The sequence below is a fragment of the Dasypus novemcinctus genome, chromosome 17 (genome assembly GCF_030445035.2).
Source record: "Dasypus novemcinctus isolate mDasNov1 chromosome 17, mDasNov1.1.hap2, whole genome shotgun sequence".
NCBI classification, from domain to species: Eukaryota; Metazoa; Chordata; class Mammalia; order Cingulata; family Dasypodidae; genus Dasypus; species Dasypus novemcinctus.
The window spans coordinates 91,309,757-91,453,935 of record NC_080689.1 but is presented as its reverse complement, the minus strand read 5'-3'; the positions used below and the strand labels follow the sequence as shown (position 1 = coordinate 91,453,935).

At 36.9% G+C, this 144,179-nt stretch overlaps 1 gene segment (V, D, J or C); it reads right to left on the bottom strand.

The window, feature by feature from the left end:
* Window positions 1-56,231: 56,231 nt before the first annotated feature.
* LOC101425274 (immunoglobulin kappa variable 3-20-like) lies at window positions 56,232-119,148 on the bottom strand. The segment is given in 2 exon segments: window positions 56,232-56,575; window positions 119,074-119,148. Coding segments are annotated over 2 exon segments (393 nt in total).
* Window positions 119,149-144,179: the final 25,031 nt, after the last annotated feature.

Sequence of the window (144,179 nt, the reverse complement as noted above, 5' to 3'; positions counted from 1 at the left end):
GACATCAACAAAACATTTCAAGCGATACTAGGAAAGAAGAAGAGATGGACCAGACAAAGGAAAAAAACAAATACCCTGAAGAGATACAGAAATTAAGAAAATTTAACAACGATCATCAATCCACTCTCCTAAATTGACTTAAAGAATTGAAAGGAAATATCACTAAAGAGATCAAGGTTATTAAGAAGACATTGGGTGAGCATAGAGAAAAATGTGAAATTCTACAAAGAAAAGTAACAGAACTTATGGGAATGAAAGATATGGATGAAATTAAAAATACTAGAAGGTAGAATTAGTGATTTTTAAGGCAAGACATCTGAACTGGAAAAGAAAGAAGAGGAAGAGGAGAGAATGGAAAAATGGAACAGAGTCTCAGGGAATTGAATGACAGTGTAAAAGAAAAAAACACATGCATTAATGATGTCCCAGGAGGAGTAGAGAATGGAAAGGGGGCATAAAGCATATTTGAGATATAATGACTAAAGTCTTTGCTAACTTTATGAAATGCATAAATCCAAGAGGACAACACACCCCAAATAGGGTAAATGCATATAGACACATACTGGGAGCTGTGACACATACTATTCAGAATGACAAATATCAGAGATAAAGAAAAGATTCTGAAAGCAACAAGAGAAAAGCAAATCAAATTCAAAGGAAACTCAATAAGATTAAGTTCTGACTGCTCATAGGAAACCATGGAGGAGAGAATAAAAGGGATATGATGTGTTTAAGGTAGTAAAGGAGAAAAACTGCCAGCTAATAATTCTGTATCTGGCAAAGCTGTCCTTTAAAAAATAAAGGGAAGTTCAAAGTCTTCACAGAAAAACAAAACCTGATAGAATATGTTACCAAAACACCAGAATTACCAGAGTTCTTGAAGGGAGTACTGAAACCTGAAAGGAAAAACAAGGTCAAGAGACTTAGAGAAGAGTGTGGAAATGAAGATTATTTGAGAGGGTAAATTAATGGGTAAAAAGACAGACAAAAGTGTGATACGATAACAGAAGTCCAGAGGTCAAAAAAGATGAAGTAAGTTATGACTTTACAGTGATAACATTGAATGTTAATAGCTTGAACTAGCAATCAAAGGACATAGATTTCAGAATAGATTAAAAATATACCAGCCATCTATATGTTGTCAAAAAGAGACTCACTTCAGATGTAAGGTCCCAACCAGGTTACAAGTGAAAGGACGGAGAAAGATATTCCATGCAAAATATAACCAAAAGTGAGCTAGATTAGAAATATTAATATCAGACTAAATAGATTTAAATACAAACCTGTTAATAGGGATGAAGGGTGACATTATATATATAAAAAAAGGGGCAATTCATCACGAAGAAATAACTATACTAAATATTTATGCACCTAACGTTGGTGCTCCAAGACACATGAGGCACACACTGGCAAAACTGAAGGGAGAAATAGATATCTCTAAAATAATAGTTGAATTCTATAATAAACCACTCTCAGTATTGTATAGAACATCTGGACAGAGGGTAAATAAATAGAGTTCCAATAATATGATGAGTGAACTAGACCTAACAGACATCTAGAGAGCATTACACCCCAAAACAGCCGGGTGCACATTTATTTCAAGTGTTCATAGAGACTTTTCTAATGTAGACCATATGTTGGGCCACAAGAGAAGTATCAGTAAATTGTAAATGATTGAAATTTTACAAAAACACTTTCTCTCATCATAACAGAATCATAACAGAAATCAATAATGGATAGAAAAATGGAAAAACTATAAATATGTGGAGATTGAAAACAACATATTATTTTAAAAAGTCAGTGCATCAAAAAGAAAATTGGAAGATAATTCAGCTAATATCTTGAGATGATTGAAAATGAAATAACAGCATGTCAACACTTACTGAACATTGCAAAGGCAGTGCCAAGGGGGAATTGTATAGTCCTCAGTGCTTACATTTAAAAATATAAAAGATCTAATTTTGAAGACTTAATTGCACACCTAGAAAAACTAGAAAAAGAATAGCAAACTAATCCCAAACCAAGCAAAACAAAGAAATAGTAAAGATCAGAGCAGAAATAAATGTAAAGGAGAAGACAAAACAGTAGAGGGAATCAACAAAACCAAAAGGTGTTTCTTTGAGAAGATCCACAAAATCAGTAGACCCTTAGCTATAATGACAAAGAAAAAAAGAGAGAAGACATAAATAAATAAAATCAGAAATGAGAAAGGGGACATTAGCACTGATCCCACAGAATTAAGAGAGATCCTAAGAGAATACTATGAACAACTGTATGTCAAAACCTAGACAATGTAGATGAGATGGACAAATTCCTTAAAGGCATGAACCACTTATACAAACCCTAGAAGAAATAGAAGACCTCAATAAACCAAACACAAGTGAAGAGATTGAAATTCATCAAAAATCTCCCTATGATAAAAAGTCAAGGATCAGATAGCTTCAGAAGTGAATTCTATCAGTCATTCAAAGATAACTTAATACCAATCTTGCTCAAACTCTTCCAAAAATCGAAAAGTAAAAACTGCTATCAATCTCGTTCTATGAAATCAACATCACTCAAATTCCAAAACCATATAAAGATACTTTGAAAAAAGAAAATTACAGACAAATATCTCTAATGAATATAGATGTAAAAATCCTCAACAAAATACTTGCAAGCAAGTTGAAAAGCACATTAAAGAATTTTATGCCATGATCAGTTGTGTTTTATCAAAATTATGCAAGAATGGTTCAATACAAGAAAATGAATTAATGTATTAAACCACATTGATAAATTAAGGAAGAAAAATTGTATGATTTTCTCTATTGATGCAGAAAAGGAATTGGACAAAACATTGCACCCTATAATGAAAAAAGTACTCTAAGAGATAGGAATAGAAGTATGCATTTTCAATATGGTAAAAATACATACATGACAAACCTACAGCTAGCACTGTACTCAATGGTGATAGCCTGAAAGCTTTCCCATTGACATTAGGAACAAGAAATGATGCTAACTTTTTAGCTAGAGAAGTTGTAGGTAAAGCAATTGGACTAGACAAAGAAATAAAAGGCATCCAAACAGGAAAAAAAGTAAAGTTTTCATTATTTACCCATGACATTATCCTATACCTAGAAAATGCTGAAAAATCCACAATAAAGATATCAGAGTTAATAGAAGAGTTCAGCAAATTGATAAGATACAAGATTAATACACAAAAAATCAATAACATTCCTATACACTACTGATGTTCAATCTGAGTAGGAAATCAGAAAAAAGATTCCATTTATTCTAGCGACCAAAACAATCAAATATTTGGGAATAAACTTAACTAGATAAATAACAGATATGTATTCAGAAAAATACAAAACATTGCTAAAAGATACTGATAAGACTTAAATAAGTAGAAAGACATCCTGTGTTCATGGAATGGGTGACTCAGTAGTGACACAGTGTCAATTATATCCAAACTGATTTACCAATTCAAGAAATCCCATTAAAAATCTAACGCCCTTGTTTGCAGAAATCAAAAGCCAATAAGCAACTTTGTTTAGAAGAGAAAGGGGTCCAAAATATAAAAACAACAACAACAACAACAACAAAAACACACCCATACAGTGTGGTACTAGCATAAGGACTGAAGATTTGAGCAATGGAACTGGATTCGAAACAATGAAGTTGACCATCACATCTTCAATCAAGTAATTTTCAACAAGGCTGTTAAACCCACTCAACAGAGCCAGAAGAGTCTATTCAACAAATGGTGGTGAGAGAACTGGAAACCCATATCCAAAAGATAGAAAGAATATCCCTACCTTGCACCTTAAAAAATTAACTCAATGGATCAAGCACATATATATACAAGTTACAACCATCAAATTCCTAGAAGAAAATATAGGAAAGTATCAACATCTTGTGGCAGGTGGTAGTTTCTTAAACATGGCACTTGAAGTACAAACAACAAAAGAAAAAATAGATAAATGAGACATTCTCAAAATTAAGCACTTTTGTAAATCAAAGAACTTTGTCAAAAGTGTAAAATGGCAGCCAATTCAATGGGATAAAATACTTGTCAATCATATATCTGATTATGGTTTAACACCGATGATATATAATGAGATCATACAACTCAACAAGGAAAAGATCAGCTATCTGATTTGAAAAATGGCAAAAGACTTAGACATAAGAAGAAATACAAATGGTGAAGAAACATGAAAAAATTCAACATTGTTACCTATTAGAGTAGTGCAATTCAAAACTATAGTGAGTTATCATTTCAAAACTATTAGACTGGTCACTATTAAAAAGTTTGGGAAAGATTGTGAGAATATGGTTCTCATGTAAGGCTAAGTACAGAAAGCTGGGGGGATGTGGAGAATTACTTTTTGGAGTAATGAAATTGTTCTAAAATCTTTGAAATGATGAATGTGCAACATTGTGTTTATAGTGAAAGCCATTGATTATACACTTTAGATAGAATGGCCAGAAACAGTAGCTGTGTCCAGTGTGGGAAGCATGAAGACATTGAGAGGCTGGGAATTTTCTTTTATGTTTGTTTTTAATTTTTACTAATGTTATTGAAATAATGAAAATGTTCTAGTGATTATTGAAGTGATTAATGCACCACTATGTAATTATTGCAAATACCATTGATTGTGCACTTTGAATTTTATGCTTTTTAAATATGTATTAATGAAACTGATTTGTTTGAAAAAAGTTGGAATGCTATAAATTTTGGAGAGCATGTAGAGAGGTAGGAAAGCTTATTCACTGTTGTTGGAAATGTAGAATGGTACAGCCACTGTGAAGGACTGTTAGCTGTTCCTAAAGAATTTGAATATAGACTTGCCATGGGACCTGGCAATACCATTGCTAGGTATAGTCAGACAAACTGAGAGCAGTGACATGAATAGATATTTACATACTGATGTTCATAGCAATTTTATTCACAATAGCCAAAAGTTGGAAACAACCCATATCTGCATCAACTGAAGAATGGATAAACAGATTGTGGTGCATACATGGGATGGAATATTATGCAGCAGTAAGAAGAAATGAAGTCATGAAAAATAAGACAACATGGATGAAACTGGAGGGCATTTTGTTGAGTGAAGCAAGATAGACACAATAGGACAAATACTGCATGAAATAAATACATTATGTGAAATAAAATATATTGTGCAATATATGAATATGGGTAAACTTGCATATATACTACTGTCTTTCTTTGAGGCTGAACAAACGTAGGTTAATATTACCAAATGTTAATATCAGAGTAAAAAAAAAGCATTATGCAAAGTGAAGGAGACCAGAGTGCAACACATAGAATGACACCATTTATATAAAATGTAAATATAAATCAGTTTATAAAGAAGACATGAGATTGGTGATTATGTAGGACTGAGGAAGGAATGCTAAAGGCATGGAGTCTTTCTTATTGGAGTAATGAAATTTTTCTAACATTTTTTTAGATGATGAATGTGCAACACTTTGATTACATTAAAAGCCATTGATTATAAGCTTTGGATAGATCATATGTATGTAAATATATTTGAATATACCTATTTAATAAATAAATCATTGTGCAAAAAAGATAAATATAGCAGGTATACACAGCAGGGTAACATAGAGAGATTCAGAGGTGTGTAATTTTCTTGTTAGTTTTTTGTTTATTATTTTCATAATTATTATTGAAGTAATGAAAATGCTTTAATGATTTAAGTGATTACAATACAACTCTGTGATTATACCAAATATCATTGTACACTATTTATTATGTGTATACTTTGTAAATATGTAAAATAAAGTGATGTTGTTGAAAAAAATGAATGAGCTAAAATCAATGACCTCACATATATGTGGGGCAACTACAATATGAACCACAAAATATACTCAAAGCAAGCAGAAGGAATGAAATAACAAAGATCAGAAGAGAAATGAATGGAATCAAGAAGGAAAAAATGAAGAGACACTTAAGCAAACCAAAAGTTGGTTCTTCAAGAAGATCAACAAAATTGATAAACAGTTTGCTAGACTTACCAAGAAAAAAAGAACATGTAAATAAATAATTTCAGAAATGAAAATGGACATTACTACTAACCCCACAGAAATAAACAAGATCATAAGAGGATACTATGTATAACTCTACACCAAAATACAAAGCAAAGTAGATGCGATGGAAAAATTCCTAGGACTTACACTGATTCAAGAAAAAATAGAAGACCTTAGCAAACCAATCACAAATAAAGAGATTGAAACATTCATTAAACAACTCCCCAAAATGAAAATCCCATGATCAAATGGATTCACAGGTGAATTCTTCCAAAGATTTAATACCAAACTTCTTGAACTCTTCTTAAAAATTGAAGAAGAAGGAATGCTACCAAACTCATTTTATGAAGCAAAAATAACCCTAATTTGAAAGTCAGATAAAGATATTATGAAAAAAGAAAAATGCAATTTTCCAAATGAATGCAGACTCAAAAATCCTATTAAAAAATACTAACAAAATGCAAAAACACATTAAACTAGTAATTATTCATCATGATCAAGTGGTTTTATGCCCAGAATTCAAGGGTGGTTCAACATAGGAAAATCAATCAATATAATACAGGACATTAAATAAATCAATTGATCTTCTCAATTGAGATAAAGAAGGTAGGAATTGAAGAAAACTTTCCCCACATGATAAAGACCATATGTGAAAACCCACAGCTAACATTATAATCAATGTTGAAATACTGAAAATTTCCCTGTTGAGGTAAGGAACAAGACAAGGATGCCCACTGTCTCTACTGTGACTCAATATAGTGCTGAAGGTTCTAGCTTGAGCAATCAGGCAAAAAACAAAAAAAAAAGAAAGAAATGAAATCCATCAAAATTCAAAAAGAAGAAGAAAAACCCTTCTCCTCACATTGATATGATCCTATACCTAAAATTTCCAGAAATATTTCCAGCAAAGCTACCAGAGTGACAAAGCAAATTCAGAAGGGGAGCAGCATATAAGATTAGTACGCAAAAATCAATAGTTTTCAATGGAGTAATGAGCAATCTGTGGAAGAAGTCAAGAAAATATGCCATTTACAATAGCCACAAAAACAATTAAATATTTAGGGAAAACCTTAATCAAGGATGTAAAGCAGAAAATTACAATGCATTATTTAAAAAAATTTTAAAACCTAAAGACACGGAAAAATATTCCATCTTCATGGATGGGAATAATATTTTCATTAAGATGCTCAGTTCTACCAAAATTCATATATAGATTCAATGCAACCCCAATAAAAAATTACAGCCTTTTTTAAATAATGGAAAACATAATTATCAATTTTATTTGGGATGGTATGGGGATCTGAATAGCCAAAAATATCTTCCAAAGGAGGTATGAAATTGGAGAACTCTCACTTCTGAACTTTAAGTAATATTAACTAGCTACTCTTGTAAAACAGCATGGTACTGTCATAAAGGTAGATATATAGACCAATAGAACCACCTGATCATTCAGAAACAAACCTCACATCTATGGTCAAGTGCTTTTGGCAAGGCTCTCAAATCCATCCAACTGTTTCAGAATTGTCTATTCATCAGATACTGCTGGTAAAATTGAATATCCATATACAAAAGAAAGAAAGAGGAACACTATCTAATACCTTATACAAAAAAAAATTACTCAATATGGATCAAAGACCTAAATATAAAAGCAAGAACCATAAAACTCCAGAAAGAATATGTGGGGAAACACCTTCAGGTCGTGGCGGTAGGTTATGGTTTCTTAAACCTTACACCCAAAGCAAAAGCAATGAAAGAAAAAAATGTATAAATGGTACCTCCTCAAACTTAAACAGTTTTATGTTTCAAAGAACTTTGTTAAGATGGTGAAGAGACAACCTATTCAAAGGAGGAAATGTTCAGCAACCTCATATTTGATAAGGGTTTAATATCCATGCTATGTAAAGAGAACATGAACAATAAAAGATCAAGTAATCCACTTTTAAAAATGTGTAAAAGACTTAAATAGACATTTCTCCAAAGAGGAAATAAAAATGGTGAAAAATGCATAAAAAATGTTCAATAAGACAAATACTAATTGTTGTAGATACCGAGAGAGGTTCAATTATTGCCTATGGAAGGCCAGGACTCAGTAATAATTTTGGGAAGGAAAAAAACGAATTTATTTAAGACCAGCCAGGCTCAGGAACTTCTCTGTCCAAAAACCCAAGCCCCAAATAGAATGTGTTCTTTATATACAGAGGATATAAGAGTGGGGAGTCAAACGGTGTTTATATGCAAAACCATTTTAGTTAGTTCCTTAAGTGTTTTTTTATCTGAGCATTAGATGTGTTATTTCCTTCAGGTAACCTTGAATTAACACATATTCCCCACATTCCTGGTAAACTTTTAACATGAACTCCATACATTGCAAGTAAACTTTTAACATGAAACCCACACAATCCAGGTAAGCTTTTAACATGAAGCCCAGAGATTCCATGTAAGCTTTTAATGCATTTGGTTTGCATCCTCCCTGAATATATAAAGTTTATAGAGCCTATATTGCTTAATTGTTTTTCTGGGACTGGAGTGGATGGCATGATTATAAAGGGTAGGGCTGCAGCTTCCACCATCTGATACACACAGCTCAGGTTGTCTGTGAAGAGATGCACAGCTCCAACTCATAGCCTACATCATAATGACTCCTATGATACGAGTTAAGCAAGTTGAGTATTCTCAGAGACATGGAGTCTGCAGCATAGACTTACAGGAAGTAAAAACGTACAGGTTGTGAGCAAATGTCCCATGGGCGAAATCTATGATAAGAAGAAAGTGAGTAGAGCTGCAGTGAAGGGATATGACAGGAGTATAGGGAAACTATTGGTTTGGGTGGTGCAAGCTTGATGGGGACTACTGTGGGAAGGATTGGTCAGATTGTTGGGGTAGGGAGCAGGTGAACACAGGATTGGCAGGTACATGGTTGAAACTATAGTGTTGAGAAATCTCTTTTGACAATATAATAAGGCAGGGTTACTGCTGAACAGTGTTGGGGGGGGCACTCAGCACAGGGTGCACCTGGGCAGGATTTCGGGGTATGTGTGCATGCTCATCTTGTTATAGTTTGTTAAATCAGTGGATGGAAAAACCATCCAATGAGCAGGAAGGTGTTGTATGACCATTCTGGGGAGGTTGGATGTTTGCAAACATAGGGGATGGTGTGCCTTGAGAGCATGAGTGATTGCCAAAAGGGGAGGACAGACTAGTGTGTCAAGCCCTCAACATTGTTGTAAGTATCTGTGAATCTTTTCTTTCAAGAAGAAATGATGTAATTAGAAATAGACATTGAATAACAGGATCAACTCAGACCAAGCAGATTATCTCAGCCTACATGTAATATCAGGTGTCAAAAACTGCTTTATGACTTTAGATAAAAGGGGGAAATGGAAAGGACAAATGAGTTTATATGACTATGAGTCTCCAAAAAAGAGTCAGGAGGTCATCAGAGGGGTAATGCTTATGCATGCCTCAGCAGGGTCCCAGGGACAGCCCAAGTAGATAGAAGCCCAGGTACTGGTTCTCCTGAGGGCTACAAAGACCCACAGGTTCTACGGTCATGGCAGATGACTCTGGATTTCAGTGCCATGCCAGTTCCTTACTTTGGAGTTTGTGTTCTTGAGTGTGGTGGAGTTGGACTCAGATATGACCTTTCTACACATGCCTCTTCTGTTACTTTAACTGCATCTGTGGCTTGTCCTGGGGTTGGTGTATACTCAGAATATCTGAATCTCTGGACTGTCCATGTGACAGCCAGGCACTGAGCCTCAGTGGTCTTGCAACTCCTACTATTTGGTTTACTGGTCTTACCCTGACCAGCTAATAGGGTGGTGAAGAAAGTTAATCACCACAACAGGGAACCAAGAGTGCCTACAAATGCAAGCAGGAGAATTTCATTCATCATCCATGTGTTATCTAAGTCCCCTCTTGATATAGAGGGGGAGTGGACATAAGCACCCCAGGGTCCACAGGCTGGATGAATAGAGTATGTATTAAAGTGGACTTACTGATATTCTACTATGAACTATTATGATTAATAATGGAAGAAATTATAGTATGGATGTGGAGAAAGTGGCCATGGTAGTTGTTGAAGGTAGGGAAAGGGAAGAAGAGATATGATGTGGGGGCATTTTCAGGACTTAGTAGTCCTGGGTGGAACTGCAGTGACAGATGCTGGACATTGTATGTCCTGCCATGGCCCACTGGGTGGATTGGGGGACAGTGTAACCTACAATGTAAACCATTATCTATGTGGTGCAGCAGTGCTCCAAAATGTATTCACCAAATGCAATGAATGTGCCATGGTGATGAAAGAGGTTGTTAATGTGGGAGGAGTATGATGAGGGAGGTGGGGTGCGGCGGCTTGCTCGGTCGGTAGAGGTGGGGTCTGGCTGCGGACGAGGGGTTGGTCCAGCTCTGGACGAGGGGTCGGTCCCGCTTGGGACGAGGGGTCGGTCCCACCTGGGACGAGGGGGTCGGTCTGGCAGCAGACAAGGGATCGGTCTCACAAGGGGTTGCGCGGTTCGGCTGACGGGGTCACCCGGCGAAGCCGGCGACGAAGGGGTCGCCTGGAGAAGCAGGCGACGAACTGGGGACAAGGGAGGCCAGGCCCTTGTCGGGGGCTCTCAGGACTGGAGGGCGCATGGCAGAAGAACTACCGCGGAGACAAGGTAAACACGCAAGTCCACTTTACTGAGGGAGAGGCAACAGTTTTATAGGGGCTGGGGAAGGCTGATTGGTTGAAGCCACACCCTGTTCTGATTGGTTGCTGGCAAAAGGTCAGTGGGCGGTACTGGACGGGGGAGGGGTGGTGGTTAGGGATTGGCTGTCGCTGTTGCTGGGGGAAGGGGCAGGGTTTAGGGATTGGTGGCTGCTGTTGCTGGGGTGGAGGGCAGACTTGAGTTTCCCGCCCACGCCTGGCTGTTGCTGCTGTCGGGGGAGGGGAAAAGGGCAGACGGGAATTTTCGGCCCTGCGCCTGCGCAGGGAGAAAGAAGAAGAAGGGTGCCGCCCTACAGGCATTGTGTGGTGCCATCCGGGAGGAGGGGCGGCCACGGAAGCATGGCTGCCGAGAAGGGGAGACCCGAGGGCACTCTGCGCCCATGCCGAGCTCCCTTCAGGGGTGCCGGTGAGTCCGACTAGCCACCCTATTATGGGGGCAGTGGCTTGGCCTGCCGCGGCTGCTCCCCCGCCAGGCCAGCAAACCACACTTCAGCCCGAGGGGTGACCGCAGTGGGGAGTATATGGGGACCTCCTATTTTTGAATAATATTTTTAAAATGTAAAGAATGAAAAAAAAATGGTGCTTGGTTGTCACTATGGGCCCCAAGAGGAGGGGGAGATAGGAATAGAATAGATCAGAGTGGGTAATTAATGGGCAATGGAAGTATTCTACATATTCATGCAAATGATGGATACAGGCATGCTAAATTTCAAAATTTTATAAAAGTGTGTAGTCTAAAGTGTCAATCATAATGTAAACTACTGACCATAGTTAGTAGCTATGTTTTAATATTTGTACATCCATTGTAACAAATGTAGCATCCAAATGTAAAAAGATAATAGTGAGGGGGGAATGTGAAGAAGATTCCCTATTCTGTATGTGACTATACTGTGACCTAAACATTCTTTGAGGACATAATAAAAAAAGAAAAGTGGTAAGACACTGTGGAAGAAATGGAAGAAATTGCCACTGTACATACAGGACAACACCTATTACAGTCATGAAAGCCAAAACATCAAAAAAATTATATTTCATTTTTAATACCCCAATTTTTTTAACTTTTTTAGTTTTTCTAAATTATTTTGTATTTTATTTCTTATATTTAAAGCTATCATTAATGTCATTTTCTATTAATTGAGTTTGGCAATATATTAGGTTTCCTTTTTTGAAGAAGTTTTATATCACAGAGGGGTTCAACTATGGCTGGGGAGGAAGAATAATGTGGAGTGTCATTCAAGTAGCATGCATCAGAAGGAATTCTCCTGGCCATGTATATCGGGTATACAGAAATGTTCAGATGTTCATAGGTATTGCCACAGTGGGTAGAGATTCACATGATAACTGATGGAGTGCCGGATTCCTATCCTAGAGACCTCAATGGAAAAGAAGCACCCCCCCCCCAAGTATAGGGGCAATGACCAGTGAAGAAGGGTAGTCCAGTGATGGGCTTTAATATTGATGACTATGCTTATGACACTTTTGTGCTTTTAATTTCAACTTGGCCAAGTACTGCAGGGTTCCTAAGAGTTACCTCCTAAGAGCCTCCATGTTGCTCAAATGTGACCACTCTCTAAGCCAAAATCAGTATATAAATGCATTACATTCCCTCCAGCATGGGACATGAATCTCAGGGATGAGCCTACCTAATGATGAAGGATTACTACCAAGCACCAACTGGTGATGCAACTAGAATAAGACCTTGAATAAAATGGGGAAATTGTAAAGACAAATGAGTTTATATGGCTAAAAGACTTCATAATTAGTCAGGAGGACATAAGAGGATCATGTGGATGTACATCTCAGCATGATCCTATAAACCTATTTTCTTCACATCCTCACCATCACTTGTAGTTTCCTGTTAATTTTTCAGATTGTGGCCATTATAAAAGGTGTGACATGAAATCACAGTGAAGCTTTGATTTGCATTTCACTGATAGCTAGTGAGGCTGATCATTTTTTCATGTTTTTCTGCTTTTTATTCCTTTTTTGTAAAAATATCTAATCCAAGTCTTTTGCCCATTTTCAATTGGATCATTTGTCTTTTATTGTTGAGTTGTAGGGCATCTTTACAAATCATGGATATTAAATCCTTATTAGATATTGGACTTCCAAATATTTTCTCCATTTTGTAAGTTGCCTTTTCACCCTCTTGGCAAAGTCCTTGAAATGCAGGTATATTTAGTTTGAAGAAGTCCCATTTTTCTAATTTTTCTTTCATTGATTGGACATTGGGTTTAAGTTTCAAGAGATCTAGACTTGCCACAAGATCTTCAAGCTGTTCCTGACATCATCTTCTAGTAATTTTATAATCCAGGTTTTTATGTTCAGGAGTTTGATTCATTTTGATATGATTCTTTTATAAGGAGTATTTGAGTCTTTTTGCTGTTATTATAAATGGAATTTTCTTCCGATTTCCACCTAGATTTTTCGGTACTATGTACAAAAACATTACTGATTTTTGTATGTTGACATTGCATCCTGCCACTTTGTTAAACTAATTTATTAGTTCCAGTAGTTTTGTCATAGATACATTCAAATTATCTAAATATAGGATCATGGAATCCACAAATAGTGAAAAATTTACTTCCTCTTTTCCTATTTGGATCTCTTTATTTTTTTTCTTGTCCAATTACTCTAGTTAGAAATTGTAGTACAATATCATGACAGTGGGCATCCTTGTTCTATTCCTGAATATTAAAGGGAAAATTTTCAACCATTCCCCATTGAGTATGATGTTGACTGTGGGTTTTTCATATATACCTTTGTCTTATTGAGGAATTTTTCCTATATACCTATCTTTTGAAGAGTTTTTGTAAAAGAAAAGAATGCTGGAATTTGTTTAATTCATTTTTGCACCAATTGAGATAATCATGTGGCTTTTATCCTTCAATTTGTTAAAGTGCGTGACATTTATTGATCTTCTTATGTTGAATCAGCCTTGTATACCAGGAATAAATTCCTAATGGTCATGATACATAAGTATTTTGATATGCTGTTGGGTTCAATTTACAATTTTGTTGAAAATTTCTGCATTTATGTTCATTAGAGATTGGGCTGTTATTTTCTTTTCTTGTCTTATCTTTATCTGGCCTTGATATTAGGGTGATGGTGGATTCATAAAATGTGTTCAGTAATTTTCCCTCCACTTCATTTTATTAGAAGAGTTTGAACAAGATTGGTGTTAATTCTTTTCAGAATGCTTTGAAGAATTCATCTTTGAAGCCTTCTGGTTTAGAGTTTATTCTCAAGGAGGTTGTGATGATGGATTCAATCTCTTTAAAAGTGATTGGTTTAAGTTTATGTATTTCTTTTACCATCAGTGTAGGTTGTGCATTTCTAGGAATCTGTCCATTTCATCTAGGTTTTCTAGGTTGTTGGAATACAGTTCCCCATAATAATCTCATATGACCTTTTTCAATTCTGTGGAATCAGACATAACTTCTGCCCTTTCATTTATGTTTGTATTTATTTGTGTCTCTCTCTTTTTGGCTTTGTTCATCTTTCTAGAGGTTTGTCAATTTTATTGATCTTCTCAAAGATCCAGCTTTTGATTTGTTGATTTTCTGTGTTGTTTTATTTTTAAATTTTTTTCATTCTCATTTGCATTTATTTCTGTTCTAATCATTATCATTTATTTCCTTCTGCTTGCTTTAGGGTTGGTTTGTTGTTCTTTTTCTATTTCCCCTAGTTGTTCAGTTAAATATTTGAGTTTAGTTCTTTTTTCTTTTTTTAATATAGATGATTAGGGCTACAAATTTCCCTCTCAAGACTTCCTTGCCTGTATCCCAGAAGTTTTGATAAGATGTGTCTTGTTTTTATTCATCTCAATATACTTTTTAAATTCACTTGCAATTCTTTCTTTAAACCACTGATTATTTAGGAGTATGTTGTCTAGCCTCCACACATTTGTAAATTCACTTTTTTTCCTGTCTATTATTAATTTCCAGTTGCAAAACATTATGAATTGAAAAAGTCCTTTGTATAATATATATATATATATAGAAAGAGAGAGAGAGAGAGAGAGAGAGAGAGAGAGAGAGAGAGAGAGAGAGAGAGAGAGAGAGAGAGAACTGCATTGTGCCCTAACATGTGGTCTATCTTGAAGAAATGTAAAACCCACTGAATTTAGAAGCAGTGTTCTGTATATGTCTGTTAGGTCTAACTCATTTAGCATATTGCTCAAGTTCTCTGTTTCTTTGTTGATCTTCTATCTACTTTTTTCTTTTATTTTTAAAAAAATTTTAATGTTACATTAAAAATATGAGGTCCCCATATAGTCTCTACCCACTTCACCAAACTCCCTCCACATCAAAAACCTCTTTCATCATCGTGGCACATTCATTGCATGTGTTGAATATATTTTGGAGCACTGCTGTACCACATGAATAGTGGTTTACATTGTAGTTTACACTTTCACCCAGCCCACCAAGTGGGCCTTGGCAGGACATACAATGTCCTGCAACTTTCCCTGCAGTACCACCCAGGACTGCTCCAAGTCTGGAAAATTCTATCTACTTTTTGTAACTAATGATATGAGTTGGGAGTTGTGGTCTCCTAAGGTTACTGCAGAGGTGGCTATTTCTCACTTCATTTTTTTTTTCTTTCTGTTTTTCTCTCCCCAACCCATTCAGTTTTGCCAGAATTTTGCTGCACTAAGGTTATGAGCAAAGATATTTATGATTGTTTAAACTCTCTGGTGGATTTCACTTTTATTAATATATAATGGTCTTCTGTATTTCTTATAATTTTTTTGCATTTAAAGTCTGTTTTGTCTGATATTAATATAGCTATGCTATTTTTTTGTTACTATTTGCGTGCAGTACCTTTTCCAAACTTTTATTTACAACCAATTTCTATTCCTGAGTCTAAGGTGAGTTACTTGTAAGCAGCATATGTACAGCTCATGGTTGTTTTATTTATTTTATTTTTATCCATTTTGTAATTCTGTATCTTTTGATTAGGGAGTTTAATCTATTCACATTCAATGATATTACTGTAAATGTTTCATTTACTTCCACCATTTTATTCTTTGAATTTCATATGTCTTATCATGTTTTTGTCTGTCTTTTTACTCTTTTGGTTTACTTTTCTGCTATTCTTTCTTCTATACTCTCCTCCAGGGCTCTCTCTCCTGTCTTTTTCTTACACAATCTAAAATATCCTTCAGTATTTCCTGCAAGGGTGCACCCTTTTTAAAGAAGTCTCCTAGTTTTTGTTTGTTTGTGAGTGTTTTAGACTCACCCTCAAATTTGAAGGATAATTTTGTTGGATACAGAATTCTTGGCTAGCAGCTTTTCTCTTACATTATCCTAATTGTGTCATAACACACTTTTCACTTCCATAGTTTCTGATGAAAATCTGCACTAAGTCTTACTGGGTGTCTTTAGTATGTGATGGTTTGTTTCTCCCTTGCTGCTCTGAGTATTTTCTCATTATCTCTGACATTTGACATTCTGAGTAGTATGAGTCATGGAGTAGGTCTATTCGAATTTATTCTGATTGGTGTATGCTGTGCTTTTTGGAAATGTTATTTCATTTCTCTCATGAGAGTTGGGAAATGTTCTGCTATTATTTCCTCAAATACTCTTTGTGTCCCTTTTCCCTTCTCTTCTCCTTTGGGAAATCCCATGACACACATATAATTGCATTTCATATTGTCATCCAGGTCTTTGAGCACCTGCTGATTTTTTTTCCATTCTTTTTTCTCTCTGTTCTTTTATTTTTTCAAATTTAGCTGTTCTGTCTATGGTATCAGTTATTCTTTCTTCTGTCATTTCCAGTCTGCTGTTGAATGTTCTATAGGGCTTTGGACATCATCTAATTTTTCTTCATTCCTATTAGCTCTGTTACTTTTCTGTTCAGGATTTCATATTCTTATTTGCTTTCACTTAATATCTTCTTGATGTCACTTATCTCTTTAGCCATATCATCTTTCAACTCATTAATTAGATTTTGGAAATTTGTGTGTCTCTCATGAATCAGTTCTCTCAAATACTATGTCTTCTCAGGGGCATCGATATATTACTTTTCTTGGTCCATATCTTCCATTTTCTTACTATGCCTTATAATTTTTAATGATGTCAAGGCATCTGATTAGGATGAAGTTTACAGATGCTCACTTTCTCTTTTGTAGGGATTTGGCTGCCAGAGGCTGTGTTATCACTGGTCTTGCATTTTTGCCCTGATGGTTGCTCAAAACTGGGCCCTGGACCCAGTAATTGGTTGCAGACCAGATTCAGGGACCTTGGGGAGGAAAGGTATAAAGGCCAGAAAAAAAACTTTCTTATTTTTAATTTTCTCATGAGAAATTCCTTGATCTGCCAGCAGATAGTGGTCTTTGAGCGCCCTCTCATTCAGTGCTTGGTCTGAATGTGTTTGTTACAACACAGACAAGATTAGTGTGATAGAGCTTCCACAACCTAGGTAAGCTTTTAGCATGGACTTTATACATCCTAGATAAGCTTTTAGCACATTTGGTTTGCATTTCCCTTGAGTATTTAAAGTTTATAGAGTTTGCATTGATAAACTGTTTCCTGGGACTCGAGTCATTGCCATGGTTACCAGGGCAGGGCTGCAGCCTCTCACCATTCCACATCCACAATTCAGGACAGACTATTTAGGTTAAGGTTATCTCTGAAGAGACAAAGAGCCTCCCACCCATATAGCCCACATCATTTCTCCCCTTATGCCAAAGTTTAACTTGCTAAGATTTGGCATAATTATTGTTGGAGCTATGAGGTGGATGGCTGTTTGTTGTTTTGATTGATACTTTACTTTTCAATCTATCGTTTAGCATCCAGGACTTTGTTTTTAGAAGTTTAGAAGTTTTCACTCTGAACAGCAGAATCCTGGGGCGGGGGCCTGCAGTCATCCTGGGGCCACCGGCTCTCACATGGATTTTCAGTCAGGCTCCAGATCCATCTATTAATTTTGTTTTACCCTTAAAGGGTTTTCACCTTTAATCTTAAAGGGGTGCTGAAGGGAGATGATCTCTTTTCTGTAACTTCTTCCTGCTGACCATGGGCTGTAGTCATTGCCTAAAAGGTGTAAAACTCTATTTTATTTTAATTGGAGGAAGATGGATCTGGCCTTCTGTATGAAGTTGGTTGAAGTTTTCATATGGTTAATAAGATGTTCATTCTGAAAGAAACAAAGTTAATTAAAAATTTGGAATACCTGTTTTTAAAAGAGGACATTGGATTACAGAGGTAAGCAAGGTTAGAGAGAAATTGCAATAGATACTTAGCTTTCTTTGAAGACACATTTCAAGCTGTTTAATTATTGGCACTCATGTGCTCAGTCTGATGCTTCTGGTGAACTGGCACCCTTTGGGCAATTGGTTTCATTCAGGATTAGTACACCAAGTTGGAAATTTTCTTAGTTTTTCACTGTGGGAGTGATCAGAACTACAGAATAAAGATTTTTTACATTTTGATTTTAATTGTACAATTTCTGGTAATTTTGACTTATTCAATAGGTGACTCATTATTAGCAAGCAAGCCTCATTTTAGCTACTCAGTAGAGTACAGTAGAATAGTAAGTTGACTGAGCCTGGCTGTGATTGCCATTTTATTCTATAGACATGTTTATTAACTGTTTAGAAAATGAATTTACTAGGAATTTAACATGCCTAATATACTTTTGCACTTGCTCCAAAATAGAAAAGATAATGTTATAATTATTAGGCATATATTTAGTACAGGATAAAAGTACAGCACTTAATATTAACTAATGTATTACTGCAAAGGATTCAGAATTGCAATTATTAGTTTTAAGTTTCAGGTTTGTAATACTTTACATGTTATCTCTCCATGGGAGCAGGCCATAATGCCAATTGTGTTTAAGTTTTACTTACAGTATCCTGGTATCATGGCTCCACTTGGCATGTTCTTCACACAGTGAGCAAGTCACAGCATTGTTGATCCTAGAGAGAGTTTCCAGTATTCTACCAGCCTGGTGCATAGTGCTCTCTGGCACTATGGAACTGTGCGAGTCTGGAGGCAATATCCATTGTACACTTGGCTGTACCAAGTCATCATTGGCTGCTGCAGGAGCTTGAAACTGCAACATAGTTTCCATCAACTTCAGGAGCAGAACTAGAGATTGATATAGCAAATATTTCTAATTGAGGGGTCAGTGACCAGCCTAGCCAATAACTCACATGGAGAGGCAACCTGTAATGTATTCAAGGCCTGGTTTGAATACACAAAAGAGTTTGACAATGTTAAACTTTATTCCTTGTTTTTATATATATTTTAAACAATTTAATGCAACACATCATATATAAAATGAATGTTTACTTATACAATTTTACCATGAAGATAATAGTAGGTATTTTACTTTAGTAATAGAGGGAAAAAGTTTTTCATTGTTAAAATGAAAACAGAAGATTCCCAATAGAATCAAGATAACTTTTTATTACAATTTTCTTAAATATGCACTTTACGGTTGCCTTCAGACAGGTTTTATTACCACGAAGTTATTCTTTGCCACCAATACCAAGTTTTTAGTTAACAATGGCTTCTAGAATTACAACTATTTAAACATTTTCAGTTTGGAAGATGTTTTACAAACTCTTTATAATTGACTACAACCACATTGACTAGTTACTTTACATTTAAATAAACTTATTAAATTATAATTACTAACCAAAGAAATTTATTTATTTAAGAGAGCATATCTACAATCTTTCTTCTTTAACTTAATTTCATTAACATGAACTTATAATTTGTATTACTCTAAAGATTTTGTACATATAATGTTAATTTTTAATGGGTATTTTATAAACTAAGGGAGATTATACCCAAGCTAAATAAAATTGAAACCATTATAGTTTATACAAAGATTGTTCTCTTTTTTTTTTACAGGAAGCAAAAACTTCTTTCCTTTGTTTAAGTTATAAAAATGAATAATTTTTAAAAGCATACTGACTACCAGTTTTCAAAACATATTACACAATTACCTAATTTATTTAATCATAATCCAGGAAAGATATCTCCATAGTTTTTATGGACTTTTGTTACTTACTGAAATTTGTTAACAGAGCCACTAATTACCCTTATTTTATAGCTGTCAAAATGTTTAAACTGGGAAATTACAGGGCAAACTGATTCTTAATTCCCCAGCCTAGTAGATAAGTTTAATCTGCCACACCTAGTTCTGCCCTCAAAGCACTTGTAAAGAGGAGGCCCTTTCCCAATAGTTCCTATCATCAGATTTGTATGATTTTTTCATCCTGCTTAGTCTAATTTGGGCTCCAAGAATATTTATTCACATATATAACTGCATATTTAATTTTTAACAATTTGAATATAGCTCTTTTAGGAATTTTCACTTGTTAATTTGACATTATCATCCTGATGTATGAAAACATACACTGAGCAAATAGGCAGACACAAATAGTTAGACAAAGAAGCACAACTCATTGATGTTACTTATAATTTGCATTATTTTATACACTGTTTAGCTTAATTTGTGTTCCAGAAATATTTATTACTTATATAACTGCATATTTAATCTCAACAATTTGAACAAATAGGCAGATATGAATAGTTTTACACAAAAACATAACTTTAGTTACTTAAATTTCCATTTTTTTACAAAATAAGTTTGACTGCAAAACATTTCAAAGACTCTTGAAACTTTTCTTAATTTGCACTATGACTATGCAGTTTTGCACAAGAATTTTGTTTCTTAATTAATGGCTTGTAACCAAATTGTTCTCAATGCTTTAACACCATTTTCTTTTGTTTCAGAACCATATATTTTACTTGAATTTAGCAGAATTTTAATAAGCAACAAGATTAATTCTATGTATGTTTACTGAGGCTATTGGAAGCCTCAGGGAGACAAACTGGTTTCTCTCATGAATTGCCACTCTTAGGAACACTGACAGTTAAGGCAGGAGACTCCCCTCCTCCCCCTTTTCCCCCCCAGTCCTTGGAGATAATAAAACTCCAGTGGTTGTTTAAACCCAAGGGCTAAGAATTCCACCAGGCAGTAATTTAGTTTACACTTGGATTCATGAGAGAAAGCAGGGTTACTAATACCAGTAGGACAGGAGCTGTTATGAAATAACCATAGGCAAAGGCAAGGGGTGAGGCTAGGCTTGAAGTAACCATAAATGAAGGTAAGGTTAGTTTAGAATTTACACTTACAATAATAGTTTCAGGCTAAATTCACCCAGTTATAATTTCAGTTATTATCTTTCCACTGTTTTATAATATAAATGCATGTATAAATGATCTTAACTCAGTTACAGTTTTTATTAATTTTTTTAACCTTAAGGTGAATTGGAAACCTTTATTAATTAAGCTACAAGAATTTTATTAGTAACAATTCTGTGAAGTCCTACCTTTTCTTAGTAATAGACCAAATTCTCATCTGTAAGTTATGCATTTAATTCACCAGCAAGAGAGTATTGGCATTTCAAGATTCATTTTAAACTATGTTTTTATCTTTTTACCATGAATTCTTAGGTGCCAGTAACTGACAAAAGCTAAACATCGATTTCAAAGTGGCATTTAATTTTTCTTTTCTTTTCACTCTACCATCTCACAACCCTGAAGTTCCTAGCCAGACCATTGAAAAGGCTATCAAGTGAATAGAGGTCTATTGTTTCAAGTGATAATCTCCTTTCTTCAGACAACTTTACAGTTCTAAAACATTTCAAAGTATTTCTTCAGTCTTACAGAGAGAGATATTCTGAAAAGTAAAGAACCTGGGCAGAATGCAAATGTATTTCCATCTTTGACACCCTAGGGAGGGCACTTTACTGCATTTATTTTGATTCTGCTTTTCATCCCCTTCACCTGTCCCCTTCCAGGCAGTCGGGTGCACAACAATCAAATAGGGATGCAGCTTATGAATAGAAGGTGTGGACTCACTGGAAAGGGGCAAGCTGCTCCCCCCTTTCCAGCTCTCTGCCAAAATGGGCAGACAGAACCTACTCAAATTTGGCACCCCTCCCGGGGACCCAGCCACCCTAAAAGGGCAGCCCCAACAAGCTCAGGTGTATGGCATGGACACAGATGGCCACTAAGCCCCAGCAAAGGAGTGGACCAGAGACAAGGCAGCAGAGCATGCACAAACATCCAGACTCCACAGTTTTGTCCCATAGTCAATTCACCCACTTGCCAATGGCAAGGGAGGGTTCCAGCTCAACTAAATTCCACCACTTTACATAACCACACAACTCCAACACCAGCATTGAGCTGACACAGACAGAAGCACAAAGATCACTAATCTGAGGCACAAATACTTTATATATATATATATTTTTCAGCATGGCTGCCCCCACAGCCATCACAAACCTTAGAGAGAACACTTAACATTAACATCTGGTATAAAGACAATTCATTCACAATTCAGCACCATAACAAAAGATTCCACCTAGAACTTTTTCACTGTTTAATTTTACACCCTGAACAAGCTTCACTAGAAAAGCCAATCCATTTTCCTGTAACCAAGTTTTTAAAAATCCAGACCAATTTCGAGGATGTTAGGACTTGAACCTATAAACATACCTTCCTATTATAATCAAGCTTCCACTCCTTTGGTGGATATAAGACCAGTACCAGATTCTAATATGCAGTTAGACAAACCCAAAACACCAAGCTTTTTCCCAGTTTTCTCCTTTTTCCAAACCTAGAGAGAATGGCTTCCCCTCAATTTTCTGGGGCTACTAGGATCCTCTCAGGAGGTGATCAGCCTACCTCCCTATCAATTAAAGCTAGGGTTCTCTAGACTGTGCTCACCTGGAGAGTCTTACCTTCTTCCATGTTCAGAATTCTTTTTCTTTCCCAGAATCTTTCTCTTCAGACCGTCCATTGCCCTCAATTTTTGTTGGGAAGATTCTGGTGCAGCCCACATCTTTTCTGGATTAAATATAATCCAGGGGTGCCCAGATTTGGAGTTCACCTGAGTCCTCTCAGCTTCCTTGAGGATTTGGAAGGGGCAGCAAAATGCTACCATCTCTGGCCTTCATTTGCAGTCCTGGGAGAGCCCCCAAAAATGTTGTAGAATTTGAGAGAGGTTCAATTATTTACGTATAGAAAAGCCAGGAATCAGGAGTGATTTTGAGAAGGAAAATTGGTTTATTGATGGCCGGCTGGACTCGGGAGCTTTCTGTTTCAATCCTGAGCCCTGAACGAGATTTTTGAGTCCTTTTTATACAGAGAGGAAAGGCCAAATGGTCCTTTTGTTTCCATTCTCAATAGGCTTGAATTAGCATATATCTTCCACATCCTAGGTAAGCTTTTAGCATGGACTTCATACATTCTAGATAAGCTTTTAGCACATCTGGTTGCATTTTCCCTGAGTATTTAAAGTTTATAGAGTTTGCATTGATAAACTGTTTTCTGGGACTGGAGTTGTTGCCATGGTTACCAAGGGCAGGACTCCAGCCTCTTACTATTCCAGACCCACAAGTCAGCACAGACAGTTTAGGTTAAGGTTATCTCTGAAGAGACAAAGAACCTCCCACCCATAGCCCACATCACTTCCACATCACCTATACCACCCTGAGTAGGGAAAACACAACTGAGTCCAACTCTGTCATGCTGGGAGTATAAACACCAAAGTAGGGCCCATTCTTTGCCCCTCTTTTAGACTTACCAGTTTCACAGAAAAGAAAAGGGAAGTAGAATGCATACATATATGCACACATGCACAAACACACACATGCTGTATAGCAGAATACGTAATACCTTTTGTCACTCCTGAAGTCTCCTGGTTTCCCATGAACTAATGATTTCTTTGACCTTAATTGTTGCCATTATTGTTATTTCTTCTATCTCAAGATAAGAAAATTCAAAAGCAGCATCATAGCAACATACATGTACCTGAACACATGTGTAACCACAGGGCACGTTAGTAATCATAACTGTCAATTTCAGAGACTGAACTCTTGACTTTCACAAAAGATATACTTCATGTGACTCAGAAGCCTGTTTCTGATCACTGAATTTGCTGAAGTTAAAATACAAATAGCTGGAGAAGATTAAGTACTTGGTTTTGTTAACATAGTTATCAATTAAAGTCATAAAATATTTTCCATCATTATACATTCAGGTAACTGAGAAAAAGAGAGTATGGAAATTAACTTTAAAGTTAAAAAGTGTTCCTTCCCTTCCTCCAACTCTCCCATACTCTACAAAATGTTTTCCTTGGGTAGAGGCCTTAAAAAGCCCACTACATATTAGTGTGTCATGCATAATAGTCTTCAATTAAGAAAAACAATAACATTTTGTTGTAGTTGTAATTACATAACAAAAATGTTCCCATGCACCCAGGGTCAGCCTTTGAGGAAGGCTCCATGGTGGGGGCTACTGCTTCAAAAACAGCTTCTCACCTTAGCGGCTTGTCCTAAGGGTGAGATGCTGGATCTGTTGAATGGGGTTCCAAAGGAGGGGAGGGTCCTCGAGTGGCATAGTGACAGACACAGATTCTTGCATGCCCTGCAGCTGCCACGTGAGCACTTCATCCTCATGGGGAGCCCAGAGTGCAGGGGGTGCCAATCTGGGCCTGATGTTGGGACCGCATGATGGACTGCTGGGCTGTGATGTGTCCCAGCCCAATGCTATGGTCAAACTCATGGATGGCCACCACGAAGAGGTGCATCTAGAAAGATACTAAAACTACGATGAAAAATGAAATAAATATTGGGATTATATTGTATTCTCATGGAAGCATCTGAGGTTGTTGATGTAAAATAGTCATCATTGAACTCTTTGCAAAACCATTCTTCATCTAATGGAGACAAAGAAAAAGTCACTTTACATTTCCTGCTTTCACAAAAAAAAAAAAACCATGGGATTAAACATAAGCAAAATTAATTTGAAAGAACTCCCATTTGATCTTAATGAAAGCTCATGTGTCATAGATCTTTAAACCTTCAGCAGATACATGTGGTATATTGGTATTAGGCATAGAACTATAAAAATAAAAGTTTCCCGGAAAAACAGATGTTAGAATTCTGTCACTGGTGTGTGTCTGGATTCAATGTGATCAGCCATCATGTCATACAGTAAATGAGAAAATGTCAATAAAATTTTAGTGCAATTATACATTTGTTATTTTCTACTTAATGTCAAACAGAAATTCAGTAGTCAATTTTCCCTTTACCATTCACTTTTATTTTGTTTTAATGGCTACCCCAAAAGTTGCTTATGAAATAAAACACTGTTGTGAAAGTATAAAATAGTCATGATTTATAGCATATAGTAAATAACAGAACCACTTAAGCAAGAAGAATTTATGGTGTCTTCTATTGCTTCCATGGCATAACTTTTGAATCTCTTTTCCCATAAATATTTTACATTTGATTAACCTATAATTTCCAGTGTTTTCCACTATTCATTCCAAGTTCAAACTTATATCTTTGTGCATCAAGATGGACACAACACAGACTAAGGCTAGTGTACCCAATAGAATGGAAGGACAGATGGATCAAATACTTTACCCATCATCTTCTGGACTAGGTGGAGTTAGCTTTACCAAGAGGAAAAGGAAAAGGGCCAGGAAAGGAAGAATGTTTATTGCAGGTCTCTCTCAGATTTAATCACAAGGTAGAGATAGAGCTCTGTTCTCCACACAGAGATCTCATTAACTAAGTTCATAGCAGGAACTAGATGCAAAAAAGTAAATAAATAAATAAATAAACAAATGCCACCAAAACCACCATGAGTTTTTAAAATTTTAGCTATTAATGACCCTTTTGGATATAATAAAAAATCTGGAACAAATGCTAAACTGGAAAATACACGACAATAATTTATATACAGTCAGACTTTTTCAGATATACTTGAAGAGAGAAAGTTGACAAATACACAAAACAACTCAACCTCTGAAAGTTTACCAAGGTCACATAATCAACTAAGTATCCCAGATAATCTGTGTAACAGAATCATGGGAAAACAGGTTAAAAATATGAGTCTTGAGTCACACTTGGACAAACCAGTCAGAATTCCCAGAATTGGAGTTGGGAATCTGTTCTGAGCAAAGTCACCAGATTTATAGCCTGTGTGTATGAGTCTGGGCATTTAGAAGTGCACACTACATCTCACAAGATGTCCCAATGACATGAAGACAAAAATAAATTGCTTTGAGCATGAATTCAAAAAGATAATATATGAAAATATAACATGATAATTATTATATTTATATTAATAGTAAAAGTAATGAAAACTGGATAAGGATTGAAAATATGACTATGAAATTTTGAAATTACAGATCTATCTCTGAGTTTTTTGTGATCTTGGTAAAAAGCAAGATGGTGCAGAGTATTCAAAAGAAGAGCATGAATAAAATAAGGTACATAAGATACTAAAGCATTCCGAGGTGTGAAGATATATTTTTAATATAATAAAGACTCAGGACATAATAGACTAAGAAGAAACAGTCACTTGTGAAGCTTGGAAATGAAGTTAGTGCCCAAATGTGGTCTAGGTGCCAGGCAATGCTCAAACATTTACGTGTATAGACACACTGAGACTCACAACAATACTACAAAACCCATACAATTATTATATTGCTGTATCACAGAGTGGTAAAGTAGCTTCAATTCCCAGGGCTAGGAAGTATCAGAACTGTAAAAAATAAAAGTCATACTTTAGGTATCAAGATCATGGAGAAATATGAACTCATTTATAGATAGTTATATTTATAGAATTAGAGAATGGTTTTTAGAAGGAGTATGAAAGAGAGGGTTGACTGCCCATCTCTAGTTTATCGCTTTCTTTTTCTAACAACTCAATCTTATGGATACATATCAATAAAGCATAAATCCATCCAAAGTGTACAATCAATGATATTTGATATAAATGACATTTAATCTGAATTTTTGCATATCGATCTTGTATCCTAATACTCAACTGAAATCACTTATTAACTCTAGCAAGGAAGAAATACTCATGGCCATTACAGTCCTCTTTTCTGTAATTGGTCTCATGGTTGAAGTTCATATATATCATTATCTTCTTCCACTACCCATTCCATGTTCTCTTCACCCTCAGTGAGCACCACAGCTGGCAATAGTTCTTTGCCCAATGGGATGACTCAAGCCTACAATCCTGAAGATTCTGGGCCATTGATAGTCCAGGCTGGATTGAGTTGTTACAGCATGGTAATGTTAAGTAATGGCTTAGGTGATCTCCTATATTCCAAGCAAACACTTCCTTACCTCCATTGCAGAGGAGCATTCTTATTTCCTCTTAATAGTAAGGATCAAGCACATCAGCCAGTATAGTAATTCCCTTCTTTCCTCTTTGATTCAGAGATCAAAGTAGGCAGGTGGCAGTCTTAATTTCCAGTACAATTTAATCATTGTGCTTCCTCATGGAAGCACACCTCCTTTTGGTACTAAGACCTGGAGACCAGCCAATCTTAAGATTTCAGTGATAGGAAGCAAAAACTATCCCAGTGGATCACCAGGAGTCATAATGAGTATGAGTGGTGCCACTCCTATTACCACGCTTTGATTCCTGGACCAGTGATCCTTCCTATGGGAACACTAGCACCATACAGTGAATGCTGATTTAAAGCATACAAAAATTCCTGGACAAAATTGCCCCTGCCCTGCCAGGTATTGTCATCTAGTTGACAAAGTAATTGAGTCCTCAAAAGATCATTCTACTGAGGTGGAAGAGCCTTGTATTTTTGTTGGATTTTTCTCACATATTCTTTCATGCAAAATTGAGGTCATACATTAAGAACCATAATTATAACCCCAGTATATGGAAGAGTAACAGGCCTGTAATAGATTGAAACTAGTATTTGTTTAATAATACATAAATGTAAGATAAATAAATAATAGTGTCAATTCTATCATTGAATTACAAGTAAAGAATACTAAGCAATAAACTAATGAATTATTTTGGATTTTTTTTGCAATTTCATAATTTGTCAGAAGTGAAAAAAGGTTAGTATATCCTTAAATGATCTGGGAAAAGAAATTTCGGTGAAAAGAAATCCTGCCAACTCTGACAAATATTTTGGGATATGTGCTCTTGTATGCCACAACAGAAATGAACTGGGTTTAAGCTAAGTGGAAAGTGGAAATGAAAGCACAAAATTAATATCATGTGGCTTACAGATTTGATCAAAGTTGTGGGAGCATAGAACATGGGCTGAAAGTTAGATGGCATAACACAGTCTGGGACATCATAAAAAGAGAAAGATGTGATCCCACTCTGACCATAGATGGATGGTGGACACTCCTGATGGCAACAGCAATGCTGGATGTCAGTCATGAGACACTGGAGGTTGAAGACATCTACTGCTGCCATCATGGGAGAGGATTCAGTCTGATAAATATCAGAAAAATTTCTATATGTATTATTTCTAAATTGTCTGAATGTAGCAACTGTAAAAAGGGTGCTAAAAAGTGATTGTTTCCAACATAGTAATGTTGGAGAATTCAAGACAATAGTTAGCCTCTTCCTGCATGTGAAAAATGTAAGTAGGGAGAGAGTAGCTTACAAGATTTTCAACCCTAACACTGTGCTCTAAAAAATTCACCTTCATCTTCACCAGTTCTTTACAGGAACATCCCTCAGCCAACACTCTGGAGAAGCACTGCTGAGCTTAGCCTCACAAATGGAGCCTTTTGCCTGGGGTTTGTGTCCCAAGAGACATCAATAAATGAGAGGCTAAAAAATATCCAGGCTTTTCTTCTACTCTGTACTTAAGACAGATTTTTTACAAACTTGAAGTTTTGCTAGTACATGATCCTCGTATTCAAGTAGATTCAAAATATTAAATGGGATACAACATAAATGCTACAAGCAACAAAACTCTCTCTACATAATTCAGAGACTGTATTTTTGCTTGATTATTTTTCCTATGCATGAGTTGCACAACATCTCTGGATCAGTCCCCTGTCATTTCCAAACAACATTAAGACTTTGATCAAATCATTCCTTCTCAGTAGAGCCATCCATGACTTTCCATGACCCCAGTTTTTAAATTCCTCCATGTTTCATACTTTTGATCATTTGCTTTTACACCTTTCCCTGCCAAAGGTACAGGTCATTTGCTTTCCTTTTGAATGTGAAATTGTCCCGTGAATTCTGTTAATCAGTATAACTGCAGTCATAGAAAATTGCTTTAATTGGATATTTTCAAGAAACAAAGAAAGGCTGCAACATGAAGACACTATCCCAGAGTCTCAGGTTCCTGCTCTACTGTGTTTCAAGTAAGAGAAGATGTGTAAACTTGAAGATGGTATTTTTCCTATTCAGAAGTAAAATACACCGTTTTAAAATAAGATATGAAAAAATTTTGCAATCATCTGTAAAGGTAATACAAATACTTAAAAAAAGAAAATTTGGATTTTCACCCATGCAAGAAGGTACTTTTCCTCTCCCCCATTCCTTAGATCACTTACTTTAGAAAAATTCTCATTGTAAAGGAATTATCTGTCCATTTAAGAGGTTTGCACATTTTTTAAAAAGATAAATAGATGCTTAACATAAAGAGCTCCTTTCTTTTATTAGACACTACCAACGTACTCAAGAGATTCTTGACAATCTATTTAAGAATGTAGCAGAACTCACCAGAACAGGCGTTTTAAATTTTCTTATTTCTTTTAAGGGTCTCCAACCACTAAGATTACACCCCATGACAAGATGAATACATTCAAGCCCTTAATATTAATGGGAAACTATGAACCTTATTCTTGAGAAAACAAAAATAGTGGCTCCCATAAGTTCCAGGGGAAGGGGGAGAGAAGAATAGGTGGAACACAGGGCATATTTAGATCATTGAATTATTCGGCACTATTTTCAATGATGGATACAGGTCATTACACACTATGTCAAAACCTATAAAATATTGCAGTGCAAAGTTTAAACATAATACAAACCATTGAAAAGGGATAGTAGCAATGTTTCGATATCTGTTCATCAATTGCAACAAAAGGACCGTGTTTATGTAAGATGTCATGACTACGGTAAAATGTGAAAGGACAGGAGTGAGGTATATGAGAATCCCAATATTTTCCATGTGACTTTTATGCAACCTAAACCTTCTTTGAAAATAAAGTAAAAATGAAAAAAAGAAGAAACTGGGAGCACATACACAAGAAACAGTCAATATACATAAAACATCACAGATTATATGGCGATGAAAGACACAATCCAAAACAAAAAAATGGCTTTATTTTAGGGAAGATTTGTATTACATAAAAGTTATACCTATGGCATGGAAGGATCACTGGTAGAGTGTTTCAGTGGTGGTGGGATTTGTGGGAAAGGATGTCCCTGGGGAATGCCTCTATGTAATATGAATATGTTTTTCTTGTCATAGGAGTTATCTCATTGGGTTGAGACCAACACAGTAACTAACAGGTAAATACCCATGCTGTGGTGTCCTGCTACATTTTCTAGTAGAGCAGTAAGAATCTTTAGAGTACATAGGCAGTGCCTGGCAGAAGAGGACAGAACAATATACCAGGCCTTGATATTAATGCTTGTATTTAAAAATCTTAATCTTGTAAAATTTAAAAATAGTCTAATAATATATGTTGCCTAAGAGTTACCTCCTGAAATCCTCCTTGTTACTAAAATGTGGCCTCTTTCTTAGCCCAATTCAGCATAAAAGCTAGCTGCCTTCCAACGGCATGGGACATGACTCTCAGGGATGAGCTTCCCTGATACCAGGGAATTAGAAACAAACTCTTACTAGGGATGAATTTAGAAAAAGACCTTGACTAAAAGAGGGAAATATTAACAGCTCCATCCATCTGCCCATGGGTTCTAAGCCCCTCTCAATAAGAAACAGAGTAGGCATCACCATCCTCAAATCCTCAAGATAGAGGAATGAGCAAATATAAGGGAAGAATTGCAATTATGAATCAAGGTAAAAGTCTTATAATTCCAGTAGTGGAAATACTTTTAACATTAATATAAAGACAGTGATCACAAGAGGTTCTGAGGAGTGGGAATGGGAAAATGGGTGTAAAATGGGGCAATTATAGGACATTGGAATTATTCTGCATGATATTGCAATGATTATACAGCACTTATACATTTTGTCAAAACCTATAAAATTATACATTGCAAAGTGCAACCGTAACGTAAACTCTACACCATTCTTAGTACCAAAGTTTCAATATGTGCTCATCAATTGTAGCAAATGTGCCGCACTAAAGAAAGTTGTGATTAATGGGGAAAAGTAGCAGAGGGGAATAGGGTGACAGTATGTGGGAATTCCCTACATTTTTGATGTAACACTTATGTAATCTGAAGCTCCTTTAAAAATAATGAATTCATAACATTGTAAATATTTACTTACACATGTAATTTAATGTTTCTAACAACTAGTATGAAAGCAGATATGTTATGCCTTAGACACAGTACAAATTAAATAATTATATCTTGAATGAATGGCATTAATTCCTTCCTTTCTATATTGTTTAAAATATTGGCACTGTTAGTGAAAGGAGCTGTTATAGAGGTAAGAGTGCTCAGTGTATTTGGTTCAGAATTTCTGGACCTGCCCTAGATCCAAGTTTCATCAACTTAAATATTACATGATTGTACAAAAATAATACTAGAATGCCTGGGATTTTTTTTTGTTTTTATTGTGAAAATGTGTGTTAATTATCTGTTAATTTAAAGGATTCATCTTCCAATCACAAAATTGGAATTGGGTATATGAAGTCTGAATTTAAAGTGGAAGTTGAAAATAAATGGAAAATTTCCTGGGAAAAGCTGTCACATAAATCTAGAGTGATGTGGCAAAATAATAAGAGAATTGTGAATGAAAGAATGACTATCACTGAAAAACAGAAAGAAAAGAAAAGAACAGTAAAGAAAGAGGTAGGAAGGAAAGCACTCTTAGTGACACCGACACTTCCTTAGGCTTTACAAGAGGGTGTGTGCAAGGAAATAGTGAGTGAGGGAGACCACCTTCCATGCAGGAGGCTTTGCATAGGAAAGGTCCAATTTGGAAGTTCCAGTGATTGAGGGTAAACACAAACAAATGAGGAAAACTGGGAGAATAAAATGAAAATCGAGACTCAAGAAAGGACTGGGAAAAGAGAAACTTCTTCCATCATGTAAAACTCACTGCAGCCTTCCCCACAGGGTAGAGACAGAAGAATAGAAATGTGCAGTTTCCTATTATATAAAAGTCCTGGCCAAGTATATGAGAACTCTACAGCACACTTCTTAAATAAACTCATGCAAAGAGATCCAGACAAAGCCAAGTCCTTAAAGATCCCCTGGGTCTGCAGACCCTCTAAGGAATGAGTCGGGAGACAGGGCATCTTGGGCAGGTAAATGAAGTGTGCACATTCAGAGCTGTGGGGGGTGGAAACAGCTGGTGCAGCAAGAAATCATCTACAGGCAGCGAGGGAAGGGGGTTTATGATGGAGACTGAAGTACTGTGGAAGGAAGGCAGATTTATAATAGATGAACAGTTTAGGAGCCTGTCCTGGTTCCTCCTGGTACCAGCCTACCCTACGGTGAATACTCTGAATTTGCAGCTAATAGCAATGGTGTCTCCTGGAGACACAGACATGGAGGCTGGAGATTGAATCATTACATGTCATCACTGGCCCCAGCTTCAGAATGGACAATGACCACACATTCCTACCACTTTATCATAGACATATTAAATACATCATTTAAAAGGTGCTTTCTAATGGTTCCAAATTAAATAACAGCACATAAATGGTCCATTTTGGAAATACCCATGATGTCTAATACATCTTAAAATTATTTCTCAATATTTCAAAGATATTATTTTGAAGACCTTGCGGCACTTTTAAATTTCTCACCAGAAATTCAGAAGAGCAGGGACATGAAGACCTGAGTCTTCGAGACAGTCTTGCTGCTCTGCCTGCATGATGCTGCTCAGGCCACATTGCAAAGTGCTCATTTATACAATCTGAGCACCTGACCTGGGCCTGGAAGAGCCTATGTAAAGCAATCAGTGAACATGGAGAATATTGTATGGGCGGTGATTTGTGAACTATCCAATGGAAATAAGAGTAAAATATCAGAGAAAATCTAAATTTATGACAGCTCACAGGTTATAATGTGAACTTAGAAACTCTAAAACTACAAACAAGTATCAGATCTAATGAAGAGCTTTTACTATAAGTTAAAACTATATTTAGGCTGGTGGTGTTGCTGACTTGGACCTGGGCCCCCTCTTCACCTCCTCCTGGTCTCTGCCAGCTGCACCTTTGCCATGGACTTGCTTTCAAAGGGACTGCTCTATGGGCCAAGACAGGGCTGGGCCAAGAAGGCTGGCAGCAGGTCAGTGTGATTCCCTCCAGGCCTGCAGTCCCAGAGAACACAGGAAGGAGACCCAAGCCTCTGTTTTCCACCATCTGAAGCTCCTACCTCTACACTGTACATGCAGGGCTTCACCGTCCCAGGCTCCAGATCCTTGGTTTAGCTGGTGCTTTATTTGGGCTATGGCTGGAGCACCTGCTCTTCTATGTGGTGACGTCTGTGGGGGCCACAGGCTGCTATCTGCTCTCCAAGATTTTTTTTTTTTTTTAAAGATTTATTTATTTATTTAATTTCCCCCCTCCCCTGGTTGTCTGTTCTTGGTGTCTATTTGCTGCGTCTTGTTTCTTTGTCCGCTTCTGTTGTCGTCAGCGGCACGGGAAGTGTGGGCGGCGCCATTCCTGGGCAGGCTGCTCTTTCTTTTCACGCTGGGCGGCTTTTCCTCACGGGCGCACTCCTTGCGCGTGGGGCTCTCACGCGGGGGACACCCTTGCGTGGCAGGGCACTCCTTGCGCGCATCAGCACTGCGCATGGCCAGCTCCACACGGGTCAAGGAGGCCCGGGGTTTGAACCGCGGACCTCCCATATGGTAGACGGACGCCCTAACCACTGGGCCAAAGTCCGTTTCCCATCTCTCCAAGATTTTTGACAAACATTTGGTGTTCTCCTGCTTTCCTGGTAAAGTGACCATGCACGACTTTCATTTGTGTACAGACGGGCTCCATCCTATCATCCCTTACCTCTTCGTATGCTCTTTTTTTCTGGAAAATTTTTCTTAAATTGCTTATCATTTCCCTAGTGATTTTAGTTCCTGGAATGATCTTTAAAAAATTTAGCAAGGCACACCTGTAATTTGAATGGAAAAAGTAACTCTATTCATTGAAATGTGGAAAAGAGTATTTCCTCTGCAATTTCTTCCTAATGACCTACTTCTTCAACAATACAAGAGAAGCAAGCTGACGAACTGCATGGGACTTGCGCATGGAGCGGAAATGCACAATGCCTTCTGTGGTTCTTTTGTGTTCAGATGCACTAATGTCACCATGTTTATCAAACCTCCTTCTGATCTCATGTTCTGACAATGAAGTTGGTTGCAAACAGACTAATAAGGATGAATGGAGCAATCACTGTATATTTTGGACAGGTTCTGGAGAAATTCTTATATGTCTGGATGAGTAGTGGTTAGGGTCCCTGATTCACCTGAATTCAATAACCATCATTACATTTTCTAATCTGTCCTTTCTGTATTGGGATCCATTTTACCTCCTCCTGCTCGGAGGAAAGACTCAACCCACCAGGATATCATCAGTCAACATATTCTATGAATGGTCTTCAATTTTTCATTTGACAAGAACTGAAGAATAACTTTATTTTATATTTTAATTAAAGAGAAAAACTTGTTCTCTCATATTATGTTGTATTTTATTAATAATTATCATAAAGTTCCCAATGCTTCCTGAGGATACAGTACTGAATTGGCACAAACCGTGTTTATACTTCCAAGGACAGAAGAACCAGGACAGATAAACTGCCCGACTCTCTGTGATTTTATGGCCTATGAGTGTATTTCACCACTACTTACCAGAATTGTTATCCTTGAGCATCATCTGCTGTATTTTTCTTGCCAAGAGCCTTAAACTAGAACTCTTGCTCTATATCAATGCTTGTGAACACTCACATTCATCAGGAAGAATGAATTCCTACATGTGGTTTGGGCATCAGATAATCCTTTAACATCAAGGACTTCATTTTTAAAATGAGTTTCTTTTAAAGAAGCTTTGGTATCAAAAGTGGAAGTGAAATTGTACTCTGTGTGCTGGAGGAGGTGGGGGTAAGAATAAACAGGGAAGTGTGTGCCCATTGCTTTCAGTAAGACTCTTGAATTTTTCACTATTCCCCTGATTTTGCAACAACGTGATTTATCACTTCTAAATTTACAGGCAATTTCCCAAATAAAGGGTTATAAGTGGCTTCAGTTTCCAGAAATTGTGGGCTAGGTCTCACAAGTCAACAATTCTAGTGAAATAATAGTATATGCTGGAAAACAATGCAAAAAAGAAAGAAAAAAGACTAGATCAGATTAGACAAAAGAAGAGAAAAGAGCAGAGGGGAAGAGAAGAAAATGTGTAATATTGGGCCCAAATTTTATAAAAGTCAGACACCAAATATTTTTTAACTCTAAATTCATTTTTATTCAATAAGTATTGAAGGACAGTATGAGTAGTCAACCTCCAGTTTCAGAGTTCCCGAGGGCTTTAGAGATATCTGGACACTATCGGCAGTGCAGACAACCCCAGCAAATCAGGAACCCATCAATGGGCCTTTCCTTGAAATATATATTAACCTATTTCTCCATGTAACCCACTTAGATTCATTAATAATTTCCTTACACATGGTTCTTGTTCCCCTTTTATTTGAACCTATAATCCATTAAATATCTATCCCAAAGACTTAAATCTTCAGTCTGTTCATTAGCCGGTTGAGCCTGAATCCTAGCAAAGTTGCAGCCAACACCTACTTTCCAGTTTATATGACTTACTCAGAACAACTAACAGAACACTGAAGAAGGACAACGTCCATCCAAAAAAAGGCAGGGAACATCTACGTCTTATGGAAAGACAGTTCCATCCATCTTCCCCAGATCTCAGGTCTCTCTAAACCAGAAGCAGAGTAGGAATCACCATCCCCCAAAGCCTCCAACTGGGGAATGAACAAATGTGAGGGGAATGCACTACCAACCAAAGTAAATTTTTATTCTAGTAAATGAAGGATTTATAATATTAATGTAAAGACAGTGGTCTCCAGAGTTTCTGAGTGGAGGGAGTGGGAAGAATACTGTAATGTGGCATTTTTGGGACAATGGAATTGTTCTGCATAATATTGCAATCACAGATATAGGCCATCATTCAAAATTTTATCAAAACTATAAAATTGTGAGCTGCAAAGTGTAAACAATAATGGACAGTATAGGCCATGGCTAGCAGTAATGCTTCAATATGCACTCATTATTGTAATCTACTACCACACTAATTAAAAATGTTATTAATAAGGCAGAATGTGACAGGGAAAGTGTTGGGGCATATGGGAATCCCCTGTATTTGTTTTTTTTTTTGATTGATTGATTTTTATTTATTTATTTTTAAATATTACATTAAAAAAAACAACAGAGGAATATCTCCTGTATTTTTTATGTAACTTTTTGTAACGTAAAATTTCTTTCAAAATAAATTTAAAAATAATTGGTGAAGTAAAAACTGCCTATACTGTAATAATATTGAATGTTAATTTATTAAACCTCCATATCAAAAGACACAGGTTGGCGGAATGGATAAGAAAACATAAACTATTTCTATTCTGTCTACAAAAGACTCACCTTAGGCCTGAGGATACAAAGACTTTGAAATTGAAAGGCTGGAAGAAGATATTCCATGATGCAGTAATTTAATCAAAATTCAGCTGGCTCATTAGTAGTGTCTAGAAATACTACTGATTTTTGCTTTTTGAACTTGTATCAAGGCACTTTGATGAATTCATTTACTAGCTCTAATAACTTTTTCATAGAAACTTCAGAATTTTCCAAATCTAGGAATTTGTTATATGCACACAGTGAGAGCGTCACTTCCTCATTTCCAATTTGGGTGCCTTTCATTTATTTTTCTTGTCTAAACACTTTAGTGCAATTTTGAATAACAATGAAAAAAATGGGCGTTTTTGACTTGTTTACAATCTTAGAGGGAATGCTTTAAAACTTTTCATTTATTTTCCTATTCTCTTTATTTTTTTGTCTTTTTTTTTAAAGATACATGGATCGCAAAAAATGTTACATTAAAAAATATGAGGGAAGCTGCTGTGGCTCTATCAGTTGAGCTCCAGGCTACCATATGCGAGGCCCTGGGTAGGCGTCCCAGGACCTCCTGGTGAATGCAAGTTGGCCTGCGCCCAGGGAGAGCTGATGGCCTGCATATCCATGGAGAGTTGGCAGCCCGCACCTGCAGAGGGGTGGCACAGCAAAATGGTGCAACAAAGGGAGACAAGCAAACACAGAAGAATGCACAGCAAATTGACACAAAGAGAAGACAGCAAGTAAGCCACAAGGATGGGAGTTAAAGAAATAAAAAATAAAATAAAATAAAAACATAAAAGCAAAGACTTAAATTTAATATATATATATATATGAGGTTCCCATATACCCCACTTCCCCACACTCCTATCACATCAACAAACTCCTCATTGTGGCACGTTCATTGCAATTGGTGAATACATTTTGGAGCACTGCTGTGTTGAGAATGATGTTAGCTGTGGGTTTTCAGTACATGCCCTTTATTATGTTGAGGAAGTTTTCTTCTATTGCTATTTTTCAAAGTAATTTTATCTAGAAAGGATGTCAGATTTTGCCATACATCTTTTCAGCTTCAATAGAGATGATCATGAATTTTTTTTTCCTTTGGTTTGTTAATGTGGTGAGTTATGTTAATTTATTTTCTTGTATTGAACCATCCTTGCACATAAGTAATAAAACCCACTTGTGCATGCTACATAATATTTTTAATATACTGTTGGATTCAATTTGCAAGTATTTTGTTGAGAATTTTTACATCTTTGCTTATAATAGAGATTGGTTTATAATTTTCTTTTTTCAGTGTATCTAATCTGGTTTTGGTATTAAGGCAATGCTTGCTTCATAAAATGAGCTGGGTTATGTTCCATCATCCTCAGTATTTTGGCAGAGTTTAAAGAGGATTGGTCTTCATTTTTCTAGAAATGTTAGATAGAATTTCCTTGGAATGCCATTGGTCCTAGACTTTTCATTGTTGGTAGATTTTTCTTGACTAATTCAATTTCTTTTTTGGGATTTATTTCTTCACCCCTTGTAAAGTCAATGAAGTTGTTTGTGCTTCTTCAGAATTTGTCCATTTCACATGGGTTGTCTAATTTCTTAGCACAAAGTTTTTCATAATATCCTCTTATGATCCATTTAATTTCTTTTGTATCAGTCATAATGTCCCTCCCTTCATTCCTGAATTAATATATTAGCATCTTCTTTCCTTTTTTTTTTTGGTTACTCTCACTAAACGCTTATCACTTTTATGGTGTTTCTCAAAGAACAATGTTTTGGTTTTATTGGTTTTCACTTTAATTTTATTTTAATCTCACCTTCATTTATTCCTGCTCTAATCTTTGTTACTTCTTTCTTTCTGCTTGTTTGGGATTGGGATGCTGTCCTTTTCCTCATCCCTGGAAGTAAATAACATCTTTGATTTTAGCTCTTTTGTACTTTTTAATATAGGAAGGTAGAGCTATAAATTTCACTCCCAAAACTTCCTTCGCTGCATTCTGTAAGTTTTGATAAGCTGTTTACATTTTGCATTTAAATCTAGACATTTACTAATTTCTCTTTCAATTTCTTCTTTGACCAACTCTCTGTTTAAAAATGTATTTTTTAGTTTCTATATGTGCAAATATTCCCATTCTCTGCCTATTATGGATTTCCAGCTTCATTCTATTTATGATGCATAAAAGTGCTTTATATAATTTCTATCATTTTAAAATTTGTTGAGACCTGATTTTGATTCCACATATGGTCTCTCCTGGAGAACAATCCAAGAACACTTTGAAAGAGTGCATACTCTGTTGATATGGGGTACAATTTTCTTTATATATCTGTTAGGTCTAGCTTGTTACCATATTGTTCATATTCTCTGCTTACTTTTTTATCCTCGTCCAATTTGTTCTATCTATTGATTATTGTAAAGACATCTTTTTCCCCTTTCAGAATTGCCAGAGTTTGCCTCATGTATTTTGGGTCTCCCTAGTTAGGCCCATAGATATTTATGCCTGCTACTCCTTTCTCGTGAATTGTCCCTCTTATTAAATATAATGGCCTACAGAATCTCTTTTCATTTAAAATCTATTTTTTTCTGATATTTGTATAGCTTCCCCTGCTCTTTTGTTGGTTACATTTGAAAAAATAACATTTTTCAACCTTTCAGTAACAGCATATTTGCATGTTTTGGTCTAATGTGACTCACATCTAGACAGCATATAGATAGCCAATTTTTAAAAATCCATTCTGTTATCCTATATCTTTTGATGGTTAAGGTTTATCTGGAACATTCAATGTTATTATTATGGCATCATTAATTACTTAAACCATTTTATCCTTTGGCAGCCACAGGTAAATGGATTCAATATTGTCTGCTCTGAGGATGGGGGATTGGATGCCAGCAACTGCAGCTTTATTCATGGATCTTCTGCCCTGAGACTCCCTTTCTTGACCTCTCTGTCTTCTGGGTAATTCACAGCCTTCCTCTGCGGTTCTAAACCCTAGAAGAATATTCTGACAGAGGCTGCCATTCCTGTAGTTATTTTTCTGGGAGAGTAGTGAGTTCTGTGCCTCTCTAATCTTCCATCTTTCTGGAACTTCTCTCATTGAATATTTTCTCAGCACAGCTCCCACTCTTCATGCTCTTGCCCAGGTGAAACCCAACACATCAGGGTCCTGGTGCAGACACACCATTAGAGTGAATGACTGTCAAAGGCTTGATTAACTCTGGCAGCTTTAACATCCCTCACAATCCTCAAACAGTTGTACAAGGTTTGGGATACTTGTTCCTCTGCTCTGCTCTAAACACATGCAATAGAGTGTGAATTACTGTGTTTATTAACAGAAAAATAAGTTCATGTACTTTAGCAGGGGATTCTCAATCTAGGAGCACATATTTTTTTAAACATTGAAATTTTATAAACTAAGGCATAATTTGAGATATAGGTTGAGTTTGTATTGCTCAACTCATATCCATCATTATTTTCCCAATATTATATTTCTAAAGGAGGTAAGATGTTGCATTATAACTTTTGAAAAGAAATCTCAGATGAATATCCTCTTATGAATATTTCAGAAAGCAGGTTTACTTATTCAGTCTTCCCCTTGAAAATGAGATCAATAATTGGTCTTGAATGATCAGATTTGATGACAATCTCATTGAATATTAATATATACAATAAAATATAATTTTTATATAATTGTTGCAAGTTAAACCCATAGCATTAGGAGAAGCCATGTTTTTGTGTAAAGGGCAACCTATTTTCAAGTAACAAAACTCATGGAAAAAAATTACAACATGTTGTCCATGAATGGAACCCAAAGTTGGGAAAGGATGTATGTGGAGAGAGGCTTAAATTCAAATAAAATCTGGGGCTAATTATTTTAGGCGAATTAATGCACCATGGTTACATGAAATTTTAATATTTGGGTATACTAGAGTATGGCAAACAGAAATTCTGTATTACCTCTACAGATTTCTGTAAATCTGAAATAATTAAAAAATAGATTTTATTTTAAAAACAGGCAGATAGATGTATTTGTAAGCTGATTGAACACTGGGTGTGCCAAATTTCTTTGACACCTAATTTTTCTTTGATTATTCCAAACACTCCTCTTTTAATGTAGCCCTCTTCCAACCAGGGGATTTGGAACACTGATGTATTCATAGGTTCTCCCAGAAATTCCTGCACATAAATGACTTAAAGGCAGTTAAATTCTAGATCGCAATATTCAGCTAAAACTATTTACAAAAATTATCTACCTCAGAACAGTCAAGTTATTTTGCTAAGTTCACAATCACCCTTCTTAATAATTTACTAAAGAAAAACTTACCACTCATGTTACCTTGGGCAGTATCAAACAAAGAATTTTTCATATCTCACACCAGGATCAACAATGAAAAAGTAAATGATTTAATCCTAGAAGATGGGAAATAATTCAACTCAGAAACCCAATGGTTTCAAAGTGCTGTTATTCAACAAAATCAAGGGATACTTAATCTAATTGTCGGCCCAAATATTTCAAAATGCTATAGTGCAATTTCAAAACTAAAATATTCCAAAAGCTCTCATTTTTAATCACTTGCCTTGGTTTCAAATTTTAAAAACTTATTTTTCCTATTTGCAATTCCATGAAATATGAAATTCTGTCACTTTTGGCACACCATTGAACAACTGTAGTAAAGAGTTCCCACTGATTTTGAATAAAATTTGCATACAATTTAGAGGACATTCCTACACAAAGTTCATTCTCAATGTTTACTTAGGTTTTGAGAGCCTGAAATTTGATCTAGGCCTAGAGCTGCAAGGTGCCTAAGAATTACATTCTGAGAGTCTCCATTTTGCTCAAACTTGGCCACTCCCTAGGCCAAACTTAGCATATAAATGCACTGTCTTCTCCCAGCATGGGGGATGACTTTTGGGAAAGAGCTTCCCTGGTGCCGAGGGATTATTACCAATCAATAAATGGTGATGAAACTTGAAAATGACCTTGAGTAAAAGGGGAAAATGGCAAAGTCAAATGAGTTTATATGGCTAAGAGTCTTCAAAAAAGAGCTCAGAGGTCATAGAGGGGTTGTGTGTACACACACATCAGCAGGATCCCAGAGACAGCCAAAGAGGATACAACCCCAGGCACTGGTGCTCATGAGGGCTATGAATACAAAGAGATTCTACAGTCATGGCAGTTGGCTCTGGAGTTCAGTGCCTCGTCAGTGGGCTCCACTTTGGAATTTGTGTTCCTGAGTGTGATGGACTTGGCCTCAGATGTGACCTGTCTACCCATGTCTCTTCTGTCACTTTTACTAAAACTATGGTTGGTCCAGGGATTGGTGTGTACCCAAGAGACTTGAATTTCTGGACTGGCCATGTGCCAGCTGGGCCCTGAGCCTCAGCAGATTTGCACTTCCTACTCTCCTGTTCATTGGACTTACCCAGGTCAGCTAACAGGGAGGTGAAGAAGAGCAACCACCACACCGAGGAAATGAGAGTGCCTATGACTCCCAGCAGGAGAATCACATGCATCAGCCATGTGGGAAATAAGTCCCCTCTCGATATAGAGATGGAGTGGACATCAACATCCCAGGGTCCACAGGATGGAGAAATAAAATATATAATAGACTTACTGGTATTCTACTACAGATCTATTGTGACTAGTAATGGCAGAAAATGTAGCATTGATGTAGAGAAAGTAGCCAGATTAGTTGCTGAGGGCAGGGAGAGGGAAGAAGAGATGTGATGTGGGGGCATTTTTGGGACTTGGAGTTGTCCTAAATGATATTGCAGGAACAGATTCTTCACACTATATATCCTGCCATAACCCACCAAATGACTGGGGGAGAGTTTAAACTACAATGTAAACTAAAATCCACGTGGTGCAGCTGTGCTCCAAAATGTATTCACCAAATGCAATGAATGTGCCACAATGATGAAAGAAGTTGTTGATGTGGGAGGAGTGGTTTGTGGTGTGGGGTATATGAGCACCTCTTATATTTTTTAATGTAATATTTTTGTGATCTATGTATCTTTTTCAAAAAAGACAGTTAAATAAAATAAAAAATAAAAGAAACCCTTAAATGGCTAAACGAAAGTTCATAATTGATGCAGCATATAAATGAAGCCTTTAACAGCTACACATGTCCCATTCTCTTAATAAATACTTACACATGAATTGCAAGCTTATGTGTTTAACAGATCTATGTCTCGTTGATTTCATATGGTCAAATCATGGCATAGAGTAATATCTATAAACTTTTCTGCTTATTTCATATTTATTGTTTTCCAATGCTTGAGAAAAAAGTCAATAGATGTTTGTGAAACCTGCGCTTTCACTTTTTATCTCCTTGCTCCCAAAAAGGTTTCTTATGAAACACAAACATCTGTCAACAAAAATCTAAATAAAGTCACATTATTTACACCGTGCTCTCCATGCACTATTTCTTCTCTTGCAGCACTGAGCCTTCTCTTGAGCCTTCATTACCCAGAAATGGTTTATATATAACTAATCTGAAATTACCTACATTTTCTATTACCCCAAATGTTATGAATTTTTTTGTATCCCACAAAATGATATGTTCAATTCCTAACAGCAAGTTCCCTGAATGTGACCATATATGGAAACAGGATTTTTGAAGATTTTGGTTGAGAAGAGTCCAAAAAGACTAAGGTGGGCCCTTATCCAATGTTCCTGCTTATCTTCTAAGAAAAGGAAATTGAAAACAGATGGACAGACAGAGGGGAGACGCAATGTGACAAGTGTGGCAGAGAATGGCATAGAATGTTTGGGAAGCCAAGGCTAGTAGTGAAGATAGAGTCATGGAAAAGATACTTGTCTGCAGGATAAAGAGGAAACAGATTCCAAGCCTTGAAACTATGAGACTATAAATCTGTTGACTTAGGACACTCAGTCTGTGATATTTTGATACAGAATTACAAGTAATTTACGATACCCACTGACTAGCCTCAGTGCAGGTAGAAGGCCAAAACATAGACTGATGCACAGTTGGATGGTAGAACAAGAACTGGTAGAACAGCTGCATGATATGCTTAACCATTCACTACCTGAGACCAGGAAGACTTAGTTGAATAAAGTTTATATGGACAAGGGCCAAGAAAAGTGAGGTACATAATTGCTGGTCAATTGTAAATTTAACTTGTTTAACTTAAAGTTTATTCTCTACCATGTGTCAATCCCTTCTACCATGGCAGAAAATGATAGTTCAATTTAAAATAGAAGGGTCTATGAAATCATCCTGGTTTATTTTAACTCAATTATTAATACTGTTTTATGAGGATATAAAATGTTTTAGGCAAATGCTTAACTTGAAAAGAGAAGTGGTCTCTTATTCATAGTAATCAGGACAGTGTCAGACAAGCCTAATATAACCCTACCAAAGATTGAACTCAATCACAGAAAGGGAATGACATAAGGTCTCATAATCATCAAAGATGGTCACAATTTCACAGATTAGAACATATGAAAATCAGTTACATTTCCATTAAACTGGTTAAAATTCCCAAAGTTTGGGTCTTATGTTCAATCAAGATCCCAAATTTTCTTTTGTAGCCTGTCTTAACAGCCATGGATTTGGAACCAACATGGCATCAAGCAAGCAGCTGTACAGCATTCAGAATGACACTAAAATCTACTGCCCAAGCAGAGGAATACTGGTGTGGGATGTTATTGACAGGGAACACGTGGTTGGCAGGGAGTTCTACAGGGCATATATCCAGGGTACATAAAAATGTTTGGATATTTTCATAGTGGAAACAATTAGAAACAACAACTGAGGGAGTATTGAGTTCCTGGCCAGGGGAACTCTATCACAGTCCCTAAAGGAACAACAACAATCCCCCAAGTGCAACAGCAAAGACCAAAAAAGAATGAAGGTCCAACAATGAGCCCTTGATACTAATGACTATGATTGTGAGCCTGTGCACCTGAGATAAGAACAAGGCCTAGAGCTGCAATGTGCCTAAGAGTTACCTCCTGAGAGCCTCTGTGTTGCTCGAATATGGCCAGTCTCGAAGCCAAACTCAGCATGTAAATGCATTGCATTCCCCCCAGCGTGGGACATGACTCCTGGGGATGAGCCTCCCTGATACTGAGGGATTACTACTAAGTACCAGCTGATGATGTGACTAGAAAAGGACCTTGAATAAAATGTTCAACTCGGACAAGCAGAATATCTCAGTTGACATATAATACCAGGAGTTAAAAATGCTTTTTGACCTGAATCAAGGGGGAAATGGAAAGGACAAATGAGTTTGAGTCTCCAAAAAAGAGCTGGGAGGTTATCAGAGGGGTCGCCCTTATGCACACCTCAGCAGAGTCCCACAGACAGATAAAGTAGATACAACCCCAGGTACTGGTTCTTCTGAGGGCTACAGAAACCCACCTGTTCTATGGTCATGGCAGATGGAGTTCACTGCCATGTCGGTTGGCCCTTCCTTGGAGTTTGTGTTTCTGTGTGATGGAGCTGGACTCAGATGTGATCTTTTTTCACAAGCCTTTCCTGTTAGTTTACCAGAATTGTAGTTGGTGCTGGGGTTTAAGATATACCCAGGGGATCTGAATCTCTGGACTGACCATATGATAGCCAGGCTCTGAGCCTCAACAGACTTCAACTCCTACACTCTGGTTTATTGTACTTATCCCACTCAGCTAATATTGAGTTGGAGAAGGTCAACCACCACAACATGGAGCCTAGAGTGCCTACAACTGAAAGCAGGAGGATTGCATCCAGCATCCATATGGAATCTAAGTCCTCTCTTGCTATAGATGTGGAGTGGACACAACCAATCCAAGGTCCACAGGATGGAGGAATAGAATATGGATTAGAGTGGACTTACTGATATTCTATTCATGAACTATTGTGATTAGTAATCGAAGAAAATGTGGCATTGGTGTGGAGAAAGTGGACATGGTGGCTGCTGGTTGTGGAGAATGGGAGGAAGAGGTGAGATGTGGAGGCATTTTCGGGACTTGGAGCTGTCCTGGGTGGTGCTGCAGGGACAATTACCAGACATTGTATCTCCTCCCTTGGCTCACTGGATGGAACGTGGGAGAGTGTGGGCTATAATGTGGACCATTGACCATGAGGTGCAACGATGCTCAGAGATGTATTCACTAAATGCAACGAATGTCTCATAATGAGGGAGGAGAATGTTGCTATGGGGGCAGGAGTGGGGTGAAGGGGGTGGGGGGGTATATTGGGACCTCATATTTTCTTAATGTAATATTAAAAAAATGAATAAAGACCAAAAAAAATCTACTGCCCATTAAGTATTAATATTTAATGAAATATTTAAAGCATATCACAAATGATAATCATTGTGATCATTGACTATATATTAATGCAATGATATCTGGTGAAGAAATGTAAAATGTAAATTTGATTTAGTATAAGAATCATGTTGTCCCTTACTGAGAAGATGTGAAAAAGGAAGATGTGGTAGAGTATAAAAGAAAATGTAAGAAATGGAGTAAAAAAATATACATTGGATTAATAGCTAGAGGACTCATGAGGTCTGAAGATACATTTTGTGTGTTTGTAGTATTCTGAAGGAGACCCTATAAAACAATCCTAATCCTGGGAGCCTGTGTGAATTACCTCATATGTAAAATCTTTGCAGATTTGATTAAGTTCAAACTTCAGATGGGGGAATTTTCCAGATCATAAACCTAGACCCCAAATGCCATCACATATAGGGACATTTGACCACAAATAGAAAATAAAATGTTACTAAGACAGTAAAGACAGGAAATATTAGTCTTGAAAACTGAAGCAAGTCAGCCACAACAATCAAATTATTCATTGCAATAAGTGTCTTAATACAGGTCTTAAATTCTATTTCTGTGGTAGAATCCTGACTGATTTTAGTACCAAGCATGGTGTGGTGCTATAACAAATATCAAATATGTGGAAGTGACTTTGGAAATGGATGATGGGTAAAGACTGGAAGAATTTTGAGACCTCTGATAAAATGCCTAGTTTTCCTCAAGCAGGACATTGATAGAAATATAGACATTTGCTTCTTTTGAGGGCTCAGAGGATATGATGAACTGTTACCTTAAATGGGAAAGAAGGCAATCCTTGTATATACAGGCAGAAAATTCCTGAATTTTCTTTGAGATTTTGTGTGTGTGTGTGAAAAGCAGAACTTGAAATCAATAAACTTGTGCCCTTAGCTTACGAGATTTCCAAGCAAAGTGTTCCTGCCTTGTCCCAGGTTCATCTTGCTATGTATGTAAAGTACAGGAGGAAATGTAAAAATGGTAAAGTTAAAAAAAAACCTGTTAATTAAAAAGGAACTAGGAATTATGATTTGGGAAATACTCCATCTGTATAGATTGCAAAAGATGCTAAAACTAAGATATCAACTATAAAGAAAGAATGAACTGTAGATAAGTTCGAGTGAGATTTGATAACATTTGCAAGTGAAAAGGACATTAGGCATGTGCATAGGGATCACTTCAACCAAGAAGCAGAAATGAGGAAGAGTGAAGGGAATATCCTGGAAAAATGTGTGGAGAGAACCCTCTTGTCTAATGATATGTGTAATGGGCAGAAGACATGTACAAATTTAACACAAATTTGATACTCCTTCCTATCAGGTATTAAATTTTGACTATTTCACTTATTTTTTCTAACATCAACTTAAAGAAGAATAATTTACTCTAGTTACATTATTCAACCTGCCATACATATATCATCCATCAAAGAAATAGTTGCCTAATGAACATTTTTATTGACTTAAAAGAAGAATATCTGTAGCTTCCCAAATAGATTTCAACCCATCTTTTTAATCAAATTTTAAATTGAATTGATCCTAGCTTGTTTTATCTTATAGACTTCCTGGAAGCTTCCATGTACCTATGTCAGGAACACATATATTCCCAATTCTGGATTTTTATACTGCTTTGTAGCAAAGTCTGTCTGATTTAAGCAAAAGGATGCCACTTAAAATTTCCTGTTGAATGAACAGACAACATTAAGGCAACACTTATTTCTGCGTATAAAATTGTTTTGAGTTTATCCACAGTTTTTAAAACTTTATTGAAGCATATCACTGATGCATAAATATACATAAACAACACATGTTTGGTAATGGTTGTGAACTTACAAAGCAAACATATATAACATCAGACAGGACTCTCATACCTCACCTTACCAGCAATAACTTGAATTGTTGTTAAACATTTTTAACTAGTTATTAAAGAGCATTGTCAAAATATTACTACTAACCAAGGTATTTTCCCTCAACCCACACTATTATTATTATGTTTATATCATTTATATATGAACATATATAAACAAAAAGTATATAGTAAAAGTTGCAAACTTACAAAGCAAACATGCATAACATCATACATGGGTGTCATACATCAACCCTCCACCAAAACTTTGCATTGTTGTGAGACCTTTGTTACAAATTAAGAAAAAATAATGTCAAAATCCTACTACTAATTATAGCCCTTATCTTACATTTGGTGTATTTTCCATCAACCTACCCTGTTATTATTTTTTAAATATATTTTTATTACAGAAATTGTAATCTTATTAAACAATCATGCACATATGCAGAATTCCCAAAATACATCCCTCTATCAACACAAAACACTGTGGTGGAATATTTGTTATAGATAAGATAATGGCACCTGATTGTTATCATGTCCATTGTGTACATTTGGCACACATTTTCCATACTGGCCTACTATCAACACAGTACATCTTTAGCATAGATGCAAGGATATTATATTTTATTTTTATGGGTTTTTTTATAAATTTTAAATTAATTTTTAGATATGGTGTGAGATAAGGGTCCTCCTTCCTTTTTTTGGCTATGGATATCCAATAATTTCAGCACCATTTCTTGAATGGAATGTTCTACCCAGATGTGTGGGTTTGATAGGCTAGTCAAAAATCAGTTGACCATATATGTGCAGGTTTGTTTCTGAACCATCAGTTTGATTCCATTAGTCTCTGTGTGTGCCTTCATGCCAGTACCATGCTGTTTTTACCACTATAGCTAGGTAATATGATATAAAGTCCAGAGATGAGAGGTTGCTTTTCCTTTTTAAATGTTTCTTGCTAATCAGGACCCCTTGCTTTCCAAATAAATTTGATAATTTTGTTTTCAATTTAAAAAATGTTGGTGAAGTTTCTATCAGGATTGCACTGAATCTATATATAAATTTGAGTAGAATTGCCATCTTAATGGTATTTAGTCTTCCAATGCGCGAGCTTGGAATGTTCTTCCAGTTATTTGGTCCTTTTTGATTTCTTTCAACATTGACCTGAAATTTTTTGAATACTAATGCTTTACTTTGTTGGTTAACTTTATTCCTGACTATTTGATTGTTATCTGTCATAAATTATTTTCACCACTCTTGGACACTTTGTTACTTTTATTGATATAATTTTCATTTCTAGACTCTCTTATAGGTCTTTCTCTCCTGTGTTTTCTTTTCAGGCTCTAGCACACCCTTTAGTATTTCATGAAGATCCAGGCCCTTCGTTGGAAATTCTCTCAGTTTCTATTTTTCTCTGATACTCTAAACTTTCTCTCATTTTTGAAAGGTATTCTTGCCAAATATAAGATTTCAGCTGGAAGTTTTTCTCTAGTAGTATCTAAAAATATATCTTAACACTGTCTTCTTGCCTCCATGGTTTCTGGTGAGAAATCAGCACTTTATCTTATTGGGTATCCTTATATGTAAGGGATTGCTTTTTTCTTGTTCCAAGAATTCTCTCTTGTCTTTGACATTTGACATTCTGATGAGTGCATGTCTTGAGTTGGTCTATTTTGAGTATATCTGATGGAAGTGCACTGGCATTCCTGGGCATGGATATATATATGTCCCCCAATAGGGTTGGGAAATTTTCTACCATTATGTTTTCAAATATTCCTCCTACCCTTTTCTCTTCTCTTCTCCTTCTGGTACACCCATGACATGAATATTTGCATGTCTTTTGCTGCCATTAGTTCTCAGAATCCTTGTTTAACTACTTCCATTCTTTTCTTCACCTCTTCTTTTTTATGTTCTTTTTCATAGGCCATTTTTTCAAGCTTACCAATGCTTTCTTCTTCCTCCTCAAATTTGCTATTATGTGATTCCAATGTTTTTCAATTTGATTTATTGCACCTTTCATTCCCATAAGATCTGCTATTTTTCTGCCTTAGCTTATAAATTTTTCTTCGGCTTATCCAATGTCTACTTAATATCCTTAATCTCTTTAACCATCTCCCTGAATGTATTAAGGAGATTTGTTTATACATCTATGATGAGTTGTCTCAACTTCTTTATGTCATCTGGATGCTTATCTTGTTCCTTTAACTGGGCCATATCTTCTTGTTTATTGGTGTGCATTATAATTTTTTGTTGGTGTCTTGGCATCTGGCTTACTAGAGTATTTATTCTGGGTGCAGTTTTTCTCTTTAGTTTAGGACTTCCTGTGCTTTCTTCTTTGCTGGTTGTGCAGTGGGAGTAGATGATATAGTTGATGCAATAAGGTGTGGAGGCTCAAGCTCCCCTCAATGTTCCAGGTACCAATGAAGCTTCTCCCAACTTTCTCCTTTGCCAGGGGTAGGGACAAAGTCACAGCTTTGTGGAATTATACAAGTCATGCAGGCCTAGACTGTAGTGGCCCAGAGAGACTGATGAACTTCATGTCCCTTTCTCCTCTGCCTGGAGTGGGGTGTGGTTGCAGGTGTTGGTAGTAATCTATGCAGTGCAGGTCCAAGATGACCTTGGTTGCCCTGGCAGACTTCTGACTATTCAGTCTGTGCCAGCAAAATGTACCTTTGGTTACCTAAATAGTCTCCTGCAAGGCCTGTCAGCATCCTCCCTTCCAGAGGTGAGACTGAAGCCTAGGCTAGGGCTGCAGGGTGATCTTGGTGAAAGCAACCAGTTCCTTCTGTCACTGTGATTTTCGAACAGCAAGGTTTCCCCTCATGCTGGAGACAGAGTCAATATCATGGCGACTGGCCTCTTTCTGACTTTGTCGGTTCAAAATTTACCTGCTCTTAAGGTTATATTCTAGCCAGCTGAGTCTACCAATCAGTAGTTGAAATCAGTGGCCAACTGTCTCTTTCTCCCCTGTTCTTGGGAATGGAGCTGCCAAGTCCAGTCACAGAATAACTCCTGGGGCAGCTAGCACTGCCAAAGTAGGATGATCACAGGCCACTGAGGCTTGGCCAGTAATTTCCCAAAGAGGCTGGCACAGGTCCCCGACATTCCTCCCTGCTAGAGGTGGGGTTGGTGCCTAGGCTAAAACTGCAATCTGGTCTGGATGGAAAGAAACCGGTCCCCACCAGCACTGTGATTTAAAATCCGCCCCACTTCATGCCAGGCACAGAGTTAAGATGGCGGCTCCCGGCCTCTTTCTGACTTGGACAGTTTCAAACCTTAGATGTTCTCAGGATTATACTCTAGTCCACTGAATGTACTCATCACTAGCTGAAGCTGGTGCCCAAATCTCCCTTCCTCACCCATTTTTGGGAAGTGGAGCTTTCAATTCCAGCTGCAGAAGATGCAGCTACCAAGGTGGCTTGTGCCTCCAGTGGAGGATGAGCACCAGCCTCTATGGCATGGAACTCTCTACTTATGAATCTTCTCTGCAGAACGGCAGTCTCCTCCTTCTATTCCTTCAACAATGGTGTAGAATGCTCTTCTGCTCTTCTGGAGTCCCCAAGCAGTTGCTTCAGCTAGCTGCAGATACCTCTGGGTGTTTACTAACAGCCCTGTAGCAGGAGCTGACTCTAGAGGCTCCTTACTCTGCCACCATCTTGCTGGCTGTTCTCTCAGGTTATGGATATTTTTAAAAGAAAATATGTAGAAATGTATTTGAGGATATTGTGAGGAATTGGACATATCCCAAAGTTTCCATTTATTGGATACTAATGCACTTGTTTCTTGTACAGAGCAATGTCCCTCTAACAGAATCCAGCTGTAATCACACTTTTCTAATTTAAATGAAAGGTCTGTTGGAGGTGCTCAGGGTTTATGAAATTTCAGACTCTATATCGATACACCTTTCCCACATTATTGGTTTGTGCCCTAATCTAGAAGATTTTTGAGAATATTATATTATCAAAAACACAGCCAGCTGAGCTGAAAGGGACAATAAGGGGACAAAATTAAAGAAGGCTGTGGGATTATAGAATTTTACATACTGATAAAACTATGAACATTCAAAAAACCTTTGAAGAGAAACACAATATGATACCTTACTTTGCCTAATTGCTATCATAGTTACTATGGGATGGCTTGAACAGTAGGAATTTATGGGATTACCAGTTTGAGTTTAGGAGAAGTCAGCTACTCAGAAAGCAGCAAGGCATTGCTTTCTCCCCAAAGTCTATAACATTCCAGTGTTGACTATCAGAGATCCTTGAGGTTCCTTGGCTACTATCCCTGTCTTCTAGTTATAGCAATGTCCTCTTCTTTCTCTTCTGGTTTCTGTTCACCTCCATCTTCTGGATCCTCCCTGTGCCTTCTATATCTTTGATTGAATTTCTCATGCTTATAATGGACTCCAGTAATCTGGATTAAGGCCCTCTTTCAACCAGGTGGGCCATACATTAACTCAATAACATATTTGGAGTCCTAGCTACAGTGCATCCACACCTACAGGAATACTGACAAGGATTAAGAATACGTATATAATTCAATCTACCACAGATAAGACAGAGACCAGCTCTGCAGGAAGAGATATCACAGATGTAGGCTCAGAGACCAGAGACCAGGGTGCTGTGGCCAAAACCAGAGATCCAGAGGGCAGAGCCATGTGCCCAAGGACAATCCATAGGTTAGAGAGATGACCCCAGGCAATGAACCTAAAAGAACTTCAGGATTTCAAACTTGCTTGGGAGCAGTGCTCCTTTTTCTCCTTTCAACCTCTCCCTCTTGGATTTAGGATGTCTGCAACATTTATACTATGTCTGCCCTACCATGATTTTGGAATAAGGAAAATCTTTTCTAGTTGTTGGTCTACAGAGAGAAATGAATTTACCCCAGATTGAATCCTACTGAGAATGTAATACATACTTAATTTAGATGATTTAGATGGTGACTTGGGACTGTAAAGGAGATATTTAGGTTTGGGAATTGAGTTGAGGCTGTAATTTATTCAGATGTTTGGGCGTGTTGGGATGAGGACAATGAATTTTGCATCTGGGATAAATGGGTAGTATTGAGGTTGAAGGGAACACACTGTACACTGAATACCAGCCTGAAAATACCTGGTACCCAGGCGTGCTACCTCATATGAATCATACATTGTACTGCATTTAATTTGAGATGGAGAGATTATACTAGGTTTTCATTAAGCAAAAATGCAATCACATGTATTCCTATAAAAGAGATGCAGAATAACTTGGCAGACAAACAGAAAAATGCAAGAGAGGAAAGAGCATAGAGTAATTTGAAGATGCTGGACTTGAAAGCTGGAGTATCAAAACAAAAAATACTGGCAGCCTCCATAGGCTGGTAGAGGCATGGAATATATGCTCCTGGAGAGCTTCCAGAAGTGTGGCCTTACGGAATCCTCGATTTCAATTTTATGGCTTCCAAAACGATGAGAGATTTTAATCGTTATTTTGAGTTATCAAGTTTTTTTCTTTAAATTTGTTAAAACTGCCACAGAAAACTAATGTAATCATTAATAATTAATAAATAATTGAGGGATTTTAAAAAGAGATATGAAAAGACTGTCAGTCGTAGGAAAGAAGTATTTTCTATGTATCACTTTTGGCTCATAGCCTGTTATGTGTGTTACTCATTTTGCCTCACAGCATCCCCACAAAACAGTGGCATTTATAATATACACTTTATATCTAAGAATCTTGACACTGGGAGGTTAAGTAATTTACTTGAAGACACATGGGCAGAAAGTGTCAAAGATGTACAAAAAAACACCTAATGCTTCAGGGGCAATCACTGGACATTGTAAATCCTCACAGGGCCCACTGGATGGAATGGGGGAGAGTATGGGCCATGATGTGGACCATTGACCATGAGGTGCAGAGGTGCCCAAAGATGTACTTACCAAATCCAATGGATGTGTCATGATGATGGGAACGAGTGTTGTTGGGGGGGGGGAGAGGTGGGGTGGGGGTGGTGGGGTTGAATGGGACCTCATATATATATATATATATATATATATATATATATATATATATATCTTTAATGTAATATTATTACAAAGTCAATAAAAAAAATAAAACATAAAAAAAAGAAAAAAAAAAAAAAACACCTAAATATATACTTGAGATGAAAAGTTCTGGGGAAATTTGCACATACTTATAAGTAGGATTAGAAAATTGTGGAATAGCCCTAAGTAGGAAAAGTAAGAGATAATATTCAATCTTTAAAAATTTTCTTTTCAAAAGAAAACATCGGAAGCTGAGCAGAAGGACCTGCCTGGAGAGAGTCCAGTAGGTAAGGAGGGAGAGTGACAGACAAGACCTCCAGAGGAGAACTTGAACCTGAGCTGCCAGGATTATACCTTTAAATCATATTTGGAGGACAATAATAGGATCTAGGAAAGGGAAGAAGAATGAGGAGTCAAAATAGGAAAACTTAAATAAAGAAGGCACAGGGATGAGGTAGCTGATCCATCACGGTACAAAACACTTGGAAATGGGCTTTCATTTCATCTTTTGGAGCATGAAAATAGCCATCCAAAGAAGCTAGAATTAGTCTGCCAGTCGTAAAAGACATGTGGTGTAGTCAATCCAAAGTCAGGCTGATGGCCAGTTGAGGAATATGGGAAGGGAATCCAAGGCAACTGAGCTTAGATCAGCCAGACCTCAGCGGACCTGCCAGAAAACTATACACCAAGAGTAGGCCCAGATGAATCAGTCAGACCTCCATATGAGCAGACTGCATGGCTCACCAAAAACTCACCAGCTTAAGCTTTATGATACTAGTTTTGAGCATGATATTTTACATGACAGTAGTTAACTGATGTATTTTCATCTTTTAATTGCTATTCATTCTTAAGCCACAATCTCCTCATCAGACCTGATTTATTTTTTGTCCTATCACTCAGAAATGGCATAGTGTATATTTTTCACATGTGTTTTTTCCTCATCAACTACAATGAAAGGAAGGACCTTTACAACTGCCCGAGGAATCACTTAATAAATATTTCTTCAGTGAATGGATCACAAAGATTCAGTGATTAAAATATCTCTCATTTCTAAGAATTTCTAAGTTATATGTGTCAAGAGAATTTGATGTATTCTCCTCAGGTTTGATGAGACATTTGGTGAAACTAAATTTCATCTTCCAATGTATATATGAAGAAATTTCAGAAATAAAGTAGAATGTATGGGGTATTCACTAGCACATTGGCAATAATGTGTTAACTGTTTATCCAAAATGTTCAGGTTACAGCAGGCTTAAGAACCATGAATTCCTTCAGTGCCAATGGATGGTTAGAGAGAAAATTGACAACGGTGAAAAAGTTCAGGAGGAAAATTGTCACACATTTCTAGATTGATAAAGCTGAAGAATAAGAGAGTTGCCATGAAAGAATGAGAATAGCTGAAAGAGATAGAGAAAAAAAGGGCTTTACAAAAGGAGGCAGACATTCAGTTATTCTATAAATATTTGAATATAGACTGTTCTAGTTTGCCAGGCTCAAATGGGTCAGATTTCGCAAGAGGTATTTACTAACTTAAAAGCTTACAATTTTGAAACTGAGAAACATGTCTAAATCAAAGCATCATCAGGCAATGCTTTCTTTTCAAAGACCAGCTGCCAGGGATCCTAGACCCTGTCACATGGCAAGACACAGGGTGATATTTGCCTATTTCTTCGACATCTTCCAGGATTCATTGCTTCAGATTCTTGCTGCCATGGCTTTCTCCTTCTTGGTCTGTATCTCATTCTGATATAAATGACTCCAGTAAATGGACTGAGACCCACAGTGGGCCAGGCATGGACTGAAGTGACCTACTCACAAGTTTCACCTATAATAGTTTATACCCACAGAATGCATCCACCTTAACATCATACTTTGCTGAAGTGCATACTGCTTCACACCATCAAATATACATATATTCCTTTTTGCATTGTTTTTCCTTTTTACACAGATGGAACATAAAATATTAGGCAAAGTTGTAAAGAATAAAATTGTGTATGTGTTATTTCAAAGGTATGGCAACAAGATGAAGTAAACACAGACCTTGTAACAATATGGAAAACATTTAATTTTTGGTGAGTCTGGTGTTTCATCCATTTGATAAGAGAACTATAGAAATAGGGTGACAATCACTGGAATATGAAGCTCACTGGAAAATTTTATATCCAAACTTAAATCAACATATTTCATTGAGTGAGCATCATCCCTTATAACATAAACATTCTTCAATGCGTATAGTATATTAAGGCATCCACAATTACTGTTTGATGGTAATAGGAAATGAAAATATCTAAATAAAAAAGAAAATGGTAGAGTAGCAAATCAAATCACCTTTTGTGACACTGTTAAGAAAGTCCTGGATGGCAACAGAGTCCAGGGAAGGAAAGAGTAAGGGAGGAAGATGACCTTTCATTGAGTAAGTTTTGAATATAAAGGATCAAGGATTTGATTTTGTGAAGGACAAGATTTGAAGGATGATGGGGAAGAAGGAAGAGGATGGAAGGAATAGGGAAAGACGACGGTAAAATTTTAAACATTAAGGAGGTACAACGAAGAGAGAATCAATCTATCAGGGTGTAAAGTTTACAAGACCCTTGCCTAGAGGGTAAGAGGTAGAAATTTATTCACCTTGTCCTTCGATCTGGCCATATAAAAAAAAAAGATTTCGATGGTACAGTCCCCTAAAGGATGTGGTTTCTCAGACAGATGGAGGACGCAAACAATTTCAAGTCTGAGGAGGAAGCAGCTGGTGCTGCAAGACTCACTGCCCTATAGCCCTGGGGAGGAGGTTTGTGTTCGAGGTTGAAGCACTGTGGGAGGAAAGCTGTTATCGTGCTGACAATAATAATCTCCTAAATCTTCAGGTTGGAATCTGCTGATGGTGAGAGTGAAATCTGTCTCAGACCCACTGCCACTGAATCGATCAGGGACCCCAGATGCCCGGGTGGAAGCACCATAGATGAGCAGTTTAGGAGCCTGTCCGGGTTTCTGCTGGTACCAGGCTAAGTAGCTGCTAACACTCTGACTGGCCTTGCACTTGAGGGTGATGGTCTCTCCTGCAGATGCAGCCACAGAGCCTGGAGACTGGGTCATCACGATGTCCCCACTGGAACCTGCAACCAGAAAAGAACATAGATCAAACATTAAATCACACTTCTATAAAATATGTATCAAAATGTAGGTTCTTATTTATCATATATATTCAGATCTGCTTTAGATGAAATAGTTTGCTCACTCTGCATATTAAAACCATTCCTCAACTTTATCAAGATGATACTCTTCTACACCTCTCACCTGAGGCCCAGAACACCAGGAATAACAGCAGTTGGGAATGTGACATCATCTTGCTCATCTGTCTGATGCACTCAAGTCCCATCTCCAGGGAAACTGCATTAATAGAGCTCTGAGCAGACAACCAAGTCCCCGAGGAGCACATGCAAATCAATAGAGAGTATAAAGTCAAATGTGCCTGTGCAATGAGTTGTAAAAATAAATAATGGAAGGAGATAAAAATACCAGGACCACAGGAAATAAAACCACATGCTTGCAAAAGACAAGAAATAAACTTAACACCACAATTTTCAACAATATTCAGTACAATTGGAAAATGAAATATTTTATCACCAATTCTACTCTTTCAAATCAAATGCACCCAACTTGAAAACAAAAGGATCTTTTAATGGAATACATGCATCTATAAGTGTATATTTTCAGAACTTAATAAAATATTATAAATATGGTGCCAAAACATATGTGGAATATACTCATGTCATTGGATAGGTTAAGATTACTTCACATATTGTATATCTATCTCAGGCTATTCTAAATTTTAAACGTATATTTGAAGCTCCTCTTTGACATCCTAAAGGCCCCTCACTTAATATACCCAAAGCAAGACCTCTGTATTACCCTTAATACAAACACTACTCCCAGAAATGCGTCAACAAATATTTACAAGTCACCCTTAGTAGGGTCCTTTAAGTCGACCACTCTCTAAAATCATTAATGTAGTGATTAGCAGACCTGAAGAGCAACACCTCCCCTTAGTGGTCATAGGTAAAATGGCTTCTATTCCCAAATTCTGATCGTGCAGTTCTTCATTCATTCCTACCCAAAACCAATGACACTTACAGAATTATGCAAATAACAATATCATGAACACTTCTAGGCATAGAAAATTAAATTATGAACAAGTAGAACGATTCATTTTACTGGGAGGGTACACGATAAGCAATTAGCTTTTCTGTAGCCATTACGAACCTGCTTCTTTGAGATTTCCTCCTCTGAGCTAAGCTGTTACTCAGGAAAGGTAGGGCCATGTGAACCTGGTCCATTTCAGGATCAACCCTCTGCACGAACAGTCAGAGGAAAAGAGAAAATTTGGGTCAGTTTAACAATTTCATAGATAAAAAAAATCTTCCACTCTAATGAATTTAATTTTTCCTGCAAAGATTTTTTTCCTAATGTTCCTAAGAGGTTTTCCTTCATGTTGAGTTTCCTAGGGCATGTATTGTTCCACTTCTAATTAATAGTAAGTACATTTTCTGGTAGTTTGTTTCCTTAGGAGCCCATTATCTTAAGAGAAGGTCCCCTCCCTGGATTCTGGAATGGTGCTGCACATGCACATGTCACCAGGAAAGCCATTCCTTCTCATCAACTATCCACCCTGTTCTTGGTGCATCATATATTTGTGTTTAGAAGATGCTAATAATTAATTCAGGTTTGCTCTACACACCCATGTTTTCCCTCCTCTTCCCTGAAGTTGCATTTAATACATATTCTTAAGTTTGCCTATTTTACTTGAATTTCTACTACCTAATTGATAGGTGTCTTGTATCAGTGCAATATAATTTCCTTTCCATTCTTACACATGTTCAAAAATTTAAAGTCATCACGGATGACAGGATGATAAACCAGGATATGTCATTCAGGGTAACTGACCCCGAGGGATCCGCATAAAATGTGGAGTAAGGAAACATTCTCTTTGAGTGGGAGACAGTTGGCCGAATGCATGAATAGAGGGTGGGCTGGCCTTCAGAGCCCAGGGGTTAGCACTTCAGAAAACGAACAGGATTTGGGAAAATATCGTCCTGGATAATTATGAAAAACTAACAAAACAGAGTGTGAAAGCAGACAGGGGCCTGATCCAAGGCGAACATTAAATCTATGAAAGTTTGAGGCTTAGTTTACATACTATGAGAATCCATGGAACAAGATTTAGAATGAATTTTTCATTTTAGCAGATACTTTTGGATCGTTTTACAAGCAATAGCACTCCAAAGATGCAGACACAGTGGAAGCCACTAACATTTCAGTGCAGATGGGAAACTAGCTTTTCTATTATCTCTTCTCCTGAAGTCATATAATGATTTTAAAAAGTGAAATTTTCCAAATGCTCCCCCAATACCAAAGACCCAATTGAGGTCCAATCAATCTTTGGTAAATGTTTAAAAAAAAAAACACGCACATTGTGTTAAGTAAAATTCTGGAAAATTCTGGGGACTTCTGCCCCCTGGTATATACACACCTTCTCTTAGTTGTTGAAACACATTTCAGGTGCTGCTGTGAAGTGATTTTGCATATATCATTAAAGTTGTTAACTTTAAAAAGGGAGGTCTGTTAAATCTTGCTATACTGGTCAGAGACAAAGAGCTCAGAGAGATTCATAAATAAATAGGATTTATAATGGAACAATATATCTGAAGTTGGTTGTGGAGTTCCTAGGGACCATGTGGCAAGGAATGTGGGCAGGATCTAGGAAGAGAGAGCTGACAGCCAGCAAGGATATAGGATCTCAGCACTGCTACCTAAGGAACTGATTCTGCCGACCCTAATGAACTTGGAAGAGAACATTGTGCTCTGTGTAGAAGAAGTTAGTCCTATTTTAACCATGTAGGAAACTGAGAAGAGAATCATTAATACTGGACCCAGAATCCTAATCTATAAAACTGTGATCTCATGAATTGATAATTATTTATGAAATGAAAGAAATCTGATATATATATGTGTGTGTGTATATATATATATACACCTGTATATGTATATGTATTAAAATGAACCACTTGCTAAAAGGGTAGTCATAAATCCAGATTAAAGAATTAGCATCACACTAGCTCATGGTTGAATGACACTGACACCTGTCTCTTTTCATGCAACTTGGTGTGCTTTATGCCCCTTTCACCACAGATGATTTCCTGATATGTTACAACATCCCCAGGCTCAGGGCTGAATAGTGTGCTATGAAAATACAAGAGCAGAACGAGCTTTGAAGATGGTCAGGATCTGTCCCCTCTGTTTCCATGGCCTTTTCTCTGACAAATGAAGAAATTCTAGACAGGGCTGTTGGTAAGAGGGCAGTGACCTGGGGGCATCCCAGGTAAACCTGAACCATGATGCTGTCTTCAAATTTGCTTAAGACCAAGAATGTTTCATATTCCTAAATGTGGATGACTTCTTCCTTCTCCATGGGACCATATGGGAATGTTACATTTGGTCTTGAACTAAGAAATAAACTGTCTTATCCTTCCATTTATTTAGAATTTATAATTCTATGTGTTTTATTTAGTATTGTTTACTCCTGTTGTTAAAATGACCAAAAATATCTTAATTAGTTATACAAAATTCAACTTGGCAATTATGTTTTCTGGGCACAGCTCACACTATCCCATGACCTTACCAAGGGGCAGTCAAGCCAAGTGCTCCTGTTGCAGACATGAAATCAGGCTGAGAGATATAAGAGACCCAATTAACATGCTGCCAAATCTAACATGCTTCAGAGTTCTCAAAAAATTCTACATAATCTATGGAATTCTTGTTCCCCAGTATAGATACAAAGCCGCAATTTTGTGCTCAATTAGTTTAGGCATGAATGGATGAAAATCATGTGTTAACAAATTTTTAATATGAAGGTAAAATTAATCTTTAAACTTGAAATGATGAGATTTGTTGCCAAATGCATAGAATATTGATGGACAGAAGGAAATATGATGCAATCCTTTAAAATGTGAGCATTGCATTAGCAATGAACAAGATATTTTTCAGTAAAGGTCACATTATATTCCTGCAACAGATTCATGGAAACCAAATGCATGTGATATGCTGGAATTGGAATCTGTAAGGTGAACAAGAGAGGAGTAAAAAATCAGTTATGAATGAATGAAGTCCAGATTATAGTTACTAAATTTGTATCACTGTACATCTCTTAGTTGGATATTGTACCATGATTTTGTAAGATGTTAATACAACTCCTGTAACTTATATATGAAGCTAAAATTATTCAAAAATAAAAATTTATTTAACAAAACATGAAGAGAGATATCTCAGTATAGCTGAGTGAACATTGCATTTGACCAAGTGAGTTCTGCCAAAGATGAGGTCATGTAAGACAATCCTACTCTAAAGCCAGACCCCATCTAGAGTGACATTAAATTTCTTTCTCCAGACATTCAGTATCTCACTTTGCAAGTGAGAGGTACGCAAATCGCAAAAGTGATTATCTGACTCCTGATTTTCCTTACCTCATTGGACCCTTTGGTCCAAACAAACCTACTTTAGAGCAAACTCTTCAACCAGGGTATGTGTCCCACTGGGTAGACAAAAAGGTTTTCCCAGGGGTTCATGGCCAAGAATAGGTTTAATGGAATACATTTCTAGATCTATGTATTCTGCTAATATTGTTTCTTAATTTGATCTTTTCAAGAACAGTCAGGTTTTTTGCTGACTCTCCATTCCCACTTCATGTGCACAATCACCGTTAACTGCTTTAATAAGATAAGTGAGCACTCACTCATCTTACCATAGGCGTTTCCATGGGATCCAAAAAATGTGCAGCCAGAAGTGCAGGGATTTTTCAGAGACCCACGTGGGTCAACACACAGAGAGTGAATGACTCTAGAAACTGGCAACTCTCCTGTGGTGCCAAATATTTCACACCCAACAAACTGAAGGAAGATGTATTTGAATTGTCAGACCAAATATTTCTACTTCCAATCAGGGAATTTGAAAATTCATAGCTTGAGTCCACCTTGTTTATTTTTGTCTCTTCCATATTTTAATAACAACCTGACTGAAAACTTTCCATTTACAATTGGAACTAGCTAAACAGTACAAGTTGAAATTTCCCACTTCCTTGAATAAAGATATTAAAGACTAGCAACTACTTTTAAATATAATTAGAGAAAATTATACAAGATTTCTTTATGAAATGTTCATTAACATAGAAGACACCTTGGTTAGTTTAAGAGTTTTGAACAAAGTCTCAAAATTTTTTGAAAAATAACCTACAGTTAGAAAGAGAGAAGGTGTGGAATGGATAATTTCTTTAAAATTCAATATCACCTTGTCTAACTTCCTGTTCAGTTACTCTGTGTGTGGATATGTGTGCACGTGTGTACAGATATGTGTGCTTAAACATATATATTTTAAATCTATATGTATTATAATATTTATGTATATAAATATTTGTGCATTTTGATCACCATAGTTTCTCTTCCAGTGAGTAGAATAACAGTCAAAATATGAACAAGTTTCTACCAAAATAAATTAAAAGAAAATCCCATCATCTTCGCTTTCTTAAATTGAAAGTAAATTATTCTTACCACCACATTTTGCTTTCCGGAAATTTGTCCTTTTATTACCACACCCATCGATCAGTTTTCTTCAATATTGAAGTTTTTATTGAATTTACAATAGTATTAATAATGGGAGACATTGGGCCTCCAGTAGAATGATTTTTTAGAAGTTTATTCTATGCCCCATACCCCCCGAATTGATGCCCACCTAGAACCTCAGAATGCTAAATAGGGTCCCTGCAGATGGAATTAGTTAGATGAAGATGAGGCCGTCCTGGAATAGGGGATTGAATCCAGGGGCTGGTGTTTTTCTAAGGTGGGGACGTGAAGACTCGGAGCCACGGAGGAGGGCGGCGTGAAGACGGGCAGAGAGGCAGGGGCACCACGCCAGGCACCGCCCAGGACTGGGAGCCCCCGGGCGTGGAGGGGCTCTCCTCGCAGCCTCGAATGCGCTGGCCCTTTCGACATCTGGATTTTTTTTTTTTTTTTTTTTTTTTTTTGTCAGTTAAACCTTTATTGGTTATTGAAGATCCGAGGTGTGTCACACCTTAACTGAAGTAGTCTCATAAAATGTCCTACTTACAATGGGCTTAAACGCACATAATGGCTTAAATTTAAGAACATATCTTTCTGGGTTACATATAGTTTTTTTTTTTTTAAATTTTTTTATTTTTTATTGACTTTGTAATAATATTACATTAAAAATATATATGTGAGGTCCCATTCAACCCCACCCCCCACCCCCCCCTCTCCCCCCCCCCCCCCCCCCAACAACACTCGTTCCCATCATCATGACACATCCATTGGATTTGGTAAGTACATCTTTGGGCACCTCTGCACCTCATATACATTGGTTCACATCATGGCCCATACTCTCCTCTATTCCATCATGTAGGCCCTGTGAGGATTTACAATGTCCGGTGATTACCTCTGAAGCACCCTCCAGGGCAGCTCCATGTCCCGAAGACGCCTCCACCTCTCATCTCTTCCTGCCTTTCCCCATACCTTTGAACCCCGGCCTCCAGGACTTTGTAGCAGACGCCCTTGGGGTAGCTGGTGCGCTTGCGCAGGGGTCCCCGCTGTCCAGGTGCGGCCCAGGCCCACCAGAGGCGGTGCACGTGAGCAGCGACCCCAGGCGCCGCCTCGGTCAGTCCCAGAAGTACCTGCCTTTGAAGAAGAATCCCCCGGGTGGGGGACGCTGCGGCAGAGTCGGCGTGACACCCGAGCTCGAGTCCTATGCGCGGGATGCTGGGTCTCTTCTCTGGGGCCCCACAGGAGGGGAGCGTCCTCGGGTGGCGCAGTGGGGGACACGGACTCCCGCACACCCTGCGCACTTCATCCTCCTGGGCAGCCCGCTGGAAGAGAAGGCGCCCCAAGCACCTTGCCCTGGAGCCCGCACGATGGACTGCGGAGCCAGGAAGTGGCTCAGCCCAGTGCCGTGGCCAAACTCGAGGACTGCCCCCACAAGCAGGTCCGTCTAGACAGATACTGCCAAATAATGAAAGCTAAATCAGTATTGGAACTAAACTGTTTTCTAATGGAAGCATCTGAGGTTATTAATGTTAAAGAGACATCAATGAACTGTTTGAGAAACCATTCTTTTTCTAATGGAGAAAAAAGTCACTTCATATTTCATACTCGCACAAAAAATGTGGAATTAAAGATAAGCAAAATTAATTTGGAAGAACCCCCATTTGTTCTAAATGAAATCTCATTTGTCAGAGTTACTTAAATAAATCTTCAGCAGATACATGTGGTAAATTGGTGTTAGGAATAGTGCGATTAAAAAAGAATTTTCCCTGAGATACAGATGCTAGTATTCTGTCATGATGTACGTTCTGGTTTAAATGAGGTTAGCCCTCATATCATACAGTAAATTTCAACAAACCTTTAGTGCAAGTTACACTTTTCCAACCTTCTACTCTTTGTCAAAAGGAAATTATTAAGATGCTCGTTGTGGCTCAAATGCAGCCATTCTCTAAGCCACGCTCAACATACAAATACATTACTACCCCCAACGTGGGACAGGAGTCACAGGGACGAGTCTCCCTGGCACCTCGGGATTACTATGAGCACCAACTAGCAATGCAATGGGAAAAAGACTTCAACAAAAAGGGGGAAAGGCTGAAATGTGTTTATATGGTTAAAAGACTTCAAAGTGAGTTGGGAGGTCATTCCAGAGGTTATGCTTGTACACATTGCCACAGGATCTCATTGACAGCCCAAGTAAATATTGCCTTAAATAGCAGGGCACCTGAGGACCCTGGAGACGTCCAACACCATAAACAGCACAATCAGCTCTGGAGTTTGGTACCTTGCAACTGAGCCCTACTTTAGAATTGATACCCCCTAGTGTGACAGAGATGGACTCAGTCGTGGTTTCCCTATACATGGCTCTTCTACCCCTTCTATTTGAACCAAGAGTCAGTACTAGAGTTAATAGGTGTATGTCCAAGAGACAAATCTTTGGGTCGTCCATGTGCCAATTGTAACTGTTTATCTCAAAGGTTACCAATACCTACTCTCCAATTTATTGGACTCACCAAGGACAACTAACAAGGAGATGATGTTGGACAACGAAATTCTCAAGGAGCAAGGAGGGTCTGCAACTGCAAGCAAGAGAGTCCCATCCATCTGCCCCATGGGATCTAAGCCCACTCTAAACTGGAGGCAGAGTGGGCATCACCATTCAAGCATCCTCAGGCTTTGGGAATGAATGATGGGCTAGAGTAGAATCACTGGTATCCAACCAGACACAATTCTAGCAATGGAAGAAATTTTCTCTTTGAGGTGGAGGCAGTGTACACAGAAGTTTCTGAGAGAAGGGAAAGGGAAAAAACAGGTCTCCTATGTGGGCCTTTTCCGGACATGGGAATCATCCTGAATGACGTTGCAAGGACAGATGCAAGCCATTGTATATGTTGTCATAATTAACAAAATTGTGCAGGAGAGAGTGGAAACTACAATGTAAACTAAAATCCATAACTTGTGGGAGAGTTCCAAAATGTGTTCATCAATGATAACAAATATACTACAAAAATAAAGGATGTTGTTAGTGTGAGAAAATGTAGAATGGTTAGGGAGCAATATTTTTAATGTGATATTTTTGTAATATAAATACTTTAAAAACTTTTTTAAAGTATAAAAAAAGAGGCAGACCCATTTAAAAATGGGAAAATATTTATTAATGTTTGCTTTTTAGCATTCATTTTTTCTTTTTTTATTGCCGCATAAAAAGTTTTTGTGAACAAATGCTGGTAGGAAACAATAAAATAGTCACAATGGACCCCCTACACTAAATGTCAGAGCCACTTTAGCAAGAGGATTTACGTTGCCCTTTATTACTTGCTTGGCAGGACTCCTGATTTCTCTTCTCCAGCAAATATTTTACATTTGCCTAACCCATAATTAACCTGTAATTTCCAATGTTTGCCACTATTTAAATCTAGTCCAAATTGGCAACTTTGTTTATCAGGGTAGATAGCTCAGACCAAGGTAGTATACCCAAGAGAATGGGAGTTTCAGATGCATCAAATATTTCAGCCAGCATCTTCTAAGACTAAATGGAGTCTTTTCCCAAGGTGATAAGGAAAAGGGCCAGGAACACCAGAAGGGTTGACACAGGTCTCTCTCAAATTTAACCACATGGTAGAGAGACAGCTCTATTCTCTATACTGGAATGTCATTATCTAAACCATAGCAGAAGCTAGAAGCAAAAAAAAATAAGAAACAATTACTAAAACCACAATGATTTTTTAAATTGTAGCTATTAATGACACTTTCTAGGTAATAAAAAAATTGGAACAAATGTGAAACTGGAAAGCACGCTACAATAATTTATAAAAAGGTAGACTTTTTTCTGGCATTCTTGAAGAGAGAAGGTTGAGGAATTCACAAAATAACTCAATCCCTCTAAATTCACCAACTACATAATCAACTAGATCCTCTCAGCATCTCAGATTAGCTGAATATCAGAATCAGGTGGCAAAGTGGTTGAAAATATGAATCTTGAGACACATTTGGATGAAATACTCAATTTCCAGAACTGGAGTTTGGGTATCTGTTCTGAACAAAGTCACCGAATTTATACCCTGTCTGCAAAAGTCCATGAATGGGCATTTAGAAACTAAAGCTGCAACATATAGGCTGTCCCAATGACATCAAGGACAAAATTAAATGTTTTTAGTAAGATTTTATGAAGATTGAGATAAGTAGAACATAACATGATAATCATTGTATTTATCTTAATAGTAAATTAAAATTTGGTGAAGAATTGAAAAAAAAGGTATATGTGATTTTGATTTAAAGATCAATCTCTGACTTTATTGTGATCTTGGTAAAAAGGAGGAATGTGCAGTGTATTCAGGAAAACACCAGGCAGAAAAATATGTTATATCAGAAACTAGAGGATTCTGAGGTATGAGGATGTATTTTTATTAGGATAAAGACTCAAGATATAATAGACTGACAAGAAACAGCCACCTATAAAGCCTGAAAATGAAGACAGTGCTCAAATCTGGTCTAGATGCCAGGCACTGCTCAAACATTTTACATATATAGATTTCTTGAGCCTCAAAACTAACCTACAAAACACGAAACAATTTTCATATCCTTGTACCACAGAATGGTAAAGTAACTTCAATTTCCAGGACTAGGAAGTGTCAGAACTATAAAAAGAATATTCCATGCTCACACATGGGAAGACCAAATATCATTAAGACACCAATTCTACTCAAATTGATATACGGATTCAATGCAATCCTGATAAAAAGTCCAACAGAAATTTTAAGTAAATGAAAAACATGATTATCAATTTTATGTGGAAGTGTGAGTCATCCTGAATAGTCAGAAACATTTTAAAAGGAAAAGCAAAGTTGAATAATTCTCATTTCCAGACTTTAAATCATATTCTATCTACCCTTAACATAAATTTTTCAGTTTCCTTATTTTACTCAAATTTCTACTACTTATTTGATAGGTTTCCTGCATCAGTGCAATATAATTTCCTTCCATGCTTATACACATTCAAAAATTTAAAGACATCATAGGTGACAGGATGATAAAACAGAATGTGACATGCAGGGTACCTGGCCCAAGGGGCCACCTAAAATGTGGAGTAAGGAAATGCTGTCTTTGAGTAGGTGACTGTTGGTCTAATGCATGAATTGAGGAGAGGGGTGGTCTTCAAAGCACAGGGAAGAGCACTTCAGAGAATGAAAGTTCATCCTGGATATTTAAGAAATACTAATGAAACAGAGTGTGAAAGCAGAATGGGCCTGATCCGAGGGGAATATTAACTCGATGAAAGTTTGAGGTTTAGGTTAGGTACTATGAGAATCCATGGTACAATAGTTAGAATTAATTTTTCATTTTTAGCAGATACTCCTGCTAATTTACAAGAAATAATATTCCGAAGATTCAGACACAGGGGAAGCCACTAAAATTTCAGTGCAACTGTGAAACTGGCTTTCCTATCATCTCCTTCCCAGAAGTCATATAATGATTTTAAAAAGTAAATTTTCCAAATGCCCCCCCAATGCCAAAGATCCAATTGAGGCCCATTCAATATTTGGTAAATAATTGAAAAAAAAAACAAATTATGTTAAGTAGAATTCTTAAAGAGCCTGGGGACTCCGGCCCCTGGTATATGCACACCTTCTCTCAGTTATTGAAACATTATTCAGGTGCTGCTCTGAAATGATTTTGCATATATCATTAAAGCTGTTGACTTTAAGAAGGGAGGCCCATTAAATCTTATTCTACTGTTCAGAGACAAATAACTCAGAGAGATTCATATATAAGTAGGATTTGAGATGGAAGAATATATCTGAAATTGGTTGTAGAAATCCAGGGGAAGGGCCCATGTGTCAAGGAATGCGGGCAAGCTCTAGCAGAGAGCTGACAGCCCGCAAGGACATGGGATCTCAGCACTACCACTAAGAAACGGCTCCTGCCAAACCCCATGAGCTTGAAAGACAAACTCTGTGCTCTGGACAGAAGGTAGCCCTATTTTAACCATGTAGCAACCTGAGAAGAGAACCATCAATACAGGACCCAGTCTCCTGAACCACAAAAGTCTGACCTACTAAATTGCTAATTAGTGATGAAATGAGAGAATACATACATACATACATATAAATGAACCACATGCTTAAAGGGAAGTCATAAATCCACATAGAAGAATTATCATCCCATTTAGCTCATGGTTGAATGATGCTGACATCTGTATCTTCTCACACAATGTGGTGTACTTTATGCCCCTTTTACCCACAGATGATTTCCTGATGTGATTCCATATCCACAGGGTCAGAGATGAATGCTATGCTATGAAAATAGAAGTAAGAACAGAACTAGCTTTGAAGGTATTCAGGGTCTGTCTCCTCTGATTTCCATGGCCATATTCTCTGACAACCGAATACATTGTTGACAGGGCTGTTGATAAGAGAGGGCAGTGACTTGGGGACATCCCAGGTAGACCAGAACCATGCTGCTGTCTTCACATTTGTTTAAGACCCTGAAAAGTTACAGATTCCTAAATATGGATGACTCCTTCCTTCTACATGGGACAACATATGAGAATGTTGCATATGGTCTTTATCTAAGAAATAAACTGTCTTATTCTTCCATTTCTTTTAGAATTTAAAATTCTACATGTTTATTTACTATTGTATACTTCTGTTGTTCAAATGACCAAAAAAATCTTAATTAATTATACATAAAATCAACTTAGGAAGTATATTTCTGGGCACAGCTCATACTACCCCATGACCTTACCAGGGGGCAGTCAAGTCAAGTGCTCCTGTTGCAGATATAAAATCAGGCTGAGTGATATATGAAACTGGATAGTCACATGGAGCCAGATCAAACATGCCTCAGGGTTCTCAAACAATTCTACATAATCTATGGATTCTTCTTCCCCAGTATAGGTACAGAGGCCCCATGAATGTACTCAATTAATTTTGTCATGAATGGATGAAAGTAATGTGTTAGCAAATTCTTAATATGAAGGCAAAATTAATCTTTAAACTTGAAATGATGAGACTTGTAGCCAAATGCATAGAAATTTGATGTACAGAACAAACAATTTGCTATCCATAAAATGGGAGCAATGCATTAGCAGTGATGAAAATATTTTTCTATAAAGGTCACACAATATTCCTGCAACAGATTGATGGAAAACAAATGCATACGGTGTCCTGGATTGGAATCTGGAAGGGGAACTGGATAGGAGTAAAACATTAGTTACATCTGAACGAAGTCTGGATTATAGTTATTAAACTTGTACCAATGTCAATCTCTTAGTTTGACAAATGTACCATGATTATGTAAGATGCTAACATTAGGGAGAAGTGGGCAAGGGTGTGCAGGAACTCTCTGGACAACTTCTGCAACTTATATATGAAGCTAAAAATTATTCAAAAATAAAAATTTATTTAACAAAACATGAAGAGAGATATCTCAGTACAACTGAGTGAACATTATATTTGACCAAGTGAGTTCTGCCAAAGATGAGCTCATGTAAGATAATACTACTCTAAATCCAGACCCCATCTGGAGTGACATTAAATCTCTTGCTCCAGACATACAATATCTCCTTTTGGAAGGGAGAGCTGCACAACTTGCAAAAGTGATTCTTTGACTCCTGATTTTCCTGACCTCATTGGACCCTTTGGTCCACACAAATCTACCTTAAAGCAAACTCTTCAACATGGAATGTGTACCACTGTGTGGACCAAAAGGATTTCCCAGGGGTTCTTGACCTAGAATAAGTTTAACGGAATACAGTTCTAGATCTATTTATTTTGCTCAGAATCTTTCTTAAATTGGATTTTTTTTTCAAGAACAGTCAATTTGTGCTGCTGTCTCTCCTTTCCCACCTCATGTGCACAATCAACCTTAACTGCTTAAATAAGATAAGTGAACACTCAATAATCTTATCATAGGCATTTCCATGGAATCCGAAAAATATGCAGCGAGAAATGCAGGGATTTTTCAGAGATCCATGTGGGTCAACATACAGAAAGTGAATGACTCTAGAAACTGGCAACTCTTCTGTGGTGCCAAATATTTCACATCTAACAAACTGAAGGAAGTTCTACTTTGTCAGCCCAAATATTCCAGCTATCAATCAGGGAATCTCAAAATTCATAACTTGAGTCCACCTTCTTTATTTTTGTCTCTTCTATATTTTAATAACAACTTGATTGAAAAATTTCCATTTACTAATTGGAAATCGCTAAACAGTACAAGTTGAAATTTTCCACTTCCTTCAATAAAGGGATTAAAGATTAGCAACTAATTTTGAATATAATTAGAGAAAATTTTACAAGATTTCTTTACAAAATATTCATTAATTTAGAGGATACCTTGGTTACTTTAGGCATTTTGGACAAAGGCTCAAAAATGTTTGAAAATTAACCTATAACTAGCAAAGAGAGAAAGTATAAAATGCATTATTTTGTTTTTATTCAATATCAAATTGTCTAAGTCCCTATTCAGTTATTCAGTGTGTTCATGTGTGTACTGATAAATGTGCTTATACATATATTTTAACCATATATGTATTACAATATTTATGTAAATGAATATTTGTAAATTTTGATCACCACAGTTTCTCTTTCAGTGAGTCAAATAACAAAGGTTTCTTGGATCAATGTATGAAGAAGTTTCCACCAAAATCATTTAAAAGAAAATCTCATCATTTGTGCTTTTTTAAATTGGAAAGAAAGCTATTCTCCACACCACATTTTGCTGTGTGGATATTTGTCCTATCATTATCACACACATTGGTCAGTTGTCTTCAATATTGAAGTTTTTACTGAATTTACAATAGTATCAATAATAGGAGACATTGGGCCTCCAACAGAGTGAATTTTCAGAAGCTTTTTCTCTCCCCCTGCCCCCAGAATTGATGCCCATCCAGAACCTCAGAATGCTAAATAGGGTCACTTGCAGATGTAGGTAGTTAAATTGAGAAAAAGCAGTCCTGAAATAGGGAACCAAACCAAGGAGCTGCTGTATTTCTAAAGATGGGAGGTGTGGAAACCCAGAGCCATGAAGGAGGGTGATGTGAAGACTGGCAGAAAAGCACGTGCACCCACTCCAGGCACCACCAAGGCCTGGAGCCCCCCAGCATGGAGGGGCTTTCCTCACAGCCTCCAAAACTTGGAAGAAGACACCCTTGGTGTCACTTTTGTGGTCGTGCAGGCCTCTACATTGTCCAAGTATGGCTCAGGCCACCAGAGAGAGTGCATGAGCACTGACTCCAGGTCCTGGCCCAGGTCAGCCACAGAAGGACCTGCCTTTGAAGAAGGGTCCCACAGTCGGGACTACTGCCATAGGGTCAGCATCACACATGAGCATCCTGAGGGCTGGATGCTGGAAATGTTGTCTGGGGTTCCACGGGAGGGAGGGCTCCTTGGGAGGGGCAGTGGGGGACAAGGGCTCCTGCAACCCTGCAGCTGCCAGGTGTGCACTTCATTCTCCTGGGGAGCCGGGAGAATAGGGGGTGCCCCTGAGCCTGATGGTGTGGATGTGTGATGGGCTGTGGGGCCAGGACATGGCTTAGTCCGAGGCCATGGCCAAACTCGAGGACACCCACCATGAGCAGATCCATCTAGAAAGATTAAAAATAAGATGAAAAATGAAATCAGTATTGGAAGCAAACTATGTCTAATGTAAGCATCTGAGGTTATAGATGAAAAAGAGACATCAAGGAACTGTTTGCAAAACCATTTTTTTTCTAATGGAGAAAAAAAGTCACTGTATTTCATACTTTCACAAAAAAACATGGAATTAAAGATAAGCAAAATTAATTTAGAAGAACCCCCATTTCATCTAAAGGAAATCTCTCCTCGCAGATATACTTATATAAATCTTCAGCAGATACATATAGCAAATTGGTGTTAGGAAAGAAGGGGGGCAAGATGGCATCCAAGGAGGTACACCATCATCATCTCTCTTGCAAGGACTGGCTGTGTGGTGAGGGAATTAAGCAGGAGAGGGCTGTTTCAGGGATCTACCGGGCAAGAGGTGTCTGGACATTGATCTGGAAAGACTGCAGCAGAATTAGTGCTTGATTAAGGTAGAAAAGTGGCTTTCTAACAATGAACTCAGAAGCCATGGGAAGGTAAGTCCCTTCACCCTAGGGCTGAGGGCATAGCACTCCTGGAGAACTGCTGGTACTGTGGCAGCATTCCCAAGCCCTTTGTTCCACAAATGTATGAACCCAAAGCCCGTGTTCCCTGAACCCCTGAAACCCACCTTTCATAGACTTACATACCCCAAGTACACATTCTCTTGGGTTCTGTTTCCTGAGTCCAGCATTCATGGAAATTTGGCATTGCACTATCCTTCTGGTAGCAGACTAACTCCAGGAGTGGGAGAGTTTAGGTGGGAGGTGCAGAGGGGCCCAAGGAGTGCAGGTTCAATCTTCTCATCTCCTCCCCCTTTTATCAAGTTTGGAAGAGCATATCAGTTGACTTGGGGAGAGAATAAGAAAAGAGGAGAGGCAAATCTGCTGAGAGAGCCTGATTTACCTAAACACCCTGGGATAGGAAACTTGGTCTGGGAAAATGTGGAGTCAGAAAATTAACTAGCCCCCCTGTAGCACACACAAGGGAGAGGGACAGTAGGACGTGCTTTGCAGGCATCCAATAGCATGATTAATGTTCCTGGCAAGGGGTGGGTGCTCTCTCTCTCTCTCAAGAAATTATGAGACATTATTTTCTGAGGTGAGTTGGTTCACCAGGGACCCATTTTAACTTTCTACAGGAGCCCTCATGCAACCTTCCTTCTGTGCTGGGAGAGAGGAAATTGAGGAAGGGAGAAAATGGAAGGTCAGACTCCTAAGCAGTTTATTCAATTGCAAAGAGGATGCATTGCCTGAGGCCTTATCTGGTCTTTTTTGTTGATTTGTTTTCTTGTTTTTCTGTCCTCTTTATCTACCCCATGACCTCTTTTTGTCCTTTTTTCCCTTTTGTTCTTTCTGATTTGCTTCACATTTAAATTTTTTGTTTTACTTTTTTCTAATTCTTTTTTCATCTTTTATGCTAGGTGCAGCAGGCAACATTCTTATTTACTGTGCTTCTTCACCCTCTATTTCCTCTTTTTGTGTGTACTGATTTTGGCTACTAATGCTATCCCCTTTCCTTTACACTATTCTATCCTCCATCAGTTATTGTTTCTCTTACATTCCACTTCTCTTTGTTTAGCCCCCCGATATTTCGGACATTTTATCTCCAATACCTCTAATCTGTTTTTTATCTTTTATTCACTCTTTTTATTACTGTCCTTTCTTTTCACTTTCTCTCTCTCCTGACTACACTGGCCTTCTAATTCATACTATATTCCTCCCCAAGTTCAGTTTACTATCTCGTTATAGGTACTCCACTTTTTTACGTTTATAAATATACACTCCTAACATGAGTTCAATATTCATTCTCCTGGAACTCACGTGGTTTTTCTGCTAAAATTCATTATCAATACTATTATTATATTGTATTTTCTTATGCCTTTTGCTTTCTCTGACCCTAATATTTTCCTTCAAGGGAACTTAGCAACAAAAAGGCAATAAAATAAGAATAACAAAGTGACAAAGAGAAGGCTTAACATGCACACAAAAACAACAAAAAATTCAACCTTGAGTCAAAGAACCTAATCAAAAGAATAAAACCAACAAGATAAAATGATGACCAGAAAGCAACAAAAAACTACAGATGATACCAATAATCAGGAAAACATGGCCGAATCCAATGAACATACTAAAAATCAGGAAGAGAAGTGGAACCCCGAACAGAAAATTAGAACTCTCAAAACATGTATCATGGACCAATTCAATGAAGTGAAGGAAAAGATTAAGCATATTAAGAAAACATTTGGAAAGCATACATAAGAAATTGTAATCATGCACAAATAGATAATGGATATGATGGGGATCAATAGAACAATCCAAGAAATCAAAAATACACTCTCAGCAAATAACAGCAGATTTGAAGAGGCGGAGGAAAGAATTAGTTATGTGGAAACAGGACATCTGAAATCAAACATTTAGTAGAATTTATTGATAAAAAGATAGAAAAAATTCAGCAGGGACTTAGGGACCTGAATGACAATACCGATATGCAAACATACATATCATATGAATCCCAGAAGGCTTACAGAGGGAAAAGGGATGGAGGGGTTTTTGGAGGAAATAAAGGCTGAAAACTTCCCAAATCTACTGAGGGAGATGCGTGTACATGTCCAGGAAGCACAACACACCACAAACAGCATAAGTCCCAACAGGCCTACCCCAAGACATATACTTATCAAATTATCCAATATGCCAGACAAAGAGAAAAACCTAAAAGCAGCAAGAGAAATGAGAACCATCACATACAGGGCAGGCTCCATAAGATTAAGTGCTGATTTCTCATTAAACCACAGAGGCAAGAAGGCAGTTGTGTGACATAGTCAAGGTTCTAAAAGAAAAATATTTCCAACCAAGAGTACTCTATCCAACAAAGCTAACATTCAAAAATGATGGAGAGTTCAAAATATTCACAGATAAACCAAAACTAAGAGAGTATGCCAACAATAAACCTACCCTTCAGGAAATAATAAAGGGAGTTCTGCAGGAAGAAAGGAAATAAAAAACAAAACAGGATAGACAGAGATGGAGGAGAGTATAAGACCAATTAAAATGACAAAAAGAGAAAGAAAAACAACATATGACAAACACAAATCCAAAGAAAATATGGCTAATATAAGTAATTCCTTGAAAGTAATAACACTGAAAGTCAATGGATGAAATTTAACCATCAAGAGATGACACAGATTGGAAGATTGGATAAGGAAATATGACCCATCTATATGCTGTCTAAAGAAAGATATCTTAGACTCAGGGATTCCAGGAGATTGAAAGAGAATGGTTGGAAAACAATCTTACAGACAAACAATAACCAAGAAAAAAAAAGACAGATGTACCTATATGAATATTGGACAAAATACAATTTAAATGAAAAACATTGTGAGAGACAAAGATGGACACTACATATTAGTGAAAGGGATAATCTTTCAAGAAGAAAGAACAATCATAAACATTTATGCCCCTTACAAGTGTGCTCCAAATATGTGAGGAAAACACTGGAGAAACTAAGTGAAGGAATGGATGCTTCTACAATTATAGTGGGGGATTTTAACACACCGTTATCACCATTGGAAAGAACATCTCAAAAGAGAATCAATAAAGAAACAAAGACTTTGAGCAATATATTAGAGGTTCTGAACCTAATAGACATATACAGAACATTACACCCAAATACAGAAGGATATACATTTTTCTCAAGGGCACATGGATCATTCTCCAATATAGACCACATGCTAGGCCACAAAAAAAGTCTCAATGAATTCAGAAATATTGAAATCATACAAAATTATTTTCTGACCACAGTGGAATGAAACTTGAAATCTCCAAGGGCCAGAGACCCAGATTTGGCACCAAGATATGGAAGCTAAACAACACACTCTTAGAAACAGTGGGTCAAGGAGGAAATATAAAGAGAAATCGATAAATACCCTAAAAGTAATAAAATGATAACAAAACATATCAAAACTTATGGGATGCACCAAAAGCTGTATTGAGAGGGAAATTCATAGCCATAAATTCATACATCAATAAAGCAGAGAGACCTAAATTGAAGAACTAACAGCACAATTGGAAGAGTTAGTAAAAAAAAAACAAAAAAAAAACAAAAACTAATCCTAAAGAAAAAAGAGAGGAAGAAATAACACAGATCAGAGCAGAACTAAATGAAATAAAAAATAGGAAAGCACCCCAAAAAATAAAACAAAGAGCTAGTTCTTTGTGAAGATCAATAAATTTGACAAACCCTTAGCTAGACTAATAAAGAAAAAAAGAGAGAAGACACAAATACACAAAATAAGAAATGAGAAAGGAGATCTCACCACTGACCCCACAGAAATAAAGACTATCATAAAAGGATACTTTGAAAAACTTTATGTAAACAAGACAGACAATTTAGAGGAAATGGACAAATTCCTAGAAACACATAAGCAGCCCACATTGATGAAAGAAGAAATTGATGACTTCAAGAAACCAATCACAAGTAAAGAGATAGAATCAGTTATTAAAAACCTCCCAACTAAGAAGAACTCTAGTCAGATTCTTCACAGGTGAATTTATTCCAAATATTCCAGAAAGAACTAACACCAATGTTGCTTAAACTCATCCAAAAAATTGAAATATAAGGAATATTGTTTAACCCATTCTATGAAAACCACATTACTCTATTTCCAAAGCCAAACAAAGACATCACAAAACAGGGAAATTACAGACCAATCTCTCTAATGATGCAAAAATCCTCAACAAAATACTTGGTAATCATATTCAACAACACATTAAATGAAATATACACCACGACCAATTGGGCTTCATTCCTGTTATGCAAGGATGGTTCAACATAATAAAATCAATTAATGAAATGAACCACATAAACAAGTTGAAGGAAAAAATCACATGATCATATCTATAGATACAGCAACAGCATTTGAAAAAATACAGCACCCTTTCTTGATAAAAATACTGCAAAACATAGGAATAGAAGGAAACTTTCTGAACATGATAGATACACATTAAAAACACAGAGCTAACATCATTACAAAGCTGAAATCCTAAAATTTCCTTATAAAATCAGGAACAAGACAAGGATTCCCACTGTCACCCCTTCTATTTAACATTGTGTTAGAAGTACTTACTTGAGCACTGAGGTAGGAACCAGATATAAAAGAGACCCAAATAGGAAAGAAAGAAGTTGAAATTCCACTATTTGCAGATTACATGTTTCTGTACATAGAAAACACTGAGAAGTCTACAATAAATCTTCTAGAACTTATAAATGAGCACTGTATTGCCACAGGGTATAAGATCAATGGAAAAAATCAGTAGCATCTCTGTACACTGATTATGAACATTCCAAGGAAGAAATTAAGAAACAAACACCACTTACAATAGTAAGTAAGAAAATTAAATACCTAGGAATAACTTTAACTAAAGATGTAAAAGACTTATACACAGAAACCTACACTACAATGTTCGAGGAAATCAAAGAAGACCTAAATAAATGGAAGAATATTCCCTGTTCATGGATAAGAAGGCTAAATATTATTAAGATATCTATCCTACCAAAACTGAACTGTAGATTCCATGCAGTCCCATTAAAAAGCAACACAGCATTTTTTAATGAACTAGAATACCTAACTATGACATTTATTTGGAAAGGAAAGAGGACCCAAGTAACCAAAGGCATATTGAAAAAGAAAAATGAAATTGGAGGAATCACACTACCTGACTTCAAAACATACTACAGAAGCACAGTAGTGTAAATGGCATGGTATTGGCAAAAGGATAGACACACTGACCAATGGAACTGAATTGAAGGTTCTGATATAGATCCTGACATATACGCTCATCTGATATTTGACAAGGCCACCAAGCCTACTCAAATGGGAAAGAATGACTTCTTCAACAAAAGGGGTCTAGAGAATTGGATATCCATATGCAGAAGAAGGAAAGAATTACCATCTCACACCTTATACGAAATTATCTCAAGATAGATCAAAGACCTAAACATAAGTGCCAAGACCCTAAACATCTTGGAAAACAATGTAGGGAAGCATCTACAGGACCTTGGAATAAGAAATAGCTTCATAAGCTTCACACCCAAGGCACGGGCAGCAAAAGAACAAATAGATAAATGTGACTTCTTCAAAATTAAGGACTTTTGTACCTCAAAGGAGTTTGCCAAGAAAGTGAAAAGAGAGGCTCCCCAACAGGAGAAAATAGTTAGTAACCATATATCTGATAGGAGACTTATATCCTGCATATATAAAGAGCTCCTATATCTCAAAAATAAAAAGACAATCTATGTAAGAAATGGGAAAAAGATTTGAACAGACACTTCTCCAAAGAATGAATACCAATAGCTAAAAAGCAAATGAAAAAAAAAATGCACACAATCAATGACTAATTGGGAAATGCATATCAAAACTACAATGAAATACCATCTTACTCCCATAAGACTGGCAGCTATCGGAAAAAAACAAAAAAACAAAAACAAAAAAAAAAACAGAAGATTACAAGTGCTGGAGAGGATGTGGAGGAATGGGAACATTCATCCACTGCTGATGGGAATGCAGAAGATCCAACCATTCTGGAGGAGAGTCTGGTGGTTTCTCAAAAAGTTAATTATATAATTGCTATAGGACCCAGTAATTCCACTGCTGGGTATATACCCAGAAGAACTGAAAACAAGGACACAAACAGATATATGCACACCAATGTTCATAGCAGCATTATTCACTAGGACCAAAAGTTGGGAACAACCCAAATGTCCATCAGCAGATGAATGGCTAAATAAAATGTGGAATATACATACAATGGGATACTAATCAGCTATAAAAATGTATACTGAACAAGCACATGTGATAACATGGATGAATCTTGAGAACCTTAGGTTGAGTGAAGTAAGCCAGGCATTGAAGGACAAATACTACATGACCTCTCTGATATTAAAAAAACAAATAGAGCTGTCTCAGAGAGCTAAAGACTGCAAGATAAGCTTAAAGGAAATTGGGAGTAAGAGTAAGGTTGCAAGCCGAGACCTACATGGGTGAAGTCTATGATAAGCTGCAGGTAAGTATTTGTACAGGGAAGGGATAAGATCCCATAGTGATACATTTGGGTGGGGCTTCGTGCATTTGAGGAGTCTAGGGTTGGGAGGATGGATCAGAGCTCATGGAATTGGGGGGAGGGCTGTGGGTAACAGTTGAATATGGGAGAATGTCAGGTATATGTTTGAAGTTATAATGTTGAGAAAACTCTTTAGGAAATATAATAAAAATTATGTGTTTAAGGTGCTTAATGAAGGAGTGGTATCTGGTACAGGTGCAAGCTTCTAGGGAGTGTGTTAGTACTCATTTTGATATAGTGTGTTATATCATTGAGTGCAGACCCATACAATGAGTGTAAACGTGTACCCACATCCTGGGGAGACCTGTGTTCCGAAATAGAGAGAATTGTGTCTTTTGAGAGAACTGGTGGCTCCCAATTAGTAAGGGCAGTCTAGTGTATCAATCCCTCAGCATTGTTACAGTATCTGTCAATCTGATCCCTCAAGTAGTGAAGACTGATTGTCATTGTGGGCCCTGAGCAGAGGGGGAGAGAGGTATAGATTAGATGGAAGCAGGGCACATGGGGACAATGGACGTGCTCCACAAGATCATGCAATGATGGATATAAGATATATTAACTTACACCAAAACGTGTATAAAGTCTAGAAGCTAAAATGTAAACCATAATGTAAAACATAAGAAAGTTAAAATTTAGAAAATTTTACAGTCTAAAATACAAACCACAATGTAAACCAAAATGAAACCATGTTTGATAGCTATTTCAAAATCTGTACATCAGCTGCAGCAAATATAACATGAATATGTAAAAAGATCATTGCCGGGGAAAGGGGAAAAGGGTTTGATGTTGGATATATAGTAGTCCCCTATGTTGTGCATGTGAATTACTGTGATCTAAAACTATTTTGAAGACAAAATTAAAAATTAGAAAAAAAGGAAAAAGATGTAGACATTGAGGAAGAAATTAAAGAAAGTGCCTTACCACTGTACTTACTGGGCAACAATATGAATTAGGCCTAGAGTGGCAGGGTGCCTAAGAGTTACCTACTGAAAGCCTCCATGTTGCTCAAATGTGGCCACTCTCTAAGCCAAACTCAGCATGTAAATGCATTACCTTCACCCCAGTGTGGGACATGACTCCTGGGGATGAGCCTCCCTAGCTCTGAATGAATACTTCCAATCACTAACTGGTGGTACAACTAGAAAGAGACCTTGAATATAAGTGTCAACTCATACTAGCAGAATATCTCAACCTACAGGTTGGATCAAGTGTTAAAAATTGCTTTTTGACCTTGAATAAAAGGGGGAAATGGCAAAGACAAATGAGTTTCTATGGCTAAGAGTCTTCCAAAAATAGTAGGGAGGTCATTAGCGGGCTCACCCTTACACACAACTCGGTAGGACAGAGAACCACAGAGAACCAAAGTAGGTACAACCCAAGGTGCTGGTTCTCTTTGAGGCTACAGACATCCATAGGGTATATGGTCATGGCAGATGGATTTGGAGTTCTGTGCCATGTCAGAGGGTCGTACTTTGCCTGCTTTGGAATTTGTGCTCCTGAGTGTGATGGAGATGGACTCAGATGTAACCTTCCTACACATGCCTCTTCTGTCAATTTTACTGAACCTGTGATTGGTGATAGGGATGGTGCATACTCAGGGGACTTGAATATCTGGAATGCCCATGTGCCAGCTGGGACCTGAGCCTCAGCAGAGTTGCAACTCCTACTCTCTCTTTCATTGGACTTTCCCAGGTCAGATAACAGGGAGGTGAATATGGTCAATCACCACACCAGGGAATCAAGAGTGCTAACAACAGCAAGCAGAAGAATTGCATCTATCATCCATGTGGAATCTAAGCCCCCTCTTGATCTAGAGATGAAGTGGACATCACCATCCTAGGATCCACAGAATTGAGGAATAAAATATGGATTAGAGTGGACTTACTGGTATTCTACTATAAAACTATAGTGAGTGGTAATAGAAGAAATTGCAGCATTGAGGTGGAGAAAGTGGCCACAGTTGTTGCTGATGGCAGGGAGAGGGAAGAAGAGATGTGATGTGGGGGCATTTTTGGGAATTTGACTTGTCCTAAATGATATTGCAGGGTCAGATGCTGGACTTTATATATCCTGCCATAACCCACTGAATGTACGGGTGGGGGGGAGGGGAGTGTGAACTACAGGGTAAACTATTATCCATGTGGTGCAGCAGTGCTCCAAAATATGTTCACTGAGTGCAATGAGTGTGTCTCAATGATGGAGGAGTTTGATGGTGTGAAGGGAGTGGGGTGGGGGGATGGGAGGTATATAGCAAACTCATATTTTTAATATAAATTTATGTAATGTATATATCTTTAAAAATACAGTTTACAAAAATGATGGGGTGGAGAGGTGGGGAGTGGGATATATAGGGGCTTCTTATGCTTTTTGTGTTTTTTATGTTTTTTATATTTTTTAATGTAACGTTCTTTGTGATCTATTAACTTTCATTTAAAAAGTGTAAAAGAAATTGGTTTTAGGAATAGTGCTATTAAAATAAAAGTTTCCCTGAGATGTGGATGCTATCATTCTGTCACTGATATATGTTCTGATTTCAATGAGTTTAGTGAACGTCATATAGTAAATTTCAGCAAACCGTTAGTGCAAGTTACACTTTTGTAATCTACTCTTTGTCAGAAGGAAATCCTTGTGATCCTCCTGTGGCTCAAATGTGGCCTCTCTCTAAGCCACATTCAACATATAAATGCATTACCTAACCCCAATGTGGGACACAACTCACAGGGATGATCTTCCCTGGCACCATGGAATTACTAATGAGACCAACTAGCAATGCAACTTGAAAAAGACCTTGACAAAAAGAAGGAAAGACTAAAATGAGTTTATATTGTTAAGAGACTTCAACATGAGTTGGGAAGTCACCCCAGAGTTTATGCTTACACACATTTTAACAGGATCTCATTGACAGTCAAAGTAAATATTCCCTCAAATAGCAGAGCAACTGAGGAACCTGAAGAAATCTGAACACTGTAAGCAGGGCAAACAGCTCAGGAGTTCAGTGCCCTACCATTGAGGCTTACTTTGGAATTTACACTCCCAAGTGTAACAGAGATGGACTCAGTTGTGGTTTCCCTACACATGGCTTATCTTCTATTTGAACTGAGAGTTAGTACTAGAGCTGATAGGTGTATGTCCATGAGACTAATATATGTGCTGTCCATGTACCAGTCGTAACTGTTTATCTCAACAGTTACCAACACTTATTCTCCAGTTCATTGGATTCACACAGGAAAACTAACAAGGAGATGATGATGGACAATGAACATCTCAAGGAAAAAAAGGAGTCTGCAACTGCAAGCAAGATAGTCCCATCCATCTGCCCCATGGGATCAAAGCCCACTCTCAATTGGATGCAGAGAGGGTATCACCATCCAAGAATATTCAGGATTGGGAATGAATGATGGATGAGAGTAGACGTACTGTTATTCCACGATAGACATGATTCTATCAATGGAAGAAATTTCTCTTTGATGTGGAGACAATGGACACAGGAGTTTATGAGAAGAGAGAGAGAAAAAATCAGGTTGCCTATGTGGGCATTTTCAGGACATGGAAATCATTCTGAATGGCATTGCAAACACAGATGTAGGTCATTATATATCTTGTCATAATATCAAAAATTGTGCAGGAGAAAGTGTAATCTACAATGTAAACTAAAATCTATCACTACTGGCAGTGTTCCAAAATGTGTTCAACAATGATAACAAATGTACCACAGAAGTGAAGGATGTTGTTAATGTGGGAAAATGTGGAAGGGCAGGGAGCAATATTTTTTATGTAACATTTATGTAATATAAATATTTCTTAAGTCTTTTTATGCAGGATAAAATAGAGATAGACCCATTTAAAAATGGGAAAATATTCACTAAATTTTGTTTTTTAGCATTCATTTTTCTTTTTTATTGCTGCCTAAAAAGTTTTTGTGACCAAAATGCTGGTAGAAAACAATAAAATAGTCAAAACCGAACCCATACACTAAATGACTGAGCCACTTTAGTAAGAGAATTTCCATTGCCCTATATTACTTCCATGGCAGGACTCTATGTCTCTTCTCCAGAAAATACATTTGCCTAACCTAAAATTTCCTATGTTTGCCACTATTTAAACCTAGTCCAACTTGGCATCTTTGTGCATCAATGTGGACAGCACAGAACAAGGTAGTGTACCCAAGAAAATGGGGGTTTCAGATGTATCAAATATTTCACCCAACATCTTCTGAGCCTGGATGGAGTTAGCTTTCCCACGATGATAAGTAAAAGTGCCAGGAACACAAGAAGGATTGATACAGGACTCTCTCAGATTTAACCACAAGATATAGAGACACCTCTGTTCTCTAAACTGGGAACTCACTAACTACTAACTAAGACTGCAACAGAAGCTAGAAGCAAAACACCAACAAACATTTACTAAAAGCACAATGTATTTTTTTAATTGTAGCTAATAATGACACTTTCTAGGTAATAAAACATATGGAACAAATGTTAAACTTGAAAGTACACTACAACCATTTACATAAAGTCAGATTTTTTCAGGCATTCTTGAAGAGAGAAGGTTGAGGATTTCACAAAAGAACTCAATCCCTGAAAGTTCACCAATTACATAATAAACAAAGATCATCTCGCCATCTCAAATTAGCTAAATATCAAAATCATGTGGCAAAATGGTTGAAAATATAAACCTTGAGCCACATTTGAAAACACTAGTCAGAATTTCCACAATTGGAGTTTGGGAATCTGTTCTCAGCAAAGTCACTGAATTTATAGCACAAGTGCATAAATGGCCATTTAGAAACTAATGCTGCAAAATATAAGCTGCCCCGTTGAACTCAAGGACAAAAAATAAAATGTTTTTGGCAAGATTTTATGAAGATTGAGATAAATAGAGAAATAACATGATAATCACTATACTTATCGTAATAGTAAAAAATGACAACCTGGTTAGGGATTGAAAAAATGTATATGTAATTTTGAAATTAAAGATCAATCTCTGACTTTATAATGATCCTGGCAAAAAGCAGGAATGTATAGAATATTCAAGAGAAGATCAGGCAAACAATAGGTTACATTAGAAACTAGAGGTTTCTAGTATTATGATAAAGAATCAGGATATAATAGACTGAGAAGAAACAGCAACCTCTAGAACCTGAAAATGAAGACAGTGTCCAATATGCCAGGCAAAGCTCAGATATTTTACATGTATAGACTCATAGAGCCTCACAATAATCCTACAAAATATGAAACAATTTTTATATCCTTGTAACACAGAGTAGTGAAGAAGCTTCAATTTCTGGGACTAGAAAGTGTCAGAACTGTAAATATAAACTTCATATTTCAGGGATCAAGGTCACAGATAAATCTATACTCATTTATATATAGGTATATTTACAAAACAGAATGATATTTAAAAGGAGTACGAGAGAAAGATATGAGTGCCCATCTTTTGTGCATTACTTTCTTTTTTATAATAAATCAATTTTATCAATACATATCAATAAATCATGCATCCATCCAAAGTGTACAATCAGAGGTATTTGGTATAAATGATATTTAAACTGATTTTTGCATATTGATCCTGTATCTTTACACTCTACTGAAATCATTTATTGCCTCCTGCTAGGAATAAATATTCCTGAACATTATAGTCCTCATTTCTGTAACTGGTCAAGTGGTCAAAGTACATATTCATCACTACTTTCTTCCACTACACATCCCATGTTTCCTTCATCCTCAGCAAGCAGATAAGATGGCCCAGTTCTTTGCCTAATGGAATGATGCAAACCTTACTGAAGATTCTGGGCCATTCATAGTCCTGCCTGTGTTGACTTGTCGAATTTTCCATTGACTTTAATCTCAGGGCATGGTAATACTAGGACGTGCCCTAGGTCATCTCCTGCATTCAGGCAAACTCTTTCTTACCTCCATTGTGTAGTAGCAGTCCTATTTCCTCTTGATAGTCAGGATCAATTACTCCAGTCAGTACAGTAATTTCCTTCTTTCTCTTTTAATTCAGAGGCTTGAAAAGACCAAAGTGGGCAGGGGGCAGTCTTAACTTCCAGATCTATTGCTTTTGTGTTTCCTGGTGGTAGCACTCCTCCTTTTGGGATTAAGACCTGTAGACCAGCTCACCTTAAGCTTGCAGAGACAAGAAGCAAAAATTTTCCTAGCACATCAATAGGATAATTTTCAGTGGTGCCACCCACATTTCCACCCCTTGATTCCAGAAATGTGTAACTCAGCTATGGGAAAAATAGCACGATAGAATGAATGTTGATTCAGAGCATATGATGCTTCCTGGAAAGCATTGTCCAAGCCCTACAGGTACTGTTACCTAATTAACAAGGTAAGTGAGCCCTCAAAGGACCATTACACAGAGATGGAAGAACCCTATATTCTGTTGGGTTTATCTCTCATTCTCTATCATCCAAAAGACAGGTTGTAAGTTAACATCCATTATTATAACCCTAGTATGCAGAAGACTACCAGGCCTGTAGTAGATTGCAACTAGTATTTGTTAAATATAAGAATAGAAAGATAAATAAATAAAACCATCAATTACATCAACTTTATTTACAAGTAAAACAGAATTCTGATCTATAAACTAATGAGTAATTGAGATTTTTTAAAAATTTCATAAACAGAAATAAAAATAGGTTAGAATAGCCATAAATATTCTGGGGAAAGAAATTTTAATACAGAGTAATGCAACAAAATATGACAAATATTTTGGAAATGAGTGCTCTTGGATGCAAACAAGAAATAGACTGAGTTTAAGCTGAGCAAAAATTAAAAGACAAAGTGAATATCATGTAGTTTACAAATCTGATCTCATTGAGGGAGCACAGAAAATGCACTGGAAATTAAATGGCATAAACTCAGTCTGGGACATCACAGAAAGAGAAAGAAATGTTCCTTCTCCTACCACAGATGGATGGTCGGCACCCCTGATGGCAACATCAGTGCTGGGAGCAAGTCATGAGACATTGGGGGTTGAAGGCATCTACTGATGCCTTCATGGGAGAGGATTCAGTCTGAAATGTTTTACACACAGAGATGCTTATTAAAAAATGTTTACATTTGTTATTTCCAAATTGTCCAAATCTAGCAACTGTAAATAGGGTGCTAAATATAATTACTTTTTTCCAACTTAGTGTTGTTAGAGAATCCATGACAAGAGATGACCTTTATCCACATATTAAATATGGAAATAAGAAGCAATAGAATCAGCAAGATGGTATCAGAGTAAGGAGTTCCTAGAGTCAACTTGTGCTATCAGGCAGTTAGTAATCACGCAACGCGATCTAAAGCACCTGTTTGGTGGCTCTAGGAGACCAGAAGAGCATGCTACAACATGCTTGAAAGATTGGAATGAAGAAGATTGCACATCTGCAGAGAAGATTTGTGAGTAGGTCACTCCACATCCTGGAGGCTGATGCCCATCCTCCAAAGGCTGCACAAGCTACCTCAGGAGCTATGCTGTGGCCAGAATTAGATGCCATTTTAACTCTGCCTCTGACACAAGGGGAAGAAGGGTGAACTGAAAATCACAGTGCTGGTAGGGACTGACTGCTTTCCATCCAGGTCAGATTGTAGGTCTAGCATAATCTATTGCCCCACATCTGGCAGAGAGGTAACTGGGAGGACACATACCAACCTCTCCAGAAAGATACAGCCCACACTGAGGAGGCGGGTGATTATCCTGATTTGGGGGTGCAGGAGGCCTAAGAAGTTATTCTGCAGCTGGATTCTGAAGCTCCATTTCCTAAAAACAGGGTAGGAAGAAACAGATGGCCACCAATTTCAGGTACTGATTAATAAATTCAACTGGCTAAAGTATAACACTAAGAACAGTGGAAGTTGTAACCTGTCCAAGTCAGAAGATTGCCGGTAGCCACCATTTTGACTCTGCACCCAGCAAAAAGGCAAGGGGGCTGACTGAAAATCACCATTATGGAAGGGACAGTTATCTTTCACCCAGATTGGCTGGCAACCCTATCTTTGGCTTCAGGCCCACGTCCAGAAGGAAGGAAACTAGTGGGGCCTGCACAAGCCTCTCCAGGTAAAAGAAGGTACATTCGGCTAGCAGACAGAATAGTAGGAAATCTTTGGGGGCAACTGCAGCATAGATTGAGATTGCTGCTCTCCTGCAGCTCCATCCCCATCCCAGGCAGGGGAGAAAGTTACTTCAAGCTTCATAAGTCTCTCTGAGCAACTATAGGATAGGCTTGCAAAACTCAGATTATTATACATGGCTGTGGCTCTGTCCTGACCCCTGGAAAAAATTAATTTGGAAGAAGTTTCATCAGTCCCTTGGGCAGTGAAGGCAGTTTGAAGCTCCACAGCTTACAGCAACAACTACATACTTGGATCCTACTGCACAACCAGTAAGGGAGAAAATGCAAGATATCCCTAAACTGAAGAGAGAAATGATACCCAGAATAAATACTCTAGTAAGCCAGATGCCAAGACACCAACAAAAAATTACAATCCACCCCAAGAAACACGAATATATCGCCCAGTTAATGGAACAAAATAAGCCTCCAGACAGCGCAAAGGAGTTGAAACAACCAAACACAGATGTTCAAACAAATCTCCTTAACAAATTCAATGAGACAGGTAAAGAGATTATGGATTTTATGAAGATCTTGGATGACTACAAAGAAGAATTTGAAAGCATACATAAAAAATATCAGATCTTATTGTGTAATTAAAGATGCAATACATGAAACTAAAAATACACTGGAGTCATATATTAGCAATTCAGAGGAGGTACAAGAAAGGATTGGTTAGCTTGAAGCAATGGTCTCTTAAAGTGGACAAACAAAAGACCAGAGAGAGAAAAGAATGGAGACAAGTTGAACAGGATCTCAGAGAACTAAATGACAGCTAGAGATGGGCAAAAATATGTGTCAAGGGTGTCCCAGAAGAAGAGAAAGGAAAAGGGACAGAAAGAATATTCAAAGAAATAATGGTAGAAAATTTCCCAACCCTATTGAAGGATATGGATATCCATGTCCAAGAAATACATGTTCCCATCCAAATAAATCCAAATAGACCTACACTGAGGCACATAATAATAAGAATTTCAAATGCCAAAGACAAAGAGAGAATGTTGATTTCAGCAAGAGAAAAGCAATGGGTAACATATACAGGATACCCAATAAGATTGAGTGCCAATTTCTCATCAGAAACTATGGAGGCAGGAACACAGTAGTATGATACATTTAAGATACTGCAAGAGAAGAGGAAAACTTCCTGCCAAGAATCTTATATCTGGCAAGATTTTCTTTAAAAAATGCAGATGAGTTTAGAATATTCACAAATAAACAGAAATTGGGTTGGTAACCAAGAGACTGGGTTTATAGGAAAAATGAAAGTGCGTGCTACAGCTTGAAAACAAAAGACAGGAAAGAGACGCCTGGAAGAGAGACTAGAAATGAAGACTATATCAATAAAAGTAACTGAAAGTGTCAAAAGAATTTTGAAAATGATATGTGACAGATAAAACTCAAATATTCAGGAATAAACTTAACCAATGATATATAGTATTTGTACTTATGAACATAAAACTCATTGTTAAAAGAAATGAAAAATGCCTAAATAATTGGAAAAACATCCCATGTTCACAGATTAGAAGACCAAATATCATTAAGATGTCAATTCTACTCAAATTGATATACAGATTCAATTCAATCCTGATAAAAATTGTCAGCATTTTTTACATGCATGTAAAATAGATTTATCAAAGTTGTGTGGAAGGGTTAGTGGTCCCTCATAGCCAGAAACATCTTAAAAAGGAAAACAAAAGTTGGAGGACTATCACTTTGAGACATTAAATCATATGCCCTAGCTAGAGTAGTAAAACAGCATGGCATTCACATAAAGAGATACATAGACCAAATTGATGGTTCAGAAACAGACACTCACATCTATGGTCAAGTGACTTTTTACCAGCCACTCAAACCTACTCAGCTCTGTCAGAACAGTCCATTCAAAACATGGTGCTGGGAGAGCTGGACATCCATAAGCAAAGGAAGGAAAGAGAACCCCTATATTACACGTTATACTAAAATTAAATGGATCAAAATGAAACAAAAACCTACATTTAAAAGCAAGAACAATAATGCTTCTAAAAGAAAATGTAGAAAAATATCTTCAAGACCTGGTAGTAGGTGGTAGTTTCTTAAAGGAGATAAGAAGACTGAGATTGGCTACTGAAGATTTAACTTTACTGTAGAAGTGTGGAAATGTACAGAATTGATGGTGACACATTTTAGTGAGTAATAGCTGGTTTCTCAATAAGACTGTGGGTGAAAATAGTAGTTTAGGGATGTAAATGCCAACTGAAAGAAATTTGGAGATTAATTAAGAATGAATAGCACAGTAATGTAAAATGAAATATCCACAAGTTTGTTCTGTAGTTTTCTTTTCTGGTGACATCTTTATGTGCTTTTGGTAATAGTGTTATTCTGGCATCATAGAATGAGTCTGGCCATGTTCTCTCCACATTTAATTTTTGTAAGAGTTTAAGCGGGATGGCTGTTAGTTCTTTCTGGAATCCTTAATAGAATTCAACTATGAAGCCATTTGATCCTGAGGTTTTCCTGCTTAGGAAGTATTTAATGACTAATTAAATATTTGTGATTGGTCTGTTGAGTTCATCAATTTCTTCAAATGTCAATGTAGGTCTTGTGTGTTTTTAGAAATGTGTCCATTTCCTCTAAGTTAGGAATTCTATTGGCATACAATTTTTCATGGTATCCTCTTATGATAATCTTTTTTTTAAAGAGATTTATTTATTTATTTAATTCCCCCCTCTTCCCCAGTTGTCTGTTCTCTGTATCTATTTGATGCGTCTTCTTCTTTGTCCGCTTCTGTTGTCGTCAGCAGCATGGGAAGTGTGGGCAGCACCATTCTTGGGCAGGCTGCACTTTCTTTTGTGCTGGGCGGCTCTCCTTACAGGGCACACTCCTTGTGCGTGGGGCTCCCCTACATGGGGGACACCCCGGCATGGCAGGGCACTCTTTGCACGCATCAGCACTGCTCATGGGACAGCTGCACACGGGTCAAGGAGGTCCGGGGTTTGAACCGTGGACCTCCCATGTGGTAGACGGACGCCCTAACCACTGGGCCAAGTCCGTTTCCCATGATAATCTTTATTTCCGTGGGATCAGTGTTGATATCCACTCTCATTTTTTATTCTATTTGTACTTTTTCTCTCTCCTTTCTTTGTTTATCTAGCTAAGTGTTTGTCAAATTTTTTTAAATAAAATACTTCTAAAAATTTTGTTTAATTTTTTAAAATTTATCTCCCCTTTCCCCCAGATGGTTCTCTAGTCTGTCTGCTCATTACTTGCTCACTTTCTCCAGGACACAAGAGGAACTCAACAAAGGACCTTCCACATGAGAAGTGAGTGCCTAATAGCCTGAGCCACATCCACTTCCTATGAGCTGTTGTGTCTGCTTGCTTGTGGTCTGAGTTTGTGGCAGTAGCAGAGTGTAGCTCTCTTGTGGTGGTGTCTAGTTATGTCACAACAACATATAGCTCTGTTGAGATGGTAGGAGGCATCTACTTGTCTTCCTTTACAGAAGGCACTGGGAGCTGGACCTTGGACATCCCATGTGGTAGATGGTGCCCAAGTGGTTGACCTACATCTGCTTCTCAGAATGTGTCAATTTATAAATCTTCTTGAAGAACTAGTGTTTAGGTATTTTTAAAAATTATGTTATTTAGTTCTACTCTAAATTTTATTATTTCCTATTTTCTGTTTGCTTTAGGATTAATTTTTTCTTCTATTTCTAATTCCTCCATTTTTTCATTTAAGTTTGATGTTTGCTCTTTTTTTTAATACAAATTATATGGCTATAAATTTCCTTTTCATCACCACTTTTGCTGCATCCCATGTGTTTTGATATGTTATGTTCTCATTTTCTTTTATTACAAGGTAGTTACTGATTTTGTTAGCCATTTCCTCCTTGACCCACTGAATATTTAAGAATGTGTTATTTAAATTCCATATCTTTGTGTCTATTCTGATTTTCTGCCCCTTATTAATTTCCAGCTTCATTCTGTTGTGGTCAGATAAATTACTTTATAATTTCAGTCTTTCCAAATTTGTTGAATCTTGTTCTGTTACCAAGCATGTGGTCTACCCAGGAGAATGATCCATGTATGCTCAAGAAGAATCTCCACTGGGAATATAATTTATTTTAATACACCAAATTTCTTTGCTCATTCAAAAGAGTCAGATCCTCATCTATTAAAGTTTTGTTATGAGATGTAGAAGTTCAGTCTCATTTTCAGTCTCCACATTTTATTCTAGTACTCTTTCTATGTCCACACCATCTAGTTCTCTTTCTATATCCACACACAGTTACTAACCCTCAGCATCTCTCACCAGTGTTGGATTCAACTTCTAAAGACCTGTTATTTTTTATATTTTTAATTCCTCCCATGAATTACAAATATTCTTTATGTCATGTATCATGGTGAATCATTTTCAAAAATGTTTCCACTTACTTTGCCAAGATCCATAAAAGGAATCATCATTGTCTATGGCAGTTATGGCTTATAAAATGTATCCATGAACTGCAAAATGGATGTTGGGTTATCAGGCATGAAAACTGTATGAATTTCATTATACAACTTGATCAGAGTTCTTGGGTGACCAAGTGCATTGTCAATATACAGTAATATTTTGAAAGGAATCCTTTGTTCTGAGCTGTAGTTCTATACAATGGGCTTAGTTTATTCAGCTTACCATGTTGTAAACTGATGGTTTTTCATTCTGGATTTCTTGTTCAATTTATAGAGGACAGATAGGATTCAACTAAAAATCACTAGCCACATTAGTACCTTACAAGAGAGTCAGCCTGTCCTTTCAGTGAGGACAATAGAGAGAGAAGGAAGGGACACTCAAAAAGAAAGTAATTTTTATTTTTACAATTTCTCTTCCAGTTGTCAAAATCTTATCTACAGGTTTGACAAGAATTTTTCCTCTTTTGTAAAATGATGTACATTACAGAAACCCCAGTAATATATTTGCTTGAGATAAGGCCTAAGATCCCAACAAATACATTAATTTATCCAAATCAAAGGAATCATTGTCAGGCAACATGAATACTGTTTTCTTATAACACTTTCCCAATAAAACAGAGATATAGTACTCCTTTAGGAGAAATACTAGCAGATAAAATTCTGGCTTACAAATTAGCTATTCATATATTGTTTCTCAGGGGATTATAGAGCCATATTTCTCAGATTTTTTCAATAGTGTGTTTTATCTGCTTAGTATTCAAAAAAAAAACTTACTTTATTTAGTAAGTTTCCAGCTAATTTCCCCATGTCATCAGGCTTGGGGAAATATAATTCAAAACAAACCATCTTGATAAGCATGAAACTACACTAAAAAAGGTAGAAAAGAAAGTAAACAGTTGAATTAATCAATTAAAGTAGGAATGTGATGTACATCCAAACAATACTCTAAAATTTGCAAAGACAGAAAAAAATGTCACCTTTTTAAACAACCAGTAGGATAACAACCCATTATATGCATGTTCTCAAGATAAATGGTAACTCATCCTCCAGTAAGAAAACTTGACAACTCCATTCATCGCAAGTATTAATAGTTCATCTGAAACTCATCTGGTAATAGAGTTGAGCCTTTGGCTTATTAAATCATTTTTATCCTTAGAATCATAAAATTCTCATTTTATATGGCACGGGGTAGATTCATAACCTGGAGCATGGTGTCCCTCTCTGTTTTGCTCCTCTTCTCCCCAGAAAATTGGAGAGAATTGCATTATCTTCCAGGTGATTCCTTTTCCAAGTGATGGTTCCCAGATGATTGAGAGAGACATTCTTTGGTTGTAAAGTTGGCAAGAGGACAATTTAGCTTTTTTTTGTTATTTTAAAAGTGGTTTTAGATTTCATAAAGATGCATCAAATACATAGGGAATTCTTATATACATCAACCCTCACATTTTCCCTCATTAACATCATCTTTCATTAGTGTGGTACTTTTGTTACAAATGATGAACAAATATTGAAACATTGTTATTAAACATGGTCTACAGTTTACATTTGGTTCACTTTGTACCACACAATTTGCACCATATAACTATACCAGTGATCCTTCCCTGCCATAATTGTAACTTTTATGTAATCCAAAACCTCCCCAAAAACAAATTCTTTTTTTTTCTTTTTGCATTGTGTCTTTCATCAGCGATATAATGTTATCTTATATATATATATGGACGGTTTCTTCTGTATGTTCCATTGGTATTTTTATTTCCCTTCATTTCATTTCTAAAGAATCACAAGGTTACAGAAAAGTCACATAAAAATATAGTTGATTCCCGAATACCATCCTCATATTTTGCCCTAGTAATAACATCTTCCGTAGGTATGGTCCATTTGTTTCAATTGATGAACAAATATTGAACATTGCTACTCTCCAAGAAAAATGCTCGGCATCATGGTATACATTTTGCACTGCACTTTTTATGGTTTATTTTTATGCATTTATTGAATTTATTATAATAGTGAAAGAATTTATTTTCCTCAAACTATGTAGAGATGCCCAAAGAGTCATATAGCAAATCAAGGTAAGTTATGTCAAAAATAATATAGACAGATGGTGGGGCAAGATGGCATCTGAGTGAGTGCATCTCAGAGTCTCTTCTGCAAAGATGTGGCCGAGAGGGGTTGGAGTCTTGCTGGAGTGGGCTGTTTCAGGGGTTTGTAAGGGAGGAGGTATGGAGATCGATTTGGAGAGACTGTGACAGAAACAGTGCTTGCTAAAGGTTGAATTGCGGGTTACAAGAACAGAGGTCGGAAGCTGTGGGAAGGCAGGACCTGTCCCCCTAGGGCTGGCTGCCGCTGTGTTCCCTGAGAACTGTCTGTTGTATAGTAACATTCCTGTGGCCCTGTGATCCCCAGATACATGGTCCCCAGGTCCATGTCCCCTAAGACCCCATAGCCCTTATTCCATAGACTTACATTCCCTGAAGCTGCAGTGTCCCGGACTTCCGTTCTGTAGTCCAGCTCTACTGGAGGTCTGGGATTGCCCTAACCCTTCAGTTTTGGATTGACTCTGGGAGTGGAAGGGATTTAGTGGGAGGTGCAGCACAGGGATTGGGTGACTGAGGATTCAATTTTCTGATCCCTTTTTTTTTTTCTTTTTCTTTTTTTTTTTTTGCACTTGGAGGAGCAAACCAATGGCTTGGGGAAAGCCTGGGAAGAAAGGAGTGGTGAATCTGCTGAGAAGGCCCAATTTACCAAAATACCCTGGGATAGGAATCCTGGTCTGGGAGAAGGTGGAGTCAGAAAATCTACTAGCCCTCTGGTAGCACACCTGAGGGAGAGGGACTGTAGCAGATGCTTTCCAAGCTTCCAATAGCATACTTGGGGTTCCTGGTGAGGTGTGGGTGCTCTCCCTCTGGAAATTAAGAGCCATTGTTTTCTATGCTGAGCTGGTTCAGCAAGGACCACTTGAATCTCCTACTTGACTTCTCAGGCAGCTTCCTGCTGCCCTGGGAGAGAGGGAAGTGAGGAAGGGAGAAAGGGGGAAAGTCAAATTCCTAAGCATTTTATTTAACTGCAAGGAGGATTCCTTGCTTGAAACTTTGTCTGCTATTTTGTTGGTGTTTTTCCTTCCTCTTTATCCCCCCAAAGCCCTTTATTCTTTCTTTTCTCTTTTTTCTCTCTTTCTTTTTCTTGTGTGCTTCCCTGCTCACTTTTGCCCCTTTTTTCTTTTTCTTTATATTCTTTTTTAAATTTTGTTATATTAAGTTCTGCAGGGAGCATTTCACATTTGCTGTATTTCCTCATCCTCCATTTCCTCTTTTCTTTGTGTATTGCTTTTGGCCACAAACACTATCCCCTTTCAACTACATATTTCTATCCTCCATCATTTATTGTTTCTCTTACATTCCACCTCTCTTTGTTTGCCCCCCTATTTTTCTGACTTTTCATTTCTAATACCTTTGTTCTGTTTTCTCTCATAGATGAACTCTTTATATTAATGTCCTTTCTTTTCTCTTTCCCTCTCTCCTGAACACACTGGCCTTTTAATTCACACTACATTCCCCCCATATTTAGTTGACTGTCTCATTATACCTACTCTACTTTTCCTACTGTTATACCTCAACATAACTTGCATGAGTCTAATATCCATTCTCCTAGATCTCACATGGTTCCTCCTTTAATATTTACTATCAATACTACTATTATTCATGATCTTCCCTTACTCCTTTTTCTTTCTCTGTCCCTAATATTTTCCTTCAAGTGAACTTAGCCAACAACAAGGAAAGAGAATAACAAGAACAAAATGACAAAGAGAAGACATAACACTCCCACAAAAACAAAAACTAACTAAACCCCAAACCAGACAAAGAAGCTAATGAACTGATTAAACCTCTCAAGATGAAATGATGACCAGACAGCAACAAAAAAATACAAACCAAACCAATAAACAGGAAAACATGCCCCAATCCAATGAACAGACTAAAAACCTGGAAGAGGAGAAGAACATCAAACAAGTAATTAAATCTCTCAAACATATATTAGGGAACAATTTGATGAAGGGAAGGAAGAGATTAAGAATATGAAGAAAATACTTGGAGAGAACGCAGAAGAAATTGCAATCATACCCGAAAAGATAACGAATATGATGGTGATGAACAGCAAAATTAAAAAACCAAAATACACCTCAGCAAATAACAGCAGACTCAAAGAGGTAGAGGAAAGATTTAGTCATGTGGAAGACAGTACATCTGCAATCAGATAGTAGAACTGATCGATAAAAAGATTTTTAAAAATGCAGCAGGGACTTAGCAACCTGAATAACAATGCAAAACACACAAACATACACATTATAGGCATCCCAGAAAGAAAAGAGAAGGGGAAGGGGACAGCATGGGTGTTGGAGGAAATAACGGCTGAAAATTTCCAAAGCCTATTGAGGGAGATGGATGTACTCGTCCAAACATTATGAATCCCAACAATTCTACCCCATGACATATGCTTGTCAAATTATCCAATGGTCAAGACAAAGAGAAAATACTAAAAGCAGCAAGAGAAAAGACAGCCATCCCATACAAAGGAGGCTCCATAATATTAAGTGCTGTTTTCTCATCTGAAACCATAGAGACAAGAAGGCAGTGGTATGAAATAGTCAAGGTACTAAAAGAAAAAAAAAATCCAAACAAGAGTACTCTATCCAGCAGTGTTAGCATTCAAAAATGATGGAGAACTCAAAATATTCACAGATAAACAGAAACCAAGAGAGTATGCCAACAAGAATCCTGTTCTTCAAGAAATACTATAGAGAGTTTTGCAGGAAGAAAGAAAAGAAAACAAGAGAGACAGAGTTGAAGGAGAGTGTCCAAGTAACTAAAAAGACAAAAACAGAAAAAAAACCCCACAAATCCAATGAAAATATAGCCAATATAATAATTCCTTGAAAGTAATAACACTGAGTGACTGTGGATTAAAGTAACCTGTCGAGAGATTGAGACTGGAAGATTGGATACAGAAATATGACCCATCTATATGCTGTCTACGAGAAACACATATTAGACCCAGGGATTCAAGGAGGTTGAAAGTGAGTGGCTGGAAAACAATCTTACAAAGAATAGCCAAAATAGGGCAGGAGTAGCTATATTAATATCAGACAAAATAGGCTTTGAATGCAAAATAATTATGAGAGACAGAGATGGAAACTACATTTTAGTGAAAGGTATAATCTTTCAAGAAGAAAGAACAATCATAAACATTTATGCTTCTAACAAGGGTGCCTCCAAATACATGAGGCAAACATGGAAAAACTAAGTGGAGGAAGATACGATTATAATGGGGGACTTTAATACAACACTATCAAATTTGGACAGAACATCACAAAAGAGTTTCAAAAAAGAAACAAAGACTCTGAACAATATGTTAGAGGAGTTAGACCTAATAGACATATACAGAACATTACACCCAAATACAGCAGGATATACATTCTTCTCAAGTGCATATGGATCATTCTCCAGCATAGACAACATGTTAGGCCACAGAAAATTCTCACTGAATTCACAAAGATTGAAATCATACAAAATAATTTCTCTGACCACAATGGAAATCCACAAGGTCCAGGGAACCAGATTTGGCATCAAGATATGGAAGATAAACGACACACTTTTAGCAAATCAGTGGTTCAAATAGGAAATCTCAAAAAAAAAATTTAACGAATACCTTGAAACTAATGAAAATGATAACACATCATATCCAAACTTATGGGATGCAGCAAACACAGTACTGAGATGGAAATTTATAGCCATAAATTCATACATCAAAAAAGAAGAAAGAGACAAAATTGAAGTACTAACTGTACATTTGGAGGTATTTGTAAACAACAACAACAACAACAAACTAAACCCAAAGGAAAAAGAAAGAAAGAAATAACAAAGATCGGAACAGAACTAAATGAAATAGAAAATAAGAAAGCACTTGAAAAATGAACAAAACCAAGAGCTGGTTCTTTGAGAAGATCAATAAAATTGACAAACCCTTAGCTAGACTAACAAAGAAAAAAAAGAGAAAAGATGCAAATACATAAAGTAAGAACTGAGAAAGGAGATCTCACCACTGAACCCACAGAAATAAAGACTATCATAAGAGGATACTTCGAAAAACTATATTCCAACAAGGACAATTTAGAGGAAATGGACAAATTCCTAGGAACACATAAGCAACCTACATTGATGAAAGAAAAAATTGATGATCTCAACAAACCAATCACAAGTAAAGAGAGACAATCAGTCATTAAAAACCTCCCAACTAAGAAGAACCCTGAGCCAGATGGCTTCAGAGGTTAATTCTACCAATTATTCCAGAAAGAACTAACACCAATCTTGCTTAAACTCTTCAAAAAACTTGACAAAGAAGGAAATTGCCTATCTCAGTCTATGATACCTACATTACTCTAGTACCAAAGTAAAACAAAGACACCACAAGAAAAGAAAACTACAGACCAATCTCTCTAATGAACCTAGACATGAAAATATTCCAAAAAAAATTTTGCTAATCATATTCAACAGCACATTAAATGAATTATACACCATGCCCAAGTGGGATTTATTCATCTTATGCAAGGATGGTTCAACATAAGGATATCAATTAATGTAATACATCATATAAAAGGAGTGAAGGGAAAAAAATCCCATGGTCATATTTATAGATTCAGAAAAAAAAACATGTTACAAAATACAGCACCATTTCTTGATAAAAACACTGCAAATGATTGGAATAGAAGGAAACTTTCTGAACACGATAAAGAGTATATATGAAAAACCCACAGCTAACATTATTTACAATGTGAAATCCTAAAATCTTTCCCCCTAAGATCAGAAACAAGACAAGGATGTCCACTATCACCTCTTCTATTTAACATAGTCTTAGAAGTACTTCCTTGTGCACTGAGGCAAGAACCAAACATAAAAGACATCCAAATTGGAAAGGAAGAAGTTAAAATTTCACTATTTGCAAATGATATGATCCTATACATAGAAAAAACTGAGACGTCTACCACAAAGTTTCTAGAACTTATAAATGAGTTCAGTAAAGTCAAAGGTTACAACATCAATGTGCAAAAATCAGTAACATTTCTGTACACCAGTAATGAGCAATCTAAGGAGGCAATAAAGAAACAAATACCATTTACAGTAGTAAATTACTGAGGAATAAATTTAACTAAAGATGTAAAAGACGTATACATGGAAGACTACATAACATTGTTCAAGGAAATAAGAGAAGAACTAAATAAATGGAATAATATTTCCTGTTAATGGATAGGAAGACCTAATATTATTAAGATGTCTATCTTACCAAAACTGATCTACAGATGCAATGCAGTCCCAATAAAAATGAATACAGCATTCTTTAATAAACTAGAGAAACTAAGAAATTTATTTGGAATGGAACAAGGCCCTGAATAGCCACACATATTGAAAAAGAAAAATGTAATTGGAGGAATCACACTACCTGACTTGAAAACATACTAAAAACCTACAGTAGTGAAAACTACATGGTATTGGCATGAGGATAGACACACTGAACACTGGAACCGAATTGAGAGCTCTGATATAGATCCTCATATATACAGCCATATGATATTTGGCAAGGCCACCAAACACTCTCAACTGGGAGAGAATGGACTCTTCAACAAAAAGTGCCTGGAGAACTGGATATCCATATGTAAAAGAATGAAAGAGGATTACCAACTTACACCTTACACAGAAATCAACTCAACATGGATCAAAGAGCTAAATATGGCAAGTGGACTTGGCCCAATGGATAGGGTGTCCACCTACCACATGGGAAGTCCATGGTTCAAACCCCAGGCCTCCTTGACCTGTGTGGAACTGGCCCATATGCAGTGCTGATGCATGCAAGGAGTGCCGTGCCACACAGGGGTGTCCCCCGCATAAGGGAGCCCCACATGCAAGGAGTGCACCCTGTAAGGAGAGCCATAAGGTGAAAGAAAGTGCAGCCTTCCCAAGAATAGTGCCACATACATGGAGAGCTGACACAACAAGATGTCACAACAAAAAAGAAACACAGATTCCTGTGCCACTGACAAGAATAGAAGCAGTCACAGAGGAACACAGCGAATGGACACAGAGAGCAGATGACTGGGGAGGGGGAGAGATACATACATACATACATACATAAATCTTTTTTAAAAAGACCTAAATATAAAAGCCAAGACCATTAAAACTGAAAACAATGAAGGGAAGCATCTGCAGGATCTTGTAATAGGAAACAGCTTCACGAACTTCACACCAAAAGCACATCCAGCAAAAGAACAAATATATAAATGGGACTTTCTCAAAATTAAAGTCTTCTGCACCTCAAAGGTGTTTGTCAAGAAAGTGAAAAGAGAGCCTACACAGTGGGAGAAAATATTTGGTAACCATATATCTGATAAGAGACTTATATCTTGCATATAAAAAGAACTCCTATATCTTGATAAGAAAAAGACAAACAGTCCATTTAAAAAATTGGGAAAATATTTGAACAGACACTCCTCCAAAGAAGATGTACAGATGTCTGAAAAAAAAAAACAAACTCATGAAAAAAAGGTCAAACTCACTAGCTGCAAGTCAAAACTACAATAAGATACCATCTTACTCCCGTACGACTAACAGCTATCAAAAAATCAGAAGACTACAGTGCTAGAAAGTATGTGGAGTAATGGGAACACTCATCCACTGCTGGTGGCAATGCAGAAGGATACAGACATTCTGGATGACAGTTTGGAGGTTTCTCAAAAAACTAGCTAGAGATTTGCCATATGACCCAGTAATTCCACTGCTGGGTATATACTCAGTGAAACTGAAAACAAGGACACAAAGTGATACATGCATACCAATGTTCATAGCATTCACTATTGGCAAAAGTTGGAATCAACCCAAATGCGATCAAGAGATGAATGGATAAATAAAATGTGGTATATGCATACAATGGAATACTACTCAGCTATAAGAACAAATACAGTACAAACACATATGATAACATGGATGAATCTTGAGAACCTTATGTTGAGTGAAGCAAACCAGGCATTGAAGGACAAATTTTACATGACCTCTCTGATATGAAATAAGTAAGCCAAGCTGTCTCAGAGAGCTAGAGACTTGATGATAGACTTAAAGGAAGTTGGAGGATAGAGGAAAGTTGTGAGCTGACACCTGTATGGGTGAAATCTATGGTAAGCAGGAGGTAAGTATTTGTAAAGGGAAGGAATAAAATGGGGGCATAGGGGTACCTTTGTGTGGGGCTTGAGGGGGGCTAGGGATGGAAGTATGCGTCAGATGGTCCAAGAACTTTGGAGGAGGGTGAGGGGAACATGTGAACCTAGGAGATCGTCTGGTATGTGGTTGAAATTATAATGTAGAGAAAACACTTTAGAAAATATAATACGGTAAGTTATCTGTATAAGGTGCTTAAGGGGGGGTATCTGACACAAGGCAAGCTTCCAGGGAGTGTGTGAGTGCTCATTTTGTCATTGTTGGTAATATCATTGGGTGGAGACCTATACAATCAGAGTGAAGGTATACCCACATCGTGGGGAGGACTGATGTTCTCAAACTGTATCTCTTGAGAGATTTGGTGGCTCCCAATGTGTTAGGGCAGTTGTGTATGTCAAGCCCTCAACATTGTTGCAAGTATCTCTGAATATGGTCCTTCAAGTAATGAAGATTGATTGTCACAGTGGGCCCTGAGGGAGGGTGAAAAAGGTATTGAATAGATGGAATCAGTTTAACTGTGGGACAATGGAAGTGTCCAACAATATCATGCAATGATGGATATAGGATATGTTAATTTACACCAAAAATTTTTAAAAATCTACAGACTAAAATGTAAATCATAATGTAAAACATAAGATAACTAAAAATTTATAAAATTGTGTAGCCTAAAATATAAACCATAATGTAAACTCAAATGGAACAATGCTTGACTGCTATTCTTTCAATATCTATACATCAGCCGCAGCAAATATAATATAAACATGTAAAAAGATCACTGTTTGGGAAGGGACAAAGGGTTCAATGTTGGATATGTGGGAGTACCATACATTGTATATGTGAATTACTATGATCTAAAACCTATGTGATGAAAAACTTAATAATTAGGAAAAAAAAAGAAAGAAATGATGGAGACACTGAGGAAAAATGGGAGAAATAGCCTTGCCACTCTACATGCAGGGCAGTGAGAAAGGCAAAATGTCAAAACCAAAGATTTTACAGTTTTTTTCATTTTTTGATACCCCAATTTATTTTTCCTTTATTTCATTTTTCTAAATTAGTAGGTAGTCTATATCTAACCTTTAAACCCATCACTATATTCCATTTTACTATTGATGGAACCTGGCAATATATTAGGCTTCATTTTCAAAGATATATTGGACCACAGAGATTCAACTATGGCAGGGGAGGGACACTGGTGTGGGATGCTATTGATAGGGGGCAAATGGTTGGGAAGGAGTTCTCCAGGGCATGTATACAGGGTACATAGAAGTGTTTGGATATTTTCTTAGTGGATTCAGTTAAAGACACCAACTGAGGGAGTGCTGAGTTCCTAGCCAGGGGAGCTCTATCACATTCCCCAATAGAACAGCAACAATCCCCAAAGTGCAATGACAAAGGCCAATAAAGATGGATAGTCCAACAATGAGCCCTTGATACTGATGGCTACAATTATGAACCCGTGTGTCTGAAATATGAACTAGGTCTAGAGCTGCAGGGCGCCTAAAAGTTACCTCCTGAGAGCCTCCATGTTGCTCAAATGTGGCCACTCTCTAAGCCAAACTCAGCATGTAAATGCATTACCTTCCCCCCAGTGTGGGACATGACTCCCAGGGATGAGCCTCCCTGGTGTCAAGGGGTTACTACCAAGCACCAGTTGATGATGTAACTAGAAAAAGACCTTGAATAAAAGTCTCAACTCACACCAGCAAAATATCTCAGCCTACATGTAATACCAGGTGTTAAAAACTCTGTTTCACTTTTGAGAAAAAGGGGAAATGGAAAGGACAAATGAGTTTATATGGCTATGAGTCTCGAAAAAGAGTCAAGAGGTCATCAGAGGGGTCAACACTTATGCATGCCTCAACAAGGTACCAGAGACAACCAAACTAGATAGAAACCCCAGGTATTGGTATTCCTGAGGGTTACAGAGACCCACAGGTTCTATGGTCATGGCAGATGGCTCTGGAGTTCAGTGTCCTGTCCGTTGACCTTACTTTGGAGTCTCTGTTCCTGGGTATGATGGAGTTGGACTCGGATATGGCCTTTCTACACATTTCTTTCCTGTAACTTTTACCAGACCTTTGGTTGATGTTGTGGTTGATGTGTACTCAGGAGACCTGAATCTCTTAACTGTCCATGTGACAGCCAGGACTCTGGTTTTTTGGACTTATCCTGGCCAGCTGACAGGGAGGTGAAGAAGGTCAAACACCACACCAGGGAGCCAAGAGTGCCTCCATTATCCATGTGGAAAAAAGCCCCCTCTTGATATAGAGGTGGACTGGACATAACCATCCCAGGGTCCATGGAATGAAGTAATAGGGTATTGATTAAGTGGACTTACTGGTGTTCTGTTGTGGAACTATTGTGATTAGTAATGGAAGAAATTGTGTCATTGATGTGGAGAAAGTGGCCATTGTATTTGCAATTATAGGGTGAGGGAAAAAGAGATATGATGTGGGAGCCTTTTCAGGAATTGGAGTTGTTCTGGGTGGCGCTGCAGGGACAGATGCTAGACATTTTGTGTCCTGCCATGGCCCACTGGGTGGACTGGGGGAGAGTGTATACTACAGTGTAGACAACTGTCCATGTGGTGCACCAGTGCTCCAAAATGTATTCATCAGGTGCAGTGAGTGTGGTACAATGATGGAAGAGGTTGTGGATGTGGAAGGAGTGGGGCGAGGGGGATAGGGGGTATTTGGGGACCTCAAATTTTTTGAATACAACATTTAAAAGAAAATAAAGAAGAAAAATAAAATTAAAAATAAATAAATGCAATACATTGTCCTGAATGGGATGTAATAATGGAAGAGAAAAGGTTCGAAGGGATATTATTGGACAGAGGAAAAAAACTGGGTTTTAGACTGTAAGCTTTATATCAATATTAAATTTCTTGAATTTGAAAAAAAATAATATAGACACGTATTTCACACACAAAAAAAAGCATTCCAGCTAAACATGGAACTACATTAAAACATTAAAACTTAGCAAAATTACATATATACATGTATAATGGCCTGTGTCCATCATTGGACAATAATATAGAACAATTCCAATTCTCTAAACTTGCCCTATGTTTGACCTATTCACTCCTCTCTCTCCCCTGGGAAAATTTGGTGCCTACTAAGTTTCAGTTTTTCAAGAAAATGGATTATAGTTTCCCATGAATATTAAGGGTTTCAATGTGTTCTTCTTGTTGTAGGGTGTCATTTATTGGGTAAAGACTCACAAAATAAAAAAGTGAATAATAACTCCCATCCTGGTGAGTCCTGCTACACTCTCAAATGGAGTGTCAAGAATCTCACAAGTACAGAGGTAGTGACTAATAGAAAAAAAACATATCAGTATGTTAAGCACTTATTTATCTTTTTAAAAAATGTATATACCTTTAAAAAGGACAGAGATTCCTTTACATCGTACAATAATTAAAATTCTTCTGAAGTAGGTGATCTAAGGAAAGGGAGGAGAGCAAACCTTCCTACATTTTTATATGAGGGAAAATTAAAGTCTTCTCCTTTTTTTAGATTTGTGTTTACCTTTACAGGTAATTGCAACGTTTATTTCATATCCTCATTTAACATAGTGCCTTTTATGTCTGAATAGGGAGAAAACTTTGGAGAAAAAAATACTATGTCCGAGTTTCCACCTCTTCTCCCATCTGAAACACATTGGAGCAGGGGCATAAGGTTCTGGGATGGTGTGATTGTCTTGCAGCCTTTCTTTGTTTCTTGAAAACCTAGAATCAGAGCATTTCCCTATGGTTGAAACATATAGATAAATGCAAATCACAGGACAAGCTCACATTCAAGAGGAAAACAAATGGCCTGTACCTCTTTACAGGAAAATCTGCAAAAGCACATGATCAATCAAAAGAAAGGAACATGGAGGAATTTAAAAATTGAGGGCATGGAAGATCATGGAAAGTTCTAGTGAAAAGGAATGATTTGATCAAATTCTTCATGCTATGGGGAAGTGACAGGGGACTGATCCAGAAATGTTGTGCAGCTCATGTTTAGGAAAAATAATTAAGCAAAAATGCAGTCTCTAACTGGTTTAGGTAGAGAAACTTGTGTTGCTGGTAAGAGTCATAGCATATCCATTTAATATCTTGGATTTACCTGAAAAGGGGGATCATGTACTAGGAACATTTCAAGTTTGTAAAAATCTGTCATAAGACCAGAGTAGAACAAGAGCCTGTATATTTTTCAGCTTCTCATTAACTGATGTTTCTCTGGCCACAAACCCCAGACAAAAGGGTCCATTTGGGAGTCTCAGATCAACATTGCTGCTATAAAGTGTAGGTTGACTGAGGCAAGTTCCTTCAATGAAGAAATGCAGATGAAGGTGAAAATCTTAAAGCACAGTGTTAGGGTTTAAAACCTTGTAAGCTGGTCTTTCCTTACACATACTAACACACACAAACATATATACCTTTTTAAAAAAATATGCTGCAGTATACCTGTATACATATACATGCATAAACAATAAGTGTATAGTAATAGCTGTAAACTTAGAAAACAAACATAAATAACATCATACAGGGCTCTCATACCTCACTCTACAACCAACACCTTGCATTGTTGTAAAATATTTTTAACTAATGATTCAAAGGATCCTCAAAATATTACTACTAAATGAAGTATATTTCACCAACCCAAGCTACTATTATTTTTTAATCATTTATACATGAACATACAGAAACCATAAGTGTATAGTAAAAGTTGTGAACTTACAAGCAAACATGTGTAAAATTATACAGATGTCCCATACATCAATCCACCACCAATACCTTACATTGTATTGAGACATTCGTTACAAATTATGAAAGAATATTGCCAATATCTTACTAACTGTAGTCCTTATATTACATTTGGCATGTGTTTTCCTCAACCCACTCTATTCCAATTTTAAATCTATTTTTTATGACAGAAATTGTTAACTAAGAAAACAATCATGCACAGATGCAGAATTCCCAAACAACATCCCTCTATAAACACACCACTCTGTGATGGAACATTTGTTATAGATTATGAGATAATATCATCAAATCGTTATCATTTCCATTGCACACATTTGGCTTACTTTTTCCATTATCAACACAGTATATCTTTGGCATAGGTGCATGATTATTGCATTGTTGCTATTAGCCACAGTCCATAGTTTCCTCCAGTTGTATTTTCCACATGTTTCCCCACAGTCCCACCATTCTGAAATATGATGTACACCTGCTCACAAATCGACAAGAAAATATGGGCAAATCATATTTAACAACACATAAAATGCATTATACACCATGACCAAGGGATTTCATCCCTGATATACAACGATGGTTCAACCAAAAAAAATCAATCAATGTAATAAACCATCTTAGCAAACTGAAGGAAAAAAAATCACATGATCACCTCCATTTATGCAAAAAAAAAATTTGACAAAATACAGCATCCATTCTTGATAAATATTCTTGTAAAGATTGGAATAGAAGAAAACTTTCTTAACATGATAAAGTATATATATGAAAAAAAAACAGATAACATCATATTTAATGGAGAAATAATAAGGATTTCCCTCTAAGATCTGGAAAAAGACAAGGATGCCAGCTTTCACTGCTTTTAGTTAACACTGTGTTAGAAACACTTCCTCAAGTAGTTAGGCAAGAAAAAGAAATAAAAGAGATCCAAACTGGAAAGAAAGAAGTAAAAATTTCACTGTTTACAGATGACAAGATCTTATACATAAAAAAAAGCCCCAAAGATCTATGAAAATGCTTTTAAAGGAGATAAATGATTTCAATAAATGGGCAGTATATAGGATCAATATGCAAAACTCAGTAACATTTCTGAACAAATAATTAACTATCTGAGGAGGAAATCAAGAAAATATCCTTTTACAAATAGCAACCAAAATATCAAATATGCAGGAATAAACTTTTGAAAGATATAAAGGACTTGTACACAGAAAAGCTATGCAACATTGTTAAAGGAAATCAGGGAACACTGAAATAAATGGAAGAATATTCTATGTTCATGGGTTGGAAGTATAAACATCACTGAAATGTGTGTTCTACCCAAATTGATTTACAGATTTCACACAAACACAATAAAATTATAACAACTTTTTAAAAACTGAATTAGAAAAGTCAATTCCAAAGGGAATGTATTTGGAAGGGAAAGGGACCCAAAGTAGCCAAAAACATATTGAAAGAAAAAATCAAATTGGAGGAAGCATGCTACAAAGCTACTGCCGTCAAAACCACATAGTGTTGGCATACGTATAGACATACCGAACATTGCAATGAAATTGAGAGCTCTGATACATATACTCACTAACACAGTCAAATAATATTCAACAAGGCCACCAATCCCTCTCAACTGGGACAGAATGGTCTCTTCAAGAAATGGTGTTGTGAGCACTGGATATCCATATCCAAAAGACTGAGAGAGGATCACAAACAAATGCAAAGGACAAATGAGTTTATATGGCTATGAGTCTCCAAAAAGAGCCGGGAGGTTATCAGAGGGGTTGCCCTTATGAACACCTCAGCAGAGTCCCAGAGATAGATAAAGTAGATACAACCCCAGGTATTAGTTCTTCTAAGGGCTACAGAGACCCACAGGTTCTATGGTCATGGCAGATGGAGTTATGCACCATAATCAGTTTGCCCTGCTTTGGAGTTTGTGTTTCTGTGTGATGGAGCTGGACTTAGATATGATATTTGTCCGCAAGTCTCTCCTGTTACTTTTACCAGAACTGTAGTTGGTGCTGGGGTTTAATGTATACCCAGGGGACCTAAATCTCTGGACTGACCACGTGATAGCCAGGCCCTGAGCCTCAACAGACTTGCAACTCCTACACTCTGGTTTATTGGACTTACCTCACTCAGCTAACATGAAGGTGAAGAAGGTCAAACACCACACCAGGGAGCCAAGAGTGCCTACAACTGAAAGCAGGAGAATTGCATCCAGCATCCATGTGGAATCTAAGCCCCCTCTTGAAATAGATGTGGAGTGGACACAACCATTCCAAGGTCCACAGGATGGTGGAATAGAGTATGGATTAGAGTGGACTTACTGATATTCTATTCATGAACTATTGTGATTAGTAATCAAAGAAAATGAGGCATTGGGGTGGAGAAAGTGGCCATGGTGGCTGCTGGGGGTAGGGAGTGGGAGGAAGAGATTTGATGTGGGGGCATTTTCAGGACTTGGAGTTGTCCTGAGTGGTGCTGCAGGGACAATTGCCAGACATTGTATGTCCTCCCATGGCCCACTGGATGGAACGTGGGAGAGTGTGGGCTATGGTGTGGACCACAGGCCATGGGGTACAGCGATGCCCAGAGATGTACTCACCAGATGCAATGGATGTGTCATGATGATGGGGGAGAGTGTTACTGTGGGGGGCGTGGTGGGGTGGGGGCGGTGGGGGTGAATGGGGACCTCATATTTTTTGAATTTTTTAAAAAATGAATTAAAAAGAAAAAAGACTGAAGGAGTTCAGCCATAATCATCAAATAATAGACCCTTGCAATAAAGCTCCTAATATATGTCCTATGCTCTATTTCTTCAGTAGGATCCTCACTGCTTTTAGTACCAAATGTGTGGTGCTACTATAACAAACACCAAAATATGAGCACATGACTTTGGAAATTGATGATGTATACATACTTGAAGAATTTTGAGACATTTGAAAACAGCCTGCATTTCCTTAAGGAGAATATTGATGCAAATACAGACATTGAAGCTGCTTCTGCTGAGGGCCCAGAAGGGAATTAGGGACTGTTACCTTAAATGGGAAGGATGGCAATCCTTATATAGAGAGGCAGAAACTCAGATGAGTTTTGTCCAACAGTCATGGGAAAAGCTGTATTTGTAATCAATAAAATTGTATACTGAGTCTCAGGCCCTGGCTGTCACTTGGACAGTCCAGAGATTCAGGTCTCCTGAGTATACACTGAATGCGGCACCACCCACATGTCCGGTTAACATAACAGAAGAGGCATGTGAGCCTCAGCAGGCTTACCCTGGCCAGCTAAAAGAGAGGTGAAGAATGTCAACCACCACACCAGGGAGCCAAGAGTGCCTATAACTGCAAGCAGAAGAATTGCATCCATCATCCATGTGGAATCTAAGCCCCCTCTTCATATAGAGAGGGAGTGGACATAACCATCCCAGGGTCCACAGGATGGACAAATAGAGTATGGATTAGAGTGAACTTGCTGAAATTCTACTATGGAACTATTGTGATTAGCAATGGAAGAAATTGTAACATTGATGTAGAGAAAGTGGCCACGGTTAACTGCAGAGGTTAGGGAGAGGGAAGAAGAGATATGATGAGGAGACATTTTCAGGATTTGGAGTTTTCCTGGGTGGTACTACAGGTACAGATGCTGGATATTGCATGTCCTGCCCTGGCCCACTGGGTGGACTGGGGCTAGAGTAAGCCACAATGTAAACCACTATCCATAAGGTGCAGCAGTGCTCCAAAATGTATTCACTAAAAGCAATGAATGTGCCACAATGATGAAAGAGGTTGTTGCTCTGGGAAGAATGGGGTGAGGATGGTGGAGGGTATATGGGGAGCTCATTTTTTATGTTTTTAACATTAAAACACTTAAAACATTAAAAAAAGCAAAGAGAGAAAATTAAAAATAAAATAAAATAAAATAAACTTGTGTACTTAGCTGAGTACATTTCCAAGCAAACTGTTGAAGGCATGTCCCAGCTTATGCTCACTAGGTATGTAAATCAAGAAACGTTTGCAAATATGAGGGAAGCAGAAGACAGAGATAGGAATATACAGGAAATATCTGTGGAGGACCTTCTTTTCTAACGATATGAAACCCTGTGACATGCACAGAGGACTGCAGGGTATTTCCCCCAATATCAGATATATTAAATTGTTAATAATATTTCACTGATTTTTTGAAGATTAAATAAAATGTTGCATAACTCACTGTAGTTACAGTACTTAATCTGCCATGCATATGTTGTGCATCATACAAATCATAGGTATTTAATGGACATTTTCATTGACTTTAAAGAAGAATCTCTTTAGCTACCCATATAGATTTCAACCATCTTTTCAATCAAATTTTAGATTTAATTGACCCTAGCTTGTCTTTTCATACAGACATCCCTTAAGCTTCCATGTAGCTCTGTTAGGGACACATATATACCAATTCTAGTTTTTTATAATGCTTTGTAGCAAATTTCTCTGAGACAAGCAGAGAGATGCCTTGTAAAACTTCCCATTGAATGACAACATTAAGTAAACAGTTACTCAGTGTGTGAAATTGTTTTCAGTTTATGCACATTTTTAAGAGAAAATACATAGAAAATATTTGAGGATATTGTGCAGAATTGAAAATATTCCAAAGATTCCACTTATTTTATCAAAATGAGTTTTTTTTTAGAGTACAATATTCCTCAAATAGAAAACATTTTTAACCAAACATTTCAGTGTTAGGTAAAAGTTGTGTTAGAGGTCTCCAGGACTTATGAAATTTCATACTCTTTATCTATACTGTCTCCCCACATTATTGGTTATTTATTGTCTTAAACCACAAGATATTTTAGAATGTTATATTATCAAGAACACTGCCACCTGAACTGAAAATGTTAATAAGAGAGCAAAATTTAAAAAGACTGTTGGAATTCCAAAATTCTACATACTGATGGAACTATGCAGATTCAAACAGGCATTGAAAAAAGAAAGTTCGATGCCTTGGTTTGCCAGACTGCTATGAAATATGTTACAGAAAGGAATGACTTGAACAATGGAAATGTATGGCTTGCAGTTTTGAAGTTAGGAGACTTCCCCTATTGAGATGTCCTGAAGGCATTACTTTCCCCCCATATCTATAACAGGTTAGTGGTGACTACCAGAGGAACTTGAGGCTCCTTGGCTTCTATCTCTGCCTTCCATTCATGCAATGTCCTCTGCTTTCTCCTCTGGGTTCTGTTGACTACCATCTCCTGGCTCCTGCCTCTGCTTCTATCTCTTTAACTGAATTTCTCATGCTTATAACAGAATTCAGTATTATGAATTAAGGCCTTCTTTCATTCAGTTGGGCCACATCTTAACAAAAATATCATATTCAAAAGTTCCTATCTAACATAAGATACCTAATAGGATACCGATAATGATTAAGAATATGTATATGGCAGTGGCCACAGGAGATGCTGAAGACAGGGAAAGGGAAGAGGAGGTGTGATATGGGGGCATGCAGGATTTGGAGTTGTGCTGAATTATATTACAGGACAGATGCAGGACATTATATATCATGCCATAACCCACTGAATGTACTGGGAGAGTGTGCTCCAATGTATTCATTAATTGCAATAAACGTACCGCACTAATGAAAGACATTGTTAATATGTCCAAAGTGAGGGGTGTGTGGAGTGAGGCATATGGGAACCTCTTATATTTTTTAAAGTAACATTTTGTGTGATGAATGTAATTTTTAAAAATAAATTCAAAATATATTTTAAAAAAGAATATGTATATAATTCACTCTACTCCAGATGAAGACTGTGGTCAGCTCCACAGGCAGAGATATCAAAGACATGGACTCAAAGACCAGAGACCTGGGAGCAGAAGCCAGAGCCAGAGGTCCAGAGGGCAGAGCCATGGGCCCAAGGACAGTCCATAGGCCACAGAGATGATCCCAGACAATGAAACCTTACAGAACTTCAGGATTTAAAAGCGCTCGGTGCTCAAGCAAGTACTTCTAAGACAATGTTAAATAGGAGCGGAGATAATGGGCATCCTTGTCTTGTTCCTGAGTTTAGAGGGAAGGATTTCAGAATTTCTCCATTGTAAACAATGTTGGCTGTAGGTTTTTCATATATACTCTTTATCATGTTCAAAGAGTTTCCTTGTATTCCGATCTTTTGGAGTGTTTTTATCAAGAAGGGGTGCTGTATTTTGTCAAATGCTTTTTCTGCATCAATAGATATAATCATGTGATTTTTTCCTTCAATCTGTTTATATGGTGTATTACATTGATTGATTTTCTTATGTTGAACCATCCTTGCATACCTGGAATAAATCCCACTTGGTCGTGGTGTATAATTCGTTTAATGTGTTGTTGAGTATGATTAGCAAGTATTTTGTTAAGTATTTTTGCGTCTAGGTTCATTAGAGAAATTGGTCTGTAATTTTCCTTTCTTGTGGTGTCTTTGTTTGGCTTTGGTACTAGGGTAATGTTGGCATCGTAGAAGGAGTTCGGCAATTTTCCTTCTGTTTCGATTTTTTGGAATAGTTTCAGCAGGATTGGTGTTAGTTCTTTCCGGAATGTTTTGTAGAATTCACCTGTGAAGCCGTTTGGCCCTGGGATCTTCTTAGTTGGGAGGTTTTTAATGACTGATTCTATCTCTTTGCTTGTGATTGGTTTGTTAAGATCATCAATTTCTTCTTTCGTCAATATGGGCTGCTTATGTGTTTCTAGGAATTTGTCCATTTCCTCTAAATTGTCATTTTTGTTGGAATATAGTTTTTCAAAGTATCCTCTTATGATAGTCTTTATTTCTGTGGGGTCAGTGGTGATATCGCCTTTCTCATTTCTTATTTTGTGTATTTGCATCTTCTCTCTTTTTTTCTTTGTTAGTCTCGCTAGAGGTATTACACCAAAAAAATATAGGGGATGACAGACTAATAATGTAAACCATAACGCAGAACATAGGATAACTAAAAAATTTAGAAAACTGTACATCCTAAAGTATGGACCACATTGTAAGCACACATGTCACCTTGTTTGAAAGCTATTGTTTCGGAATCCGTACATCAGTTTCAGGAAATATGATATGAATAAGTTAAAAGATTATCACTGTGGAAGGGAAAAGGTTTTATGGTGGATCTGTGGGAGTACTGTATGTTGTATATATGAATTACTGTGATCTAAGACTCTTGTGAAGAGCTCAATAATTAGAAAAAAAAAGAAAAGAAAAAGATAGGATGTAGAAATTTTTCCAAATCAATATGTACTCTAGATCTTACCTTTAAACTCACCGCTATATTCCATTTTACTAGTAAGGGAAACTGACATTATGTTGAGATTCACTTTACAGGAAGTTTTGGATCACAGAGTGGTTCAACAATGGCGGCAGAGGAATACTGATATGGGATGTTATTGACTGGCTATATGTGGTTGACAGGGAGCTATACAGGGCATATGTCCAGGGTACATGGTAATGTTTAGATATACTCATAGTGGAAACAATTAAAAACAACAGCTGGGGGGGGTACTGGGTTCCTGGCCGGGGGGTCTCTGTCGTGGTCCCTGGGGGAGCAGCGGCAGTCCCCCAGGTGCAACGGTAAGAACCAGGAAGGAATGAGGGCCCAACAGTGGGCTCCTGATACTAATGGCTATGCTTGTGAGCCTATACACCTGCAATAAGAACAAGCCTAGAGTAGCATTGTGCCTGGGAGTTTCCTCCTGACAGCCTTCATGTTACTCAAATGTGGCCACTCTCGATGCCAAACTCAGCATGTAGATGCAGCGCATTCCCTCCAGCGTGGGACATGACACCCGGGGATGAACCTCCCTGGCACCGAGGGATCACTAACACATACCAGCTGAAGATGCAACTAGAAAATGACCTTGAATTAAAGGTTCAATGCGGATCAGCAGAATATCCCTGTCTACATATAATAACATGACTTCAAAATGCTGTTTGACCTAATGTAAGGGGGAAATTGAAAGGAGAAATGAGTTTATATGGCTATGAGTCTCTAAAAAAGAGGCTGGAGGTTGTCAGAAGGAATGCCCTTATGCACAACTGAGCAGAGTCTAAGAGACAGATAAAGTAGATACAACCCCAGGTAATGGTTTTTTTGAGGAATAAAGAGACCCACGGGTTCTATGGTCATGGCAGATGGGGTTCACTGCCATGTCAGATGGCCCTTCTTTGGAGCTGGTGTTTCTGCGTGATGGAACTGGGCTCAGAGGGGATCTCTTTTCACAAGACTTTCATGCTACTTTACTGGAATTGTAGTTGGTGCTGGGTTTTAAGATATATTTAGGGGATTTGAATCTCTGGACTGACAATATGATACCCAGGCCCAGAGCCTCAACAGACTTCAGTTCCTACACTCTGATTTATTGGACTTACCCCACTCAGCTAACATGGAATTGAGGAAGGTCAACCACCACACCATGGAGCCTAGAGTGTCTACAACTGAAAGCAGGAAGAGTGCATCCAGTATCCATGTGGAATCTAAGCCCCCACTTGAAATAGATGTGCAATGGGCACAACCAATCCAATGTCCACAGAGAAAATGTGGCATTGGTGTGGGAAAGGTGGCCATGGTGGCTGCTGGGTGCGGGGAATGGGAGGAAGAGGTGAGATGGGGAGGCGTTTTTGGGACGTGGAGTTGTCCTGGGTGGTGCTTCACGGACAATTACAGGACATTGTAGATCCCCCCAGGGCCCACTGGATGGAACGTGGGAGAGTGTGGGCTATGATGTGGACCATTGACTATGGGGTGCAGTGATGCTCAGAGATGTACTTACCAGGTGCAATGGATGTGTCATGATGATGGGAGAGAGTGTTGCTGTGGGGGGAGTGGGGTGTGGGGGCGGTGGGGTTGACTGGGACCTCATTTGAATGTAATATTTAAAAAAATAAAAAATTAAAAAAAAATAAAAGTGCTCGGGAGCATTGCTTCCTTGTTTCCTTCCATTCTCTCTTTTGGAATTGGAATGTCTAAAACTTTTATACTATTCCTGCCCCACCATGGTAGTTTGGAATCAGAAAAGTTATTTCTCTTCTTATTGGTCCATAGGCAGAAATTAATTTTTCCCCAGAACTGATCCTGCCCAGAATGTCATACATACCAGACGAGTTAGATGATGACTTAAGATTTTGAGCTAAGGATGCATAAATGAGGTTTAGGAATTGAGATGATGCTGTAATTTGTTTAGATGTTTGGGCATGTTGGGATGAAGAGAATTTATTTTGCATGTCAACAACTAAGTTTCCTTGGGGTTGAAGTGTACACACTATAGACTGAATAATATACTGAAAATACCTGGTCTTAAACCCAGGTAAACATGACTGCTGCCTCATATGAGACATAATTGTAGTTCGTTTAATTTAATTCAAAATGCAGAGATTATTCCAGGTTTTAAGTTAGGGGTATAAAAGAAATTTCATGTAATCCTAAAAAAAGGAGACATGATAATTCAACAGACCTATAGGAAATTTCAAAGTGAAGGCAGAGCAAAGAGACATTTGGCGATGCTGGACTTGAAAGCTAGAGTGATGTAGTTTGAAAACAAGTACATCTGGCAGCCACCATGACTGACAGAGGTGAGGAATTTACTCTCCAAGAGACCATCCAGAGGAAGTGTGGTCTCACAGACACCCTGAGTTCAGCCTTGTGATACAATAGCTATCTTCTAGCTTCCAAAACTGAGAGAATTAAATTTTGTTACTGTAAGTCATCATGTTTCTTTTTACTTTCTTAAAGCAGCCTCTGAAAGTGAATTAAATTATTAAAAATTATTAATAATGAGGAATAAAATGCAGTTTAGAAAGACATGAATATACTCTCAATCATAGGAAACAAGTATATTCTATGTATCAAGTTCAGTTAATAGCATTTTATGTGTGTTACTCATTTGGCTTCACAACAACCTCACAAAATATGTACAATTATTATATCTGCTTTATATCTGCAAAATCTTATCCGCTGAGAGAATAAATAATTTAATCGAGGACACAAGAGTAGAAACAATTAGTGGTGTAAATAAATGAACAAATTGAAACCAGAGGAGAAAGAGTCATGGGGAAATTTGTACATATTTAAAATTAGGAATAGAAAAATGAGGAATGTACTTTACTAGGAAAAGAATGAAAATGAGATAATATTCTATCTTATCAAATTTTATTTTCTTATCAAAAGAAACAATAGGAGGGAGCAAATGCATTGTGCTATGCTTATGAAGTATACTCAGGAGACACTTTGTAGAAGGTCCTGCCAGAACCAAAGGCTGAGTACATAAAGAGGGAGAGTAGGAAGTGGACTTGGCTCAGTGCTTAGGGTGTCTGTCTACCACACTGGAGGTCTGCGGTTCAAACCCCAGGCCTCTTTGACCCGAGTGGAGCTGGCCCATGCACAGTGCTGATGCGCACAATGAGCGCCATGGTACACAGGGGTGTCCCCTGCATAGGGGAGGCCCACGTGCAAGGAGTGTGCCCCGTAAGGAGAGCCACCCAGCGCAAAAGAAAGTGCAGCCTGCCCAGAAGTGGCGCCGAACACATGGAGAGCTGACACAACAAGATGACACAACAAAAAGAAAGACAGATTCCCATGCTGCTGACAACAACAGAAGCGGACAAAGAAGACGCAGCAAATAGACACACAGAACAGACAACTGGTGCAGTGGGAAGAAGGGGAGTGAAATAAATAAATAGATCTTTTTTAAAAATTTTTTAAAAAAGAGGGAGAGTGATAGACACTTTCTGTCTATGTAGAACATGTGAAGGTTAGAAAGATATTTTAAACAAAATTTGGAGGAAAATAGCAGGCTCCAGAGGATGGAAAGGAGGATGAGAAGGAGTCAAAATAGGAAAGTTTAAATTAAGAAGGCACAGGGAAGAGGTAGGTGACCCATCAGGGTGTTAAATTCTCTGTTCTGGGCTTTTATTTCCTCTTTTTGAACCTGCACATAACCATCAAAAGAAGATAAAATTAGTCAGCCAGGTGGTAAAAGACATGTTGTCCACTCAACCCAAATCCAGGCTGATGGCCAGCTAACAGACATGAGAAGGAAATTAAGGAACATTGGGTCTAGATCAGCCAGTACTAAGAGGACCTGCCAGATAAATGTAAACTAAGAGTAAGTCCAGGCAAATGAGTCCATCCTGCCCATGTGAACAGACTCCACAATTAACCAAAAAACCCTCAAAAACATAAGGTTTTATGCTATTCAGTTTTGGGCATTATGTATTATTACCTAGAAGTAGTTAATAGATAAATTATCATTATTTAAATTGCTGTCCATTCTTATACCACATTCTTCTCCCCCTGCCTTGATTTATTTTCTATCACTTAAAATTATGTAGTAGATATTTTAATTATACATATGCATGCTTTGTTTCTCTTCAAGTATGATGATAGGAGTGATTTTTGCAACTGACAGTATAACCACTCAATAAAAACTTAATAGCAGAAAATCAGCATTTATGTGTGTAAGAGGGTTTAATGTATTCTGCTCAGACTTGATGAGATATTTCCTGAAAATAAATTTTATTCACCCTGTTCTGAAATCATTTTAGAAATAATATTAGAATGCCTGGAATTCTTCCACTTTTACATTAAATGAATATGTTGATTAATGGTCTTCAAAAGTATTCAGGTTACAGCAGGCTTAGTAACCGTGATTTCTTTCACTGCCTAATGGCTGATTAAAGGGAGAGCTGACACTTAATACTTCTTGAGGGATAGAGTTAAAGAATTAGAACAGTCATTGAAAGTATGAGAATGCCTGAAAGAGATTGAGGGAAGAAAAAGGATAGCAGAAATGGAGTCAGATTTTCACATACACTATGAATATATGAACATATACTGTTCTAGTTTGCTAGGTTAGTGAAATACATATATCCTGAAGTGGATCAGATTTACATTAGGAATGTATAACTTGCTTATAATTTTGAGTCTGAGAAAAATGTCCAAATCAAGGCATCATTAAGTAAAGCTTTCTTCCCAAAGACAGGTTGCTGGTGATCACGGATTACTCTGTCACATGGCAAGGCACATTGGAGCATCTACTGGTCTCCGTATTCTCTTCCTAGATTCCTTGACTAAAGCTTCTTGCTTACTTGGCTACCTCTTTCATTGTCTGAAAATCATTCTTTTCAAAAGGACTCCAGTAACAAGATAAAGATCCAACAGGGGCAAACTTTAAATGGAGTAGCCTAATCAAAATTTCCTACAGACAATAGATTTCAGAGAAAGACTGGATAAACATACTTTTCTGGGTTTCATACTGTCTCAAACCATCACATATACATATATTTTTTAATTGCTTTCTTTTTTCACAGAAAGTGAACATACAACATTTGAGATGTAGCTTTTTCACTTAACATTTTATCTGTGAATTCAGGCAATAGCAATTAATTTTCATTAATTACTTCTCTCAATTTCTCAATGCTACATTCTGTCTTATAGGAAGAGTTAGGATCATATTACAGAAATCTATGTATGTTTTAATCTTTTCTTACAGCAAGCATTATTGCAAAAAATGAACTTTTAAGTGTCAATTCATATATGGGAATATTATGATGTAGACTCAAATCCGCTGACAATTTAGATAACATTCAATTTTAGTGCATATTATACTTTAACTATTTTATAACAGAACCATAGAAAAAGGTGACTTTCATAGGAATATGAACATTGGTGGAAAACTTTACATCCAATCTGATAATATAATCCATTTAAATCAGTATCATCCTCTATAATGTGAGCATTCTTTACAGAATAGGGATATTAAAGTCATTTGCAAATATATTTGATGCCAATAATAATGAAAATATGTATCTAAACCAAGAAAAAGGGAAGGTAGAGTAAGAAATCACAATCTCTTACATTGATCAAACAGGCTTGGATGAAAAACAGGGTCCAAGCAACGAAAAAGTAAAGGAGGAAGATGACTTTTCCTGGTAGGTCCAAAGTTGGAGCCATGATGGCAGAGAAAGAAGGAGAATAATGGAATAAAGAATTAATATGGCAAATTTCTCAGTATTAAGTAGACATGTAAAAGAGAGAATCAATCCACCGGGGTGTAAAACTACCTGGACCTTTACCCAGAGGTTAAAAAACAAATTATTTACGCAGTGAAATGTGACCTACCCATGAAACACAGGCAGATTTCTATGGTACAATCCACTAAAATTTGCAGTGTCTCAGACAGATGGAGGAAGCAAAGTTCAGGGCTGTGTGAGGAGGAAGCAGCTGCTGCTGCAGGACTCACTGACCTACATCACCGGGGAGGAGGTTTATGTTCGAGGCTGAACCACTGTGGGAGGTCTAGTATCCCACTGCTGACAGTAATACGTTCCCAGATCTTCATCCTGGACGCCGTTGATGGTGAGAGTGAAATCTGTTCCAGACCCACTGCCACTGAATCGGTCAGGGACCCCAGAGGGCCGGGTGGATGCCTTATAGATGAGCAGTTTAGGAGCCTGTCCTGGTTTCTGGTGGTACCAGTTTAAGTAGTTGCTAACACTCTGACTGGCCTTGCACTTGAGGGTGACGGTCTCTCCTGCAGATGCAGCCACAGAGCCTGGAGACTGGGTCATCACTATGTCCCCACTGGAACCTGCAATAAGAAAAGAACATAGATTGTACATTGAATAATAAGTATATAAATATATATATCTAAATGCAGCTGTCCTTATTTTTCATATATAATCAGATCTGCCTTAGATGAAACAATTCATTCACTCTGCCTGTTAGAACCATTCTCCAACTTAATGAAGATACTGCTCTTCTAAACCTCTCACCTGAGACCCAGAACATCAGGAGCACCAGCAGCTGGGCCTGTGACATCATCGTGCTCAACCGTCTGCTGCACTCAGTCCCCGACTCAAGGGAAACCTCATTAATAGAGCTCTGAGCGGGAAACGAAGTCCCTGAGGAGCCTATGCAAAGCGTCAGAGAGGATAAAGACAAACGTGCCTGTGCAGTGAGTTGTCAAGACAATATTGGAATGAGATCAAAATATCATGACCACATGAAATGCAATTGCACATCTGCAAAAAGCTCAGAAATGAACTTAAGATGCTAATATTCAATAAATATCAAAGCACCAGCAATCAACTTGAAACCATAAATTAATTTTAGTATTATTTCATATTCTTTCTGTAAATCTAAAATTTGATCATGTAATTTTATAAATATCATACCAGAATGTGTGTGGGATATTCATATCATTTGATAGAATGAAAATATTGTACAAAAATTATATGTCTATATCACTCCTCTGAATTTTTAAAATATATTTCAATTTGTTCTTGGAATTTGAAACATCACCTACATATATCCAAAGCAGGCTCTGTAGTGACCTCGATCCAAATACTATATCTCAAAATGAGTCACCAGTCCCTTACAAGTCACCATCCGCACTGCCCTTTAGGTCATCCAGTTTCTCAAATCACAATAGAAGTGATTAGCTGATATAAGGTGTAAGATCTCCACCTAGTGGTAGTAGATAAAATAGCTTAATCGCCCAGAGTCTGATAGAGCAGGTTCTTCATTTATTTCTATCTCAAATAAATGCTTTTATAGAATTATGCGAATAACAATATCATGGAAAATTTTAAGTATAGAGTATTAATTTTAAAAATCCCTGACCTCATAAAGGTTTATTCTTACTGGAAGGGACAGACAATAAACAACTAACATTTCTCTAGCCACTGTCCTGCTTCTCTTATTTTCCTTCTAGTATCAATAGGGAGGACAGGTGGGGCAATGTGCATCCAGGTCCATTTCATGACACAATCCTCTACATGAACAGAATCAGAAGGAGAGAAAAATAACTAGGGCACTGTAACCATGTTAAAAATTTTAAAAAATATTTTCTCTCATGAGTATGACTTTTCCTCCAAAGAAACCTCCCAAATGCCTCCAATGGATAAATTGAATACAAATATTTTATTGCTAAGAGATTTCAAAGCGAGTTGGGAGGTCATTTCAGAGGTTACGTTTGTGTACGTCTGAGAAGAATCACACTGATTGCCACAATACAATAAACAATGACTCAAACAGAGGTTCTCCTGAGGACTCTAGAGTCATCTGGACACTTTAGGCATGGCACACCCACCCAGGAAATCAAAAGCCCATTGATTGGCCTTACCTTGGAATATATGTTAGGCTATCTTTGCAATATAATAGAGTTAGATGCATTTATAATTTACTTTCAGGTCATTCTTCTGCCCCTCTTATTTGCACCTATAATTAGCACTCTATCCACTATATATCTGTGTCAAGACTTAAGTATTTCAGCTAGTCATAAGCCGGTTGAGCCTGCAAATCTCAACATAGTTGCAGCCAACACTAACTTTCCAGTCTATCAGGCTCACTAAAGACAATTAACAAAATGATGAGGCTGCACAATGCCCATCCAAGAAAAAACCAGAATATCTACAACTGCCAGCAAGACAGTTCCATCCGTCTCCCCCATGGGATCTAAGCCCCAAAACATTGGAAGAAGAAGAGGAATCACCATCCAAAAATCCTCAAAATGGAGGAATGAACAAATGGAAGGGGGAATGAATTTATGGACTAAAGTAGACGTATTATTCTAGTAACGTAAAAACTTGAAACATTGGTATTAAATAGTGCTCACGAAGGGTTCTAGGGTGGGGAGAGGGAAGAACAGGTGTAACGTGGGGTATTTTGGAGCATTGGAATTGCTCTGCATGATATTGCAATGACAGATACAGGCCATTATACATTTAATAAAAGCTTTGAAATTGTGAAGTGCAATAAGTAAACCATAATATAAACTATAGTCCATTGTTAGTAGCATGCTTCAATGTTTGCTCATCAATTGTAAACAAATATTACACTAATTAAAGATGTTATTAATAGTGAAAATGTTAGAGGGGAGGGGGTAAAGTATGTGGAAATCCCCTTTATATTCTGTAAGTCTGAAAATGTTTTTATTATTTACATTTTTAAATGCACATCTTTTTAATTGAAGTAAAACTTAAAAAGAAAAGCATAAAAAAATTATATATTTATAATGGGTTTTCACAAAGGCACACATAAAAAAAGCCCCCAAATTGAGAAATAAAACATTTAAAATATATCAAGCTCCCCCTTAGCTTCTCTCCCAAGACTAACCACTATCTTGACTTCTAACACTTCAGGTTAGTTTTACCTACTTTTTTACAATTAGGAATGTAAGCACATATGCACGATTTTGTGTCTGGCTTCCCTTGCTCAGCGTGATGTGTCTTTGCAGATCACAAGTGTATTAACTATAAAATGTTTTCATCAATCTGTCCTATACAATTAATTTTCAACTAATTTTATTGATGATATTAATAAAGCATACAATCCATCCAACAGTAAAATCAATGATATTTCACTTAGTCACTTAGTAGTTGTTGTACTTAATCACTTAGTTGTTCATTCATTACTTCAATCACTATTAGAGCATTTTCATTATTTCAATAACATGAATATTCCTCACCTCTAGAGCATTCCATGCTTCCCTGCTGCTATTTCCAACTATACTTGCAGATAAATTTATTTATTTTTGGGCAATTTGATTGAAATATATCCACATACCACATAATCTAACTAAAGTGTTTAATCAGTGGCTTTTAATATAATCACAATGTTCATCATCACAAAAATTTTTTAGACCTATTTCATTACTCCAAAAAGAAAAATTTCATACCCTTAGCAGTCAGCTCTCATCCCTCTGTCTTCCCCAGGCTTAAATAATCACTAATCTGTTTACATCTTTATAAATGGATTTATATTTACATTTTATATGAACTGGGTCATACAATATATAGTACGTGGTGTTGGTTTCTTGTCACTAAGCATAATTTTTCTCTGATATTAAGATCTTGTATTGACATACATAGGTTCAGATTCAGAGAAAAATGATCTTTTATATTCAGTTTTACCCATGTTCATATTTACGATGTGGTTTTACTATGCTATACATTCCCATGTTACATTTTTTTACTTTCATTTTAGTAATATTCTCTGTCTTAAAATTTCCATGGAAACCACTCTCATACTACTAGCTACAAATATTATTTGCCTTTCAATTTTCTATTCATTTCCCAAGATTAACACACTTTTTTATTCATTTCCCAGGATTAACACACTTCTTTTCTATCAATCCTGCCCAAATTATCCCTCAGGTTTCCATTCTCTGACTGAGCTTACTCTATTTGCTGTTGACACATATTCAAGTTATTATCTGCATGACATTACACAATGTATTCATGAAGGTCCTGGAAGAGCAATCATAAAATATTTGTCCTTTTGTGCGTGACTTGCTTCGTTCAACATATTTTCTTTAAAAATTTAGAAAAAAATAAATTAAAAAGTCAGACTACTACAAATGTTTGAGAGGATGTGGCATGATAGGAACACTAATTCAATGTTGCTGTAGGTGTGAATGGTACAGCCACTCTGGAGGATTGTCTGACCGTTCCTAAAGAAGTTGAATATTGATTTCCCATGGGACCCAACAGTACCACTACTAGGTATATACCCAGAAGAACTGAGTGCCATAACACAACACACATCTCCACACCAATCTTCTTACTGGCATTATTCACAATTGTCAAAAGATGGTAACAACCTAAGTATCTATAAAGTTATGGATGGATTAAAAAACTGTGTTGAATAAACCCTATATTTTCATGTAACTTTCCTGTAATCTAAAACTTCTTTAAAAATAATTTTAAAAATAATCTGTGAATTAAGAACTGTCTATAGAGTAATGACATTGAATGTTAATGAATTAAGCTCCCAAATTGAAAGACACAGCCTGGAGGAATGGATAAGAAAATATAAACTATTTCTATGCTGTCTATAGAAGACTCACCCTAGGTTAAAGGATATAAATAGACTAAAATGAAAATCTGGAAAAAAAGATATTCCATGCATGCAGTAACCAAAAGATTAAAAAAAAAAAAAGCTTCAGAAGTCATACTTAAATCAGATGAAATAAACTAAAGGCAAAGCTTTTACAGGTGACAAGGAAGGTCATTTTATATTAATAATAATAAAAGAGGCCATTCACCAGAAGGAAATAGCCATATATGTGTAGGTCATAAATTATGTGACAAAACTGAAGGAAGAAATAGCTGTCTCTACAATAATTATTAGACATTGTAATATACAACTCTCATTATTGGATAGATCATCTTGGAAGATAATAAAGAAAGAAAGAGCAAGCTTGAAACGTGTGATAAATGAACTAAACATAACAGACATATACAGAATATTGAACACCCAAACAAGAGGATAAACATTCTTCTCAAGTTCTCATAAGTCTCTCTGCAGGATAGATCATATGTTGGGTCATAAAGCAGATCTAAATAAATTTTAAAAGATTGAAATTATGCAAAACACTTTCTCAGATCATAATGCAATAAAGTTGAAAACTAACAACAGACATAAAATGAGAAAATTCACAAATATCTGGAGATTAAACAACATAGTATTTAACAATCAGTTGGTCAAAGAAAAAATTGCAAGAGAAATGAATGAATATGTTGAGACAAATGAAATTGAGAGCTCAGAATATCAGAATATACAGGATGCAGTGAAAGCAGTGCTGAGAGGGAAATTTACATAATTCAATGCTTGCATTCAAAAGTAACAAAGAGAGGGGATGGTGGGAAGATTGCATCAGATTAGGCAGACAGGGCTCAGCTCCCTCACAATACAATGGAGAAAGAGCCCAAAGTTGCGCAAGGGTCTGATTTGGGTATCAGCAGACCAGGATGGTGCTTCACATCTCCCAGAAGGGTTAGGGACAGAGAGGTATAGAGCTTGAAACAAACAAGCAAAAAAAAAAACAACAACTGTGAGACACTAAAACCCCAGACCACCAGGAGGGACTCCTTCCCTATGCCCAAGATATTAATCTGTGGTAAAACAATTGTCTCATTGCAGATGACTGAGAAGTGACTAGATGCCTTCCTCCTCCCTGTCAGCTGCTGGAAAGGAAAGGACAGTAAGAATCAGAGGTCTTTTCTTCAAGGCATTTTGCCAGTGGGGCCCTCTCTGAATCTCAGCTATAGCCAGAGCAAAAAAAAAAAAAAAAAAAAGGAGAGAGATACATCAACATGGAAAAGTGTGCCAAAGCTCAGTTTGGTCTCTCTGTTCTTTAAGTTCTTGGAGAAAATCTGTGCCTCATTAGGGAGTCCCTGTCACTATTTTGATAACTTAACCTGGGCAATTTTAAAGACTTAGGATAAGTTGAACCAAATATCAAAGAAAAGGTGCAAAAAAATAAGAACAATAGAAAAGAGAATAAAGTGGCATCAGAGTAAATTCACCAACATATTCAGATATCTAGACACCAACAAAACTTTACAAACCATAATAGGAAACAAGATGAGATGGCTCAGGCAAAGGAACAAGCCAAATATCCTGAGGAGATACAGAATTTAAGAAAATTAAACAATGATAATCAAACAACTCTCCTAAATAGATTTAAAGAAATGAAAGAAAATATCATTAAAAAGATCAAGGGTATTAAGACAATAGGGGAGCATAGAGGAAAATTCGAAACCCTACAAAGAAAAGTAACAGAACTTATGGGAAGGAAAGACATGGATGAAATTAAAAATACATTAGAGGAAACTAACAGTGGATTTGAATTACTAGAAGATTCAATTAGTGATTTTTAAGACAGAACATCTGAATTAGAAAGACAGGAGAACAGGAAGGGAAGAGAAGGGAAAAAATGGAACAGAGTCTCAGGGAGTTGAATGACAGTGTAAAAGGAAAAAAAAAATGCATTAATGGTGTCCCAGAAGAAGGAGAAAATGGTAAGGGGGCATAAGGAATATCTGAGAAATAATGGCTATAAACTTCTCTACCTTTACGAAATGCATAAATCCAAGAAGAAAACACACCCCAAACACAATAAATGTTATCTAGACCTATGCCAAGACACACACTATTCAGAACAACAAATATCAGAGATAAAGAGAAGATTCTGAAAGCAAAGAGAGAAAAGCAAATCATCACATACAAGGGAAACTCAATAAGATTAACTTCTGACCTCTCATAAGGCCATGGAGGAAAGAATAAAAGGGTCCTGAAAGACAAAACCTGCCAGCTAAGAATTCTATATCTGGCAAAGCTGTTCTTTGAAAAATAAAGGGGAGTTCAAAATCTTCACAGGAAAACAATACTTGATATAATATGTTACCAAAATCCCACAATTACAAGAGTTCCTAAAGGGAGTATGGATGCCTGAAAGGAAAAACAAGCATGAGAGACTTAGAGAAGTGTGTAGAAATAAAGATTATTTGAGAGAGTAAATTAATGGATAAAAAGACAGATAATAGTATGATATAAAAATGGAAGCCCAAAGGTCAAAAAGGATGAAGTAAGTAAGGATTTTACAGTGATAACATTGAATGTTAATAGCTTGAACTAGCAATCAAAAGACATAGATTATAGAATGGACTAAAAAATATCAGCCATCTAAAAGAGACTCATTTTAGATGGAAGGTCACAACCAAGTTAAAAGTGAAAGAATGGAGAAAGATATTCCATGCAAAATATAACCAAAAATGAGCTAGAGTAGAGATATTAAAATCAGTCAAAATAGTTCTCAATGCAAAACTGTTAGTACGGATGAAGGGTGACATTATATATTAATAAAAGGGGCAATTCATCAAGAAGAATTAAATATACTAAATAATTATGCACCTAACATTAGTGCTCCAAGATACATGAGGCACACGCTGGCAAAACTGAAGGGGAACTATATCTCCCTACGATAACAGCTGGGTACTACAATAAACCACTCTCAGTAATGGCTAGAACATCTGCACAGAGGATAAAAAGTGTTTCAATAATATGATGAACAAACTAGTCATGACAGACCTCTAGAGGGCATTACACCCCAAAACAGCAGGGTACACATTTATTTCAAGTGTTCATGGAAAATTTTCCAAGATAGACCTTATGTTGGGTCACAAGACAAGTCTCAGTAAATTTTAAATGACTGAAATTTTACAAAACACTTTCTCTGATCATAACAGTATGAAGTTAGAAATCAATACTGAACGGAAAATGGAAATTTTATAAATATGTGGAGATTAAAAACAACACATTCATTTAAAAAATCAGTGCAGTAAGAAGAAATTGGAAGATAATCCAGCTAATATCTTAAGATGAATGAAAATGAGATAATAGCATGTCAAAACCTTTGGAACATTGCAAAGGTGGTGCTGAAAGAAAAATGTATATCCCTTAATGCTTACATTTCAAAAGAAAAAGAGCTAAGATTGAAGACTCATTTTCATACCTGAGGAAAAAGGGAAAGAACAACAAAATAATCCCAGACCAAATCAAAACACAGAAAAAGTAAAGGTCAGAGCAGAATAAATGAAATGGAGAACAAAAAACAATTGAGACAATCAACAAAACCAAAAGGTTGTTCCTTGAGAAGGTCAACAAAATCAGCAAACCCTTAGCTAGAATGACAAAGGGAAAAAGAGAGAAGACACAAATAAATAAAATCAGAAATGAGAGAGGGGCCATTACCACTGACCCCGCAGAAATAAGAGACATCCTAAGAGAATATTATGAACAACTATATGTCAAAAACTAGATAATATAGATAAGATGAACAAATTCCTGTAAAGACATGAACCTCCTACACAGACCCTAGAAGGAATAGAAGACCTCAATAAACCAAACTTCCCAAAGATAAAAAGCCTAGGATTAGATAGCTTCAAAAGTAAATTCTAGCAATCATTCAAGGATGACTTAACACCAATCTTGCTCAAATTCTTTCAAAAATTGAACAGGAAAGAATGCTATCAACCTCATTTTATGAGGTCAACATCACTCAATTAACAAAACCATATGAAGATACTTTGAAAAAAAGAAAATTACACACAAATATCTCTAATGAATATAGATGCAAAAATCCTCAACAAAATACTTGCAAACAAATCGAAAAGGGCATTACAGAATTATACAACATGAGTAGTTGTGTTTTACCACACGTATGCAAGAATGGTTCAACATAAGAAAATCGATTAGTTTAGTAAACTACATTGATAAATTGAGGAAGAAATATCATATGATCTTCTTTATTGATATAGAAAATGAATTTTGCAAAACATTGCACTCTTCATAATAAAAGTACTCTAAAAGTTAGGAATAGAAGAAAGCATTTGCAATACGATAATTATACATATATGAAAAAACCTAAAGCTATCATTGCTCAATGCTAAAAGGCTGAAACGCTGACTTCAGGAAAAAGAAAAAGATGCTCCCTGTCACCATTAATCAATATTGGGCTAGAAATTCTAGCTAGAGCAATAAGCTAGACAAAGATATAAAAGGCATCCAAATAAGAAAAGAAGTTAAAATTTCATTATTTGCTGATGACATGATCCTATATCTAGAAAATCCTGAAAAATCCACAACAAAACTACCAGAATTAATAGAAGAGTTCAGCAAAGTGGTGGGATACAAGAATAATATGTAAGAAAAATCAATAACATTTCTATACATTACTGATGTTTGATCTGAACAGCAATTCAGATAAACGATTCCATCTATACTAGAAACTAAAACAATCAAATATTTATGAATAAACTTAACCAAATAGACAAAGGATGTGTATTCAGAAAACTACAAAACATTGCTAAAATTACTGAGAAGACTTAAATAAATGGAAGGATATTCCGTGTTCATGGACTGGAAGACTAAGTAGTGACACGGTGTCAATTATATCCAAACTGATTTACCAAATCAAGAAATCCCAATAAAAATCCTAACACCCTTTTTGGCAGAAATCAAAAAGCCAATAATCAAATTTATTTAGAAGAAGAAGGGATATTGAATAAAAAAAGGCTTTAAAAAGGAGAATAAAATTGGTGGACTCTCCCTTCCTGACTTTAAAGCATATTACTTACCTATGGTGGTAAAAACCAGCATGGTACTGGCATAAGGACAGAAAGATTGATCAACGGAACTGGATTCAAAAAACAGAAATTGACCATCACATCTTCAGTCAAGTGATTTTTGACAAGGCTCTTAAGTGCACCCAGCTGGGCATGAACAGTCTGTTCAACAAATGGTGCTGGGGGAACTTGACAACCATATCCAAAAGGTAGAGAGAACACCCCTACCTTATGCCTGTTCACAATAGCCAAAAGTTGGAAACAACACATGTGAATGGATAAACAAATTGTGGTGCATAGAAAGGATGGAATGTTATGCAGCAGTAAGAAGAAATGAAGTCATGAAACATAAGGCAACATGGATGAACCTGCAGGACATTATGTTGAGTGAGGCAAGACAAAAGGACAAATAGTGTATGACTGCCCTATTATGAAGTAAATATATTAGGTGAAATAAAATATATTGTGCAATATATGAATATGGGTAAAATTTCTTCTATAATACTGTCTTTCTTTGAAACTGAACAAATGAACAAATGTAGGTAAATACTACTAAATGTTAATATCAGAGTGAAAAAAAGCATTATACCAAGCGAAGGAGACAGAGTACCACATATAATATGATATATCATTTATATAAAATGTAAATATGAATCAATTTATAAAGATGAAATTAGATAGGGCTGAAGAAGGAATACTAAAGGTGTGGAGTCGTTCTTTTTGGAGTAATCAAATTGTTCTAACATTTTTTAGATGATGAATATACAACTTTGTGATTTTGTTAAAAGTCATTGATTTTAAACTTTGCATAGATCATATGTATGGGAATAAATCTCATTAAAATTGCTTATTAAATAAAAAATTGTGCAAGAATAGACAAAAATAGAAGTTATACACAGCAGGGGAAACAGAGAGAGATTGTGAGGTGAATACTTTTCTTGTTTGTTTTTTGTTTATCATTTTCATTATTATTGAAATAATGAAAATGCTTTAATAATGATTGAAGTGATGAAAACACAACTCTGTTGTTATAACAAATACCGTCGTACACTATTGATTATGTGTATGCTTTGTCAATATGTAAAATAAAATTGATTTGTTGGGAAAAAAAAGAAAGAGGTAAAGCCAATGACCTCACATATATGTGGGGCATCTACAAAATTAACAGCAAAATATGCTTAAAACAGGCAGAAGGAATGAAATAACAAAGGTCAAAGGAGAAATGAATGGAATCAAGAAGGAAACAATCAAGAGATTCAAGAAACCAAAGTTGATTCTTCAAGAAAATCAACAAAATTGATAAACAGTTTGCTAGACTTACTAAGAAAAAAAGAACAATATGCAAATAAATAATTTCAGAAATGAAAATGGACATTACCATTGATCCTACAGAAATAAATATGTTCCTAAGATGATATTATGAATAACTCTAATTATGCCTTGTATACAAGGCAAAGCAAATGAGATGGAAAAATTCCTAGGACTTACACTGATGCACGAACAACTAGAAGACCTTAACAAACCAATCACAAATAGAGATATTGAAACAATCATTAAACAACTCCCCAAAATGAAAATCCCAGGGTGAGTCCTTCCAAAGATTTAAAACCAAACTTACTCAAACTTTTCTTAAAAATTGAACAAGAAGAAATGCTACCAAAGTCATTTTATGAAGCAAAAATCATCCTAATTTCAAAGCAAGTTAAAGATATTATGAAAAGAGGGAAAAATACAGACTATTTCCCTAATGAATATAGACTAAAAAATCCTGTAAAAAATACTCACTAATCCAATTCAACAACACATTAAGGTAATAATTATTCATCATGATCAAGTGGTTTAATGCCCAGAATGCGAGGGTGGTTCAACCCAAGAAAATCAATCGGGGCGGCGGACTTGGCCTAGTGGTTAGGGCATCTGTCTACCACATAGGAGGACCATGGTTCAAACCCCCAGCCTCCTTGACCCATGTGGAGCTGGCCCACGCGCAGTGCTGATGCGTGCAAGGAGTACCCTGCCAAGCAGGGGTGTCCCCCGCATAGGGGAGCCCCACGCACGAGGAGTGTGCCCTGTATGGAGAGCCGCCCTGCACGAAAAGAAAGTGCAGCTTGCCCAGGAATGGTGCCATGCACACAGAGAGCTGACACAAGATGACACAAAAAAAAGAAACACAGATTTCCATGCCGCTGACAACAATAGAAGCAGCCAAAGAAGAAGATGCAGCAAGTAGACACAGAGAACAGGCAATCAGGTTGGGGGTGGGCGGACGGGGAGAGAAATAAATAAATCTTTAAAAAAAAAGAAAATCAATCAGTATAATACAGGACATTTTAAAAAATCAAAGAAGAAAAGTCACATGATCATCTCAACTGATGCGAAAAAGATAGGAATTGAAGGAAACTTACTCAACATGATAAAGGCCATATGTGAAAAACATACAGCTAGCATTATTCTCAATGTTGAAATACTGAAAACTTCCCTGTTGAGTTCGGGAACAGGAAAAGGATGCTCAATGTCTCCACTGTGAGTCAATATAGTGCTGGAGGTTCTAGCTTGAGCAATCATGCAGAAAAAAAAGAAATAAAAACCATCAAAAATTTTAAAAAAAGAACGTCGCTGCTCACATCAATATGATCCTATACCTAATATATCCAGTAATATTTCCAACAAAGATACCAAAGTGACAAAATAAATTCAGAAGATGAGCAGCAGATAAGATTACTACACATGAATCAATAAATTTTCTATGCAGTAGTAATGAGCAATCTGTGGAGGAAGTCAAGAAAACATTCAATTTACAATAGCTACAAAAGTAATCAAATATTTAGGAACAAATTTAACCATGGATGTAAAGCACATGTGTTCAGAAAATTATAATATATTGCTGAAAGAAATCAAGACCTACAGGCAGGAAAGAACAGTCCCTCATCAGGGATGGGAAAAATATTTTCCTTAAGATGTCAATTCTACCAAAATTCATATACAGATTCAATGCAATCCCAATGAAAACTTCAATAGCCTTTTTAAAATAATGGGAAACATAATTATCATATTTATTTGGAATGGTATGGGGACCTGAATATTCATTAACATCTTCTAAAGGAAGTATGATATTGGAGGACTCTCATTTCTGAAATTTAAATCATATTAACTAGCTACTATTGTAAAAGAGATGGTATTGTCATAAAGATAGACCTATAGACCAATAGAACCAATCTGATAATTCAGAAATAGACCTCACATCTATGATCCAGTGCTTTTGACAAGGCTATCAAACCCATCCATCTGTTTCAGAATTGTCTATTCAATAAATAAGGCTGATAAAACTGAATATCCATATACAAAAGAAAGAGGAACCCTACCTAATACCTTATAGAAAAAAATTACTCAATATAGATCAGAGACCTAAATATAAAATCAAACACCATAAAACTCCAGGAATCAAATGTAGGGAAGCACCTCTGGTCCTGGGGGTAGGATATAGTTTCTTAAACCTTACACCCAAAGAGAAAGCAATGAAAGAAAATATATATATATAAACGGTACCTCCTTAAATGTAAACACTATTGTGTTTTAAAGAACTTTCTTAAGAAGATGAAGTGAGAACCAACTCAATAGGAGAAAATGTTTGGAAACCTCATATCTGATAAAGCTTTCATTTCCATGCTATATAAAGAGAACATTTATTTTATCTTTCATTTGTACTTTGGATATCAGGTTTAAGAAACTATCACCTACCAAAAGATCTTGGTTGATACCCGAAGTACAAATGAAAGATAAAATAAATGGGACCTTCTCAAAATCAAACACTTGTGTTCTTCAAAAGACTTTGTCGTGAAAGTAAAAAGGTAACCTACTCAATGGGAGAAAATACTTGAAAACCACATAACCCATAAGGGATTGATACCCATGTTATATTAAGAGATCATGTAATTCAATGATAAAAAGACAAGAAACCTACCTTAAAAATGTGCAAAAATTTTGAATACATGTTTCTCCAAAGTGGAAATACAAATGACCAACGGCACATGAAAAACTGTTGAACATTACTAGATACCAGGGAAATGCAAATCACAACTACAGTGAGATACTATTTCATACTGTATTTATATTTATATTTAACAGAAAATTACAAGTGCTAGAGAGGCTGTGGAGAAATAGGAACACTCCTCCACTGTTGGTGGGAATGTAGATTGGAGCAGCCTCTGTGGAAGATAGTTTGGCAGTATCTCAAGAAACTGAGTATAGAAATGCCATATGATTCAGCAATTCCATTACTAAGTATATATATTCAGAACTGAAAGCAAGGATGTGAACTGACATTTGCATACTGATGTTCACAATTGCTGAAATGTATAACCAGCACAAGTGCCCATCAGCTGATGAGTGGATAAACAAAATGTGATATGAAAATACAACAGAATACTACTCAGAAACCAGGATGCATATAACATGGATGAACCTTGGGAATATTATGTTGAGTGAAGTAAGCCAGACACAAAAGGACAAATATTGTATGGCTTCATTAATATGAATAAATTACCATGAATAAACTCCAACTCTAGAGTATAGGTTCCTAGAAGATAGAATGTGGGTTGAGAATGGAGCTGATAATCAATGTATATAAAATTTTCAATAAGGTATATGGAGAGAGTATAACACTGCTGATACATAAATATGATTATGGCTTAATGATTACCAAGTTCTTTTATTTTTTGTCTTGATCCATCACAGTTAGAATGGCTTTGTCTTATAATAATGTTCTGAAATAGCTTATGTATAACAAGACACCACCAAGACCTAGGTGTGTTTTCCAAGCCAACTCGTAGCAACACTGCTTTTCTCTGTCTTGGATATGATTTGTAGGTGTTAGCTGGCACCAAATAAAATTGGGTAGAAGTGGTAAAAAAAAAAAAAAAAGAACATAAAAGTCAATAAAAGATCAAATATCCAATTTAAAACATGTGCAAAAAACTAAAATAGACAATTTTCCAAAGAGGAAATAAAAATGGTGAAAAACCACGTCAAAAAATGTTCAATATGACAAATACTACATTACCCCTCTGATATGAATTAAGCAATTCAAGTCTTCTCAGAGACCTAAAGTCTGGAGCATAGCCTTACAGGAAGTAGAAAGTGAGATGGATTTGAGCCAATGTCCATATGGGTAAAATCTATGAAAACATGGAAGTGAATAGATGCACAGTGAAAGGATATGACAAGGGTGTAGAGACACTATTGGGTTGGGCGGTGCACGATGATGGGGCCTAGTGCTGGGAGGATTGGTCAGATTGCCCTTGAAACTTGGGGAATGTTGGGGGAGGGAGCAGGTGATCGCAGGCAATTGGTTGGTACATGGTTGAAAAGATAATGTTGAGAAAACTCATTTGACGATATAATAAGGTAGGATTACTGGTTAAGGGTGTTGGATGGGGGGTCACTAGGCAGAGGGTGCAGCTGGGGCAGGCTTCTATGAGGTGTGAGTATGCTCATCTTGTTAGAGTGTGCTAAATCAATGGGTGGAAAACTATAAAATGAGCAGAAAAGTGTTTTATGCCCATTCTGGGGAGGTGGGATGTTTACAAAGAGAGGGGAGGGTGTCTCTTGAGAGAATGAGTGGTTCCTAATAGGGCAGGACAGACTAGTGTGTCAATCCCTCAACATTGTTGCAAGTATCTGTGAATCTTTTCTTTCAAGAAGTGATGCTTGGTTGTCACTGTGGGCTTCAAGAGGCTTGAGAGATAGGGATAGAATAGATTAAAGAGTGCATAATTAGTAGGCAATGGACGTGTTCTGCATAGTCATGCAATGATGGATACAGGCCATGTTAAAGTTCAAAAACTTATAGAAGTGTACTGTCTAAAATGACAACCATAATGTAAACTACTGACCATGGTTAGTAGCTATGTTTCAATATTTGTACATCAGTTGTAACAAATGTAACATCCACATATAAAAAGATCATTAATAGAGAAGGGGAAAAGGGGAAAGAATGTTGGGTATATGGGAGAACCCGATTCTGTACGTGACTTTACTGTGACCTAAAACTTCTCTGAGGACATACTGAAAAAAATAAAAATGGTAAGATGCTGTGGAAGAAATGGAAGAAATTAGGACAACACCTATTACAGTGATGAAAGTCAAAACATCAAAAAAGTTATAATATTTCATTTTTAATACCCCAATTTTTTTACTTTTTTCTAGTTTTTCTAAATTATTACGTATTTTATTTCTAATGTTTAAAGCTATTATTACTATCTCATAGCCCTATTAATTAAGTTTGGCAATGTATTAGGCTTCATTTCTGAAGAAGTTTTGGATCACCTTGGGGTTCAGCTATGGCAAGTTAGGGGGAATGATGTGCGGTGTCATTCATGTGGGATACATCAGAAGGAGTCCACCTAGGCATGCATATTGGGTATATAGGTATGTTCAGATGTTCATTAGGTATAGCCACAGTGGGTAGAGATTCACATGACAACTGATGGAGTGTTGGGTTTCCATCCCGGAGACCTCTGCAACAATCCCCAGTGGAACAGTAACACTCCCCCAAGTATAGGGGCAATAACCAGTGAAGAAGTATGGTCCAGTGATGGGCCCTTAATATTGATGACCATGCTTATGAGACTTTTTTGCTTGTAATTTCAACTTGGCCTAGTATTGCAGGGTACCTAAGAGTTACCTCCTGAGCCTTCATGTTCCTCAAATGTGGCCACTCTCTAAGCCAAACTCAACATATAAATGCATTACATTCCCTCTAGAATGGGACATGACTCCCAAGAATGAGTTTACCTAGCGATGAGGGATTACTACCAAGCACTGGCTGGTGATGCATCTGGAAAAAGACCTTGAATAAAAGGGGGAAATCATAAAGACAAATGAGTTAATATGGCTAAGAGACTTCAAAATGAGTCAGGAGGTCATAAGACGGATCGTGCTTATACACATTTCAGCAGGATCTTATAGACAGCCAAAGTTGATCCTGCCCCAGGTAGTGGTATTCCTGAAGGCTCTGGAGACTCCCAGGTCCTGTTGTCATGGCAGATGGCTCTGGAGTCTGGTGCCTTGCCAGTGGCCCCTAGTTCGGAATTTGTGCTCCTAAGTGTGACTGAGTTGGACAAAGATGTGACTTCTCTACACAGGCCTCTTCTGAACCTTTTATTGAAACTTTGGTTGGCACTGGGTTTGGTATATGCTCAAGAGACTTGAATCTCTGGGTTGTCCACTTGCCAGCTGGGCTGTGAGCCTCAGTGAAGTTCCAAAATCTTCAACATCCAGTTCATTGGACTTACCCAGATCAGCTAACAAGAAGGTGAGGATGGATATCAGCCACACCAAGGAACTGAGAAAGTCTATAAGTGCAAACAAGAGAGCCCCATTCATCAACCATGTGGGATCAAAGGCCCCTCTCAATTAAGAGAGGGAATAGACATCACCACTCTAGAGTCTTCAAGATTGGGGAATAAAATATGGACTAGAGTGGACTTACTAGTGTTCTGCTATATAATTATTGTGACTTTAGAAATGGGAGAAATTATATTATTGATGTGGAGACAGTAGATCCTGGAGTTGCTGAAGGCAGGAAGAGGGAAAAAGAGGTGTTATACAGGGGCATTTCTGGGACTAGGAGTTATCCTGAATGATATTTCAGGGACAGATGGAGGACATTGTATATCCTCATATAACCCACTGAATGGATATCATCTCACATCTCATTGAATGGTCTTTATTAAAAAAAAAAAAAAACAGAAACAACAAGTGATAGAGAGGATGTGGAGAAGAAGGAACACTCCTTGACTGTTGGGAAGGAAGAATGGCACAACCACTATGGAAGATATTTGGTAATATAATAAGGTTGGGATACTGGTTAACACTGGTAGTTCCTCAGGAAGTTAAATATAGAAATGACACAGGATCCACCAATCCTTCTACCAGGAATATATCCAGAAGAACTGAAAATATTAATGCCAACAGACATTTGCATACAAATTATTCACATTTCCTGAAAGATGGAAAGAATTCTAGTGCCCATCAACCGATGAATGGAAAAACCAAATGTGATATATACATACCATGAAATATTATTCAGGTGTAAAAAAGGAATGAAGTCCTGATGTATGCAACAACATAGATGAACATGAGGATATTGTGCTCAATGACACAAGTCTGGCACAAAAGACAAATATTGTATGATCTCACCCATATGAACTAAGTATTAGAAGCCAATTCAAGGAGTTGAAATCTAGAATATAGGTTAACAAGGGATGGATTGGCATAGAAAATGGAGAGCTGCTGCTTAATTTAAACAGAATTTCTATTTAGGTTGACTGTAAATCATTGGAACTGGATAATGGTGATGGTAGTACATTATTTTGAGTGTTGTTAATAATGCTGAAGTATGAATGTCAATGATGTTTGTTCTGTTTCATAGCAAAACATACTTATATGTGTACCATTAACCAAATTTGTCTTGCACAAAGCATTCACTATCCTATACAAGCCTGTCTCATTTTTTAGCTTTCCTTCTTTGATATACACTAACCTAGACTTTCCCTTTCAACCATGAATATTCCATTTATTAGTGCTGCTAATTATAAACACTGCGGTGTACTTTCAACAATTTTATTCATTTCCAATTATGAGCAACTTTTCTACCAGAATTGCAAAAATCAAATCTTCACCTCTCCGTTCTCTAACATCATTCTATCTTCTGGTGACCTATATTCTACCTATTAAATCGATGAATTTACTCATCTTATTTTGTTCATATTAAGACCGTACAATGGTTGTCTTTTTCTCTCTGGCTTGTTTCACTCAATATAATAGCCTCAAGTTTTATCCATTTTGTTACATGCTTCATGACTTACTCCTTACTGCTGAATAATACTTCAAAATGAGCATATACCATAATTCGGTTATCTATTTATCAGTTGATGGACAGCTAGGTTGTTTCCATCTTTTGCTAATTGTGAATAATGTCACTGTGAACATTCCATCAGCATGTCAATATCTGTTCATATGCATTTCTCTCAGTCCTTCTTGGTATATACCTAGTAGTGATATTGCCAGGACACATGGCCAATCTATATTAAACTTCCTTAGGAATCTCCAAACAGTCTTCCACAACAACTGTACCATTCTTTATTCCCATTAATAATGTGTAAACATTTCTCTCTCCACATCCTCTCCAACACTTGTAGTTTTCTGTTAATTTTTTTCTTTCTTATTTTTTAAATTTTCTTTAAAATGTTACATTCAAAAAATATGATATCACCATATACCCCCCGCCCCACCCCTCCCACATCAACAAAACTTTTCCATCATTGTGGCACATCCACTGCACCCGGCAAATACATTCTGGAGCACCGCTGCAGCACATGGACAGTGGTCCACATTGTAGTCCACACTCTCCCCCAGTGCACTCAGTGGGCCATGACAGGACACACAAGGTCCATCATCTGTCCCTGCAGCACCACCTAGGATATTCTGTTAATTTTTTAAATAGTGGTCATTCTAAAAGCTGCAATATGATATCACAGTACAGCTTTGATTTGCATTCCACCAATAACTAGCGAGGCTAATTATTTTTTCCATTTTGTATTTCTTTTTGTAAAACTATCTAATCCAATTCTTTGACCCATTTTCACTTGGGTCATTTGTCTTTTATTGTTAAGTTGTAAGACATAATTATAAATCATGGATATTAAATCCTTGTCAAATACATGGAATCCAAATATTTTCTCCTTTGAGTAAGTTGCCTTTTCACCCTCTTGACAATGTCCTTGAGGTGGAGACACGTTTAATTTCAAAAGGTGCCATTTTTCTAATTTTTCTTTCATTGATTGGATTTTGGCTTTAAGGTTCAAGAGATCCAGACTTATCACAAGATCTTCAAGCTGTTTTCTCACATCATCTTCTAGGAGTTTTATAATCCAGTTTTTTATGTTTAGTCTTTTGATCCATATTTACATGATTCTTTTATAGGGAGTATTTGAGTATTTTTGCTGCTATTGTAAATGGAATTTTCTCCAATTTCCTCCTAGATTTTTCAGTACTATGTACAAATACATTAATGATTTTTGTATGTTGATATTGCACCCTGCTAATTTGCTGAACTCATTTATAGCTCAAGTAGCTGTGTCTTAGACACTCAAATTATCTAAATACAGGATCATGTTATCCACAAATAGTGAGAGTTGTACTTTCTTTTTTCCTATTTGGAGGCCTTTACATTGTTTTTCTTGTCTAATAACTCTATTTAGAGCTTCTACTACAATATCATGGCAGTGGGCAACCTCGTTCTCTTCCTGATTTTAGAGGGAAAGCTTTCAACCATTCGCCACTGAGTATAATGTTGACTGCATGTTTTTCATACATACCATTTGTCTTATTGAGAAATTTTCCTTATACACCTATCTTTTGAAGAGTTTTTATGAAAAAAGAATGCTAGAATTTGTTGAATGCATTTTCTGCATCGATTGAGATGACCATGTGGCTTTCATCCTTCAATTTGTTAATGTGGTGTATGACACTGATTTATCTTCTTATTTTAAACCAGCCTTGCATACCAGAAATAAATCCCTCATTGTCATGATATATAAGTCTTTTTATATGCTGCTGGATTTGATTTGCAAGTATTTTGCTGAAGATTTTGCATTTATATTTCATTAGAGATTGCCCTGTAATTTTGTTTTCTTGTCTATCTTTATCTGGCAGTGATATTAGGGTGATGCTGGATTCATAAAATGTGTGCAGTAATTTTCCCTCCACTTCGTTTCTTTTGGAAGATTTTAAATAGGATTGGTGTTAATTATTTTCAAAATGCTTTGAAGAATTCATCTGTGAAACCATCTGGTCCAGACTTATTTGCAGGGAGATTTTTGATGACAGAATCAGTCTCTTTGAAAGTTATTGATTTGTCAAGTTTTTGTGTTTCTTGTAGCATCAGTGTAGGTTCTTTGTGCATTTCTAGGAATCTGTCCATTTCATCTAGGTTTTCTAGGTTGTTGGTGCACAGTATTCCATAATATCTTCATATGACCCTTTTCATTTCTGTGGAGTCAGACATAACTTTACCCCTTTCAGTTCTGATTGTATTTATCTGCTTCTCTCTCTTTTTTCTTTGTTTGTCTATCTAGGGGATTGTCAATTTTATTGATTTTCTCAAAGATACAGCTTTTGGTTTTCTGTATTTTTTTTTTTTTTGGTTCTCATTGTCATTTATTTCTTCTCTAATCTTTAACATTTCTTCCCTTCTGCTTGCTTTAGGATGGGTTTGCTGTTCTTTTTCTAGTTTCTCTAGTTTTTCAGTTAAATATCTGAGTTTAGTTACATTTTCTCTTTTTAATATAGGTGATAAGGTGTATAAATTTCCCTCTCAAGACTTCCTTGTCTTTGTCCCATAAGTTTTGGTAATTTGTGTTCTTGTTTCATTCATTTCAATATACTTACTAATTTCACTTGCAGCTTTTTCTTTGATCCACTAATTATTTAGGTGTGTGTTGTTTATCCTCCACACATTTGCAAATTCACTTTTTTCCCTGTCCTTAATTTTCAGTTTCAACCCACTATGAACTGAGAAGGTGCTCTGTATAATTTTTGTACATATTAAGAGCTGCTTTGTGCCCTAACATGTAGTCTATCCTGAAGAATGTATAACCCACTGAGTTTGGATGCAGTGTTCTGTATACATCTGTTAGGTCTAACTCATTTATCATATTGTTCAAATTTTCTGTTTCCTTGTTCATCTTTTATCTACTTGTTCTAACTAATGATGTGAGTTGGGATTTGTGTTCTGCAAAGATTATTGTAGAGGTGGCTATTTCTCCCTTCATTTTTTTCCTTTCTATTTTTTGTCTCCCCTACCCCTTCAGTTTTGACAGAGTTTTCTCATGTATTTTGCAGCACCCTGGTTAGGTGCATAGATATTTCTGACTGTTATAACTCTCTGATGGATTTTGCTTTTATTAATATATAATGTGTTCAGTTATTTTCCCTCCACTTCATTTTTTTTGAAGAGTTTAAACGGGTTTGGTATTAATATATAATGGCCTTCTGTATCTCATAAATTTTTTTTACATTTAAATTCCATTTTGTCTGATATTAATATAGCTACCCATGTTCTTTTTTATTATTATTTGAGTGGAGTATCTTTTTCCATACTTTTTCTTACTGCCAATTTGTATTCCTGTGTCTAAGGTCAGTTTCTAGTAAGCAGCATATGGCCATCTCATGGTGGTTTTTGTTTGTTCATTTTTCATTCACATTCAGTGGTATCCCTTTAAATGCATCATTTACTTCCACCATTTTATTCTTTGAATTTCATATGTCTTATCTTGTTTTTGTCTGTCTTTTTACTTTTTTGGTTTTCTTTTCTGCTATTCTTTCTTCTATACTCTCCTCCAGGCTTCCCTCTCCTGTCGTTTTCTTTCAAAATCTAAAGTGTCCTTGAATATTTCCTACAATGATGCATTCTTTTTTAAGAACTCTCTTAGTTTCTGTTTGTTTGTGAATGTTTTATACTCACTCTCCTATTTGAAGAATAATTTTGCTATACACAGAATTATTGGCTAGCACTTTTCTTTTTGTATCCTAATTGCAGTATACCACTGTCTTCTCACTTCCATGGTTTCTGATGAGAAATCTGCATTAAGTCTTACGGGTGTCCTTACTATGAGATGGTTTGTTTCTCCCTTACTGCTCTGAGTATTTTCTCTTTATCTTTGACATTTGACATTCTGAGTAGTATGTGTCTTGGATAGGTCTAATTTATGCTGATTGGTGTATGGTGTGCTTCTTGGATATGTTATTTTATTCTTTCATGAGAAATGGGAAATGTTCTGCTATTATTTCCTCAAATACTCTTTCTGTAACTTTTACTTTCTCTTCTCTTTCTGAAAATCCCATGACACATATGTAATTTTGTTTCATATTGTCATTAAACTCTTTGAAGACCTGATGATTTTTTGACCCCATTCTTTTCTCTCATCCTTCTTTCTTTCTTCAAATTTAGCTATTCAGTCTTTGGTATCACTTATTCTTTCTCCTATCATTTTGAGTCTGCTGTTGTATGCCACTATAGTATTTGGATATCACCTACTGTGTCTTAACTCCCATGAGATCTGTTACTTTTCTGTTCAGTATTTCAAATTCTTTTTGCTCTCTCTCAATGTCTTCTTGATGTCACTTGTCTCTTTGCACATATTGTCTTTAAACTCATTAATTAGATTTTGGAAATTTGCGTGCATCTTGCTAATTAGTTCTCTCAAATGCTTTGTCTTCTCTGGGGCTTTGATACATTCCTTTTCTTGGTCCATGTCTTCCATTTTCTCAGTATGGCTTATAATTTTTACGGATGTCAAGGCATCTTATTAGGATGAAGGTTACTCAGATGCTCAATTTCTTTCTCTTTTGTAGGGATTTAGTGGCTGAAGCCTGTGTTATCACGGTTCTTTGATTCTTGCCCTGCTAGTTGCTCAAAACTGGGCCCTGAACCCAGTAGTTCATTGCAGACCCACTACTTGGGGCCTTGGGGAGGAAAGGTATAAAGGCCAGAAAAATACCTTCCTTATTTTTAATTTTCTTATGTACACGTCCTTGTTCTGCCAGCAGATTGTGGACTTTGACAGCCCTCTCATTCAGTGCATGGTCTGAGGTGTTTGTTACAACACAGACAAGATCAATGTAAAAGAATTTCCCTGCCTGGAGGCTAAGAGCACTGTAATTCAAACTTTCTCAGAGACAGTTCTCCAGGTTTCTCTAGCAGCTCCCTTCTTTTCCCTGCATAGGATATATTTCCACTCCCCACCATGTCCTCAAAGATCAGTTCCAGATAGTAGAGAAGTTGAATGAGAACAAGATTAACAACTGGTCTTGAATGATCAGATTTGGTGACAAACTCATGGACTTTTGATGTATACCATAAAAATTAATATATGCATTTAAAATGTATTGTATTAGCAGAAGCCACACCTCTTTTCTATAAAGGGCACCTTATTTTCCAGTAACAAAATTCATGGAAAACAAATCTGACATGGTATCCAAAATGGATATTTGTGCTGAAAAAGAATATTAGTGAAGATGATGCTTAAATTCAAATAAAGTCTTGGGTTTAATTATTATATATGTATAAATGCACTAGGGTTATGTGTAATGGTAACATTTTGGGAAACTGAAAGTATGGCAAATGGAATCTCTGTATTATCTCAGCAGCTCAATTGTATCATTGATATGGACATGGTGGCCATGGGAGTTTCTGAGGGTTGGAAGAGGGAGGAAGAGGTGTGATATGGGGCATTTTGAGGACTGGGAGTTGTTCTGAAATCTATTGCTGGGACATATACAGAACGTTGTGTATCCTACCATAACCCCCTGGATGGACTGGGGCAGAGTGTGCAAGTGGTCCTTGCAGTGTGGCAATGCTCCCAATTGTATTCAAAAATGAATGTGCCTAACTGATGAAAGGGGATGATGATGTGGGAGGGGTGGGGTGCGATGGGGAATCGGGTATATGGGAACCTCTTATGTTTTTTAATGTAACATTTTGTTTGACATATTTACTTTAAAAAAAAAAGACAATAAAAAGAGATAAAAACTATTAGTGAGGAACCCAAAATGTTTTTCCATGGGTTATAGCCATTGATAATTGCTGTGTTTGATAAAACCAAGAAAATGTTAAAACATTTATTAATTCATTAAAAAATACATACATGTTGTTAATGTGGGAAAATGTGGCAGAGGTAGGGAATGGGGCATAATGTGAATCCCCTATATTTTTATGGAACATTTATGTAATCTAAGCATCATTTTTTAAAATATATGTTTATAAAGTATATTAAAACAAAATGAAAAAAAACAAAAACAATGAAAGAATTCGTAGTTTAAAAAAAGATCTATAAAGTCATGCTGGTTTATTTTAATTCAATAGTAACATTTTATTGGGAAATAAAATATTTTAGACTAATGTTTAACTAGAGAACACAGTGAAGATAGTAATTAGAAGCCTTGAGGACCAACGCAAGTCAGCTACAACAATCAAAAAAAATTCCTGAAGGAGGTGCCTCCTTCAGCCCCTCCTCCACCATAAGGTAGTTTTTCAGTTCCAGTGTTAGACTCCAGTCCTTATTAGGCTGTGCTGACCACTTTACTACCTACTTCCACATCCCCTACACCAACCTGAGTAGAGAAACCACATCTGAGTCCAACTCTGTCACACTGTGTCTATAAACACCAAAGCTGGGCTCATTTTTTGCCCCTATTTTAATCTGAACAGTTTCAAAGAAAAGAAAGGGGAAGTGGAATATGTACCTATATGCACACATGCACAAACACACCTATACTCCTTAGCAGAATAAGTAATTCTCTCTTGTCACTCCTGAAGTCTCGCTTCAAAAATTAAAGAAAATATGCAGCATTCCATTGGTTTCCCATAATCTAATGATTTCTGTGACCTTAATTGCTGCCATTATTATTATGTCTTGTTCCCAACATAACAAAATCCGAAAGCAGCATCATAGATATTTACATGTACCTGAACATGTGCGTAACTGCAGGGCACTTATGTAATCATAAGTGCCTACTTCAGAGACCGGACTCTTGACTTCCACAACAAGATATACTTCACATGACTCAGAATCCTGTTTCAGATCGCAGAATTTGCTGAAGTCAAAATATAAAACAGCTGGAGAAGATTAAGTACTTGGTTCTGTTAACATATTTGTTAATTAAAGTCATAAAATATTCTTCATCATTATACATTCCGTTAACTCAGAAAAAGAGAATGTGGAAATTAACTTTAAATAAAAAGTATCCTTCCTTCCTCCCACTCCCCCATACTCTATAACATGTTTTCCCTGGGAGGAAACCTTGAAAAGCCCACTACATATTAGTGTGTCATGCATAAATGTCTCCAATTAAAAAAATTTGGTAGTTGTAATTCCATTAGAAAAATGTTTACAGGCCACCTGGGG